The following is a 135,561-nucleotide window of genomic DNA, read 5'->3' as shown; positions in this document are numbered from 1 at the left end:
TCTCTCTCTCTCTCTCTCTCTCTCTCCCTCTCTCGGTGTCTGTATGTCTTACTGCTTGATAATGGAGACACATTCAGTTATGTGCTGTTCTGGTTTATTCATGTGGCTCGTCAATCCTTCTCTCTCTTATTCTGTCTTTCTCCATCAGTCTCGTTTTCCTTGTTCTATTCCTTCAGGCTTACACCAGACTCATAATCACATTGTCCCCCCCCCCCCCCCCCCTCTTTCTTTTTTCATCCCTTCATTCTTCCCGGCAATGGCCAGAGCACTCATCTTAATCCTCATTTTTCTTTTTACCCTCTTGTTCTGTGATATCTCTCTCTGCCCGTCGACTCCGTGCTTGCAGAATCGAACCATTGGAGAGAAGGAACTGTCAGACTGTTTTTTCTAATCTGTCTCTTTTCACATCCATCCACTCCTCCTTTTCTCGTTCTGTCTCTCTTGTGAATAGAAAGCACTACTTGGACGACAGCTCTGAGATTTGAGAGCATTTATCTCAGGAAAAAAAAAATCCTCAACAATAAACAATAGGATCAGGCTGCGGAAAGCAGTGAGACCTTAAAATATACTGGTCTGGAATCAAATGAATTCCTGGTTGCACACATCTTTCCCACAATGCACTAGAAAAATAAATTCTATTTTAGGCTTGGTTTTGCTAAGATGCATATTTAGAAGGTACACCGCCATTTTTCATGTAGAAATGTTTCAAGGTAAGGCATAACATAATTAATATAATATACTTGAATTTTGTTCCAGTAATGCTAACATGCTAGCTCTCTCCAGCCCTTAGGAGCATAATTTTTTTCCAGTATAGCCCTGTTCCTCATAATTTCATACAATATTATACCTCAGGTGCAGCCTGTTGGAATTGAGATGTCCTAATATTTGGATGAATACATTTTTGTGTGTGTGTGTGTGTGTGTGTGTGTGATATTTTTCCTAACAAGCAAGACTGCCATTCATCCTGAATGGATAGATGTAAGTTAGTAGGTTGGTTACAGCACTTTTAAGATCCTTTTACTTCATTTTTGGTGCACATTGTAATATTTCTTTTGAGTCCTAATAGAAGCTTTATATTCTCATCCTGAATAATAGTTGGTTAGTAAGTTAGTTGAACAACTTCTTTATCCTTTTAGGAGTTTAACTGCCAGTTATAAGGATGGATAGATTTTGGCTGGTGAGTAAGTTAGTTGGTTCATAACTATATTTATGTCATCTTTACTGCCCCTTACCCTAGATATATAGTTTCATTTACTACCCCTTGTCCTGGATGGGTAGAAGTTAGTTAGTTAATTATTTAGTTTACATCCTGGATGGATGCATGGATGGAGAATAGATTTGAGTTGGTTGGTTAGTTATCTAGTTGGCAGTTATACCTTTATGTAATTTTACAAGCTCTTGTCCTGGATAAATCGTTAGTTGGCTAGTTAGCCGGACTACTTTTGATACTTTTCTGTCTTTTAGGGAATTTACTACACCTCATCCTGGATGGATATGTTAGGTAGTTAGTTATTAGTTTTAGTTAATTATACTTTTATTTCCTTTGCTGATACTAATCTTGGATGGATGGATAGATTTTGGTTGGTTGGCTGGTTAGTTGGTACTCAACTATCTTCATGTAATTTTGTGAGCTTTACTGCCTCTTGTCCTTGATCAATAGTTAGTTGGCTAGTGAATTGGACTACTTTTAGGATACTTTTGTCATTTAATGAGCTTGACTGCACCTTGGATGTTAGTTTTTTTGATAGTTTTCTACTTTTATGATACTTTTATGTCACTTAGGAGCTTTACCTTAATACACCTTTTTCCTAAATAGATTGGACCACTTTTATCATCCTTTTACATCCATTTATGGTCTTTACTGCTCCTTGTCCTGAATAGATGGTTAGTTATTTGGGCTGCCTTTATTACACATTTATATGCTTTTAGGAGATTTACTGACTCCTTGTGCTGGATGGATGTATATTAGTTAGTTGGCTAGTTTGTTGGTTGGATGACTTTCATGTTACTTTTGTTTATTTAGGATCTTGATTGTCCAAACTCTTCCAGAGTTTGCTAGTCTCGCTACTGTTTGCATTCAGTGTATAAACAATAGCATTGCGAACATTGTGTTCACAGCACCGTGTTCAACAGAAGAAAGTAAGCTAAAAAAGATTTGGAAAGGCATGAGGACATGTTGTCAGAATTGTCATTTGTGGATGACCTATATCCTAGATCGGTTAGTAGTAGAAACTTCAGTTAGTGAGCTTTCTCTCCTCAGTCACTATCTAAGACTTTGGTGTGTTGGTGGAGGAGAAACTGTTATTCCTGGAGAGCGCTTTCATCTGAAATTCTCATTCTTTATTCATTCGTTTACCGCCTCCTCCATCCATCAGGCGTCTGAAGTAGGAAAACACCTCTGGCTACCAGCACAAAACTGCCTTTTTGCCTTTCTCCCTCAGCTGTACACTGTCAATCCGTCCATCCTTTCCTCTCCTGATCTGACTTTCCCATATTGTTCTTTCCATCTGCCTCTGCTTCAACTTTTCAACTCTTCCTCACCTTTTCACTCTGTTCCTGTTCTTACACCTTTTGTCACTTTCTCTGAATTGCAATTTAAAAGCCATTCTCAATTCTCGATGGTGCACCACCATGGTACACACCATCCCCTGCAACCACACTAGGTATTTGAGTGAAAATTGTACGATAAATTAACTTTTACGATGTTAAAATGTATTGCTCGTGTAGGGCGTAATGATGGTGGGAGGGTCTGACATGGCTGAATGAGTCCCTGGTGGATTGCCTCAACCCTGCCTTCCAGTCCAAATGGTTTCCCATGAGGTTGTACTTTTGACTGCCGCCAAACAGCAGTGGCTGGTTGAATGGCATGTGGTCATTGTGTGGTCTGTTTACGCTGCTGGAGCGGTTGTGTCACATTCACAGGCGGCCTGGAGTGGGAATGTGTGTGAAGACACAGTGCTTGGCCAAGTTTAAGGATTCTGCTCGTGTGGTTAAGCCGGTTCTATACACTTTACATAAAGCTATATAGACACCATATAACCACAGGGGGAAAACTGAATCATGCTAACCACCCTTGATGTCTTGGAGGTACACAAAGTGTAGGTCCATACTGAATTTTATAAATCTTTGCTCAATCAGTTGTGTGGTGTGACCAATATTCATAAACATCCAGGATAAATCTTAAAGGCATTAACTTTTTATTTTTATTTTGCATAGGCTACCTCCAGACAAAAAAATTATAAATTGTCACTATAATGGGGTGTCCATACCAAAAGTGAATTTAATTATTTGCATGATTAGATTGCATACAAAGTCAATGCAGAGATGTTATTGCCACAAATGCACAATATACATCTAAATTGCCTCTTCCACACAAGTAGAATTTCAACTCCAGCAGAAAATTCGCATGAGCCTATTGACACGTCCAGTTTGGCATGTATGGATGTATCAGAAAATGAAGGAGATCATTGCGCAATTTGCACGAGTGACACGAAAAACATCCCGTGAGTAATCTATGGTGATAACTCAATGCAAATATTTGCTTCACATTTGGTCTGCACACACCATGAGATATTGACAACAGAACCTAAGTTGAATCTCAAGACTTTGGCCTTTCTAATGATGTGTAGTTTGTCAAGTCAAGTCACCTCTATATATTTATATAGCGCTTTAAACAAAATACATTGCGTCAAAGCAACTGAACAACATTCATTAGGAAAACAGTGTGTCAATAATGCAAAAGGACAGTTAAAGGCAGTTCATCATTGAATTCAGTGATGTCATCTCTGTTCAGTTTAAATAGTGTCTGTGCGTTTATTTGTAATCAAGTCGACGATATTGCTGTAGATTAAGTGACCTCAACTAAGCAAGCCAGAGGCGACAGCTGCAAGGAACCAAAACTCCATCGATGACAGAATGGAGAAAAAAACTTTGGGAGAAACCAGGCTCAGTTGTCCAGATTAAGTGATATCAAGGCAAATTGTTTCAGAGTCATATTTTACTCAAAAATTGTTGAATTTTGTTTTTACTTTTTTATATACACTAATTACTTATAATAAGACCAGTAATGTGTATTAACGGTGAAGAGGAAAATACATGCATTTCAGCTTAATGAAAACAAATCTAGTGCTTTTTTGATTTCATGTTGACTTTAATACAAAGCCATACTGTTTATTTGTGAACTTTAAATCGCAGCAACAGTAATTATACACAGTCACGGTTACAATTATGAATCCCAGTGGAAATTACTTGAAAATAAAATATTTCCTCTGAAACTGTCTAGCATTTTTGCAGCCTGACTTGAAGTTTCCATTCCTTCATATTTCAGAATAGCAGTCAGTCAAAAGCAGTGCCTGAGGTTATTTTTTCCAGTTTGATATTTCCTTACCTGACACTCAGGTATGAGCGTGCGTGAGAGTGTACTGTATATGCAACACACGTGATCAACAGTGCAGCTTGTGAATGTTCGCGAAAGACATCTCAAACTGTCTGAATATCAAATGTGCTTGCTTTATAGTCCTACACTCAAAAGTTTTCTCTACATACAACATTTTGTGTGAATTTCAGTCAGAACTGGAACAGAAGGCCCTCAAGGACCCAGCGGAGAACAGGTCACTGGCATGAAAGGGTGTTTAAGTCACAAAAATGGAGTGGGGAGGGGCCTGAAAGCACTGTAAGTCACTTTGAATAAAAGTGTCTGCTAAATGTATAAATTTAATTTGAATTTATATTTTATTGTCATGATATTCGCCGGCAATATGAATGTGCTAATTTCATGATTAGTTAAAACTTTGCATTGCACTTACTCATCACAAGCTCAAAGTCACTTGGTTACTCCGAAATATGCAGAAATCCCAAACATGGCCACCATGTCATCTTTTCAAGTGTGAGTCTATTGAATTGCCACACTACGGAAACATTATGATATGAATTTTCATTTTACAGCTGCACAGTGGGATAGACCATTCGTGCTTTTGTGTCCTCACAATGAGTGTTAATTGGCTGATGTCGAACGCTCTTGTAATTTTGATTTGCCTCTTTAATGCAAGGCTCCCACCAGATGGAGTTATTTAGCTGGATTGTGATCTGTAATAGCCCATTGCACATACTCGCAAGCTGTTTTTATGTAATCCAGCACTGTTTTAAACAATAAAGGTTAATGCTGGAATCAAACCAAGAAAAAAGTAGGTGACTTGGGGGGGAAAAATGATGAAGGTCGATAAGGTAGGAGAAAAAGCAAGTGCCAAAAAGCAACAGGAATTCTTATATACTCTTTATATATGGTGTATACATCAGAGAAGGGTTAATGTTGTCTGTAACGGGCGGCATTCCCAGATGGAAGACTTTTAGCTGATGAACTTAATTGGCATGACGTGGGCCAGGCACCATGCCAACTGGCCAGACCCCTCTGCAGCTGCGCATAGAGGGAGAACTTTCATCTCATTCATTTCTAAGATCCTTTGCTTGTCCAATTATGCTTTCAAAAACAACACCAACAAACACTACATTACTGTAAAACCTCTTGAAAGGAATAAAGACTTCAGATGAAAGTAAAATGCGGTCATCATTTACTCTCACTCATGTTGTCTCAAACCCGCATGACGATGTGTTCACATGGTTCTCTAAAAAGAAAATGATACATGTAGTCCTGGTTTGCTTAGCATTTAGATTTTCAATTTTTAAAACCAAAGATACAAAACAGTAGGCATTATGATAAGGTCATAACCTGTTTGGGCAGGTTTTATGAGGTGTATTTTGTAAAGAACTTAGCATACATCCAAAACAATGCTGTTTGCTCAATTAAATGTGCTCTGTGCAGTTTAGCTCACAAAGAGCTTATAAAATGTGTAAAGGAATCAAAACAGTGCCAGAAATTCCTCTGTTGCAAACTGAGATCTGCTGTAAGGAGATGGCAGTTTCGATGTCTATACTGAACTGTAATGGGCAACATGACTCATGTTTTTGGTTCGTTTAGATGGCTTTAGTCCATGTTGCGTTCATACTTTGTCTGAACTGCAGTAGCGTTGGTTTAGAAATAAGATGAAACCAGTTTTGTGTTTTGTGCACACCAAAGTTGAGATTGCACACTTAAAATTCAAATAAAAAGATCAAATAAACCACGCTGACTTAGCAATCGCACCAGAGTTTGTTTTAATCAAACTAAACTTTCCAAGTGTGAACATACCCTTACGGTCTTTCTTGGAACACAAAATAAGTTATTTTGCAGAATTTTCTCTAAGTTTTCTCTTTTCCATTTATAAAAACAAATGAAGACTATCTGTCATGCCCTAATATGTCTTAAATTACAAGTTTTCCAAAATAAATACAATAGATTATTCATCTATTTTCTAAATGCATATCTTTTATATGCAAAATTTACTCTGCTTGAAGAGATGGTTCACCTAAAATAGACAATTCTGTCATTTATTACTTATTTTCATGCCTTTCCAAACTAGTAAGATACCCGTTTCAACAGTTCACAACACAAGTTAAGATAATTTTGGTGAATTCCTAGAAATCTGGCCCTCCATTCAGCAACAAAACTACCACGTTCAAGGCCCAGAAAGGTAAAAACATTGTTTAAATATGCATTGTGGTGCTTTCGGAAACACACACTTAAGACTGACATGGAAGAGAAGAAATTGTGGAACTAAGTCATTATTTTAGTTTTTTTGCACACAAAAAGTTTTTTCATAGGTTCATAAAATTTTGGGTGAACAATCCTTTTAAACCCTGCTTTTTTTCGGTCTCCACTTTTCATTGAAACACCCTCATCTCAAAATCCAATCAACAGCCAATGCATAGAACCAAATCCTGCCCTACAATTTTTCCCTTCGATAACCTGTTTCACTCGCATGTATACGTCACAATTTCAAGGAAAAGATCTGCGTCTACTTCCGCTTCATCGTGACTTTAAATGTACCATGTGTAATTTTTTTCGACTGTACTAAAGCAGAAAAATACCATATGTTTGCAGATAGGTAGGAAATGCTATGTTCACATACTTCTTTATCAAAAAAAAAAAAAAAAAAAAACGGTTACAGCCAGTTACTCTACTTTGAAATGTGTGTTCCGTGTTGGAATGTCTGTTTTTGTTTTGATCAGTGTGATTCCGCATGACTACCCAATAGTATTGCAACACACCGGGTTGCCAGTTGGTGAAAAACTCAGTGTACTGCAACATCGACGTCAGTAATTACCCAGTACCCATTATTCTTAAAATATACCCAAATATAGTCTTCTCATACCCACAATATTTATTCTCAACAACAAATAACCCGTCTTTGCTCTGAAAGTTCCTTACGTTTACGTACTTTCAAATATGGCATCTCAATACACAAACATGTTGGTTCTGAACGCATCGTTGACAACAATTTTACTTTACTTCAAAACTGACCATGTTTTAACTAAATCAAGTAGCCTACAAGGAATAACTGTGGCCTCTCTGTCACCATTTGTAGCTGAAACATAAAAATGCAACTTACATGCCGAGTTGTTTTTGTAAAATGAGTAGCCGTACCTTAATTTTGTTATAGTTTATGGACATGACATAAACCTAAAATTCCACCAAATCTTCAGAAATCTAATCAGGTCAATTTCCAAACATATTCATCCACATTTTTAAATGACTTTTATTTTTTTTTATTTTTTTTTTACCCTCCCTGAAATTTCATAGATCTCATTTAATGTTTATAGTCTTTATAAATATATCTGTAAAAATAAAACACATTTTTCACTTTCTTACAATTCCAGGCTGGATCTCAGAGGGGATCATGGGAAGGTAAAACATGCCCTAAATAAAAGTCTGGAGCTGCTTTTTTGCCGCATTGACCCAGTAATGGAAAAAATTAGGGTTATGAATTCTGAGGCCATGAGGGCTAGATACATCTGTTACAGTTTTAGGATGTAACAGTTATGTTCAAATCCTGGAGGAGAGCGAATGTTGGCGCAAAGCGACTGAGACTGTAAGCCTTTTTTAAAACGACCTTTTGTTTTACTACGGCGTGTTATTAGGATACGTCCTGTATGTGCTGTTATTGGAGTCCAAATTCTGAATCTGGATTGTTTGTGGTTGTGTCCATAACCTGTGTGTGTTGCCTTTGTTTGCTGCATGCTGTGTCGGGTCCTCAGACTGAAACATGTGGCTGTAATAAATCGCATAAATCCTCTTCTCTGCCTGTTAATTCACTTCCCTATGAGTTTAAGCCGAGCTGTTTTTTAGGCCATTTAAACCACAACATTCCCTCTGGATTCTCAAAACACCACGGTATCTGGAATTGTTCATTGTTTACTCGCACTGTCTGGCCCTCAGGCGGAGCGCGTACACTTTCTCGCTTCATCTTTCTTTCCTCTCTCGCATTCTGTTGATTATTTCAAAAACCCTGTTTTCCTTCATGAGCTCTTTCCATTCTCACACACACACACTACATCTGGTCACAAGAACCTCCGCATGTGCGTTTTACACTTACATAATGCACCAGAGAAAGCCAAAAAGAAAGCGAGATGAGAAAGTGGAAAGAGATTGAATGTCTCTTGACACCTTCATTCAGCAACAATGTGTGTTTGGTCACGTGAAATTAAAATGGACCCTATTTACTTTATTAATAAATGTTCCTAGTCATACTGGGTTGTGACTGTCATTGTATGTTGATTTTAATACATATTGATATCTGTTTTGATATAATTTGTAGTCTCCAGCATGATAGAATATGCAGATATTGTAGTCTCACAATGTCAAAGTCTCCTACTTAAATCCATCACGCTTTAGGACAGCAAAAGATCAGTCATAATTTATGCCGCCCGTCCTCTACTTCCTGTAACAGCAAGGTTATGCAGCAGCAAGTGGAAGATCAATTTATTCAGCGTATTTTAGTTCTCCTGGGAAGATTACATTTATAATTTGGGAAGTTGTAATTACGATATCAGATGTATTCAAATCACTTCAGTCAGGAACACTATTGTCAAAGATGATTGGCATGTTTTGATTTGGCGGTATTGTTTTTTTCATGGGCATGAACTCCCTGCGCATCCATGCAGCCTAGCATTAACCCCCCTGGGGTAAACAGAACACATCCAACATAAATGTATTGCAGATGTCGTTAATGTCACATAAATTAAACCTTTTAGAAATTAGTCTGATTCAAAGGGGATTCAGAAGGCCGAATCCTGACTGAGCAAGAGGAGGAGCTGGGGATGGAGGAGGGTCAATAGTTTAAAACTCACAATTATGACGACTTATCTTGCATTTCCCATGAAAAAGTCTGAATTGTGAGATAAAACTCACAGTTACATATCTGGTGTTTCATGCTAGGAATAAGTTTCCATAAATTCCTTTTTAAAAATTTCCTGCGAAAATTTGCCAAACGACGGAAAATATGAGTGCACTTTAAAAACGGGTATCAATGCAGATTTAGTAGCACACATATGTGTCTGTGTGGGAACTACAGATCTTTATCCAAAAATGCTGTTTTGCTTTATGTTTCACACTCTTTGTTATATACATATCACTTATGTTTCACCTGTACCTGGTAGAGTGATATGTATAACAAAGAGTGTGAAACCTAAAACAAAGCAGCATGTTTTGGATAAAGATCTTTAGTCCGTGACACGCTTGCAGGCAGATGACTGAGGAAAGTCTGTGTTGTGTTTCATAGTGCGAGACACTACTGCGATTTGAGCTGACACAACAGGTGAAGCCTGAAGTTAATTACTGGAGAGATGGGAGGCCCGGCCACACTGATGCGCTCGCTAGCAGTCAGAGCTTAGTTCAGTTAAAGAATAGACCACATCTATCAGAGCAATCGATACTCACTGACAAAGATAGTCTCTCTTTTCTTTCATTGTGTGCATGTGTGTGCTCGGTGTACACTGGTCTGCACACATCTCGCAGTAAAAATGCTAGTCATTTAATATAAAAATGGCTTTGTGTGTGTATTATTAATATTATATGCTGTCAAATGATTAATCCAAAAATACATATATACATCGTATATGTGTGTGTACTGTGTATATTTTGTATTTATATATGAACAAACACACATGCATGTATATTTAAGAAAATTTTTACTCTTATATATTAAATATATTTATATATAATATAAATTATATGAATATAAATATATACATATATTTCCATATATATGCTGTATGTGTGTGTATTTATATATAGATTTTAAATATACACAGTACACAGACACACATATATTATGTAAACCGAAACTTTTATTTTGAATGCAATTAGTCGTGATTAATCATTTGAAAGCACTATATTATATAGGTTTTTATAATAAACATTACAATTTATTTACAGATAGATATTTTGAACAATGTAGGTAACCAAATGGTTGACGGTACCCATTGACTTTCACATTCCCATCAATTGCTCAGATTATTTTTATTTTCAGATTATTCTGTACTGTGGAAGTCAATAGCTACCGTCAACTGTTTGGACACTCACATTCTTCAAAATATCTGCTTTTGTGTTCAGCGTAAAATATTAATTAATACAGGTTTAAAACAACTTGAGGGTGAGTAAATGATAACTACATCTTTATTTTTGGGTGAACTATCCTATCATATATATATTAATACTGTAATATATATTATTGTATTTAATATTTAATATAAAAATCAAAGTAATGTAAAAAAAAATGTTTTTTGGGGGGGGGGGGGGTGTAGATAAAGTAGCATTAACTCTGAAAATCTAACCTATGTTATGTTCAACAAGGCAGCACATGCACTCCTACATGGGGTATTGGGTATTATAGTAAAGATGAGATGGTAATAACTCCCTTTGTGATCCACAGAAGAAAAAAATCATACAGGTTTGGAACAACATGACAGAACAATGATGATAGAACTTTCAGTTGTTTAATAAACAAGCTGCTCATTCATTTACAAGGTTATCATAGAGCCACTATGACTCACCAAATAAAGAGACTGTTTATTTGTTATTTCGCTTAATTGTTCAAGGCACTCAGCACTAGGTGCTACACGTTGCTCATTTGTCATTAGCAGTCATAGGTGATCGTTTATGCGGCGTGATTGGCAGCTGGAGGCGGGAGCGAGGAATAACTGGAACTTCAATGCCCACAATCCCTAAAGACTGCACCCCGCCCTCCACACATGCTGCAGCCAATCAGCGGCCGCGAACGCCACGATTGGACCGTTGCAGCCTCTGATGTCAAGGGCAAACGTGGGACTTGGACGGTTTGATTGGTTGGAACGGTTTAGTCGCTATAACCAATCGGAGGAGCGCTGGAGAGTGCCCGACAGCCGCCGAGTTTTAAGGTGGTCTGGAGAAAGGTAAGGGTCTGATTTATCTCTTGTAATTTGCTCTTTTGATATTTAAATAACGTGTTGTATATATAAAACACGCATAAATAAGTAGGGTAAATAAAATTAAACGGTCCGGTGATATTTCTGTCCTCATTTAAGTTGATTCCCCGCTTATATTTAGGTAAACATAATTGGCTTTGGAACATTAAACTTTGTTCAGCGGCCTCATCATCTTTTTAAAAGCTTTCAGAAGTTTCTACTAAAACTATAAATAAAATGTGTCTCGTGTACAATGCATAATTGTTTTTATTATGAGAATTATTGACATGGAAGGAACTTTACATCGCATTATTTGCGAACTAATCAATATTGATGCTGATTTGGATCAAATGTGAATGTGAGACTAAAGCTGAACTTGATTAATTGCTGTAAATGTGGGTCATTCTGGTACATTTATGAATTTATACCATGATATGTTTATAGATATGTTTGTTCGATAGATAGATAGATAATGTCAAATTGTCAGAATAACTTAAAAAGTGTAACATAAAGTGTAAACGCAGCTATTGTTATATATGAATATCCAGTTCGTCTTCCCCTGATTTTCCTATTATATTATTTCAGATCTTGTGTTGATCCTGTTGACCTCTTACCTGAAGCACAACCAGTCCAGGACGTATCATCGCGTAGGAAGGTAAGAGGTTGAAAGAAGAGAGTCGTGTGAATAATTACCTGTCTAATCCACACAATTAGATAACGGCGATTAGGGCAATCCCTGACCACAGAGGTGTTGCAGACAGAGGGATGATTAAAAAGGGATGCCTCTGAGATCAAGCTTATATGTCGGAGGAGAACAAGAGAATGATGAAGAGATGGTGGTGATTACTAGGTTATTAAAATTATACAAAAATTTGCTGATGTGTTTTTCGGACACACAAACAAGTGACGTGAACATGCTCCAGATAAATCAAGGTTGTAAGTGTTGCAATCATAACTTAATTTGCCAGTTTATTTCTTGAAGGGCAGATAAATGCTCGTCTGTCAGAGGCGAACGTGCAAATATGGGGTTGGACACACATGGTGCTTTCACGGAATTGCTGGCAAATTGAATCATTCCTCATCTCTCTCCCTCTCTCTCTCTCTTTTTCTACATCCCTTATTTTCTGATTTGCTTCTCCCTTGAGGCAAATTTAATTGCTCAGAGGTTGCTCTTTCAAAGCTCTGGAGACTTATTTGTGATTTCAGTTATGCTTCATTGAAGTATGAACTTTGCCTCCGATATGCCTTCCAGAATTCTTTAGGAAAAGTAAATTGAGACAAATGAGACACAAGTTGACATACAGTAAGTAAAGTAAAGCTTTGTTCGTCTTCAGAACATAATTTAAGATATTTTGGATGAAAACCGGTAGACTTGTGACTGTCTCATAGACTGCCAAGTAAGTTACACTGTCTAAGTCCAGAAAAGTATGAAAAGCATCATCAGAATAGTCCATCTGCCATCAGTGGTTCAACCATAACACAAAGAAGCAACACAAATACAGTACTTTTTGTACGCAAAGAAAACAACAAAAATAACGACTTTATTCAACAAGTTGTCTCCTCTGTGTCTCTCCACATCTCCACATCATAGAGCCATTTTGGAAAACACCTGATGAACGCAAGCAGCTTATTCTCTTCTGTGTCAGCAGCGCCACACGGATACGTTTTCTACCTGTATTTACTCTTTGATTTGAACGAAAACAGCGCATCCTTGTTTAGCTCATATTCTCCAAAATGGCACTAGGGTGATGCAGAGAGACACAGAAGAGACAAATTGTTCAAAGTCATTGTTTTTGTTTTCTTCTTGTACAAAAAGTATTTGTGTAGCTTCATAACGTTTCGGTTGAACCACTGATGGCAGATGGACTATTCTGATGATGTCTTTCATACTTTTCTGGACCTTGACAGTGTGTTTTATTTGGCAGTCTATGATACAGTCACAAGCCTCACGGTTTTCATCCAAAATATTTTAAATTGTGTTTCGAAGATGAACGAAGCTTTTACAGGTTTGGAACGACATGGGGGTAAGAGATTAATGACAAAATTTTCATTTTGCGGTGGATTAACCCTTTCAATAGAAATGATTTTTTAAATATAAAGAATTTTGCTAATAAATATATAATTTATAATATTCTATTTTCTTTGTATGTATAGATATACTGTATATATGTGTGAGCAATATATAGAGAGATTATATATATTTCAAATTTTATATAATTTAAACAAAGTATAATTAGTAATTTATTTTACATAATAACATATAGGTTTATGTGTGTAATATATGTAAATTGTAATATAGCAATACAGTTTACATATGTGATATTTTGTATCATTTTAAACAATAATGTTTTAATTTATAAATACGATTATATTCTCTAAAATAAATTAATGTAGGTATTATGGCTCAGATAAGAAAAGATCTGAGCACAGTGTTGAGATTTGATCTAGAAAAGACACATCAGAGATCACTGTGGCAAGAAGGGTATTTTTATTTCAGTCAAAAAAAAATTTAAGCAAATGTCTCAGTTTTCCCTCTAAAAACATAATGAATTGCTGTTTTTTTTTCCCTATAGGTGTGTATGGTGATATGAATCTATCAGCCTTTCAATGCAACGACAACAAGAAATCATGCATCATTGGTTGTATGCATGTATTGGTGTCTGTTTCTGTCTCTATCTCTCCATCTATCTACCCTCTATCTATCTCGCCCGGTCCACCTTAAGTGCAGCTTGAGCAGGCTGTGTGTTTGTGTTGAAGCCAACAGGCACAATATATTACAGTCTAGGGCTCACTGCTGAAAAGCCTGCTGGATCTTCCAGTGACCTGCTGTTCTTTCCTGCTTTCCTGTGTGTTTTTTTCCTTCCTCTCTAGATTTAGATTAAAAACAAAGCCTGTTCCTCCTTCTCCTTGCCTTTTTAGACCTCGGCAAAGAAGCCCTGCAGTTTTGAGGTACTGTTACAAGGTTGGAAGACTCGAATGGAGATACGTGTTTGTTTTTGTAGCTTGTTGGGGACATTTGCAGAAGGACAAGACCGAGGACAGCTGGACGTGATTCTTCGGAATTCCCTGCTCCTCCTGCTCTCCTGATCTGTCGGACTGAGAGCCGGACAGTAACGGAGTGGGACGTCAGGGAATTCTAGGGGGGAAATCCAGTCCAAGTGTGAGTAAGGGGATCTGTTTTTGGAAGACCCCCTCGTCGGATGCACTGACAGCCTTCTGCGGCTCGGAAAGAACAGAGCCGTGTTCCCGAGCTCGATCCAGGGCTCTGTCCCCTGGTGGAGGGGGTACACAGGAGTACAGAGGGTCAGCGCGTTGGCCGTCAAACCCATAGCCGGCATCCCTCCGGTGACCATGTACCCGCAGGGTAGACACCCGGTAAGTGCTGTGCTCTCTCTCTTTCTCCAACATCCTCGACAAATGGGACAGATGAAGCGATTGGGTGTAAGAGAGACGTCTCTTCAGACTTTCAGTTGCACGTACGCATATTCATCTTCACCCAGCTGTCCTCAAGAGCCAGTTGATAGAAAGTTGTGTGGGAGGAATCAAACACAATGTGTGTCCGTATTAGTTTGTGTAATAAACCTTTGTCATTGGCCCCTCTAATAGATGGCAGTGCGTTTGGGCAAATCTAGAGTGGTTTAGATGTGATATATATATGTGTATAAGTGTGTGTGTGGGTGTGGGTGGGGTTGGATAGGGCTCAACTGTGGGAAGTTTATTTGTTATCTTTGACGCGTCTTTGGTTTATTGATGTTTCTAGAATCTGAAGAATCTACTGTACATCGCAGCCCGTTTTAAGTGTGGCTTGGCGTACAAGCCTAAACTTGTCATATATACGACAACGCAAGGCATCAGATCTGTTCATGAATGAATGAAAGATCTCTTTAGACTGATTTAGTGTGCATGTAGTGCACTTGCCCCATAGACTTCCATTGTAAGGGTGAATTTCACAAAACATGTCAAGAATGAGACGTATTTCATCTTAAAATCTGAAGAAGAAAAAAATTGGGAAATAGATTTGGCATGAAGTACTTTTTAGGACAGTTACCGCATAATTTTTTCTCCTCATGGTTTTCATGTGATTTTTTTTCTTTCTTTATCTTTAGATTAAAACTTTGAATGTTTATTTAACCTTCTCCCTCACCTTTTTAGACCTCAGCAGAGAGACCATGGGATGTATTACATATTTGTCAAATTTGTATTCCTGTAACATTCTGAGCTTCCAAGTCAGAGTGATCGAATTTAATTTATAACGATACAATGAACGAACTCCAAAGGTATAGTGAAATCTGCAGCCAGGTTTTATTTTTCCCCCTTATGGCCTGTGAAACATGACCTGCACTGGTAAAAAGGTGTGAGAAAGGTCTCTGTGAAGCCAAGCATAAACATTGCCTTTTGTCCTCGCACCTTTTCTCGTTCTGTAACTTTTAAAGAAATCTCCATGTTCGTGAGAATACTCAGAAAACACAGATCCACATATGGTTAGAACAGCTTGTTTATTAGCGGATCTCATTAACCCAAGCATCTCGGTTACTTTTTTAATGGGCTTTTTATTCAGAAAAGAAACAGTAGAGAGATGACAGGAAATTACTGGTAGGAAAGAGTGATCGCCAAATGACCTCAAGATGGGATTCGAACTCGGGTCTCCGTGAGCACGGTTGCGTTATTTATCAACACACTAACCACGAGGCTATTGGCGCCAAAAGCATCACTGTCACCTTTGCTCATTCTTAATCTTAAAAATAAAAATCTATGTTTCCACAAAGAACCTTTTAAGAAATGTTTGCTGTAAGGTTCTTTGGGGAACCAAAAATGGTTCTTCTATGGCATCACCACAAAAACCCCAATTTATTTGGAATCCATGAACACTTGCAATCTCATAGCAACTCCCTGGAAACTAGCAAAGTACTGCATTTTCTTCAAGCAATGTAAATCTCAATGTCTCAGCATGCTTCAGGAAATGTTTTACCAATCAGATTGGCCCATCAGTAGTTTAGTTAGACACTTCAACATCATCCAGTGCAAATCAGAGGTAGCCTGTCAGTTTGAAAAGAGTGTGTCGGAGTCTGCGGTACCTGCCTATTGAAAGGGTTAAGGCCAGATTTGCAAGGCAAACTGCATCGGGAGGACTGGTAATTGGTTCCACTGGATTTTTGTGGTTAGTGTTATCTGAAGCTGGGGGATTGGAAGGTGGAATGAGAGAAGGGTTACATCGCTCCGTGCTTCTGAGCCAAAAACAACAACAATAAAAAAAAGCTGGGCAGACAAAGCTCATAATCTGCTGCAGCCACACCTTCAGTTTCCGACAGTTACAGAACACAGACTTCCAAAGGTGGATCAAATGCGCTTAACACATTGTTTTTAAACCTGAAGATGAAGTGCCTCGATGGTAATGCCAGCGTTCAGTTAACGTTTAAGGGTGACAAGTCCACAGATGTCATGTGTGAGGTGTGAGAAATGTGAACTCTCTCTCTGTTGAAGGTCTTTTGGACGGGACAAGTAGTTTGAGAACCTGATACAAATAAGAGGATGTAATACGAGTGTGTGAGCGCACGTAGCACACGAGGCATCGGTGCGCTTGCACCATCGCTGATTGTACCCGTGTTTGCACTGTGTGGATTTATGGGTGTTTTGTAGGCAGGTGCTGGTGTGTGTTGTGCCAGGATGTGAATATTTACATGAATACTGAGCTCAAGGTATAATGGTGAAGATGGCATGTAGAGAAAATCATGGTCAATTGAACTGTATTTACAGGTATGCATTAAAATGTCACTTTTCACAAGTTTTGCTCGTGGTCTTGACAGGCAAGGTTCTTGAATGCTGAAAATTTGTGTTAAATGCTGGGTTTTTTTCATTGCTGCCTGACTTTTATAATGATTACTAGGGACGGTAATTGTGAGGAATGTATTCTGATCCCATATAACCATTACTTTTCCATTAGCCGTTCCTTTAGTAGGCACTTTTGAGGAAAGAAATATTTGGCAGAAGTAAGTTCTTAGTGCATTTACTGCCCTCGGGAGCTTTCAGTGTAATAACTGACAGACATATATTCCATTCCTTATTTATTGAATTCTTGTTGAAATGTGTTTATCCTGACCTTTAATGGCTTTTAGCGACTTGACATGGTGCGACAAAGTAACAGTCCTTAGTATTTCAACGTGATGAAAGCACTTCAGTAACTGAGTCCGAATAAGTAACCGCTTATTCATAAAGTGTTTATTAAATGAAATGGCTCAGAAGATTCACTCATTTGGGAATCGGACTACACTTCTCATAATGTGTATTTCTGATTTACTGAAAAGAACCACTGCATAAGATTAATTGTTTAAGAATCATAGTAAAACAAGGCACTCTTTATGCTAATTTAGTTTCCCTAAAAATAATTGCTAGCACTAGATTTGGAATCATGCTTTTGGGAATTGGACAACACTGGTTGAACTGAATGCTTTTGATACACTAAAAGTAATCATTTTGTAAGACTTATTTGTTCAAGAATCAGACTACATGGGTCACACATTTTGTATTCTAATTCCTGGCTCATGATAGTTATTGTTTGAGAATCTAACAGTACTACAGTAGTTAACAGTGTGTTTGATTCACTAGAAAAATCCATCAGTTGGCAGAAAATGCATGTTTCTTGACATAGCTGAAAGTCATAAAAACCATTGCATTCTGGTACTAAAACTGACACTTACAAATGGGTTATTTTTTCATACAAAGCATGAATTGTACCATATTCATGCATGTTTTTTAGTGTGTTATTGCGTGAATGTGTGTCTGTGAGTGAATGCCAGCTTTCTGTTGCACTGATGTGTTGGCCAAGTCAAAGTCATAGCCAAATATTTAGCCACAAATTTCACATATGCTTTTTTTAATGAGCTGGTAGTTTGAGCTGGAGTGCTCTCCTTTGCTCATTTTTACTCACAGCCATATTATATTAAAAAAATGTTTTATTCTGGCCACATTTGGATGTTAAACTTGGTTGCAGGTTTCATATCTTCACACTGTTTTATTATCACTCTTTCGTGTTGGTCAGAAACACATGAGGATTTTCTTTCTTTCTTCATTTAGGCTCAAACTATTGCTGGTTTACTCTGTAAAGCATAAAAGCTGTTTTCTCTGCCTGCCAATCCACAGTTCATAATCCAGTATTGGACGCCGATTGCTTTTGCTCGGCCCCACAAAGCAAGCTACTCCAGAGCCGCATTGTAAGTAAGTCGCCAAGATAGTCCCAGCAGCCATCCAACGTCTCAGCATTCAGTGGGGTTTAAGATTGGGTAAAAGCCTCAGAAATGATTGGCAAAATTGGAAGGACTTTCTCTCAGATTGTTTAATGAGGATGTGACACCCAGTTCAAGGTGTACCTGCTAAACTCAAGCACCTCAAACCCGTTGTATCTTAGGAGTTTGTGGGGACAAGGTCTTGCAGGACTGGGAAGGAAGGAAAGCTGGGTTTTTATAGAGCGAGATCACACACACTCACACATTCACCCAGATCCCCCCCGAGATCACACTGACACTTCTCTTCCTCCCACTTTCTGGTGATCCTTATCTATTCGTGCGCCTTTTTGCACTAAATATTTCACCAGCGGATGATTATTTCATGGATGTCTCTATCCCAGCCTGTCTGCGAGGATGTGAGCGAAAAACAGCTTCGCAGTCGTCTCGGAAGCTGACGGCGCTCCTCTTTCAACGTGTCTTTCTCTCCTTCTTCAAACCGATTTGAGTCACTGTGTCCAAAATAGCAACTCCAGCAGTGATATACGAGATGATCAGAGTGGGCGATTGGGAGAGATTTCATTTCCCACCATTGTTATGGGATCTGCTCGTCTCGGTCTCCCCCTTTGACCTCCCTCAGAAGATAATCTCCAGTAATTCTAGGCTAGCCTGCTGCAGCTCGTCTAAATTGTGATTGACTAGCCGCTGTCCCACATGGCTCGCTGTCTGCCTCGTCCCCCTCTATCCAGATTAACTGGATCAGTTTTGGATTTCAGGATTCCCCCTCCTTCTGTCTGACACACACTGTTTGTATCTAAACAGACGCTCCTTCCCAGGTTTCCTCCTTGTTAATTTGCATGCGTTAGTTTTGCACGCATGTTTGTTCTTTATGTTGCAGAGCCCTTCGTTCTAATAAAGTCTGAGCAAATATTTTTTTCTAAATTCATCTAAAGCAATAAAAGATTCTTTATTTCTTACTTAAATGCAGTGATAATTACTGTTGCTTATACTTAACATTAACATTAGCTGCGTTTATATTACCCTTCTAATTGTGCATATTGAAATTGCACATTGAAAATACGCTCAATGACAATACATCAATTTCAAAAAACTCCCACATATATATATATATATATATATATTAGTGCTGTCAAAATTAGCGCGTTAACGCATTCGATTAATTTGAAATATTTAACGCGTTAAAAAAAAATAACGCAATTAACGCGGTTGCAGTTTTTTTTATTTCCAGTTGTGGCTTATGTCTGTTCAACGTGCAAAGAAATATGGATAAGACCAAGGAAGGACTTTTAGACGGAAAGTTTCAGTATAAAACTCTGCCGGATTACTCTTCAGTCTGCCACAAGAAACATTACTCATCATTTAGTCTGCCACAAGAAACAGCAACATTAAAATCATGAACTCAAATGTCATTGTTTAAAAAAAAAAAAAAACAATGACTGTAACAGTACGTAAATCAGACCTTTCTGTAACGCTAACGTTAATAAGCTTAAATGAAAATAAATAAATAATTGTGTAGCGGAGTATTTTTTGTACACAGTGCCGCGAACTGTCAATCACTCCTGTACGCGTGCATCACTGTCCTCCTCGCAGCTGCAGCAACTTGCGTTCTCTCTCTTCATCAAGCTTTAAAACAAAAAGGGGACAAAAAGATCATATTGTCTTTGTGCATAGGCTATAGATTAATTAGATAAATGAATATCTAAATTTGTGCCTTGCCGTCTACGGTATTTTTTTAGAACTTAGAAAAAAGATGCTGCAGCCAATGAGCAGCCAGCGGGGGCTGCAGGACGACTCAACCTCCGCAGACAGTTTTTAATGTTTATCAGACAATAAATACGCAAGATTTTGCTTTAGTATAACTCACAACGAGTTTCACACACCTTCTCCAGCCACGTTGAGTTGTTGACACTTAACAGTGGGAAAAGCGACACATGCGCTATTCACTTGTATAACTTAAGGGTGAATGGGTAATGTAGTTTCTGCTCTGGGTGGGATGAATTAGGAAGCTTGCATTGTGAAGGGCGCTCTGAAAAGCGGCAGCGCAGGCAAAAGATTAAAACCTCTATTAAAACAGATGTCCAGATGAGCGTACCGGTACGCTACAAGCACGTTCTGGGCGCACGGAGAGGTGGCTGTACGCTCGAGCTATATTTGGAAGTGGCGGTACTGAGTACCTGTGCGTACTGGCCACTTAAAGCACTGGCAATGACTATACTTTGGAATTTTTTTGCAGTCCACTTAGAATTCAACGTGGAAATCATTTTTGTTTTTTATTGGCATTGATTGTTTTGAAATTCAAATGGTACTTACATGCCTGTGTTTTTATTTCTGTAATAAAAATGGCTTTCAAGCCAACAGTTAATTTGGAGGATATTGATGGTTTATTGCAGGTATGTTGTTTACATGAGAAAATCTGTGTTACAAGTTAAACAAAAATTCCAATAAACAATCATATTTTGAATTTAAATAGTTTCTTTGTCTTGAGTTTACATGAATTATTTACATTTTACATTTACATATCCAAAAAGTTTCAGTCTTTTAATTGCGATTAATCGCGATTAATCGCGATTAATTTTAAAAAATTGTGCGATTAATTAGTTAATTTTTTTTAATCGATTGACAGCACTAATATATATATATATATATATATATATATATATATTAGGGCCGGGACTTTAACTCGTTAATTGAGATTAATTAATTACACAAAAAATAACGCGTTAACTAAGATTAATTAATTACAGAAAAAAAATTCCGCATTTTTAATAACGTATTTTTGCACCGCGGAACGTTTCTCACTGGATGCGTTGCGGCGGACCGATTATACTGAAGCACCAACTAGCGTTCGCATATCTCTGCAGCATATCTAGCCGAGAGTATCACCTCAACGTAAAACATATAGCAGCTAGCGTGGACTTTACACTTTATGTTGAACTATGTATTATTTTGTTGGTGCAACTGGCAGTTTATGTTGAACTCTTTATTGTTTTGGCCAAGGTTATTGAGAGTTGGACTTAGTATGTTATGGCCTCTGAAGCAACAGAGAGATGTTTTCTAATAGTCAGTGTTTCCAATGTTCTGAATGAACTTGACAGTTTTGTGTTTTACTTAAAAAACACTTTACAGAAGGTTCCAGCATCTATAAGCTTCCTGAAATTCTGAAATGTACTATTTCTAAATTGTTTCTAAATATGCTATTGCTACACTTCATGGCAAAAATTGCACTGGTCTGCTAGACTTGGTTGAACAAAAATAAACAATATTTTGTTGCTTAAGCTTATGTATTCAGTCATTATTCAATGGTTTACTATAAATCCATGTGAAAAAAAAACTTCTCATTGTTCTCAGGTCAAATATTTATATGCGATTAAAATGCGATTAATTTCGATTAATTAATTACAAAGCCTCTAATTAATTAGATTATTTTTTTTAATCGAGTCCCGGCCCTAATATATATATATAAAATTACACTCACATTAGATGGTTTTTCAGGAAATTCGAAAAGGAACGTTTCATAAAACTGCAATGGAAACATTGTTTTTCCACATTTACAGGTCATCTGCCACACATAAGTCACATGATCATTCTTTAATGTACTATAACTTTAATCTTCTATAAAAACACTTTGTAGGTGGCCGCTCTCAAGTGTAAGGGCCTTTCTTTGCCATTAATGTTTGGATAACCCCTTATTTACACTGCAAACAGCTATGGCACATTACGTCTCCGTCATGACCACCGAAGCTGATCGCAGCAACTCTAGTTAATGCTTGTGTTTATACCAGCCACTCTGTGGCATGTCCCAGAAGTGGCTCTCTGCACTGCTTCGCCAAAAAAAAACACTACTACGTCTCCTTTGATTAAAAATGATGGCTAGTGCAGTGGCTGCAATTTACGTACACTTACCAGCATCACCATAATGTATTGCATTAATATTATTTTAGTCGCATAACATTGGAAATGGTTTTGCGCAAATCTTTAATGGAAACCAGGATATTGTTCAATACCCATCCTGTACCATTTTTGCTGCAGACACGAAAGGTAGCTCAAATTTTGCAACTTGTTGAAACTTCTAAACTGCAAAGCAACACCCTAGAAACAGTATTCAACACCCTGTTACCAACCCAGAATACACTATCAGCCACATAACAACATCTAAGTCACCGCATAGCAAGTGATACGGAAACCACCTACAACAACCTAGAAACCATGTAGCAAAACCTTGGACACCTAGAGACCTACCTCTCACAGCAACCTAGTAATTGCATAGCATCACCCTGGCAACCTCCCATAACATCCCAGCAATGGCATAGCACATTTTTGGCAACCCCTCACAGCATCTGAGCAACTGCAGAGCAATAGCAGTTTAAACCCTGATAACCACTCAGAGCACCCTATCAACCTTATAACAACATTCTAGCAACTGCATAGCAAGGCCTTGGCAACCGCTCACAACATTTGAGCAACTGCATAGCCATACCCTGGCAACCACATAGCAATGCCCTGGCAGCCATCCACAACAATCTGGCTTCATGGTAGCAGGATTTACACTGATAACTGCACATTTCCTTAGAAAATGTAAAAATAAAGTTTGTGTAAAGTCAATTCAGTGAATTGTTTCTAAACGCATAATTGCCAGAAATGCATTGCTGAAACATTACAAAGAAGTTAGCTAAACAGTTTTTTTCACCAGTATTGTGAATAGTGTTTTTTTGGGCGGGGCTAGAATCGTGTATATGATGCAATAGAGCTACAGAGCATGGCTCCTCCCCTAACACTATAATGACGCTTTTCCACTGCGTGGTACGGTTCAGTACGGTTCACTTTTGAAGGGTTTTCCACTGGGTACTTGGTACTTGATACTTTTTTTTAGAACCACTTCGGTTGAAGTTCTAAGTGAACTGTACCATTACTAAAACATGACGTGTAAACTCTGCTGAACACTGATTGGCCGTAGAGAATCATAACTACCTGCGTCACTGAACTTGTGACACAAACACAACAGAACCGCTAGATTAAAATCAGCACAGCCAGCGAAGGATCGAACACAACTCTTTTGAGTAAGGTGATGTTCAGCCCCTGGAATGCAGATTTTACTGGAGGAACCCCACCGAAAATCTAGTATTTTACCCCTCGGAATGCGATATTTACCAGGGAACCTCCCCTTGAAACACGATTGGGTTAGTTTCGAGTAGAAATTGGGCGGGTTTTGTTGTGAAACCTGGTAACCCTGACTACAGCCTACAGTTTGATAGCTAGCTGTGCCTTCATCACATAAATGCAAAATACCTTATTGTAAGAATTTTCAAAACAGCTTGGTCTCCTTATTGAAATTAAGATGCTAGATTATCCATTCAGGTTTGCGAGTGGGCGTGGTTTCAGCCCCGCCAACGGACACGCCCCCTGCATTTGAGAGCAGAGAATACTACTAAGATTGAGATACCTTCGTTTTTTCCATTCAGATTTGGCTGGGTGGTTAATAACACATTTTTCTATGTTGTGACAAACTCAGAAGAACACGCATTTAATTGAATTGTTCTGTGGCTACACAATATATTTATGAGCTGTTTCCTGGTTGTATATTTTTGTGTTGTTGTGAAATGTACCATGTGAGTTCTGGCCCTGTGTGGTGTGAGCTGCTTTCAGGACAGTTATTGCGCACACACACACACACACACACACACGTTTGAATGAATGAGGGTCAGTAGGGACATGATGATTGCCCCCCTCTATCCACAAACAAACACGGCGGTGTGTGTACTGAACTCATCCAGTCAGCTGTGCGCCTGCAGCTTAATTACTCGAAAGCTCACCGAGTGTCTGACCTCCACCGTTAGCCTAATTGAAATTTAATTGAATTTCGCTTGTCTAGACTAATTAAGCTTCTACTGAAACCGGCAATCTTCAGCTGCTCGCTGGACACCGAGCTTCAGAGAGAAAACTAGAAGCCCGGAGGAGCGAAGGACAAAGGCGGCCATTTTAGGAAGCAGCTGACAGAATGGGAAATGTGTTTAAAAATAGCAAAGGAAAGGACTTGGGTCTTAATGAGGAGGAGAGGTAGATATGAATACAGCTGGATCAGATTAGAGCACACAGGCTCATAGATGACCCCATGTGAAACATGTCTTTTGGGGTAAATATGTGGGTATGGTAAAATGCATCAGCAGAATTGAAAGTTCCATACTCTTGTTTCAATAAAATAATATTTGATTCACTAAAAAGAACCAGTCAGAAGAATCATTCATTCAGAAATCAACCTAAACCATTTAGCAATTTCCAAAATTGTTTGCCAAGTAGGTATACTACTTTTGAATAAAAACAAACTTTGTGACTATTAAAAAACTATGTAGTATGTAGTATGAATGTGTGTAATTTAAGGCATGTTTGCATGTCCTACAGCTGACATGTTGTCATTATCTAGGTTTCCATCCAAATGTGAGGCAAATCTTTTCAAAGTTCTTAAAAATATAAAAAAAACTAAAAACTAATTTTGTATCAGGTGTTTCCATCAGGTTGTTCGAGCGGTGGTATTGGTAGTTAAATTAAAAAGGAAAAAAAAATACGGAAATACTCCATCAGCAGAAACAGCCGAACAGTCACTTGAGTTTAATGTTCGCTAGCTACACCAGAATTTATTCGGCAAATGCATTTCTATTATTCGCGTTAAATCTTTTTCAGCAAACCACCAAAGCGAATGTAAAAACTTCTTTGCGACTGAAAGGATTTTTTTATTTTTTATTTTTTTCAGCATTTAGATCACTCATTTTTTATGCAAAACTTCAAAATGCACATAAAAACGGTGATGGAAACAACAGCTACTGTGACTCACTTAGCCATTTGCAACTCTTCTCTTATAGCCTTATGGGATAGTAAAATGTCCACTGGGTGCACACTTCTGAATCTGGCCAATAATTGACTTAAAACAGCAGTTATTAGTTCAGGTATTCAGTCATTAATAAAGTAGTACTCGATGTACTGGGAATGTATAGAAGTTTTGGACTGACTAAAAATTCATTTTGAATTTCTGGTATAGTCTCCATGAAATATTCATAGCTGCTTTTTTAATTCTCGAGATTGGGAATCGCATTTTTGTCTACCAGGAGTTAGGGTTAAATCTTATAAGAGCGTTTTGCAAAACAAGGGTTACACCGACCCCATAGAATTGCTGCTGTTATCAAATTTTCTCTCCTCCCTCACCAAAAATGCATGTAGTGTTTGTAGTGCAGCCAAGGTCAAAGATAATGCACTGGGAGCACTTTTCAATTTTATTTCAATGAGTCAATTAAGCAGTCCAGTCTTCCATCGCAGACCTGTGGATGTTTAGTGATTAATAAGCCATCTCTCTCCTCAGGTACCTCTGCAGCCGGGACAGTCATTCAAGTTCACGGTGCTGGAGACTCTGGACCGCATTAAAGAGGAGTTCCAGTTCCTCCAGGCTCAGTACCACAGGTCAGATCATATGAGCTGATTTACTCCCAGAATGTGAAACGCATTTGATTATTTATGAATCTCTTCCTGTAGGCTAATAACCGGCTGGATGTGTATTGAATTAATTTCACTGTATTATACAGCACACTATACAGCAGTGAGGCATCAACGTTTTCATGTTATCCATGGAAAACTGAATTCAGAATGAGTGAGAAATAACTAAAAGTGGTGATGCTGCTGGCTTAACCATATATTCAGTGTATCTTTTACAAAAACAAACTATTTTTCCCAACAAATGGCAGTTTTAAAATAATGTTGTTTGCATGTGTAACTTTACAGCTGAGCGAACTGAAACAACAATCAAATGAGCTCTGCTGAACTGTCCTGTAACGCTGTAAATTGCAATGGAGAAGTTTAATTCATTTAAGTGATTTGATTTGTGTTGGTTCCTTTAACTGAATCAATTTGTGCTGATTGCATTAAGTGAATCTGTTTGTTCCGAATCATTTACTTGAATGGTTTGTTCTAAATCATTTTAGCGAATCAATTCATTCTTGTTCATTGAGGTGAATTGGTTTGCACTATTTGCACTAAAGTGAATTTGACCATTTTGATTCATTCAAGTGAATCAGTTTGGATGGATTCCAGTAATTGAATTGGTTTGTTCAGATTCATTTAAATGAATTGATAATTTTTTATTCATTTGAATTATTGTTTTGTTTGAAGTGAACTACATTATTCTGATTCATTTAAGCGAATCAGTTTGTTTTGATTTATTTCATTTCATTGATCGATTCTTATTTATTGAAGTCTATAGGTTTGTTATGATTCATTTAATTTAACTGGTTATTCTGATTCCTTTAAGTGAGTTCAATCATTCTTCTGATACATTTAAGTAAATCAGATTGTTTTGATTTCTTTAAGTGAATTTTTTTTATTCAGATTCTTTACATTTAATTGATTCATTCTCATTCACTGAAGTGCATCAGTTTGTTCTGATTCATTTAAGTGAGTTGGATCATTCTGATTCATGTAAGTAAATCAAGTTGCTTTGATTCAATAAATTCGGTTCGTTCTGATTCATTTAATTTAACTGATTCATTTTTTATTAATTTAAGGGAATCAGACTTTTCAGACTCGGTTTCTGATACAATGACAAGTCATTCGCATCTTTTGTACAATTCATATTTTTCTACTGTTTGTCATTCATATTTTTCTGCCGTGCGTTCGCAGTCTCAAAATCGAGTGTGAGAAGTTGGCCAGCGAGAAGACAGAGATGCAGCGCCACTATATCATGGTGAGCTTTTCAACCCTCATATCGTCAGATCTGCCGTACGCTCCAGTAAATACAGCATAAAAGCCTGTCTGTGTTTAAAAAGAGAGATTGCGTTTCATTTCATGTTGCAGGGTGTTTGGTTAACCTGAGGACACATCAGCGGGTTTACGATAGGGGTTGGGAGGAGATGAAAAAGTGAGAGGGAGAAGGAAGGGCGATATGCGAGAGGAGGATGGAATGATGAGAGAAAAGAGATGGAAAGAGAGAAACAAAGATCACAAGCACAGACATGTAAATAATGAGGGAACAAGGATCCAGTGCTTGCAGTAAGCAGATAACCCACAAGACTATATTAAGCCTGCTAGTCCTGCCATGTACACCAAGACTTGTTTCAACAGCCTTCTCCTTTATTTTTATGCATTTATATATTACCCACATTTCTCTGTCTGTGCTCTTTGACGACTAGACAGGACTGCATGCTCTTCTCGTCTCTCTTTAGTGAATGGTTAATTTGTTGATGGGCATAAAATAGTTTTCAGAGCTCATTTGCGATGGTGTGTTAGCCTCCTGGCTAACAGAAACAACAGAGACAGTGTATTGGACGATATTCAAGTGTTAAAAGCTTTGCTCTGTGCCGTGGTTCAGTGGTTGGCACACACACTCCTGATATTTTGAGCAATGCTGAAGGTCTTGTCATCTCTTCCTCCACTATCTATCCAATAAAGCAAAACACCCGCACGGTTATTTTAAAAACATGTTGAGGTTGTGGCCTTGTATTAATATGTCGAGCCATGATACAGATTCAGAAGAAGCAGAAAATTGTTCTATAAGCTCAATTATCTTCTAAACTATACATGCAACTTTCAACTATATGCTAAACTATGCCACTGATTTGGAAGACAGAGTTCGAATCCGCCTCAATAAATCATAGTCATTAACTATTAAATCCTGATTGTGGATTGAAGTATGTCCTGGTGTGTGTCCTGATGTGCCATCATGATCTAGTCTTTAAAGAGCGCCCATCTTACATGGTCACTCTGTGACCGCTGTGTGTAATCCAGACCCCGAGGCAGCTCAGGATGCAAAGATAGAACGAACGAGGGTCTAATGTGCTGCTTTTGCAGTAACACCCCCGCCCCAACTCATCCGTCTGATACTCTCTGCTCTCCTCCGAACATTACTGTCACAGATTGCCCTTGCGCCAGAGAGAAAGAACATAAGGAGAGATCAGGGGCAGAGACAAATGATGAGAGTGAGTGAGTGAGTGAGAGAGAGCGGTGATTGAAACGCAGCAGTAAAAAAGAAAAAAAGAGGAGGGGAAGATAAAGGCCGATAGTGAAGATGAAGAGCAGAAGAACTGACAGAGTGAGAGAGACGGTATAAAGACGCAGTGGGAGACAGTAAGACGACAAAAGGATGAGGACAGAGAAAGAAAAACACAAGGAGGAGAAGGGGAAAACCAGGAAGGCAGAAAGGATGACACATTTGAAAACGATTACTCCCTAGTAAGCTAAACGTTTGAGTGCTGCCGTGTGAGTGAAAAAAAGAGAGAAAACACTAATGGATTGCTCCTCTTTTAAGAGATTTTGAAACTTGTTGCTGCCCTGTGATGGAAAACGAACTTATATTTCCAACCAAACAAATCAAATTATAAAGCAAACAGCAGAAGTATTGCAATGCATTTATTTAATTTCAGAAATGAAAAGATGTAGTTGACTTTGTTTGTTCAGTAGAACACAAACCAAGTTTTTTTAAGTCAAACCGTTGCAGTCTATCACTCTTATAATGAAAGTGGATGGCAATCACTGCTAAAACACACAATAAAAAAACAAAAACATACACAAACAAAACCAACCTGTGGCTCGTGATGATTCATTGTATTTAAATAGTTTTTTTTACCTCTCATTCACGTAATGTCTGAACTGTTAGAACTCTCCTGTGTGCGTTCTCAGCAACAGGTGCGTGAGGCGTCATCTTCTTGCTTCATGGCGGATCGCAGACTTATAAGTGCATTACCGCCACCTATCTTTCAATGGACCATTGACCCTCGATCTACAACCTGAATTAGGAGTGTCAACAGTCCACTTGAGAGATAGGTGGCAGTAATGCACTTATAAGTCTGCGATCCACCATAAAGCAAGAAGAAGAAGAAGAGCCTCATGCTTGCTTGAGAACCAGGGGGGCAGGGTTTCATATTTTATTGAAGCATCCCTGGGCACCGCCATTGGTTAGCGGACCCCCACCTGCTGTTAGCATTCCATTGACTCCCTTTCATTTTGGCATCACTTTGACAGCGAATAACTTTACATCTGAAGTGTTTAAAGACTCCATTTGTCCATTCATTATTTCTAAAGAAACAGAACATGTATAAAAGGGGTCTTTGGATAAAAATAACTTGGAGTGTGAAGAACAAAAGAAAATCGTTTTGGAAAAATCTTCTTTAAATTACTTGCAGTTTCAATTTGAATTCTCATTTAAAGGTACAGTACACAATTTATAAAAATAATAATAATTTTTAAAAATCATAATTTAAAAACATTTCATTACGTGTTTCACTTAACTTCCAAAAAAATTCCTAAAAGGCCAAAACAATCTTGTCTAGCTACACAAGCTTGATTTCAGTGCCGTGAATTTCTGTTTACAGACCGTCACATAATGTATCCATGATAATATGTTGGTCAAAACAACTCAGAGGAGAATTTATTGCTCAGAATTGCTCTTTTATAGCTCATGAAACTGGTTTACATTTTTTGTTCTCAGTATCTGCTCAGATGTTTCTTGTAACTCTCTCTGTGAGGTAATTGTTGACATGCTGTGAGAGTATAGAGCTATAAAATGAATGCACATTACAAAGCTCAGAAAATTTTGATGAGACCACAAGTTTCACAATATACCTGTATTGATTATAACTATATAAAAAAAATTATAATATCACTATCATGTTAATACTACACATTAAAAATAACATTGTAGATAATCCAGCATTGACACTCCAACACAGTATGCGGCAGTAATGCATTTTTACATTCAGATGCACTGCTTTTTCATTGTTTTACTATGCAAGCAAGCTTTTTGGAAATAAAAAATAAAATAAGTTAAACTTTTAAAACAGTGTAAAAACTGTTTTTGTTTTTTTTTCACTGTCCGGAATCTCACGTTTTTGAATGCAAAAACACATTCTGTAACTAGCTGTTGCCACCCATCCTAAAATGGGGAAAAAATTACTTTGGCCACCACAGTTACCATATAGTGAGAAGCTGGTTTTGTAATTTTTTAATTTTATTTTTTTTTACTCTGAGAATACCAGATATGAAAGCAAATGGGAGATATTACTATTTTATGTGTTGCTATACATTTTGTTTGTATTACAGTTTTGATAGTGTTCCTTTTCAGAAATGTCTTATACTCCTCATACTTATTAACTAATTATTCGGTTTTATTTGGTTTGAAATTCAATTTGATAAAATGGTATTCTGCAATTTGCTTCATCTGTAATTGCACTGATATGAATTGGCAGTCTATGAATCACGGCTCTGGTTTTGTGTGGCTGATAACGCACTCGCAATTTTCTCCCGTCTGTCAGGAAACTTGCCAGGTAACTCGTAATTCAGTCTCGGATTCAAGAACAGCCGCCAACAGCACTGTCACCAACGACATTCATGGCTTTCATATAATGTCCCTTTATTGTCTGGGGAAAAAAGGTAGTATAATGAAATAATTTATGATACTGCTCTTTCTTTGGCTTGTAACTGATTGAAATGATGAAGAAGAGTAATGTCTTAATACACAACTTAACATGATTCTGTCATCATTTACACTCGTATCGTTCCAAACCTGTATGACTGACTTTCTTCCATTGAATACATGGAATGTCTTGGGAGATGCAAGGGTCTGTTGTACTTACCATTGGAAAAAGCATAACGCTAACTTGGATAATATGGGCCTTATCATACAATCTCCTCTGGTCTCCTTCCCGACACGTCCTATTGAAATGTAAATATCACAAGTTTTTTATTTACATGATGCTGCAGTCTTGTGGCATCTCGAGAAGCTCATTGATTTTACCTGTGAGTGACGACACATTGACCATTCCAAGATGGCGGATGTGTCGATGTGTCTGGAACAGGCGGCAAGGAAGTCGGCCGGAAGTTGAAGTCGGCTGCGTGCCGCCATCTTGTAGCATACCTTCCTTTGCATTAGCATTCCCTTTGACTCCCATTCATTTTGGCGTCACTTTGACAGTGAATAACTTTACATCTGAGGCGTGACTCCGTTTGTCCATTATTTATTTCTAAAGCTACACGACAATGTATGAAGGGCTCCATTACCTTCTATGTTACATTATGGCCCCGTATAAACAGTTTTTGTAAAAACAGGCTAACGATTGCGTCATAACCACTCAACTCTCTGTCGCATTACCGTACAGACAGGAGGAGAAGCTCGCAGGCAATTAACTTAAAGTCGGCATGAAATCAAATTTGACAAATCTTCTTTTTATATGTAATATTGTAGTGTTTATTATAAATGATTTATCTGTGCACTTCATTATTTTTTTTTAATTCATGTACCCTTATAATCTTTAATCAAATACATTACCCTACCATCCCCCCTCGAAACGACCTCTCTTCTCTTTCGGTCACTTGCCATGGCGAAAGGGTGCGGCCAGAGCCAATGAGGGTGCGGCTATAGGTGTCTGTCTCGTTTCAGACATGTCGAGATGCTCTTGAGGGTGAACTTGACCGACAACTTCACTCGACTCATCTTGGTTTGCTCGTATAAATATGTGTTGATTCCTGTCTGAAAATTTAGCTCCTCGTTCTCGTCGCCGGGCTCCTTAATTAAAAATCCTTCATGGGAGGGTAACGGTGGAGAGCCCGGGGGACAGAAATCCTCCACAACTGAATGTAAACTAGCATTTTATTTGCAACGCCCAACCTCCAACGATCCAATCAATTCCCCGATGGACGAAACCAAGCCCCGCCCTACATTTTTTTTCTAATTTCAGAAGCCGTTTAACTCGGATGTACGTCACAGCAAGGAAAAAATCACAATCTCAACTTCCGTTTCATGCCGACTTTAATATGGCGTACTGGCGTTACATTTTAAAATACTATACAAAATAATTAATCACAATACTTACTCCTGCTCACTCACGCCAAAGAACTCCCCGCTCAAGCTCGCCGTCTCTGCAAGATTAACGAGGGCAGTTTGCACGCACAGATACTAGTACATGTACATCTGTCAGACAGGTTGCTGACGTCATCAAGCTTAGTTTGAGTCTGCGCGTCAGAAACAGAAGTGCTAAAAAACGCTAAAAATGGGCTTCACTCAATTGAGTTCCAATGGGGTCGCTGTGTCCATTTCTTTTACTGTCTATGGTCTGGAACGGTCATATGTGGCATCTAAATATAACCTGTGTGTACAAGTTGGAGCTCTCAAATAATTCAGTTTATAAGTTGTTATTGTAATTCATGGATGTGGACACATTTTACAAGTTGGAATCTCGTAATTATGTAAATTCCGACATCTGTCAAATTTGACAGCTATCATTACTGCATGCTGAAAGCCTAGCTTTTCACCCTCGCAAACTTTGGTATTTCTTACTGATAATGCAATCCTATTTAGTATTTCCTTTTTTAGAGCTCTTTTGACAGCACAGAGGACGGTTATTTTTATACCAGTCAATTCAAATTGGGCTGTTTGGTGTTAATGGGCTTGTGGCAGATGCAATGATTGAGCCGAAGAGGATAGCCCAATGGAAATTATATCTCATCAGCGTTGCCTGTCTAGTAATACTAGATCAGGATGAGCCAATCAATGTGTCTGAGCTTAGAAGATCACAGCTGTATCCAGTACAGTGGAGTTGACACACACACACACACACACACACACAGAATCTACAGCGGTTTCAGCAAGAGCCGAGTGTCCAGTGACACAGCAGGATATATGTACAAGCGACGGATGGTAAACAGCTGCCGGGTTGAACCAGGGGACACCAAGTGCATTTTGCCCCTTGTTAGACTGGTGAGGACTAACACACACACAGACACACACACACACACCGTGGCTGCAGCAGGAGGAGAGGCTTTGTTGAACCTCCGCCGCATTGAGCCCCGCTACATCCGCCACATGCCGCGCACAATCTGCTCCAGACAACACACACACACGGACACACTCAGGGGATTACACACACACACTCGTGGTGTAGAATGGGAATGCACATTACATTAGAGAGTTTATATAACAATGAGCTGCATTACGAGCCAAAAGCGCGTCACAATCCCACCAATATCCAGATTAACAACACAATAAATAAATAAATGTCACAGTGAAACTCACCCACCTTCAGATATTCTACATTTAGCAGACACTTTTATCCAAAGCGGCTTACAGTGCATTCAGGCTATACATTTTTTTTTTTTTTGCCAGTATTTGTGTTTCCTGGGAATCAAACCCACAACCTCCTAATGCAATGCTCTACCACTGAGCCACAGGAACACCATAGGGATGAACTTAAATATACAAGTGTGCAATGTAAACTACTTCACATACTTTATTTCTTGGCTAATAACTGGAATTAGTTCTTGGCCTGCCTTTTTTTTACTGGCCCACCTCAAAAAAGTGTTTGTTTTCTTTGCCCTTGCCCTATCAATATTTTCAGTGGCCCCACTTTTTTTTCTTCTTAGCAGCATAACTATATTTGTGTCAGAAAATGTATTTGTTAGCTATAAACTATTCATTAAACTCATAAAATTTTTTTATGGAGTTTATTTAATGGAATAAATTTAGAGATTAATTTAAGATTTTTTGCTGTTAATTCAAATTTGTTTTGACCTTATAAATATTTTAAGTGGACCCACCGCAAAAGAAGATACACTAATTTTTAGCATAATTATATTTGTTCCAGGAGCAAATGTGTTTGTTATTCATTAAAAATAGTTTCTTAAATTAAACTTAAATAATTAACTTTTAATTTAAAATGAATCAAATGAAATGTGTTATATTTCCAGCTGTTATCGCAAATTATAAACTTCAGTTTAGTTTATTTTATTTTAATTAAGTTATAACTTTTTGAAAAACATGCTTTTTTAAATACATTTGCTCCTGACGCACTTAAAACTCAGTGCCTTGATTCCGGAGTGTTCTGGGATGTTGCCCGGGTGTTTCTACACAGTTTCTAGGGTGGATACCGAACATCCAGGACACTGTTTCCCCAAACCTGTGTGTTCGGTTTTGTGTAAGGCTGGCTAATAGAAGCATTTCCATTCAGTTGGTACGGATATGTCGGAGGGGGCGATTAACTGGATGACATATCGGCCTATTTTTGTGCGAATTTGAATTTCCGTTCAGCGTTTTTCTCCCTGGATTGATTCTACATCAAACCATGCTGAGAACTAATGTTGGTCTGAAATGATGCAGAGACCTTTTTTGGCCGTTACTGAGGTAATACGAGCGCTGCTGAATAGCCTTCTGGGCCGCCGCAGGGCTTTTTAAAACTGCTGCACTATCAGCATGCAGAACCAGCAAACGTGATTTATATTTGTGTGTGTGTGTGTGTGTGTGTGTGTGTGTGCCAGCAGGCCAGATAGATGGGGAAATAGTTCTGCTGTTATGTCACGCTTTATCTAAAATTCATCACCCACTGGAGCGATCGATACTGGAAATGCGATAAATTTGAATACAGAGCAACATGTGTCTAAAATGCTTCACTTTACAGACTCGCATTTAAACTGCCAGTCAAAAGTTTGGACACGCTTGACTGGATTTATGGTTCTCATGATCTTAAAAAAATCCTTTTGGTCTGAAAGTTTTTCTACGAGGCTTGAATTGAGTTTTGTAGACAAAATTTTGCCTATGCGTGAATTTCTTTACAAAACAAAAAATCTTTTCATTATTGTTATTTAAATGGATTGTGAACTGCCTTTTTTTATTGTTTTGTACTGTTCTCTGAGGTCCCCTTATAATGTTATCAAGATTTTTAATAATAAGGAAGAAATGGGCTTTTTTCTGTCCTGTTTTTAATTTATTTGAAATATAACTTATTTTAATTGAATTTTAACCAATAATAACCAATTGGAATTCCTACTATCTGAGAATGCTGATACTCTTCTGGGGTTTAAGACTAAACCTATTGCTTTATAGACAGAGAAACGTTAAAATTTTGTCTTTGAACTCCCATTTTTGCAGTCACTCTGTATATTTCTATTGTGTCGCTGTTGTTGAAGAGTAATTAGCTAGTGAAGTGGATTTACTAATACTAAAGTTAACAAAATTTATTAAGCGGATGTCATAACAAATGTAAGTAGACCAGGACATTTTTATAGAAATTGTTCATTTATAAATCCACAAGAGCGTACCACCATGCTGTGGAAATCCAATCCGGAACACGGAAGACAATAAACACAGAGTAGAAAATTGGAGGAACTAGATAAGCCCATATGGTGCACAAATGGTGCGGAACGAATCGAGCTAAAGAAGAACCAGTAATATTAATATAGATACTTTGCTTCGCAAACACTAATAAAGAATAAATAGGTATGTGTGTCCAAACATTGAAATATTTTACCAATCGTTAACCTTATATCAACACCTTTGGGTTTCTAGTCGCTGTCATTAGATATGAATAGACTTTAATCCTGAGATTAAACCGCAGTGAAGGTTTGATAGAAGAGGGGAGGTCAGGCACACATCACGGATGGGAAATGGAGTTTACGGAATAATAGAAGAGAGAGAGGAGGATTATAAAGGAAGGTCGGTAACAAGGGAGCTGATCGGGAAAGACAGAGATAAGGGGAGAGAAGAGGAAAAAGGATTTTTGAAAATCGAGCTATACACAGAGCAGTTACCAAGTGTGTGAGCGTTACAGACAGATGGAGAAAGACAGAATAGGCGAGCAGTTGTGTCAGGTTTCATCTTCATCATTGGCATCGTTGCTCATCTGTCTGCCGAAACAGACACGTGCAAACACACGCGGACGCGTTCAGACTCTCTCTGTCTTGCTGTAGTTTCAGCGAGTCGTTAGTGTCTATCAGGCTGCTGAGGTTTTAATTTGATTGATGATGATGATTCACTGCTGTTTAATTTATCACGCTACTGACTGATGCTCTCACGTTTGTGTTCCCACAGTACTATGAGATGTCCTACGGGCTTAACATTGAGATGCACAAACAGGTAAGACAAACCTGTTGGGCGAATTCACTAAACAGTTTTGCATGTGGTATTTTAACACTTGAAATCTTATTTTCTGTTTACACTGCACACTGGATTTTTATAAGCTCGCAGCAATGCCCCAAATTATAAAAACATTTACATTTGTAACACAAAAGTTGTGGTTTAGATCCGATAGATTAATGTACAATTTGATTTGATCTGACTGTTCACATTGGTAGCATATATGGATGCGGTTTGTATCTGGTTTATAAGTGGCTCATTTCATGTCACCTGACTGTTCACCTGTGTGATGCATATGGATTCAGTTTGGATTCGGTTTAAACATGTCTGATTTAATTCAGTCTGACGGTTCACACTTGTAATAGAAATGGATATGGTTTGCTTCCAGTCTAATTTCATATGAGCTGACTGTTCACACGTGTAACACATGTGGATTGGATTTGGGTTCATACAAATCTGACCGTTTGTACTTGTAACATATGGATCCGGTTTATAAATGTCTGATTTCATGGGTCCTGACCATTGGCTTCCTAACATATATGGATGTAGTTTGAATCTAGTTTATATACATTTGATTTCATGCATTTTTTGTTGCTGCATAAATTAAATATTAATTTAAATATGTATTGCATTTATTATAGTGCTGTCAAGCGATTAATCGCGATTAATTGCATCCAAAATAAAACTTTTTGTTTGCATAATATATGTGTGTGTAGTGTACTGTGCATATTTATTATGTATATATAAATACACAAAATATTTTTTTCACAAAAATGTTATGTTTGTATATTAAATATATTTATAATATAAAATATGAACATACATATAGACATGTACATGCATGTAAATGTTTTCTAAATATACACTGTATGTGTATTTATACATACATAATATACTCAAACACAAACATATATTATGCAAACAAAAACTTTTATTTTGCATGCGATTAATCACGATTAATCATTTGACAGCACTTATTTATTATTCTAGAAATATTTTGTATAATACTGACATATTTACAAAATTATATATATATCCCTAGGAATAATTGAATATATCATCCTCCACAACCAAGCACTCCGACTTCTAAAATGAGGAACTAGACCATGCACATTGTGCTCAATTTGATACCTGATTTGCATAATTCCTTTTGAGAATACACATCCACATACAAGTGCAAATAAACAATGCTATCAGTAGGCGCAATTCATTCTCAGTGAATTCCCCCATGTGTGTTGGGCAATGAAATGGTTATAATGGGGTTTTAGGGAGGGTCAGAATACTCCATGATGCTCCATAATCACACACACATATTCAGAAGCACACACACATGCTTTTTGGAGAGCTCTTAAAAGCATGAAGTGGACTTGATTTACATTAAAAAAATTATTATGTTTATATAATAACAATTGTAAAAAATATTGAATATAAAAATTTAGTTTTATATTATATTATATGCGATCCATGAACAAACTCCTGTAAGAACAGGCAGCACTCGTGTGTGTCTGTCTTTCCTTTCCTCTGACTGATTTCCCTCTAAATCAGTCTTTCCCAGCATCAGCGGCGTGTGAAGAAGGGGGTAATCATACACGCTCTCTGTGTGAGCTGGAACACATCAATGGAGAGTGATGGAGGAATACAGAAAGATTAAAAAAACGACACTAGAACATAAAAAGCTTTAAGAATGGCCATAAAGATTGGTTAAGAACCATCACTTAGACAGAGCAAGACTGTTTTATGGACATGTGAAGCAAGGACCCTAGATTTGTGTTTTTATGTGCTGTTTAGTGGCAGCACGTGTGGGTGTGTGTCAGTGGGCGGGGCTTCAGTCCTAACGCTTTCATCTTCAACAAACTGATTTGCCTCCTAACGGGATACACACATCTCTCTGTCTCCGCCCCCCTGTAATCCTGCTCTGATCGTAGTGCTTTTAGGCTTTTCCTGTCTGTCTCTGTAGGTCTCACTCCTGTCCCTGTTCAATTAATGCACTGGATTAAGACAAGCTATGAAGGGTGGCTAGACAGAGATCTAGATGGGCCAGTGTGTGTGTGTGTGTGTGTGTGTGTGTGTGTGTGTGTGTGTGTGTGTGTGTGTGTGTGTGTTAGCCATTGAATTCTGTGCTGTGTTAAATTACCACTCGATTTTCAGCAGATTTGCTCTGATGATGTTTCACCGCATCTGAATACATGCTTGAGATGTGAGATATTAATAATAGCGCTGAATCATTGTCATATGATTATGAATGATATTTTGATCATCTGTAATTATACACTTCTTTTTCATATCTATCTATCTATCTATCTATCTATCTATCTATCTATCTATCTATCTATCTATCTATCTATCTATCTATCTATCTATCTATCATCTGTCTCTCTGTCTATATATATATATGTGTGTGTGTGTGTGTGTGTGTGTGTGTGTGTGTGTGTGTGTGTGTGTGTGTACAGGTGTGGTTTTCAGCAATACTGTGAAAAAACCCTCTAATGGCTCTGGCATTATGATTACATCCAATGCAGTGAGGTGTGTGTGTGTGTGTGAGAGAGAGAGAGAGAGAGAGAGAGAGAGAAAGGTGGCATAGTGGACAAAACAGAAAAAAATAGAACAGAACCATAAAAAAGTGGAGATATAAAGCCACACACACACACACACACACACACGGACGCTTTTAAAGTGATGCCCCCGGATGCAGGTTTGGTCTTATCAGCCTGCCCTCTTTAGATCTAATGGAGCCTGCCTCTCTCGTCTTCTGTCTCTCTCTCTTCAAACATTTAAAGGCAAATATTAAGCAATGATGCTCTAATCACTGATTGTGGTCACAGGCACAGAGGTATTCAATAAAGCCCTCATTTTCTCTTCTCCTCCTCTGTCACACTGCTCTTTCTCTGTCTCTTTCGCCCTCTGTCTCTCTCTATCTGTGCTTGTTCTATCTTAAATTCCCTCCTTCTCTCATTTTGGCTCACTCTAGTGCTCTCTCTCTCTCTCTTTCTCTGGGCAGTGTGCCAGCCTCTCTTCCCCTGGCGCTCCGCCAGTATCCCCCTCTCCTCCCTCCTCTCCTCGCTCTCTCTCTCTCTCTCTCTCTCTTTCTCTCTGATTGATGGCCCTTCCATTCGGAAAGAGGAAGAAAAGAAACAGAACGAGGGAGGAAAGGGGAGCAGTAAAGCCCTGAAAATCAGACTCGCTCACAAAGGAGAGCACGCGCACACATATATGCCCAAAACCCTATACACATGCAAAGGCTCATGGGTAATTAAAATGTGCGGAGGGGGAAGCACTTACAGAGGGGGATGTGGACGCATTCCTGCACATGAGTACACAAACAAATATAAATACACAAACTCGCACACTCTCCAAACAAAAACAAAAGAGCCGTTTATGGGGCATCTGACACCGTCATTTACCCCAAATCTCGTTGATTTTAAAGCACACTCATCAGTTTAATAGAAATATATTTTAATTCAAATATATATCTATTAATATAAAATAACTTCGTTTAACTGTTAACATTTATATAAATTATCCTAATTATTGCTCAATTGTTTATGTAGGTACAGACATCCTTTATTGCCCTTTTTATTTTACTAATATATATATATATATATATATATATGTATATGTATGTGTGTGTGTGTGTGTGTGTGTGTGTGTGTGTGTGTGTGTGTGTGTGTGTGTGTATATATATACACACACACACACACACACACACACACACATATATATATATATATATATTTACATTTACAATTTTATATTTTATATATACATAGACAAAATGTAGGTTTGTATGTTTCTGTTTTTATTTCAATGTTAATATTTAACATTTTTTATATTAAAATTTGAACATCAGTCCAGTTCATTCGTGACCCAATATTATACTAGCCCATTTAATTAGCACAGACGGCCCAGAACTGCAAATGCTGCTGCCTTTCTGACATGCAAACACGTCATGTAAATATAGTGAAAATATGATTCATTCCATTTGAATGGTAGAAAGTTTAATAACTGTTGAACACACGCAAAGCAAGTCTATGCAAATGTGGAGACCCGTTCACACACTCGACGTGAATTCTGGGTAAATATACATGTGCACACATAAACAGCGGGGCATCTGCACCTACTCAGTCCCTTTTGATCGAGTGATAAAGCCATTATGCTAAAAGCTTGGCACCCTGGGACTTCCTCACAAACACGCACACACATCTTGTTTTCCTCTGTTTCTTCATTTCCCTCCTGCACTCTCTCTCTCTCTCTCCTCCTCAAACACACTCCGTTTCATTCCAAACCGGTTACATCACTCGCTCCCTCAACCTCATTATACACAAATGAGCTCTGTTTCACTCGCGCGCGCACTCACACACAATCTGCGGATGTTCAGCATCACTGCTACACTGTATCCCAACAAAGATGCAAACAACCCAACACACTTCCCTTCACTCGTCTGCAGTCTCAGATGGCAGGAGTAACAAGTATTCTGCCAGGTTAAAATCATATTTCTAGCTACCAAATATCATAACCTGATATTCATAAGTTAATATCCTTTACACAGATAGATAGATAGACAGACAGACAGACATTATGAATTGTGTTTAATGTATTGTGTGGTGGTGTGCAGATTAAAATAGCTTGGCTACAAACACAGAGCTCTAAAACACAGGTTTGTGTTGCTCCTTATGTAGGTATTAGAGTGCACTTAGTGGCCTGCTGTGTTTCTGTGCCTCCATCACTGCAAATACTCCTCCATTAGATCGTGTGTGTGTGTGTGTGTTAGAGAGAATCACATAGCCATATCACAGGACAGGAAGAAAAGAATGAAGAAAAAAAAAACTTAAAAGAGGATAATGGCTGGAGTATGAGGGTGGATGGTGACTGGGCACCGCGAGGAACACCATGAAAGGAACGCGTATGTGTGTGTGTGTGTGTGTGTGTGTGTGTGCGAGTGAAAGTAATTAACTGTTCATGTGTTGCAGCGTGTGTGAAACACTTGTCTGCCTGTCTGTTGTTTTTCTTAGTGAGACTATAATTAAACGTGTGTGTGTGTTTGTGTGCTCTCTTGCAAAGAGATTGAGACTATTTAAGCTATTCAGCCCTGAAGAGCTCTCTCTCTCTCTCACACACACACACACACACACACACACACACACACACACAGAGCCTATGGAAATGGCTGAATGAATAGACCTCATCACACTCAAACCAGACACATATTTTCTGAAGAAGACTAAAGTGTCTCTTCCCCACACGGCCTCGGCTCTATGTGGCTGTTAGGGTGTTTCTGGGATCGTCTACAGTGTGTGGTTTCAGGACGTCTCTAGCGTGTTGCTCTGTTTGATAGTAGAGTGTTGCTTTGCGGCTGGGTGTTGCTACATAATGTACACAGTTCTTGGTGGTTGCTAAATGGTTGCTAGTGTGTTCTTGGTTGTTGCTAGGAGATTGTTAGGGCGTTTCTGTTTGGTTGCTCATTGCTACGGTTCCGAGTGGTTGCTAGGACGTCATGATTGGTTTTTAACACATTGCTGGACAGTTCTGTTTGATAGTAGCATGATGCCTTGCAACTGAAAGGGGGTCGCTACAAACACAGTTCTTGATGGTGAATATAGTGTTGTTGGTGAATGCTAGACTTTTAGGAGTTTTTAACAAATTTCTAAGGTGTTCTGTGTGGTAACTAGCGTTAGGAATAGTTTTTTTGTTTATCATTCATGTCCAAAATATTACAATTAACCTGCAACCTCCATCCCAGATGTGCTAATCACCTTCATTTCATTATTATGTGTCACTCCCTTCCTTTGTCTTGTGCATCATTTGTTGTTAAGACATCGTTATCATGAACATGATCTAAGCTGGAGCCGTTTGTGAGCTTGGGAATTGAGAGCCCAGTGCCGTTGTTCAGGTTTATCACTGTCACTGTTTTCTCTCCTAATCAAGCATGTGTACGTGTGTGTTCTCTTGCAGGCGGAGATCGTGAAGCGACTCAGTGCTATCTGTGCTCAAATCATCCCTTTCCTCTCTCAGGAGGTATGCTGCGAGTGATTGACAACTCCTCAAGGTTCTGGGTCTTCTCCCACAGGCGCGCGCACACACTCTCTCGTCCCCCTTCCCGTCAGACTGATTCACCCTCAGTACGCCAGACAGAGTCTGGATTTTAATGACCCTGTCTCACATCTCTGACTAAACAAGGACTGCTGATATTCTGCGTTTTTTTTTTTTTTTTTTAACAAAGCCGCAAACTCCTGCCGCGTTCAGTTACCGAAAGTCGTCTGCGATGACTTGATGAGCTCAGGTTGCAAATTCAGCTCGAGTCCAGCATCGCTGTTAGCTTTATTAGCAGCTCTGCTAGTAGTGTTACAAACAGGCTCCAAACTCACACCGTTGGCTGAACCAGACGTCCAACAATGACTCACTTTACCTTTCAAATGAGTCCAAACATCCGATTCCAGTCATTCACACACAGATTGAAGAGTTCCTGGGGACAGTAAACAAAATAAGAGTGTAGTTCACTGAAAGAAATGAAATACTGTTACCATTTACATTTTTTCCGAACCTGTATGAGAGTCTTCTGTTGAGCACAAAAGATGATATTTTGACCATCAATAGTTTATGGAAGTCCAAAATACTATGGAAGTCAATGGCTGTTGGCTTCAAAATTTCTTATTCAGAATACCTTATTTTGTGTTCAACAAAAGATAGAGTCTCATACAGGTTTGGTACGAGTGGAGAATTCGTATTTTTGGGTGAACTATCCCGTCATCGCTCTGATATTAGAGTTGCTGGGTTCTATCAGTTTGAATGAAGGGTAGAAGGAGAACTTTATTAGAAACAAGCTCTTGAGATTCAGCTGTTGCTTTTCGAGCTGTTGCGTTAGTATGGATGGCTGAGACTAGAATGGCTTGTTTCGTGTCCCAACTAATTCAAAAGCTCCAGTTCCCTTGTCGAGGAGCCACAGAACCATAGTTGTCTTCAAAGCTTTGGAGGCGCAGTCCTCTGGAGTCTGCAGTGGGCTGCATGAACACACACTCTGAATTAATACAACTCACCTGTAGAGATCAAAACGCAAAAGGAGAAAGATTAACATCATTTCTCAAGTAATTGTGCATGCACATTATATATTTAATAGATAGAATGTATATAAGCTCTGTTATTCTGACTAAATAATGTTAAAAACTTTAATTGTAGATTATGTTGGACGGTCTACAGATCATTATTTTCATACAGTTTATTTGTAAATATAACCTTATATAAAATGTATACTGATAGAGCTCCCTTTTATTTGAGGATAACAGTGGTCCGACAAAACGTCTGGAATGGGTCCTCATTTTAAATGAGGAGGATTTATTTGGGCAGATGAGCAATAAAAGATCAGGCAGAACTGCATTGATTAGGAGGTCACCTTTAGCATTAGCTTGAATTTGTATGTGCTGACGGGGAAAAACGGAGTGATATGTCTGTCAATACTGACTGTGTGTGTGTGTGTGTGTGTGTGTGTGTGTGTGTCTCACCATGTATCTTTGTGTGTATCAGCATCAACAGCAGGTTGTTCAGGCGGTGGAACGAGCCAAACAGGTCACCATGGCGGAGCTCAACGCCATCATAGGGGTGAGTGACCTCTGACCTCTCGTACCGGAGCAGACGGATAGAGAGTTAGATAGACAGATGTTGTGTTTATCTCTGTCTGTGTGTCTCTCAGCAGCAGCAGCTCCAGCACCTGTCTCACCACACTCCAGGTATTCCTCTCACTCCTCACCCTTCAGGTCTGTCTCTGGGCGGCACATCAGGGCTGCTGGCCCTCACCGGGGCTCTGGGGGTCTCCGCCCACCTGGCCAACAAGGACGAACGCAACCATCTAGACCCCGAGCACCTGCGCGGTGAGTGTCCATCTGAACTCTCTGCATGCATTTTTAATGTCACAAATGCATGGGGTTATTCAATGGCTTACATAATAGTAGTAACAAATAAATGTAGTATATCTTTAGACTTTATAGGAATAGGTCACCCAAAAACGAAAATTAGCGGACAGTTTACTCACCCTCAGGCAGTGCAAGATGTAGCTGAGTTTGTTTCTTCATCAGATTTAGAGGAATTTGCCACTACCTCACCAGTGGATCATCTGCAGTGAATGGGTGCCGTCAGAATGAGTCCAAAAAGCTGATAACAGTAATCCACTAGGGATTGCAAATATGCAACTTTTCACTTCACAAGAGATTAACTGATGAAGTGGTGTGGTGGGGCATATTGTGAGGTTTTTATCAGATGTTTGCACTCTCATTCTGACGGCACCCATTCACTCCAGAGCATCCATTGGTGAGCAAGTGAACAAATTAGAATTTTGGAGTGAACTTTTCCATTAATAAAGACTTCAACAAAGCACAAAATGCATGCAACTGGTAAATTTTCCTAAGAAAGTTTATTTTGCACTCTTATAAATCCGATTTGTCCAGCGTTAAAAGGTGCATGATAAGATAGCAATGGTGCAAAAGTTGGCCTAAAAAACATAAACGAGAAGCTTAACGAGAACGAGGGTGTGTTGAGTCTGTTCGGTAGATTGGATAGACTTCTGAGAAGCCTTGAAAGTGTGATAGACTGAAGGCCGGAGGGGCGACTTGCTCAGGGAGCTCAACACAATGGATGTATTTTTATTGCACCCTGACTGGGTTTTTCAGCATGACCTTGGCTTGCTGTGCAATTGTTGTTATTATTATCTAGTCTGACGTCAATCCCTAAACCCGTCCTTCTCTTTCTGTTTCTCTCTCTCCTCGGCTCCCAGAGGGTGCACCCAGCAGGGTGAGTATCAAACCTGTGTGTTTGTATGTGTATATGTGTGCCTCCACCCCACCGTCTTTGATAAACGACTTTAAAGAGAAGTATTATGAAATCCGGCCAACCTTTCAGGACTCTCTAAACAGCACTGTTCCTGCCCTCTGCCTTTCGCGCGGAGGAAAAGTGTTCAATCTGTACTTTTGATATAACAAGTCATCATTCTCAGTCATTTGGTGAATCATACAGTAGTTAGACTTAAAGGAACAGTACATGCTAAAAAGAATCTCGCTAACTCATTGACTTACCATTCATGACGTTCAAAACCTTTATGACTTCAGTCAGCTACGAAAGGTCACATATATTCAGTGAGTAACTGCTTAGAAACTATAATATGTTTTTAGGAGGTAAAGAAATATATTGTTTCAAGGAAAAATAAGCAATTGAGTTTTTGATGTACTGTCTGTTTAAAAGTTTTGCCGTTCGTTTAAACAGATATTTATGTAAGTTCTGTTCATTTACTCATCCTCATGTTATTCAAAACCTGTATGATTTTTTAAGGTCGCAGAGGGAAAGATGTTTTTTATGAACAATCACTGAAAAGAAGTCATAAAAAACTAGAATATAGCTTCAGAAGTCTTGTAATGTAGCATTAAAATCATTTAAAAACTAGTGTATTTTGTCCTTTTAATGGAAAATAGGCTTTTTGTGTAGTAAAGATAAAAATTAAAAATAAACTATTTTTAGAATGTTTTCGGACAATTTTTTAAAAAGTAATGAACACACGATAATTGTGAAATATAAACTCAGAATTCTGACTTATTTCTTAAAAATAAACAAAAAGATAACTGCGACTTATGTCACGATTGTGACAGAATTGTGAGATAAAACGTTACAATTAAATTTTTTTATGTATTATTATTTTTTAATTATTTTAAATATTTGTTTATTTGTATTGTTTTATTAAAAAGTTTTAGGTTTTTTAACATGGCATAAGCATGTTTCCATAGGAATAAACTTGCACAGACAAGACAAAAATAATAATAATAATAATAATACAGAATTGTGGGATAAAATAGTTTTATTTTTTAAACTGGCTTCCGTAGAACTGGGCTTGCATAGGAACGATTCCGAGGAGAAAGAGTCATAACAGCCAGGTTCTTGGAGATGATGTGTTGTTGTGGACTGTAGAGGGAGAAAATGAGGGAGTCAAGGAAAGGTCTGAGCAAGGGGGAGTGAAAAGAGAGAGAGATTTTGGAGAAAACAGGTTTGTTTGAGAGAACTGGGCTTCTTTGTGTGCCTTTTTTCTCATCTCAGTCCAGTGCACTTCCTGTTTGGCTCATAAAACTGCACCGTTGCAGAAAACGAAGTGTTTGAAGTCACTGATTTGAGACCGGTTTTTGCTGTACTCCTCATAATGATGAAAGATGAGAAATAGACGGTTGACACTGGACGGTGACCAAATGTTTGGGGGCCAGTTCAGTATTCAGTATTTCTCATTGCTGAAAAAAAGTGCCGGATTCTGCTTTAAAGTTAAAAAATCACTCAAAAATAAAAACCGCCATCATTTACTCACCCTCATGTACAGTGACCTTTCTGAATGACCTAATACCAAATTTACCTTTACAACTCCTTCAGCGCATTTCAAATATTTCGCAGATTTGACATCACGACGTTTGGTTACACTCGAGGAAACGATGACATTTGATGTTATTGACTTCCGACACAAAGCGATCGTATGGCCTCAGAACAATGAACTGTTGGGTGAACTTTGCACAACCTTAGCGTTTTGCTGGCAGTGAGACTGTGTGTGTGTTTACGCTGTGTTTCTTGTCTCTACAGAGTAAATCCGTGTCGTCCACTGACAGTCAGGCAGCGGAGGACCGTCAGGGTCCATCAGGGGTGTATCCCTCACAGGCCAGCAGTGATGCCAAACGGAGACGGTGTGAGGAAAAAGACGTCCTCCCGTCTCACTACGTAGGTTCTGTCACATGACCATGACATCATACTTGTCCAAGTAAAGAGACTGAGACTGTTAAACTGACAGCCCTAATGTTATTTTATTCCAGTCAAATTTAATTTAATTTAATTTAGTCTTAGTCAGCATGCACTTTTATTGACATCTGATTATGATGTTTGCAACATTTGTATTGTTGTCCAAATTCTAGTATAAAACGTGATTTGAATTTTGTACATTTATTCCTTATATATTTTAGAACTATTATAGATTTTATTTTTTTATTGCAGCATTTATTGTGTTTACTGGAAGGAATTGTATCCTAATTTGGTATATTTCCACATTTTCGCTAAATGCAATTAAGATAATTGTATATATTATAAATTATAGTTATATGATATGATTAATTTTAATTTAAAATAATTGTATAATAAATAATATTAGTGTGCCTGTTTTTAAATAAAATGAATATTCACACAATTATTGTGCATATATATAAAATACTTTAATAATACAATTATATTTTAGTAATATAAAAATATATGCATTTATATTATATAAATGTATAATTATATAATTATAAATAAATATAATGTAAATAAAATTGTATATTAAATAATAATAATTATTATTTTAAATATAGTTAATAAATGTATATTAAATGATATCAATATGTATAATTATTACATAATTAAAACAATTATTATTTTATTATATTAAATATTCTATTTTAGTAATATGAAATTAAATAAAATGACATTATATAATTTTTGTACCACTTTAATATAAAATACATATATATATTATATTATATATATCCACATATATTATATTATGTTTTGTTATATTATTTTTACATTTATATGAATATAAAAACGTATGCCTAATGTATATTTCTTTTATTTATTGACTGTTTATTATGGTTCGTAAAGCTCATCGGCGCATCAGGTGTCTGATTTATCAAACACACATGTAGGGAAGAGTCGGATGTGACCGTCCATGCGGGTGTTATTAGGGGGATGATGTCACTATAGGGTGATGGCAATAGGAACATCAGGCCATGATCACATCAAAGCCCAGTTGCCATGGCAACTAAGTACGTTGTCACCCCCTGATTCCCAGAGATGGGTGAAAGAGGAGAGTGAGATGAGTGTGAGCAGTGTGAGAGCGATGGGGGGTGATTGGTGAAATCAGACACAAAGGGGGGGGGAGCAGAAAAAGGACACTGCAATATTGTACATGTGTGCCTGATAAATATCCCATAGGGCTATATATATTTGTGTGTGTGTGTGTGTGTGTGTGTGGTCTAACAGCGTCCTTCTCCTTTCTGTTGTGTTTCAGGACAGTGACGGAGACAAGAGCGAGGACAATCTTGTAGTTGATGTCTCAAATGAGGTCAGTTCACATGGACTGTTAAATTAACATTGGTGAAAGTCTGCATCATTAATAGAAAGTCTCAATCATCATTAATAGAAAACATGAAAACATTATGGTAAACAAGAGTGAATATATACAATAACTGAGTTTAATATATATATATATATATAATGTTTATTGCTATGTGCTATTAAAATTATGGTTCATATCGTCTTATGATGATGATATTTTATAGGGAATTTTTGATTTGATTGATTTGTACATTTTATTTTATTTGTTTCAAATAGTTTTTTTTTTTTTTTTCAAATAGTATTTTTTTTTTCTTTTCTTATTTTTACATTTATTTGGTTTGGTTGTTTGTCAGTGTTTTTTTTTTTTTTGTATTTATTTGTTTTTGTTATATATTGTTTTTTTATTATTCTACTAATGCTGTTTTTGTTTTGGTTGTTTGTCAGTTTACTTGTGTTGTTGTTTTTTGTTATTCTACTAATACTTTTTTTTCTACTAATGTTGTTTTTTTTGTTTTGTTTTGTTATGCTTCAAAACGGACCCAGTTTACTTTCTTAATACATGATCCTGGTCTTATTGTGCCTAATTCATCAGTTCATTCATTCAGCATATTGTTGTAAAAATACATTATCTTCATGCGCATTAATCAAAATGCAATAACCTTCTTCTCCTGTGTATATCAACGCAATCCATAGCTGGAGATCAGGATATAATAAAGACTTTAGGCCGCACAGAAACACCCACAGCACCCTAGCTTTTTGCTGGTCTTTCACTGAATTTAATCTTAATGACATATTTGTATTTAATTGTAGAACAGTACCAACAAATGCATTTCATCCTGAAAAAAAACAAAACTTCCATTCATTATTATTGCTATGATTTCTGTGTAATTATGATCCTTTTCAAGGTAAAACGTTACAGCTCTGTTTCTCAATTACTGGACGAATATTGAACATCACTCATATTTATTAAACTGCATTCATTCAGTAATTGCTGATAATATCGCAGGCGAATCAGGATTGTTTTCTGCTGCAGAGCGTCTGGAGTCAGTGAGCACTGCGCTTATGCTTTTATAATCATTAAGTGACCCTGCTGCATAATTAACACATTTAAAAACATTAAAAAAAAACCATTCCTGCAATATCTTGCAATATCCTGTCATTTTCTACCGAGTAAACGCGGATAGATCAGACGTTGTTCAGTTTAATTCCAGGTTAACAAAGATCACTATTGTCTTGAGCAAACCCCACTAACCCTCTAAAGTTGACACATCCGGATGAAAGCTAAATGTCTTCATGCTCTTGATTCTCCGTAACTCTTTGACTCTGTGTTTTCAGGATCCATCGTCTCCTGTAGGCAGTGGCCCTCTGTCTCCACGTGGGAATGGTTTGGATCGAGCCCCGACCCTGAGGAAAGAGCTCCCAGGATCCCCTAGCCCCCCTCCGGCCTCCCCCCCACACAGCCCACCCCCTGGCAAAAACAAGGACACGGCACAAGTACGACCACTCTTCTCAAACACCTAATGTACCAAATTATGTCTCATTCACTCTCTGCTTCACTACTGTTTGACAACCAGGACGTGTCCAAATACTTTTTTTGTCTTTAATATAAAAGATATGTTGCACTTTTCAGAAACAACATGCAAAATAGAGCCTAGAAGTTGTTGTTCTTTTTTAATTACATATATTGCTTAGCTGTGTGTGTGTGTGTGTGTGTGCGCGCGAGCGCGTGTGTGTATGTGTTTGCATGTGTGTGTTTTGTTGCTAGTGTATAAATATACAAAATGTAAATAATAATAATAAAATGATTTTAAGCTTTATTTGCAGATTTCATCTAATGTAAGGTCTAGTTTGGGACACAGTGTTGGTTAGTAGTTACTGATCAACTTATTTTCTATCAATTAAATTAAGTTTTTAAATATTTTATTATTGTTAAATATTTTGTTTTCCTTTTTTTAAATACTTATTTTTAATATAATGTATTGAATATCGATTAAATAATCAAAAATGTTATATTTGTTTCTAGGATTGAATTTGATTAAATTAAGTTATATGTGCAAGATATTTAGGGATATAATATAAATAAAAAAATAGATTTATGATAAAATTATATAAATTATTATTATTATTATTATAAGTATTTTTTGGTTATTATATGAATGTATAATTTATATACATTTATATAAATTTGTTATAATCTAAATTGTATATAAATGATTTAAAAGTAAATTAAATAACAAATGTTTCGTATTTTTAATAATAATATTTTTAAATTAATTGTATTATTATTTATTATTCTTATTTGTACTATAATAATACATGGATATCAGTTTAACAAATTGTCAACATTCTGAAATTTTATTTAATGGGTTTCATTGAAATTTGAGGTGGGGTAGAGTCTTATTTAAAAATTTGGGATTTTTTTTTGTGGATACTACAAATTTACTGCGGATCTATTTTAGTGTTACTATATATTCAAGGTTATAACATCTGACTTTTGGTTCTGTTGGCAGACAGAAAAATCTCAGTCGCCCTCCTCTAAATCAGGCAATTCCTCTCCCTCTCACCATGACCCCCTCACCCCTGGTCCACCGGGGCCCAGCACTTCCTGTTTACGCCTGGTCAACAAACCTTCCTCCTCGGCAGACCCTCTGGGTAAGACATTATCTGTTTGTGTTTACAGAGAACACGCGCTACAAGTCAATACGAATAATTGTTTAATTGTGTGTCCTGTAGCTCTGCGGAGTCCCTTGTCCATGACGCCTGCTTCTTACCCGGCTCACTTTGGGGTGGTGTCCCACGCTGGGCTTAACGGAGAGCTGGCCAGCCCGGGCGGCTTCGGAGGCTCGCTCACCCTCTCGCCCCAAATCAGTGCTGCAGCCAGTGCCTACACACGCAGCCCTATGGTGACTGTGTTTCTGAATCTCTTACAATTGACAGAAGTTTACGCGAAACCATTTTGATGCTTGAATACTCTCCTCCACAGGTAGCGTACGAATCTCGGTCACATCTTAGGCCCTCAGGGCTGTCCTCCTCTCTGCCCGGCTCCTCTGGTGGCAAGCCGTGAGTTACTCCCCTTTCTTTTACCTCCCTTGGTTTTTGGATGGAGTCACACAGCGATGCCCAGCGTATCGACTGTTAGCGCTTTTGTTTGCCGCGGCTGTAATACAATCCTCCCTCAAGTCCCCTGCTGACAGCTGAGGCGAGAAAAACACTTGAATTCGGGCAAACATCCTTAAGAGGGCAAATTATTGCTGTGCCCACTGACGCATTCACAAACAAGCAAACTTTTCATAATTATGTTGTCAAACTGCTTGAGTACTTAAGGTTCGAATCAGCTCCTATTCTTATTTTAAACAAGTCCTTTTACCATTTAATTTTTGTCCCTCAAGTCCACTTATAATGCTATGGTTTATTCCACCAAAATCAGTCATAATTTAGCTTTCATGATCATTTTCCACCCTCTAACTGACCCTTAGAAAATGTGAATACAATACAGTGAAAGCCAATGGGGTCCAACGTTTACTTTCATTGCAATCTTCAAAATGTCTTGTGTTCAGCAGCTTTCCCTTTTTTGCGTTCACTATCTATCATTTTAACGTCCACCTTATTCACCCCCCCAGTGCTTACTCGTTCCACGTGAGCGCAGACGGTCAAATGCAGCCGGTGCCCTTCCCTCCTGACGCCCTCCTCGGGCCTGGCATCCCACGTCACGCCCGTCAGATCCACACCCTCAGTCACGGAGAGGTGGTGTGTGCGGTCACCATCAGCACCTCCACGCGTCACGTCTACACCGGCGGGAAAGGCTGCGTCAAAGTGTGGGACATCAGCCAACCGGGCAGCAAGAGTCCAATGGCCCAACTGGACTGTTTGGTGAGATCTGCGTCACGTTAAACTCTTCTTGTAGTCGGTACCCGCCATCCTAGTTGGATTAGTTAGTTGGGGTCTGGAAAGAGGCAAATGGCACACTATTTCATGGTTAATACTGTAAGCTGCTCTGACACAATCTGCATTGTAAAAAGCGTTATATAAATAATAGTAACTTGAAAACGTTGATTTGGATTAAATTAGTGTTTTCCCTTTCGTTCAATCAGAATCGAGACAACTACATCAGATCATGTAAGATTCTCCCAGATGGGCGGACTCTGATAGTCGGGGGCGAGGCCAGCACGCTGTCAATCTGGGACTTGGCCACGCCCACTCCGCGCATCAAAGCCGAATTGACGTCCTCGGCTCCGGCCTGCTACGCTCTGGCCATCAGTCCTGACAACAAGGTCTGCTTCTCCTGCTGCAGCGACGGAAACATCGTGGTCTGGGACCTGCACAACCAGACGCTCGTGAGGTATCTACAGACTCCTGCTGGTGAGACAGACCACCTTCATCTTCCTGAAGTCATGTGATGTCCTTGTGTCGCCCTCTACAGGCAGTTCCAAGGTCACACGGATGGAGCCAGTTGTATCGATATTTCCAACGACGGGACCAAACTGTGGACCGGGGGTCTGGACAACACCGTGCGCTGCTGGGACCTGAGAGAGGGTCGACAGCTGCAGCAGCATGACTTCACCTCACAGGTACTGCATATATATATATTTATATATATAAATCTTTTATGGACTAAAGGTACTTGGCATCCATTTTTCTGTCTAGAGGCACATTTTTATGCGTTGGATCTTTTGTTGATGTGTTTTTATGTGCTCGCAGATCTTTTCTCTGGGTTACTGTCCTACGGGCGAGTGGCTTGCAGTGGGGATGGAGAGCAGTAATGTAGAAGTGCTGCACGTCTCCAAACCAGACAAATACCAGTTGCACCTTCACGAAAGCTGCGTTCTCTCGCTCAAGTTTGCCTACTGCGGTACGAGTCACTATGGAGATGTATATGCCACTCGTTGAATTTTCACATGTATTCCTATGGGCCTTCATTATTTATGCCTATTTAACATAAATGCAAAATGCTATAATATTCATTTTCTTTGTGTGTATTCCAGGGAAGTGGTTTGTAAGCACGGGAAAGGACAATCTGCTCAATGCATGGAGGACGCCGTATGGAGCCAGTATTTTCCAGGTTTGTTCCAAACCCATATGACTTTATTTCTTCCTTAGAGATGTCTTTAGATGTCCTAAACCTCCAAATGCTGCTACACTATTAACATTTCAGAATAACAGAGCAGCTGTGCGCTTGACAGGAAATGCGATAAAGATGCGATGGAGAAAGAACAAAGCTTGTTTTAAAATGAGACAGTTGTTGTTTCAGATTCGAAAATCACTGCACGCCTCTATTTGACAGTGAGATTTAGCTGGATCTCATCGGTATTTGCGAAAATGTCTCATTTTGTCTCTCACTCTCTCTCCAGTCAAAGGAGTCCTCATCCGTCCTGAGCTGTGACGTGTCCCCAGACGACAAATATATTGTAACTGGTTCTGGGGATAAGAAAGCCACGGTGTACGAGGTGGTGTATTGAACACAAAGATGGACAGATGGATGGATGAACATACAGCGCCAAGTATGAAACAATCATGGATGGCATGGCGGGCAACCATAGCTCTTCTGTTTGCAGTCCTTTCACAAACCATTTGAGAAATAGAAAGTTTTGTTCAGAATGGCATACTACCATACTATTCATACTATGTATGTTATCGGTATACTGTGCACAGTACTGATTACATGTTATCTGGATTACCTAATCAGATTCCAAAAATGAATTACTCATAATTTGATTAATCTGATTTTCTGAGCATTTTAAAATATAATTTAGAGTTACTTTAAAGATTACTTGATTACACATTAAGCATGCAATGGCAACAAACTGTACAAAATTCTTTTTTTTTAAGTTTCATAAAAAGTAGTCATAATATATTAACTAAAATAAGTAACCTAGATTACACTCCTAAATACAATTTTCATCATAATCTGTAATCAGTAATTTGTCTGCAATTTGTAAGTAATCAACCCAGCACTGCATGCTTCTTTTTAACAAATTTTATCGCAAGTAATACATTTTTTTTTCTTTTAAATTATCACAATACTGAAAAAAAATACTAGTTGCTGTTTCTGTAACTTCATGACTTTAACACTAATGGAAGATTAATTAGCAAGACATTTTTTGTAACATTATTGGACAACAACTTTGGACCAAAAATGTAAATCAACAAAGTGATCAGCTCTCGCCAAATTAAATGTGCAATAATGTAGCGTAGCGTATATATATATATATATATATATATATATATATATATATATATATATATATATATATATATATATATTAACATCCTACTGTTCTTATTTTACATCCTATGCTTTCAGATATTTTTTTTGGTTGCACTTTCTTTTACAGTACGTGTACTAACATGTACTTATACAGTGTATTTATTTAAGAAAGTTCTGGTAATACAATGTAACTAGGTTCAGGGTTAGTACCTAGTTATTACATAGTTATTGAAATTACTATAATAAGTACATAGTATGTACATGAGGAACAGGACTGTAAAGTAAAGTGCTACCTTTTTTTAATAGTATGTAGTACACAGTATATACTGTGTAGTATGCAGTATGATAGTATTCCATTACGAACATAGTGAGTAAGTGGGGAGGTTTTAATTAGAACCGTCTCCAAGCTAAAAAAGGAAGCCCCACAGACAGCAGGTATTTAGGGAGCTTCTACTTACAGAAACACCAAAACCAGACAATCATTTCATTAGTCGCTAACTCTCTCCATAAAGCGAGCACAGCATCTTCCCTCCAAAGAGCAAAGAGTTTGGATGCTCCTGGCTCACGTTGAAGCATCTCCGGATGAACATGATATGGGCGTACAAACAATTCTCCACTCGCCTATCCAACCCAATTAGACATTCATGTGGCAAATCCCAGTCGAATTCTCCAACCTGCATTTAATTTCCTCCTTCCACAAGTCAGTGTCTAATGAGGAGCAAGGGTAAATCATGCAGGATTCGTGCGGCAAATATTCATAACCACGACCGTTCTGTTTTAATTCCTGTGGATTATCATACAGATGTTGTGCTCATTTGTGGTTTAATGCTCATTTTCATGTTATTAATTATCTTTTAGCTTTGCATGGGGAAATCTTTTCATGATCGTTCTACTTCAGTAAGATGAGGCAAATACATAAATAGTCAAAACTGGTATATGGTCTTTCGTCAAATATTGTAAGAATTATGAAAACGTATAAAGTAATGTGATGTTTAACGCAGTACAACTAATTACAAAAATAGGTTCCAAAAAATAAATAATTTAATTAATCAACAGCATGGAATGGAATGCAGTAGTCTTTATGAAGATAAGATTATTTTAATTTGAGGATTGCAAATATTGCAATATCAGTATCTGCAAATAATTGATAAGGGATGTCATGCAATTAAATGCATTTTTTATTAATTGAAATCCCTGAATGTACATTTTCACAAGGTAAATGAGAGAAATGCTTGAGAGGTCCTATCACAGAGCCTTGATGCACACCATAAATAAGAAGAGCTGTGGTTGCCAACCTGACCAAGATTGTTCAAGGAGAGACACTACAGGATTCATCTATCACATTCACCAAACATCCTGCTGGGAACAGATTTTTTTTAGTTTTTTTTTATTACAGTTTTGTTCATTCTTCTTTTGATCTATAAAGCTTTTCTCAGCACTCAGAAAATGGTTGAATTAGTCAAACCATTTTTGTTTGTGAACAGAAGAAATTGTATCAGGTTCTTTCTCTTTTGTATGGCATTAGTAAGCAGTGTCACTATAGTGTTTTGATCAGTCTGTTTATTATGCAGAAAGTGCAGTGTTTATTTTTTCTTTTTCGAATAGTTGAAAATATGGCTGCCTGCAAACAGTGGCATTTGTCCGTTTCAAGACAGACCGGCTCTGCTGCACGAACTGTCTTTGACATTATGCTATCTTAATATCTGTATCTATCTATCCTTATATAACGCATTGTTTGTATACTAAGAACAATGTTCACCGTCACGATTTTGTTAAAGACGCTGTCTCTTGAAAGCCAAGGAACTTTTTCGAAGGCATTGCTGTGATATCCCTGTAGCACTTCCCATGTGATGTAAAAGACATGTGTACATTGACAAATTAAACTTGTGGTCATGTTTTGAAGTTATTGAATTATTTAACCACTTCTCAAGAATATCAAACAATAATTAAAATTTATATAAAATACTATCTCATGCTAATACAAATTGTATTTACCAATGTAGAACGGTTTTCAATTAAAAAAAAAACTGTAATAATTTTATTAAGTGTAAATTGTAATAGTTAAAGTGACATACAGCCAACTCAGAATTCATTCTCAGCATTTAATCCATTCAAAGTGCGCACACACACACACACACACACACACACACACAGCAGTGGGCAGCCATTTATGCTGAACCGCCCAGGGCTTTGATGCCTTGCTCAAGGGCAACTCAGTCGTGGTATTGAAGGTTGAGAGAGCACTGTACATTCACTGTACATCACCAGCCCGAGACTCGAACTCACAACCTTTGGATTACAAGTCAGAATCTCTAACCATTAGGCCACGACTTCCCCTCAGTTACATTTAAGTACACTAAACCATCTCATCAGTGACAAATATAAGATCGGTAACAATTAATAAATTTAATGCATTCACATTCTTGTACACATTTAAATTTCTTATTTTAAAAAATGACATTAAATTTACATACGTTTTTGGGTCTGCATAATACATAATTCTCAAACTTTACTTAATGAATTTAAATTTTATTCAAATTTGTGTATTTATCTACATAATGCAAAGTAAAAAAAAAAAAAAAAAAGTTATTTCTTCCATTTCATCAGAAATTTTAAACTATAAATTAATGCAACTACCCAACAGTATGCATCTTTTGGCTTTTAAAGAGCTTTATTTACAGTTCATACATACCAAGTTTGCGACCAAAGTCAAAATAATTTTCAACATGCTCCAACATACAGTATTCACGTGATAGGATGTTAACTGAGTGTCTTTATAGCCGTTTCCCTGAAGTCAATGACACACTAAAATCCAGAGCCTTGTCCTATATCATAGTCCATCATCTTATACATAATCCATACAATCATAACACAAAGCCAAGATCAGGTCAGCTTTTAAGAAAATCATCGACGAAGAAGTCATAGGTCAGTCTTTAAGTCATTCATACACTGTGGCTCCATAATTGTCCATTTCTGTGAAAATTCCGAAGGCTAAAAAAATAAGATTTCTTTTACTATTATATTCACTACAGAGGTTTCATCTTATTAAAAAAAAAAGACAAAGATAGAAGAAGAAAAGAGGAGGTCTTTGGAGAAATTCCATGTTTTTGAAGCTAGTCTACCAGCTTTCCTCACAGCATTAAAAAAACAACAAGGTCAGTTCTGAAGATCCACCATCCGATCCTGGAGTCGAAAAGTACAGACATACCACTGCCTCAGAGTCCATATTGACGTCCATGCCACACCTTTTGTCTCCCAAGTTCAAGGCAAAATAATGATGAATGTAGTCTCCTCCATCCAATCAGGTTTTCTCATTTTATGAATGACGTTCCAAACACATTCAGTTTAGTAAATGACTTCATACACAGTAGCCTTCTTATCTCCTGAGCCAGTGACAATGAACTGGTCGTCAGGGGAAATGTCACAGCTGAGGACAGACGACGATTCCTTAGACTAGGGACAAAAACAATTTACTAAGTTAATCAGGTGTTAGAAAGCAGTGCTGATCAGTGTCTCATGTATTCTGAAAAATAGGACAAACAGAAAGAGCCTACTAATTTTATTTTATTTTTTTGTCTCATTGTGACAATGTCATAATAAAAGTCTCCATCAAAGTGACAAAAATGGCATTTAAATTATCAGTTAAATTTTGCTAGAACAATAAACGATCTGAAACTGGGGAAGCTATTCCGAGTAGCCTGTATTTTAGAAAACTAATATTTTAAAATAGTTTAAGCTAACTTTTAAAAAGCAGTTAGCTAAGCTACAAGCTAACTTAAATAGATTAAGTAAAAAATAGTAAAATAATCATTCATTAGTTTTTTACCAACCATATGAATGATGTAATTTGCAAAAATTTGTCAGTTTGCTCTAATTTTCAGAAAAAGTAGCTTGTTGCTGGAAAAGCTGCAGCATTTTAAAGCTTACTTAAAGCTGCGGTAGGTAACTTTTGACGCTCTAGCGGTTAATAAACAGAACTGCTTGCGTCTTGCGGAAGAACATTGTAGCCGGAACTACTTCTCTCTGTTTATGTCTATGAAGAATCACAGAGGTACTGGGTTACTCCGCCGCAGTATCCCCGAAGCAATCTAAAATAGTCTGAATATAAACACTTATTATAGGTGCACCCTAGTGATTCAGGACAAGCTAAAAACACGGTTTGGAAAATGGATTCATGGTGTACTCGCTTATTATATACATTTTTCTACATTTTGAACACAAACAAAGTTACGGACCGCAGCTCTGATTGGTTGTTTTTTACCGGGAGCGATGTATTTTCTGCAAATGGCAATAGGACCATTGGGAGGAGCCAGAGGAGCTTGTTTTTTTCACAGATTATCTGTCTCATATTCTACTGTCAGGACATAATGACAGGTTTAATAAATATGTAAAAAAATATATTTTTACAAAAGTTACCTACAGCACCTTTAATGTATTAAGGTTAGTAGTGTCACTACTTTTAGTTAGTTACTCAATACTTTGGTATTTATAGTCAACAGACACTATTATCAAACCATTACCTGGAATATGCTTGATCCATATGGAGTTCGCCATGCATTCAGTAGATTATCTTTGCCTGTGCTAACAAACCATTTACCTGCAATAGTAAAAGTAAGATTTTAGGCACAGCCCTTCAATTAAACAGCCGCGTTTTTCTATAATGCTAACTAAAAACAAGGTATTTTTTAAGCGGAACACAAAAACAAACGTACCGCAGTAGGCAAACTTGAGCGAGAGAACACAGCTTTCGTGAAGGTGCAGCTGGTATTTGTCTGGTTTGGAGACGTGCAGCACTTCTACATTACTGCTCTCCATCCCCACTGCAAGCCACTCGCCCGTAGGACAGTAACCCAGAGAAAAGATCTGCGCACACAAATGAACACAATATGTCATGCTAAAAACAAACAATTCATTCTCATTCTGAACTTCATGATCCTGTCTTCAAGCACTGATGCTATGTCCACATTAATCCATAATTGTTTCAAAGTGTTCTCCATCAACACTAGTGTTTAAGCATTTTCCAAAAGCTGCACATCTATACTGACACGTCTGAAAATGCGTAAATCACTTGACGCTGGTAGGTCAACATGACAATGACAACACTGTGGATATAGTATGTCTGGATTAAACTAATACTACACAATGCACACAGCATTGAACATACTATGTAGTGCAACGTAACATTTATCTTTAGCATGAATGAAAGCGAACAGAAACACAATGCATCAGACACGATCACATGAAAACAGCTTTCAAATGTATGCACTTGAGAATGTCTTCAAAAACCTGTTTCCATCTCAATGTGGAAAAAGATGCATTTTCCAATTTATTCTGATAAATGTGGACGTAGCTGGAGATGCATGAAAACTCTTCAAATTGAGAAATATACAACTACATTTCCTGTGTTTCCTCTGAGCTGCAGTACCTGTGAGGTGAAGTCATGCTGCTGCAGCTGTCGACCCTCTCTCAGGTCCCAGCAGCGCACGGTGTTGTCCAGACCCCCTGTCCACAGTTTGGTCCCGTCGTTGGAAATATCGATACAACTGGCTCCATCCGTGTGACCTTGGAACTGCCTGTAGAGGGCGACACAAGGACATCACATGACTTCAGGAAGATGAAGGTGGTCTCTCTCACCAGCAGGAGTCTGTAGATACCTGACGAGCGTCTGGTTGTGCAGGTCCCAGACCACGATGTTTCCGTCGCTGCAGCAGGAGAAGCAGACCTTGTTGTCGGGACTGATGGCCAGAGCGTAGCAGGCCGGAGCCGAGGACGTCAATTCGGCTTTGATGCGCGGAGTGGGCGTGGCCAAGTCCCAGATTGACAGCGTGCTGGCCTCGCCCCCGACTATCAGAGTCCGCCCATCTGGAAGGAGCTTGCATGACCGGATATAATTGTCTCGATTCTGATTGAACGAAAGAATAGACTTTATTTAGTCCAACTAGGATGGCGGGGTACCAACTACAAGAAGAGTTTAACGTGACGCAGATCTCACCAAACAGTCCAGTTGGGCCATTGGACTCTTGCTGCCCGGTTGGCTGATGTCCCACACTTTGACGCAGCCTTTCCCGCCGGTGTAGACGTGACGCGTGGAGGTGCTGATGGTGACCGCGCACACCACCTCTCCATGACTGAGGGTGTGGATCTGACGGGCGTGACGTGGGATGCCAGGCCCGAGGAGGGCGTCAGGAGGGAAGGGCACCGGCTGCATTTGACCGTCTGCGCTCACGTGGAACGAGTAAGCACTGGGGGGGTGAAAGTCTTATTATTAGGATTTAGTTTAAGACAGATTGGACTATGGAGTCCATCTGACGTCGAGAGGAACTGGCATTGGAAACTTACGGCTTTCCAGAAGCTGCCGACTGCAGACTAGCAGGTAACCCTGGTACCCTCATATGGGGGTGAGGAGACTCGTAGCCCACCTTCAAAAGCAAGAAAGCAGAGATTTAAAGAGACTGAAGCATAAAGGCACAGGGTTAATGTAACCTGTTTTGTCCTTAGTACCACAGGTGAGCGTCCGTATCCAGCGGCGGCTGCAGCAGCGGCGACAGCAGCTGAGCCGTTCATCTGAGGGGAGACGAGGTGGAGACCGGCACCGTATCCTGCGGCTCCAGCCAACTCTCCGTTAACTCCCGGGGGAGGAAGGCCAAATGCACCGGGGGGGTACGCGCCCTGCACCGCCAACGGGTTCCTCAGACCTAACGCTAAGAAATCCAGAAATAGAGGTTTAGAAAAAGTTTACAGGAATTGAACTTAAGAAATAGACAAGAAGAAAAGACAAGCAAGGTTTCTTCTCAATGCTGAAATATATTATAAATAAAGAATTTATTGAGAAAAATGTGAAAGATTTCTTCATTAGTATACATTTATTAAGTTTTAAATATTTATTTTTCATTGTTAAACATTTTAGTAGTATCATGAACATTTCTATTATTTACCACATGACTTTGATTTAGGAGACAAAACATTGTCAAATATTTAAATTTTTCATATTTTGCTTGTTTTAAAAAACAAATAATAAAAGAATGTTGCTAAGTATTACATGCATTTTTTATATAAATACAACAGTTATGCCAAACTGCCTTTTTTTTTTTTTGAGTAATAAGATTATGCCAAACCTTTTTGAGAAATAAATCGATTATTCTAAACTAAAGTATTTTTATTTTTTATTTTTATTTTTTTAGCATTTGACATTTATCCCAAACTACTTGAGGTTATCCAGAATTTAATTTTTCCATTGAGGATTTTTTTTTTCTTCTTTATGATATCAAGACAGTTAGACCATACTTCCATTTGGACTTGTACCCTCAAAAATATTAAAAGTAAAAATTAAAAACGTGCGCATGACAGAAGGTGCGTTCAAATCACTGTATGTATGAACTTCGTTTTTAATTTTAGAATAAATTAAAAGATCCTGACAAAAAAAACAACAACAGTGTCATGTCTTTGACCCCATTTATATGAACCTCAAGAACGCTTTCAACAATTACACAGCCTCCAAGGACACAAGCTCAGCAAGATGATACAATTAAAACAAGACCACCTCTCAGAAACAGGAAGACCACTACTGCCCTCTGCTGGCGGACTAGCCATCAACCTTCAATAAGGGTTTTCAAACCAGGCTGAATGAAACACTCAAGTCATTCGGTCACTACAGACTAGGACTATCAGGATAACAGGATCTTACCAAGAGGGTCAATGCCTGGCTTCCCAGGAACGGGGCGGATCTGCGGAGGAACGCTAGGGCCTGGGGTGGACCCCTCCTGGGACATGGGCGTGCCAGGCTTCATCCCTGGAGTGCTGGACTTCTCTCTCTGGAAGGCATTTACACACATTAATTATTCAAGCAAGGTATATATATATTCAATGAAAAAGAACTGGGAATAACTTGAGCGGGAACTGTAACTCTTTGTGATTCTAGCACAAGCAAGATGAGGGATGTGTGACGCTGCAGAGGAAAGTGCGTCTTTTTGTGCAAATAAAGAAAACAGTGTCGCAGTTAAGGGCAGTGAGAGACTTTAGTTTGGGGGAGGTGAAGGAACTAGTTTGTTAAATGAGAAATGCTTTCGTTTAACATCAAACAGACATGTTTGGGTGTGTTTTTAAGTGTGTACCGGTGGAGGCTCCTTGCTGCGTGAAGGGGAAGCAGCACTGCTGGAGGAAGCCAGCGAGGTCGGACTGGCCTGGGGCAGAGCCTCCTTACGGGAAGGAGGGAGTTTATCTAATCCGTTCTCTCTGGAGGAGTACGACTGCACACTCCTTGGAGAAGAAGGGTCCTGAGGGAACACGGTGCGCATGATGGATTAATCAGGAGAAAACACAGTCAGCCTCGATTTTAAGTTCCTTCTTTAATGTAAACCGACCTCGTCAACGACCAAATTGTCATCGCTCTTCTCCGCGTCGCTGCCCTGAATGAGAAAAAATGCTTCAGAGTTAAGCGACTCTTTATTTATTCCCTACATATGCTTAAATCAGATAAAGATCGTTTGGATGATTCATAAAAGGATGAAGCATATTTAACACTTACGTAGTCGGTCATAAACTCCTTCTCATCTGCTTTTCTCTTTTTTCCGTTGCTGAGGTAGTCTGAAGGCCTGCCTTTGTCTCCGTTAGAAAGTGAACTCTGGAAGAGGAAGATGAGAAAATGAGAGGGGAAAGGGAGAACGGCGGAGAGAGAGAGGCAGAGGATGTGCGTGTAAGTGTGTGTGTGTGTGAGCGGGAAGAAGGGAGATAATGATGTAGGAGACGAGGGATAAATCAAATCAGCTCCATAACTGCTGGACCCACAGGCGATAGAGACGCCTAATGCATGACAGTCTGCACTGAGAGGAGCTCAACTAGAAAGAGACGGAGAGAGAAAACGGACGGATACTACTGATACTCACTGGTCCAGGTTCACGGTCTGTGGGGATCATGGGAAGGGCAGGTAAACGTCCCCGCAGCCAGTCAAAACAAACCAAAAAACAAACAATGTGACTATGGCGGTTAGACAAAACTCACCCCTCCACCAGACAAAACAATTAGCACAGCGCTATTAATAACAAAAGCATATTTCCTTCAGTTCCCACTCTTTCATGTTTCATTGATGATACATGAGCTGACAGATAAAAAAAAAAACAACAACATTTCAGGGTAGAGTTTAAGTCTAATAAAGAAAATGTGATTACCGTATTTTTCGGACTATAAGTCGCACCTGAGTATAAGTCGCATCAGTCCAAAAATACGTCATGATGAGGAAAAAAACACATAAGTCGCACTGGACTATAAGTCGCATTTATTTAGAACCAAGAATCAAGAGAAAACAATACCGTCTACAGCCACGAGAGGGCGCTCTATGTCTTCAGTGTAGACTACAGGAGCACTGAGCAGCATAGAGCGCCCTCTGGCGGCTGGAGGCGGTAATGTTTTCTATTGGTTCATTTCTCTTGGGTCATGTCAAATAAATTTTGATAAGTCGCACCTGACTATAAGTCGCAGGACCAGCCAAACTATGAAAAAAAGTGCGACTTATAGTCCGGAAAATACGGTAGTGCAGTGCAATGCCAGCATCTTTTTAGGAGATCACTTAAGTCTGGTCTATGATATTTTAATCTTTAAGTCTAAATTGTTAAGGTGCGGTCACACTTTATCGCTGTTCAGCACATTTTTGTGGGTGATCTATAGTCATTAATCATATGAAATAATCTTTATGTTAGAGCCAAAAAAAGCTCCCCACACAAACTTCGCACATGTTCAAGTTGGTGGATTAACCAACAGAAAGATAATTTCAAACAAAATTTCACAGGAATGTCACGACACTATAGTGACGAATGTAAACCACGACTATAGACTGAACATTTTTCACTAAATTTTAGAAAACATCATCTGGCTTGTTGAGGCGATTCATAAATCGAGTTTATAAAAAAAACATTATGGGATTAGTAATTAAGATGCAAGATTTATCAAAATAAAACCAAAATCACAATATGGCTCAATGTGATTAGCGAAAAAAGTGGCGCGACTCTAAACAAGATGCTCATTAGTAGTTTTTATGGTTTTATTTTTCATTGAAATATAATACTAATAATATCTCTATTTTTTATTATTTATATTAAAATACTACTATTAATTACTATTATTATTTAGCTAAATTGACAAAAAATAATAAAAATTTTGGCCAAATTGTGCAATTCTACAAATGCAGCAAACCTAGAGTTTTTTTACTATTTATTTATATCACATTTTTAAGTTTTTTTTTTATCAGAAAATGTATTAGTAGCCCTAAAGAGTAATGTACTAAAATTGAAGACTTCACATTTCTAGATTAATGAGTACATACAGGTAAAAAGAGAAGGAGTGAGACGTTATAACTATAATACGTGCATGCATTTACATGTACTTTTGACTGACTGTGAAAACCAGTCTGGTACGGTTTCAAACTAACAGAGCTAGATAATGTATTTGACACTCGGCTTCATCATGCACATACAGACATTAATTTGAAAACATTTGGTCTCTGCTTGCTCTGAAAGATGGATCCGATTACGCATTCATTGTAATCCCACCGATTAAAACATTGCACCATTATAACTGCACTTGATAGTTCTGTGCCTGGTGTTAATAAACCAGTCAAGTGCTCTGTCAGTATGATTTTATTTGTTATACCTCTGTGCTGTTCGGCTGCGGCTGCCGCTGCCACAGCCTCCAAATGGGCTCGCTCATCTTTAGAGGCCAGCTGGGCCCCGAGGGCCCCGGAAAGGGCCAGCAGCCCAGAGCCGCCCCCCAGAGCCAGTCCCGGGTGAGGCAGGCCGGAGGGGTGAGGGGCCATGGCCAGCCCCTGGGCAGCATGCTGGGAAAGGTGCTGGGCCTGCAGCTGTTGCTAGAGGGAAAGAGAGGAAGAGGATGATGGAGGGATGAAGCGTGTGGGGGGGGGGGGGTTCAGATAGAGAGGGAAAAAAAAGATGGAGAGTGTGGGAGATAAAAGAGAGTGACACAGAGGCCGAGATGGAAGTGGAGTGAAGAAACAGATAGCCAGAGGAAATGAAGAGAGCATGAGGAGGAGGAGAGAGAGATGAGAGGAAAGGGATAGAGAGAGAAAAAACACACAACACAGTTAAGACTTGGATCTGCACCAGAGTTACAAAGGGAATGAATCCCAGTGTCCCGGGAGTGAGGGAGTCAGTCACACAGGAGTCGACCGAATGGGTTCGAGGAACAGCGTTGCTGCAGCATTCACTAATAAATCACCCCAAAATAAAACAATTAAAATCATTTGAAGCTGATGACTGCCATGAGATAAATCAAAATGCAACAGACCAAAGTGAATAAAAATACGGCAAATCATATATGAAGAACTGTAAATGCTTCACAGCTAAATGTCAACTGGTGGCCAGACACACACTCAACTAGTCTCCACTCACAGCTCATGCTACTGGGCGCTAAAGACAAAAGATAGTTGTTCCAAACCTGTATGCTGTTATTTTTTATAATTTGCACTGTCCACTTTTCCACACAATGTTTCTTTGTCCAAACACTCCAAAAAAATACCAGCCGTCGTCTGAAGCAATAGGACAGTTTATGTGCGAGAAAGAATATGAAAGTCGCCATTTACCGATGATTTTCCCATGTGTCAAAATTTGCATACGGATACAAACATAATGTTGCATTAGTAGATAAAGACAATTCAATACCGTTTTGGGCCGGGAATAACGCTGATGCAGTTTTCATGAATTTCAAAAACAAGCTTTCGGAAAAAAAAAACGTTTGAAGTCTTTGCAAACAGCGCACAAGTTGAAAGGACCTTTTTTGCCCTTTTGGAGATGCAGGCACTTAAAAGAAGAACAGATCAGGTCACCATGAACTCTGTTTGGTTTTTATTGTTGAATGGAAAGCTGCAGTGTGAAGAATTAGCAAAATAAAAAAATTGCTTTGGTTTGTTAACGTAAAAAAAAATTACAAACTTCTCCCAGTTCTATCAAGATTAGCACAGAAATGTGACTTATGTACACACCTTAAAAGATGTATCCGACTGAGGTGCAGAGAGCTAGTCTAATTATATTGCGCTTCCTTAACATGGATAAGTTGACCAGTTGTTAGGCCAAATTAAAAAAATATTCAAACATATCCATAGCCTAGTTACGAAAGAGTTATTTTGCACACTTTCAAACATAACCAACGCCAAAACACAGAACACGAAATAAATGTTAACTTTTTCAAAATTTGTAATGGAAAGCCAGCTATTGTCTCTTAAAAAGACAGACAAGGTCACAGTGAGCACTGCTTTTTATCGTTGTATGGAAAAGTGCAGTGCAAATAATCAGCGAAAATGTCTCTTTTTGTGCTCAATGGATTTGGTACAACATGCAGGCAACAGATTTGCAACGATATCATCTTTTGCATTACATCTCACATAGTTTGATCATCCTGCCATGTTCTGGATGGCTTATGACTTATGTCTAATTTAATATTTCATACATTTTTTCCCATTCTGTCTAGCCAAACACAGAAATGTGTCTTAACAAAAGTCAACTAGTTTTTATCCAAATAAACATCTGTAGCCTAGTTACAAAAGCGCTTTCAAACATATAACCATACTGAATCCAAAAAAAGAAAATCGCAATGACAACTCAAGAGGAAAGTGTTAAATAAAAAGGATGAAAAGATGGAAGTACACACTGTGGGAGGCAGAGGGGGGAGTCCACGTACCCCTATCGATGCATTCAACTCCCCCATAGTCACCTGTTTGGCGCGCTCCATGGCCTGGACCACCTGCTGCTGGTGCTGTGGACAGAGGTCAGAAAATGGCCGTCAATGATAAACAAACACGCAACAAAACAAGACAGATGGTCACCCCAGAGTGTCTTTGTGTACTGTGCGGTTTGAAGCATGTATGCTCACACACACACACACACACAGGGCTGCATTTTGTATGAATACACACACTTAAAACAGGAGGGGAAGTTGTTTTTTCTTCTGTCAGGAAAAGCTTTGGGCAAACCGTAAGCATTTTTGTGGAAGTGGGTTTACAAGAATAACAATAGGCCTCCCGGAAGCATCCGAATGAGAGACTGTGAGAGAATGTGAGGAAATATGAGAGGATTGCATGTGTGTGAGAAACAGAAAGAGCGAGATTATATATGTGTGTGTGTGTGTGTGTGTGTGTGTGTGTGTGTGTGTGTGTGTGTGTGAGCACAAGTGAGTGAATTCTCAATCACAGACCGTCTGAACGCAGTGTAGCATGTGTGAGTCTCGTGATGTGTAGCTGTGGGACTGAGTGTGTGTTGGTCTCATCTCACCTCCTGTGACAGGAATGGAATGAGCTGGGCACAAATCACGTTCAGCCGCTTGGCGATCTCCGTCTGCAGAGATATGGAGAGTGAGAGGGAAGCAGAAGCAGAACGCAAGCAAAAATAGATTTCATTTAACACAAAATGTACATTTTTGAAATGTTAAATTAACTTTTCACACCATAGTTGGGCAATTTTCGATAAGTATAATAATTATTAGTAGTAACAATAACAACAATTATTAATTAGCAATAAGTAGTGTCATTATTAATATTTTATTGTTTAATAATTTTTTATTACTACTACTACTATTAGTAGGTGTTAGCAGTAGTACTAACAGTACTTACACATTAAAAATAATAATTATTACTAAACTTACTACCACTACAGCTAATAAATTAATATTATAATGTATTACTACATTTAGATTTAGCTTAAATGTATAATAATAATAATAATATTAAACATTTAATAACATGTATAACTATTAGTAATAATACTAAAAATACTAATTATTATTATTATTCCATCAAAGCTAATGTATTACTACTGCTACTAAAATAAATAAATATTAAAACTTAATGACGTCAATAATAAATGAAATAATTTAAATATTAATATGTTTATTCATCAATAGTTGTACTTATACATTAGTTCAGATGTAGAGAGAACTATAATTAAGGCATCAAAACATTGCAATGACTGACAATAAACTTTCCACTCTGTTTAATGACATATCAGTGTGACCAACCAAATTTGTTTTTGTTTGTTAAGGGGCGATTAAATCTGAAGCTGTATATATCTTAAGAACCTACTTCCATTCACAAACACATCTACTGAACTGATGCCACAAACAATGCCACACAGTGCACATTTTGCCTCATAAAGCCAAAGAATGCAAAAGAGATCATGAAAAAAAATGCTAATTAGAGACATGCTAATTTTTTGTGCACAAAGCATCAGTCAGCCCGTCCACATTTCTTGTGCACCAAGCTGAGACAATTACAAGACAGTAATAACCAAAATGCTTCAGCAATAGTAAAAAAAATAAATAAAATACAATCCTGTTCACCCAAACGTATCTATCACACAAGACGTTGCAAGGGTGTGTAACCTGCTACCTCACACAGCTAGTGAATATTTTAGCCCTCCACATCTGGTTCATGCTAATTGTTGCACAGTGAGTAGAGGGGATGCCTGAAATATTCATGCCCAGCATCTGCTGCTCCGGTCCAGCCGAGAGGAGTGACGCCTCCCTCTGTGAGCGGGTCATTGGTCTCGCCCCATCGAGCTGCTGTGTCTTTTGAGGCAGTGCTAGGGGTTGCCATGCTACGGCTATTGCAATCATTTACCAGCGACCAAAACAAAAGCTCCCCCGAGCTCAGGGCAACCCACCCCATGGCTGTTTATTTTGCCAACAGGTATAAACTAACATTATTATATCCATGTTCACTCACCCGTCACAATGTTTTTCTTAAAGGGATAGTTCACTCACAAATTAGTGACTTAAATGTTGTACCAAACCCATCTGACTTCATTTCTTCTGTGAAACACTAAAGATGATAGTTTAAAGACTGTACTGGTCGCTCTTTTCCATGAAATTCAACTGACTAGGGACTGTTACTGAGTTTTTACGATTCAAAAGGACACAAAAGCAGCATAAAAATATGAAAATTATTCATATGACATGTTGACTTTTTTCAAAGACATTAACTTGACATTAACTTGTCTTTCGCACATTCATGAAAGAAAGTCACTAGATTCTCCAGAAGAAACAGTTTTGATATTAACTAAAGCTATTATCAGCTAAATAATTTATGCTGATTTAAATAAAACTGAAATCAAGTGAAATATAAATATAAATATTAGATGAAATGCTTAAAAATAGTAAAACTGAAGTACTAAAAGGTCTAAAATAATATATATATTTCTATATCATCCCACAAAAAAAACTCAACTAAACTAAAAAGTATTACTAATATAAACTAATATATATGCATGTATGTATGTATGTATGTATGCGCGTGTGGGAGTGAGTCTATGGGTATCTCACAATTCGATTTGATTACAATTCAGAGGCCCACAATTCGATTTGATTACGATTAACGATGCATCACAATGTTGTCATACATCCTGTACATCTATTAGGGGTGGGAACCTTCAGGCACTTCATGATTTGATCCAATTCAGGGAGTAATGATCTGATTCCAAATCAATTCTCGATATAGAGTTTTTCTTTTTGTTTATAGTGGGAATCTCTGTATGTCAGTACTGCCATCTTAAAAGTAGGGGTGTGAATCTTCACAATTCAATTATCATTATCAACTTAATATCAATGTGTCACATTACCAGTTTTCAATATTACTGCACATGGCTACATTTTCATATAATTTTTATCAATTTTTTTTTTTGTGCAAAATTAACTTAATTTTACGTTTTATTAATAAACAAGCACAGCAAGCTATTTTTTAAACAATTACTTATTTAAAATAAGTGTTCTTTAAGTGTCCAAAAGTTTACAGATTACGATTATCATTATCAACTCAATATCACTTTGCGTCACCTTCTCAGTTTTCAATATTACTGTACATGGCTACATTTTCATATGAATTTTGTTATAAATGTTTGTTACATTTTCCTATAAATTTGGTTCAAAATTAACTTTTTTTCAACAATTTTTATTTATTTTAAAATAAGTGTTCAAGTGTCCGAATCTTTTCAGACAATAGCTGAGGATTTTTATTTTCCTCAGCATTATGGCCGTTTGAATATTACTGATGACATCATAGACGGTGGCAGGCAATACAGCCATCGGTCACGACACATTACAGAACTACACAATGGTATTTATTGTTTGAATTTTACTGTTAGAATTTCTTTAATATTATATATATATATAGTTTCCTCTCTGCTCAGAGATGTATTTTTTTACTGTGTGAGAACATGGTGTGTAGTGTTTGTTGTCGGACGTAGCAACAGTAACTAAAGTAGGGTGGCTTTTTGTAAAAGGTCAAATACAAAATCTCCCACTTTGCCTAAATTCACCCCATTTAAATATAATTAAATTGATTAAAAAAATAAACAAACAAACAAAAAACACAAAAATACTAAAACCGTTAACATTTAAATCTGAAAATTACTTATTCAAAGTATTAATAATAAAATAAAAGTAGGCCTATGTCAGTGATGCAAAAATAACACTTGTTTGACCATTTTGATACTTCAATGATACTTTTCTGCGTTTTTCACATTCTTTTTGAATGAATTGTAATTGCCTGTAAAAGAGCAACCAACACATTCTTCAAAATCTCTCTTTGTATGTCAATATACGATTGGGTGAATAAACCTGACAATATTTAAATTTTGGGGTTCACTGAATTACTGGATGTAGAAATACCCCCCCCCCAACCCCCAGACTTTCCAGAAGGGAGGAATAGACCCCACCCCCACCTCTTCTATAACCATCCATCACAACCCTCCCCAGGGAAGCACAATGATTTCTTGTTAGGGAACGGCAACTACAAAATGACATCTTCAGAGGAGAGAGTGGGGGAGGCTGGGAAAAGGGGAGGGCAAGGAGGAGGGAGCGAAAGAAGAGAAATCAGGAAAAAAAAAGGCTAGCAGAAAGGCACAGTTAAGGAAATTACAGAGTGATGGGAGATGCAGAAAGACGAGGAGGGGGGAGTTACATTAGAGAAGGGAATTCGTGGAGCATGTCAAAAAAGAAGTGCAATTGAAATGGAGGGAGAGAACAGACGCTCCGAGAGCGCTGACCTAATTTAAACTGACCTGACATCTGCAGGAGAGAGAGAGAGACTGAGCGAGGAAGGTCGGGAAATGCAGATGCAGTAGCAGACACAATTTATGAGGAAGGAGAGCGAGAAAGTCACAGCTAGCTACTTTTAGACAATCGCTCACACTCATTTGTGTGTGTGAGAGGGGGGGATGGGGGTGGGGTGTGCACTGCAGACACGTTATTTGTTGATCTAATTAGTTTGTTTGCAGATTCATTTTAAAACAAGTGCCACGGGCCAGACCTAAGAGGATTTCGACTATAAAACGCCCGCAAAAAAAAGAGCCCTGCATAATTGAATCTGAATTATGAACCCTACAAAAGATAAAAGGAATAATAAAACTCTCCAGCACAAATCACAATGGGTCACCGAACAGGCATTTTTACACCGACACTTCAGCGTCAGCCCACGTTAAAACCATCGAGTGTGTTTGCGTGCACAGCATATGACTAGAGATGGGCCATCAACTAACAACCAATTGATGCGATTTGTTTTTATTATATTTTGTTAGTGAAGATGCTTTAATTAGCTAAAACCATCTTTGAAAGGTTGCATCCTATCCCTCAGAAAACATGCAATTTTCATTATAAAACACTTACGACTAAATTTTTTTTATTTGCCACTGCATGTGAGGAAAAATGTCACATATTTTCAACCTTTCCCTAACAGCATTACATTGTTAAAAGGAGAGTTCATCCAAAAAAAAAAGGAAGCAATGACATCATAAACTCATGTCCCTGTATAAGTTTCTTTTTTCAAGTTGAACACAAAAGACAATATTTTTATAGAAAGTCATTAACCAAACAGCTGCCATGGTCCTCCATAGTATTTTTCCCCAACTAAGGAAAACTAATGGCTACCAGTAACTGTCTGGTCACCAACAAGTAGGGCTGTCGCGATATACCAGCAATGATGATAATCGTTCAAATATCGTTATCGTGCATAGGGTTGTCACAATATACCAGTATTGGCAATATTTAAAACTGAATATTACACATACAATAACATGACACAATAATCCAGCGTCATTGTCATTATGGAGTGTTAGGGTTCTTTCACACTTGTAGATCGATTGCTTTGGTCCGAAACAGGGATTTAAAATGATTACATAATTGCTTTTTTATTCTTGGTGCGGTTCGCTTTCACATGGCAAAGTTTCTAAACAGACCAAAATTGTTAATACAAGTCACGTGCAAGTAAACTGTCCTCTCATTGGTCAAAGTTCCACGGTTTATTTTTCGGAATTCCACTCATAGCCGTCATACATCAGAACCAGCTTTGATGGAACTACAACAGCTTCAAGGGCTTATTAAGGTTTATTTTTTGTTTAGTTTTTTTTTATAGCTGTCATTATATTAATTTATGAATTCATCATTCAGCAGGAGTCCAGGATTTATCGGGAAAACATTGTCAAAACCTACTACAAAGATCAATAAGACAGCATTATAAAATGAAAAGGTGTGTTTTTTGTTGTTGTTTTTTTTTTTAATGGTGGAAACGTGTTCACCCACAGATATAATCTACTGTTCTTCATGGAACTTACGTAATTACCCGTTATACAAGCCTGGTAAAGATTAATTTGACTGATAGAATAATTTATTATTATTATTTACATTTTTTTCAGATTTATATAGATATCACAATCTCTCATTATCGTGAAGTTTTGAGGCCACGATAAAACAATTGATAACAGTTGATTCTTGTTTCAGTATAATTGGTGTAAAACTGCTAAATCAAAAGATATCAGCAGAGGGAACCAGCAAACTTACCTGTTTGTGCATCTCTATGTTGAGGCCGTAGGACATTTCGTAGTACTGAAAAGAGAAAAGGATATCATTAAACTAACAAATACTAGGAGGAGTATTCAAGTTGGCTGTTTTAATGTTAATTAGTGTCATTATTTGTTTGGAAATCGAGTCACTCTGCGTAGTGTCGTCAAAAGTACCGACTTCGGTATCAGTCGGAACTGAAATTTAAAAAGTGTCCATTTCCCGCTAAAATTTGAACGCTGTCGAGCAGATTCTTAAACACCTCTGATTGGCCATTGTGTTCATGTGCTCAACAGATATGACTGTGATTGGCTGCAATGATCATCGCTTCACGTTGAGCGTTCACACAGAAGCACACACCAGCATTTGAAAGCAGGCATCCATCACATCCTTGATGTGCAGATATATTAGAGATCCGCTGATATACATGGATTTATATTAATAACACTCCCGTGTACCTCTGTTTGAGCACAGAAAAAGACCCTTTTTAACAGTCAACAGTATAGCAACCCATGACCGAAGTTATTCTTAAACCAAACAGGTTTCCACTTTCATTGTGACGAATTTGTGTGACCAACCTGAACCTGTTGTGAAATCTTTATGAGGAAACTTTTACCCTCATCTGAAATTCCTGATTGCATGGATTCCTATTTAAATATGTTGCAAAAAAATGTTGGCCAAACAATGGTAAATGTAATCACACTGTTAAAAAGAGCAGACCTTGCACAAATTGCAGAAATTAGCTTAGAGCTCATCCTAAACCCATATGTGGTTATTTTGTAAAAGTGAGTATTTTGTAAAAATGTAGTCCACATGAGGAAAAGAACACAGCTCAACACCAGATTTAATAATAATATTCACCTTTCACCCTGGTAATATTCTCTCACATCAAGTCTGAGAGTAAATACTGATACATTTTGGTTTATTCTTCACAAAATATTGCTTTTTATAAGACTTTTTTGTCTTTTCGTCGTTCAAATGCTTGGTCAAAAAACTCCTACTTGTCTGTTCCTTGTCAATAAATGAACAAAGTTCACTTTTTAGTAAAAAAAACAAAAAAAAACCTTTCAGCTAAATTCTGATATGGAGGATTAAAAAAAAAAAAAAAAAAAAAAAAAAAAAAAAAGTGTAATTTTATTAGATGGAGAGAATCAAGTAAAAAGAAAAGGGTAAAAACAACAGAGACGGAGGGATAGAAAGACCCTGGCAATAAAAGAAGCCGTCCTGACAGCTGCCTGTTGTATTCACCAGCTCTGCCAAGAGCCCACGGTGTTGCTAGGCGACTCCCACACTGAAAAAATTATGAGCCAAGAAGAAAAAAAAAAAAAAAAAAAAAAAAGGGAGAGAAAGAAAACGGACAGAGAAAAGGGGTTAAGCCGTCTGCCAAGAGCAAATGGCATGCCAGGCTCCCATAGCTGCCATGGGCACTGAGACACATGGCAGCAGCTCTGAAAACTCATTCTCCGTCATAGATGAGTCGAGGACTTCTGATTGAGGGCTGAAGAAAGATGTCTGCTGTTTGGATGTGTGTCGCATCTGATGCAAAACTAAGTTGGGGTGTGTGTGCGCGTTTGTCTTACCATGACATAATGTCTCTGTATTTCTGTCTTCTCTGTGGCCAGCTTTTCACACTCCAACTTCAGACTGCAGAAGAAACAGAAAGAGAGATATGTTTTGTTGGATTGGTTGAAAGAGCGAATCTGCTGGACTGTTTTGGTATTCACTCAGATATGCTGTATTGAGTTGTATTTCTTTATTTCTTTTTTGAATCTAAGATAAGTGGATGTGAATGATTCAAGAGACTTTAATAGTTGTAGGAGGCAGTGTATAAACTATACAATTCATGCTGCCTTTTTGGCAAACCGCGAAAATGTGATGTAAGAACAGACATAAATAAATAGAAAAAATACAAAGACCTAGAGACAAACAGATATATATGACAAAGACAAAAACCAGACAATTACAGAGAAATAAAAAGACATCTCAGAAAAGAGATAGGAACACAAACCGAGAGACAAGAAATACAGTAGATGTAAAACAAGATGATGAACGAGACCGAAAAAGACAAATATACAGAGATTTAAAAACTGAATAAAGAAAGACAAAAGATGTGGACACAGACAGACAATATAAACAAGATGTGGACAGACAGATCGAGATATAAATAAATAGATAGATGTAAAGACAGACAGGAACACAGAGACACAAGATAGAGACAGAAATACAAAAGACAAAAAAATAAAACAGACAAGGACATATAGAAAGACAAGATCGATATAAAGACAGACAGATAATGAAGATAGAAAATTAATGAAAGAAAGCCAGAAAGAGACAGATTGACAGATAGATATTCACTAAGATGTATATAGACACAGAGGATTTACAAGACAGAAAGAGAGACAGATAAACAGATGATATAAGAGACATACAGAAAGACTGAAAAGACAGGCAGAAAGACACAGATACATATATAAAGAGACAAATACAAGTTAGAGGTAAAGACAAAATCATAGAAAGACAGCTAGAGGCCCAAACCAACACATACAAGATGTACGAAAAAACAACAACAAAGAGACAAAGACACACAGAAAGACAAACAAAGACAGATGAATAGAAGTAAAACAGACACTCGGAGAAACAAAAAATAGATGCAAAGACTGTGAGACAAACCAACAGCTATATAGATAGATAATGAATAGGACAGAAAATGAAGACAAGAGGACAAGAGGACAAACAGATGGACAGAGATTTATAAGATATGTGGACATAATGTATCAAAATATAGATGGACACGACAGATAGACGAGACACGACAGACATGATAAACAGATAGAGACAGACAAATAGATGCACAAAGACAAATGTATTAGATGTAAAGACAAACAAACACAAAGACAGACAGACAGACAGATACCCCACAGACCAACACTGAATCCACTACAATCAAACAGCACTCTCTCTCTCGTCTCTTGGCTGTATTTCAGCTCTTCACACACACACACTGACTTGTTTGCAGGCGTCAGATTTATGCAAGCGCGCAGGAGGGCCTGGGAAAATTAGAATATGATTAATACCGCAACATTACTGCGCCGCAACAGGTAATAACGGCACATCCGCTCTCCTTCACTGACTGCGCACAACCGTCGATAATTGACTCATTTATCACCGCGAGTGAGGAAGAGTGCAGAGGATGATGGGCTGGGGATGGAGGAGAGGGGGGGGGGGGTGTATGTGCGGGAAGTGAGAAAGGGAGCTGGGGAGGATTAAATTCATTCCCCTGCTAGAATTTATTACACAGGAATTGCCTCACTGCAAAAGTCACCCCCATCGCAGGATTTCCGAGAACTGACAAATCTATCGGTGCGCGTTTCGCTGAGACAGTCTCCGCTTATTTATTTATTTATTTCCCATCTCGCCTGAATGAGTTGGCCTCAATTATGCGATGCGGTGAAGACACCGCTCCCTTGTGCAAAATCGTAGGGGAAGTTGGAGAAAACAGCATGACAGCTCAGAATATTGTCAGGTTCAGTGGATAAAGATGCTAGATCTATTTTCAGGCTTTTATTTACATAGGTTATGAGATATAAATACCATCATTTAAATTCTGCTGCATCTCCTACTTGGAAAAGGGGGACAGGGAGTTCAGCGTTCCTCGATGCTGGCGTGTATTTAGAGAGGTAAATCAAGGCTAATGTGGAATTACACTTCAAAAGGTCAAATCTGTTAAATGCAGGCACGACACCTCGACACGCAATAAACAACAGCAACGGGAAGCTTCTGCAAGTCCAAACAATCACTGAGCTTTAGTTGTTCTACCCCTTAAAACAATTTACCATGCTAAAGGAATAAGCCTAGTTTACCCAAAAAATGACCTTTCTAACATTAATTACTCACACTCATGTCATTCCAAACCCATAAGACCTTTGTTTATGCAGCTACCATGTTCAAGGCCTAGAAATATAGTAAGGATATCATTAAAATAGTCCATCAGTGGTTCAACCTTAATTTTCTAAAGCTACGAGAATACTTTTTATGCACTAAGAAAACAAAAATAATGACTTCATTTCTTTAGGTTGAACCACTGATGTGACATGGATTATTTTAATGGTGTCCTTGTCCTTACTACCTTTCTAGGCCTTGAATGTGGTAGCTGTGTTGATGTCTATGGAGGGTCAGAAAGCTCTCGGATTTTATCAGAAATATCTTAATTTGTTTTCCAAAGATGAACAGGTCTTGCAAGTTTGGAACGACATGAGAGTGAGTAATTAAAGACCATTTTCATTTAACCTTAGTAACCTTGTAGCAACTTGGTATTATTGATCCTAATGTTATAGATGTCAAAATGTTCCCATCTTTAATTATAAGTGCATTTTTTATAACACAAGTCTCGTTTAGCATGCATCATGACGTTTGAACTTTGAATGGTTAAAGGTGTGTAAGGTGACTAACTCAGACTGGCATGTACCTAAAGATTCCCACTCTTAATTACTAAACCTCAAAACCATACAATGAGAAAAGGAGATAGGGAAAAGAGAGAGAGAGAGGTCTCTTTCTTTCCCTGACAGCAGCAAATCTGCATGCTGCCTGCATCACAGCAATCCACCATTGCAAGCAAATCACCATTACTTCAATATGTACACACAGGCTAACTGCACTTTTTAATCATCTCACACACCACAACAGAGTGAATTCATAACGAAGACTCAAAGCGAAGCGCCTGAATGAGAAATTTGAGTGAAAAAGCAAATGTTCAGCCTGACGGTGAGGAGTATCAGTCCAATTAGAGAAAGTGAGGACACTTCCACAGATCTCATCTTCATTTGCCATGCCTGTGCCTCATTAGTAAAAGCCCTTGTGTCTTCTGTATTCTCGTAGTGCTTTTTCATCTCTGCTTAAAACGCACGCACGCATAGTGATTAGTTAGTGAAATAGTCCAGTTCAGAGCTAAATTAAACCCCATTACTGCCAGAGAAAGAATTGATGAAGGTTTTGCCTTTGCGGCAAATTTGCATCTTTGGCACACGCAAACTCATACACTCTTTGAAGCTTGAAATGTGCTCTATGCTAGTGCATTTCATACGTTCAGAAATTACAGATTTATAAAGCAACATAATTACATGTTGCATTCTCAGCATTGCCACAGGGGGCGCCAATGGTCATTTTTCTATAGGTCAACAAATGTCACAGACACGTACTGATTCCTAAATCAGGTAATTTTTTTTGTCTACATTTGTTTACTGAAAGTTTTTCAGAAAGACGTTTCATCAGCTGAACAATCGCTATGTTGTTAAACAAAAGTACAATCCACTAGGGCTGCACGATTAATCTAATGTTATTGTCATGCGTATATTTTTTTTCTGAAAAGACGGTTCTATGATTATTAGTAAAGATCCAGCATGTGCTTTCAGATGGTGCAGCATTTACTACACAGAACAATAGTTCACTGACAAGCTACATAAAATCGTGTTCATAAATCGCAGATGTTTTAATTGCGTGATTAAATAATCAAAGAAATCGTTCTGCGAATAAGAAGGCTGTTTGCGTAACTCGTCAGTGAACTACAGCTCTGTGTAGTAAATGCTGCTCCATCTGAAAGAACGTGAAAATACCACATTTAATAAAGTTTTTACTCCAAACTCACTTAATTACATCGAGTGTTTGAAGTAAATCCTACACAGAATAAGGCACGCAACATATTTCATACTATTCCAAGCAGTGATAAAGGCAATGTTGATTAGTATTGCATTATTATATACTTTACATTATAAAAATTATAGTACTACAAACTCTGATAAACCACATATTGTCATAGTTGTGTGTTTATCAGTCATGTTGAATTAATTAAAGCAGTTAAATCTTCTGTTTATTCAGCAACCACCATAGGCATTTCCTGGGTTCCTTCTGCGAGGCATGTGTGGAGTTTCAGCACAAGAGCGCCCTCTGGCCTTTCGGACAGAGATTTACTGCGGATCACAGAACCGTACTTCACTGAAAGATACGCATTACAATCGCAGCAAATTGTGATTTATTGCCTTTGTGATTTAATTTTGGTTAATCGTGCAGCCCTACAATCTACTGAAGCCACTGTAAGTCTTTTTCACAACCTCATCATCATTCCTGTCAGAAAAGAAATACAGACTAAGGTCCAAGACTGCTTAACTGTTAATCAACTTAAAAACAATGGCATGTAATGGTTAGCATGTTTATAGCTAGTTACCTGAACAATTGCACAATGCATGCACAAGTTTACCTAGCCATACGTTAAGGTGGCAAACCGTAATGACATAAAAGAAGGCCATGCCCACATTATTCCACATGGCAGAAACTAAAACAGCACTGTCGATGCAAATATACAATAAAAATCTCTGATGAAAAACTCTTGTCAGGCACACACCGACATTAAAGCGCAGTTCCGAACCAAACCACCCACCACAAACACATGCACTTAAATACACACGTGCTAGAAGGGGGAATGCCAGGCCACACACATACAGATGTATCCAGCAAAGCAAACCTAAACCACAAACTGCATCATAAAGATGCCTAGAATCCACTAAAAAGTCCACTCTGTCTGGGCACAAAGAAGGTATCATGGGTATCAGCGCAATGCTCTTTGAGTGCGGGTGGCTGTCTGTGGGTTGGCTGTCTTTATGTCTGAGCCATTGCAAACCCAGAGAAACACATTAGCAAGGTAGGTGAGCTGGTGTGTGTGAGCTTGTGTGTTCGGAAAAAGGGCTGGGCAAAGCAAGATATACTGTAATGAGAACCTCCGGTCTAAAGCTCTCCTGTCTGCTGATTAGAGGCCTTCTACACCAAAAAACACCCAAACCTAAACACACAATCAGGAACACGCAGAGACATACGCAAAACATGTGCAGCGCTGCAAGCAACACAGCATGGTAGCACCGTATGGAGCAGCTCTCTTTGTTATGCAGTTCCTGCCCAGTTCACATTTCCTGCCGGACCTTGCGCTGTAACCTGACCTCGGCCTAAGTGTGTTTCTCACATAGACCAGCGCCCACACACAAACACACCTCTCCCAGGCTCATCTTGTCAAATCTCTTTAGCTCTGACTCTTTCCTGCCCTTTAATCCAACACCAATCAGCCTGCAGACACAAATTACGAGGACTAGAATTAAAAACTAAGCCATGCCACATATAGCAAAGAGCTGTCTGTGACTGCCTGGCGTGACCCGTGTGTGCTTTCCACATTCTACCTGGAGCAGGACCAGCTCCATGGAAGGAGAATTCTTATGGGAAATCCCGTAGCTGAACACCATGGGAAGGCCTCTGCTAATCTTGTTGCCTGACCTAAACAAGGTCTGAGATTTCAGACTTCACATTGTAATGCCTCACAAAGTGCCATTCAGGGGCTAATTACAGTGCTTTCAAGAAATTTAAGTCAAACTGTAAAATCACCCATTGACTTGAACTCACAATGTTTGACATTCAAATTACAATGCTGCTTTGTTGTGTTGGAAATAGGGTATTTACAAGATAAGCATACATTAGCAATACTGGCTATAATAATTATAATTGGGAAAACTGGATTTTCTTCAAGCCCATAAATTGATTTAGGGGGCACATCAATTAGAACTTCATGGCAAAAGCTAAGTGGTATTGACCATAATACTTGTCAAGCTTGACTATGCTGTAGTATTCAGACAGTTTGTGCACCAATGATGAAAGATGCAATAAGACTTGCCAGACAAATCCCACTGTTTTAGCCGAATTATGAGGCGTCAGGCTTGCACATCTAATCTACATTTCCCATCACTCTCTGTGGCAGCATGAGAAGGAAACAAAAGCATCAATTGCACACCTAATGCACATCTTCTGCTCTTTGTTTTGTCACTCTAGATGGGAAAAATGAAATATAATGGAAAAGAAGGAAAGTAATAAAGTGCCAAAATCACATTGAAAATTCATATTGATTAACAAGCATAACTTGCAAGAAGTATTTGCATACTGTGCTGACTGGATCATACATTATGAAAAGTGAAAGTGAAAGTGAAGTGACATTCAGCCAAGTATGGTGACCCATACTCAGAATTTGTGCTCTGCATTTAACCCATCCGAAATGCACACACACAGTGCAGTGACCCCACACACACACACACACACACACACACACACGGAGCAGTGGGCAGCCATTTATGCTGCGGCGCCCGGGGAGCAGTTGGGGGTTCAATGCCTTGCTCAAGGGCACCTAAGTCATGGTATTGAAGGTGGAGAGAGAGCTGTTCATGCACTACCCCCACCCACAATTCCTGCCGGCCCGAGACTAGAACTCAGAACCTTTCGATTGGGAGTCCGATGCTCTAACCATTAGGCCACGACTTCCCAATTATTTTACTAAATGCAAATGCAGTTCATTAGGTCTTGAGTAAAGTATTAAACTTAAGTGACCCCTGCTTTAATTTGATAAAAATAAGATCACAAAAGTGCAGGTCTTCGTTCCTCTGCATCAGGCTAAACCTAGATCCATTAGATATCTGAGCAACAGCTAACTGCAAAAAGCAAGAGCAGATGAACAACTCTTAAAAACTGACTGGGAGTCCAGTTGAGGGCGGTATTATCCATTCAGTTAATCTAGAAGGGTGCATGAAGTAACCACTTTGCTGTTGGCTTCTGGGAAAGATTTTGAATAAATTCAACCATAACTATCCAGGCAGATACAAGTGTAAAACCAGCATCCATCAGCAGGGCTGAACTGTGTTTATACAGAGGATTGTTTAGCTTATTTGACTGAACTCCGAAGGTGGGAATAGAAGAGACCCTACAATAGGAATGTGGGGACTGGGAGGATTTGCCAAATCTGGCATGAGGGATCAAAGCTGCAGCCGTGTGAAGGCTTGCCAGTAATAAGGAGGGGTGTAAGATTGTGCAGAAGGGGCATGGAATACCATACCGGAGAGAACGCCAGAACCTACCAGAAATCACTCACGGGTCACGCCAGGTCTGGCCACATTCCTCAGCCTTAGAGTACACATCAAACGCATACCCACAGAATCAAAGCTGCACGTGTATGTTATGAGAATGTGGCGGGCCTTTCCCATTCAGAAGCTGCTGCAAGGGATTTCTGTTGAATACTAACAAAATTCTATGCCCTACTTGTTAGAAATTCCAGCTGGTGTTGAATAGAGGTGTCCAATCCTGCTCCTGGAAGGCCACCTTTTTGCAATAACATCCCTAGAAGTTTCTATTAATCTAGAAGACAAGTACAGGTGCATTTAACAAGTGTTAGAACTAAACTCTGCAAGAGAATGGCCCTCCAGGTGCAGAACTAGACACCCATTGTGTAGAAGGTTGATCAGATAGATGGCTAGCTGTTGGGGGTGAAGTCAGTCATCTTGGTGAGGCTGGTTAGAGCTCACACACACATCTTTGGGAAAGCACAAAACTAGTTACCACAAGAAAGCAACCTGAAAACCCTAACCGCTGACATCTTAACCTTTTTTTATAGCCCAACAATTGCACTGCATCAGGAATTCTACAAAGACACCCTACCATAGGTTGACAATCACAGGATTGGGAATAATGATTCTTGATAATACTGACATTAGACATCTTAGAGTGCATATATGTATTAGAAAGGGGGTTGTACCTGTGATACTGTGTCTGCAGGAACTGGAATTCCTCCTTTATGCGGTCCAGGGTCTCGGAGTAAGTGAGTTTCAGAGGTTGGGTCGACCCCGATGCTGCAGCGGCCGCAGCTGCGGCTGCAGCGGCTGAAGCAGAGGACCCAGGGGGTGGTTGCAAAGGTGCCTATGTGGGGAAAATAAAGGAGAGTTAGCATTTGAATTTTTTTGAATGGATGAAAATTTATGGCAATTGTCGGGCCTAATGCATGGACCTGGATCCGTTAATCATTTCAACACTTAAAATGAAACTTGGCTTAAAACAGAGAATGATGTATTCTTCAAAAATCAGACTCAGTGCGAACATGATTTGAGGAACTCATTGCACAGAGGACTGTGACCATGATAGAGAGTGCTATGCACATGGCAGAAATGAAGGACGCTGATGAAAGACAAGCTCCCCAGAATGAGAGAGAAAGCAATGAAAGAATGAGAGGGGATGGGGGTTGGGGTTGTCCATGACATAGGCTCCATTGTAAAGGGATAAAGCATTACAGACAGATGCGTGTCTATAATCACATTGGTTGTGGGTGTGCTGAGGATGGGGGATTGGGGTGGGGACCATGGTTGCTGCTAGAATTAAGACATTTGTTCAAAATTAAGCCTGGATTAGAAAAGGGTGCAAGAAAGAGGACCCTATCAGGGTGGGACCCCACCAAGCTAACTGAATTGCGCCAGCTCCAGCAATTAGGAGCTTGGCCTCAGGGTAATGCAGACGGACAGGCAGACAAAAGCCTATGTGCTGTACAGTAGAGCCTGTCCATCCGTCTATCCGTCTTCAAGCATTTCTGCTGACGAAGATGCTCGAGCTCATGTCATGACTGCACCATACAGGGGTTCCCGCACTTCTCACGGGAAACTATTCTTCTAATGAGCTAAAAGAGGGGAAAACCGCCAAAAGGGACATGATTGATCAAATGTGAAAGTGCATAAAGCCCCATTACTTCAATTAGCATGGAGCATTTGGTTTTGACGGTAGTCGCATTTACTGCCAAGCACTTTAGCGGCTAACCGTTGGCAAAATGTCATAGGGAATTATGAGCATGTGTGACCTGCATTAACACTGTAAATGCACTGACTTAGCCAAGAGTTACTGAGAAAATGAAAGACAACAGTACATGGACCGTTTAGGCTTAAAACTGGTCTTGGAGGGATGGGGACAGATGTAGCTGCAAATATCAAACGGGGTGGGGAGTGTCTGTGGGTGAAAGGGGTCACACTATGTCGGGGCACCAGGCTTGGAGTACTGGGAGGAAGTTTAAAGGCGGGGGGCGGTTAGACCTAACTACACAGGGAGAATGGAGCCTCTCGGCCTTCGGCTCATAGGAGACACAGCGCATTGTTAGAGACTCTAACGAGCTCCTCTCTCCAGCCCTGCATTTCAATCTGCGGTCCAGATCCCTGGGCACTCACAACTCTGGCAAAGCAGGGAGCACACACACACACACACACACACTACAATTACTCCTCACAGGTTAAAGAAAAGAGTTTGGAGGACAAGAGGAGGAAGGCCATTTGACGAGGGGAGGCGGGAGGAAGGGGGAATGACACTTGGCTATATTCCCTTCATCCTCTTTATCTCCTCTCGCTCTACCCCACCCAGCCTCTCACTCTGATATTCACCTCTTGTTATTGAATTTTGTGTACAGGTGCAAAGAGACTTCCGGAAGAAAGAAAAAAGGAACAACAAAGAGAGCAGGCCTTCACTGAAAGGCTGATACCAAAGAGCGAGTCTCATGGAGCTTCTTGGAGACTCAAATGTTCATTAATTAGACATTCAGGTTTCCGAAACCACAGAGTGTCACCACCTCTGAGAGGCCATTATTGTGGTTCTTTCCATGTGTCTGGTCTCAATATGGCAGCCATTTTCAGTGTTCTTGTAACCTGCTTCTCAGGCTAAATCAGCTTGTAAATCCTCTGTGCAACTTTCCTTGATGGTTTTCGCAATAAATGGTCTAATTGACCTCGACAGTTTCACAACAAGGGTTTAACCTGGCATGGACCTGGCAGGGCATTGCGAGCCACTCTTGTCTTAGTGAGAGTCACAGACTTAGTAATCTGAGTAATGGCAAAACTCTGAAAACCTAAGTTGAATGAACTGATTAAATCTTATATTATGTCATGCACATGGGTCACAAATGAAAAGGCAGCTTGAGGCAGTAATGACAATCATGGCAAAATTCTCTCCTTTTTGGACGAGTGAAGAATCGCAAAGAAGTTCTCACATGACCTCTAGTGAGGGACAGGTCATGATAAAGTTGGAGTCTGCTGGAAATTATAGCTTGTGCTGTCTAGATACTATGAAAAGCCCAGTCTATAGATTATAGGCATGTCCAAGTCCGTTTGTTTACCACACTCACAATGCGTCTTGGAAGGTGTGAGTGTGCATGCAATGTTTTCATTTCCTTCAGTCAAACAAAAATCGGCACACTGCCACTACTGCTCTCAAAAAATTTATTAAAATTGCAACGTTTTGACCCTAAGGTCTTCGGCATGCAAAAGGTTGAAATGTTGTGAGCACCTGCCCAAAATTTTGGGATGTGCGCACATTACACTCTCTTTGTTCATTTTTTCTCCTTTAATTACACGCTTTTTTGCATCAAACCATAATGATCTCCCAAAATCCCATGCCCACTCACTCACTCACTCACTTACAAAGATGCTAAACGAAGAAGCAGCTGCTAAACACTACTGTGCCTATGTCCACTGAGCTGTCCAAGCCACAGCTTCATTCTTTCTGTCAGAGGTCTGGCTGAGGGGCCCTTCAAGATTCCCACATGGCCTGTATCCGAGGATTGCTACACAGCCTGTGAAATGCTGTGGACGGCCATAATGACCAACATCCCAAAACCTGTCAACATGGTGGCCTAACCTTTAATAAAGCCGTTTCTGCTTTCACACACAAATCTCTTGGAAAAAAAAACTGACCACACGCTTGACGTTTTCATTCCCAGAGAATAGCTACGGAGCCCAGATTGGGATTCTCCAAACTCTTCAACTGAGTTCATTGTTTAAATTATAACTTTGCCTTAAAAACAGTAGTATATTCTCTTTAGGTGTCTTTTCATGGGAGCCTCACCAAGTGAAGCCTCTGAGAACCAGCAAGCCTGCTAATTAGATCATGTTTTTCTGTAAAAAATAAAGCTTTCACATAAACATCCACCCTAGGCAACAGGGTGGAGAAGGACTGAGGCTAAAAATAATTGGAATGGACTTTCTGTATCTTTGAACCATTTGAAGAAGAACCTCTTTTTAGGTGCACACACAAATCCAAGAAACCAGGCGATGCTTTTCACAGCAACATTTGAAGTTCCGGCACTGAATATGAAATCTTTCAACTACAGTGTCAACAACCGGCAGGCATTTGCATTTTAAAGAACCTCCCCGGGAATCTGACCTAGGCACGGCCTCGTTTCATTGATTCCGTACTCTACGGTAGCATGAAGCTTTAAGGAATGCCCCAGTAATCCCTTACTTAGATGGGGGAGGGGATGTGGGGTGTAGTACGGTGCCAGGCACCTGTTTCATTAACATCACATCTTTTCTCTACCCTCTCTGCAAGCTCGTTATTCAAATTTCCCTGCTGTCAGGATACATTAGCGGCGCTGCAACGTTGGCTTGTCAGCTGTGGTAATTGCTCTAGGTGCTTCCTTTATGAGGTAACCCGCAGCCTGTTTGTTCTCTCGGTTTCAAGGAATTCCATGCTTTCTCCCAATGACTTTTGCAAACTGAGGGTGACTTGGATGATGGTGCCAAAGCATGTGCAACGGCCGGAATGGGCCATACCCTGATTTCACTTGGATTTCTCTGGATACAGAAGGCTGGAGGAAATGGATACAGTGTCAGGGAGGAATACCGAGAAATACCTTGCATAGCAAGGATAGTGGTGCTCCTCTGCTGGAGAAGTCTTTGCTAGAGCAGATCCCTCCAGAAGCCAGAATTAGAACCAATCAGCAGGTGTCAGCAGGCAATTTGTAGGAACTGACAACTGTTTCAACGTGCCGATTAAGATTTTCCACTTGTATGACAATGCAAAATGAGTATTATATAGCCTCATATATAAACAATCCAATTTTCTCTCTTTTATCCGAATACAAAAACTTTGTTTAACCCCATAAAATATAGATATGACTCTCTCTATTAGCCTACAGTTAAACGGTGTACAACAACCACTTACTCTCCCATTCAGTGTTAAAAGCACTTTGAAAGCAAACAAACGGATGGACTGACTAATTAGCATGAAAATGATTGTCTTGGTTAAGAGGGGAAATGAAGAGAGATTTTTGACTGATGCCATGCCTACATCAAACAAAAAGTTTTGTATTAAATTGCTTGTTTTAATCAAGATGATAATTTTCGGATGAATTAACCTTGTTCACACAATGAGGAATGAGTGGGTTAGTACTGTCTGTGTTTCAACCTCTTTATTTAACGCATATGGTCTTATTCCAATTTCATCAAGATATACTCACTTATAATTGACTAAATTAAATATCTGTGCCCTAGTTAATCAATCTCTCTTCAGATGTTTTATATGGATACTTACAGGTTATATCTAAAACTGTAAAGCTATGATTTGGACTGAAGAAGATCTCTTATTAAGATGATGAAACATAGCTGTATCACATCCCAACCACCTCTTCATGTTTCGGACTGTTCAAGGTGAGTGGAAAGAGGTCGTATTCAGAACTAACTGGGTGCCCTGGAAAAACAGGTTGGACCAATCGATCATTCTAAAGAGAAATAAAAAAAAAAACGAGCAACCTGGTCACTGCAGAGCAACAACTAAAAGGGGTGGAAAACCAAAACACTTCACCTATGTACCGCACATCTCTTTCAGATCACGAAATTGCACACCCCAGTGGAATCTAATTTCCATCCCTTAGGAAATGAATGTCAAAGCATTCTTAGGGAAGGTTGGGGTACTGGGGGAGGGGTGTATAGCGACTGTAGGGAAACCTCAGGAAGGATTTTAACACATAGCTTGATTCAATCAGTCCAGTGTTTTCAATGGTAACTGACACTTATTAAATAGCAGTTGACCAATATAGGTTTTTCAACAGCAAATACGATAACCAAAGAGCAAGGTGACCAGAATCCTGCCCGATATATCTGTGATATAAAGGTTACATTTTAATTACAGCAACTGAGATGTACACTAAACCAAATATTGTGTCCCCGATATTTGCTACATAACACATTGCGCTCTATACAGGACTTTTCTATCCTATACCTACTCTATTCTATATCTATTCTAGCACAGCTAACGTACATATTAATCGACCAAGCAATGCAATTATTGACCGATTAACTTCAAAATGTACAAACATTGGCGGATTTATTGACCTAGCTGATATAGCACTAATACTAAAATTCCCACCTAGCTTTCTTTAAGATATGTTGCATGACTTATGCTAAAAACAACAAACAAAAACAGTATATAAAAGAATCTGTTTTTACTTCTAGCATAAAGAAAAAAATACAAGTCTTATAGAGCTGCATCAAAGATGGTCACACTGGAGGTTAATGCAGTACTGAAATCCAAAAAGTAATAAAACCTAAATGTATGAAAGGTGAAAAGAGTGGCACTCTTGTAACTCATAGTCCAGCAGCCGAAATACAGAGATCTGCCTACAACATGAAATGGGCTACACTAACAGTACCATAAAAGGGGAAATAGCATCCTTTAAGCACATTATTTAAACTGATTGCATTGGTCACCACCTTTTTAAAAGCACATTTTAGGGTGGCTTGATTTGATCTAATCATGCCCTGATGAGTAGCACTACTCGGCCAACAACAGTTTCACAATCCATGTCAACATTCAACCTAAATAATGAGACAAAGGGTACAAACAGACTTTGTTTTAGCCTATATATGAAACGTACAGAAGCGCATTGCGCATCAAGCAGACGGTCATTTTACGTAGTGAGGTGACTTACCTGGGGTCGATTCTGGGGAAACATGGTGAACAACGGGTTTGTTGCGGTTCGAGGGTCTTCTGTCTCGGTGTAGCCTCAAATGTTGTTTCAGAAGAGTTTGCGCCGTTCTGTGGGACTCAGAAGAACATTTGGCCCTGTTTCAGCGGCGCCAGGCTCGGCTCGCGCATTCCTCGCTCAAGACTCCCTTTGTTCTGCTTTATCGCGCGATATAAGATGCGCTCAGTCCGGTGTCGAGTCCCTCGCTACGACGCACCTCCAAATATCGAATGCACGCGTTCGGCCTTCAGAGCTCCCCCGCCCTTGAGGTGCTTTACTGATGAAAATAATAAAGAAACCAAGTGGATGGCCAGCTCTCGTGCTCCCAAGACGCGACGCTCAACGCAGCAGCAGCAGCAGCAGCTTCTTTTGTTTGCTTCTCTCTCTCTCTCTCCTCATCCGCTCCTTGCTTTCGGATCCTCAGCTGATTTTCAATGGGACATGCGAGTTGTTTTCTTCAAGAAAAACGCATGCCGCCCATGTGCAAAAAAGATAAGGGGTTTGGCTTGTGGTAACCAGAAGCAAAGAGTTAAATTCTCAAGTTACACTCATTTCAACCCATAAGACACATGGACTGATCTGCTGTGCTGTATTTGTTTATGTATGTGGGTCAGTGACAAATAAGGATGCCTTTGGGATAATTAAAAGGAGGAAACATGGAAATACAGTGTGTTTGATGGTTTCAAGTCGTGTGACTATCAAGAAAAGGCACTACAATACATGGAGTGTATAGGGCTACACAACCTAAACAATATTAAAATGAAGATATTTTGTGGGTACCCTTTTAAAATGAATAAACTGTTCATATTAAAGTCTGTAATATGTGATGTTTTATTTTTTTTTTACACAGTCATGCTATAGGATTTGTTGTCACATGAGAACAAAATGGCTACCTGAATCTTGGTTAGGCTACTCCACACGCTAACAAAAGTTTTTCAAATATTAATAGAATTAGAGGAACTGCTTGTTTCGATGCCCCTTGTGAAGAAATAAAAAGGTTACAAACTGCTTATGCCAACAGTTAAACGTTACACTGAGGAAATTATACAATTTGACTTTAAGCCATTTCAAATTTGAAAGTAAAATGTTTACTGTTTTTAATGTATTTTAAGTAGAACAATTGTGACACTGGAACACAAAAGCAGTCTTAAGACGCTGGGGTATATTTGTAGCAATAGCCAAAAATACATGGTATGGGTCAAAATTATTGATTTTTCTTATGCCAAAAATCATTAGGATACAAAGTAAAGATCATATTCCATAAAATGTTTTGTAAATTCTCTACTCTAAATATATCAAAACTAAATTTTTGATTACTAATGTACATAGCTAAGAACTTTGTTTGGACAACTTTGAAGGCGATTTTTCTCAGTATTGTGATTTATTATTATAATTTTTTTTTTTGTACCATTCCCAACAATGAAAAGCTTATTTGTTTATTATAAATTATATAAATTATACATTTATTATGTATAAATCTCAGTTTCAGAAAGTTGGTCCAGGATCACAATTTAAAAAAATTAAAAAATCAAGCATCGAGGACGTTATGTGCAAAAGTCCAAGAAAATAAATAATGTTTTAGCTATAATGATCCAAATGAATAAGTCTAATACAATCTACTCTGCACAAAATGTTAAAAAATTTATATTTTGTGATGCAGTTTAAATATAGCACCTCGTCTCTCTATGCTATTCACACGTTCCCATCACATTGTCTTATTTTATGCAAAGGATTTCGATTGAAAAATAAGGGTGCAGCTAACTGTAAAATGATTGAATGAAATCTCCACGTGGGGTTTGACCCAGCCACAGTCAACACTGGCTGCTTTAGCCAATCAGCGTCGAGAGCACCCCACGTGGGGTGCGCTGACCGCTCGCTGATTGGCGCGCGTCACAATTATAGAACCCCAAACGTCAGTCAAGCTCTCAGAGCGACGGAGAAACCATTTAACCCTTTCAGTGCACGCGGTGGAGACGAATTCAAATTCCTATTGTGATGTAAAGTAGCTTCTCTCTCTCTCTCTCTCTCTTCTCTTTTTTTATTACTTTAAATCGCTTTGCATTGTTTCAGGGCACCCACAATCAAATCCCATGGCTAGTGGTTTAAAACGGGGGCCTGTTTCCTATGTAAATCACTTTTTGTTTAGGCCACCAGTCTCTCCATCTGTTTATGAAATATCTTGATTTTGAAGATTCCTGAGACTGTCAGCCCAGCATTCATTTTTTTTTAATCTTTGATCTTGAAGGCACATGAAAAACAGCTTTGCTATAAAGATAACATGCTCTGGGGGGCAATAAGAACCAATGTGTGACCTAAATCAAATATCTTGTGTGTGTGTGTTGCTCTGGGTCAGGGAATACAGCTTAATAAGCTTACAAAGGCATTATCGCTGAGGAATATCTTGGATGAATTGTTCAAATTTGCTTTTTTTGACAAAACAATATGAACGACAGGGATTTTCCACCATAAATAATATAATACGAAAATTTTCTTTCGGTGTGCAAAAACCACAGGAGACATTTATTAGTATTCCAGTGGCGTGACCCCTTTAGTTGGGCTCATAATTAGAGAGGCAGATATTGAAAAAGCAATTTTCCCACTGTAGAAATCACTACATGGCAGCAGTGCGGCTAAAAAAACAGAAAGGAAGGATGCGGAGGAGGAGAGAAAATAGAGGGAAGGAGGAGTGTAGAGGGATCTGCTTAAAAGAAAGATACAGATTTCGAGGATGTATGGGGACTGGAAGGGGGAGGGTCATTATTGCCATTTTTCCCATGAATTTTAATACACAGAGCAGGTCTCCTGGCCTCTGCAGTCCATATGTATTGGAAACCATATTAGAGTCATGCTGCAGGATGTCTGATGTATGATGTTTGGTGTGTGTGTGTGTGTGTGGGGGGAGACAGAAAGTTTTACAAGCAATGGTCAATATCTCCATTTTTCAGATCAGACGAGAGGAGCTTTCCAGTGGAGCCAAGAAAACTGAACCATTTTTATCCCCTACAATGTTTGACATTATTTATTCCACAGCCGTCCCTCGCAAGTAACAAACTTGATCAATGATCTTCCCCTGTAATTCACTTTCACATGCAGCCCACACAATATTGCACCAACACCGATATGAGCTTTCTGAAAGCTGAACAGAGGAGACCAACATGTTACTTGCTTTGTGTGCTTTTAGCTTTCAGAGCTGGCAGTAGGGTGAGTATTTAAAGAGATAGTTCATCACAAATCCATCATCAGTGATAAATAAGGGGAAAAAATAATAATCATTTGTGCTTTTGAAAATTCTATTAAAAAATTTTACTGAATGACTCTAAAAATGTAATGTGGTGTAACTATCAAGTTAAAAGTTTTGTCTTTTATATATATTTATGTGTGTGTGTGTGTGAATATCTCACTCATTATTTTAAATAAATATCTTATTCATTTTTTATGTATTTTGTAATGATAACAAATGAATATTGAGTTTCTGAGGAGTTGCACCACCTGACATTTTACAACCTGAATTAACCTGGTCAAAAAAAGTGAATTATCTGATATTTTAAGACACAACTTGAGAGTCACAAGTGTCTTCAAGGGTCCTCTTTATGACAATATGTCCTGTTTTATAATTTATTGTATTTTAAAAGGCCTTTTCATTATGAATGGACAATTCAATCACCATTATTTTTTTTTTACTTTTAATTTAGATTTTTTTTATAATGTATATATATATATATATATATATATATATATATATATAAAGAGTTCAGATGTCAAAGCCTATAAGTACGTCTGACGTTTTTCTTAAAAATTAGCATTTATTTCTGACTACTAGTATATAGTTTCTATGTGAGTACTGGTCCTTCTGAATGGGTTGAGGCTGGGATTTAGTGCATTTGAACATTTGAAGTGAAAGTACTTGATGAACATATACTATGTGTGGAGAGTTTTCACTCAGTATCGTTATCTCAGGATGGCTTTTTGAACCTTTGCATTGGAACTCTTCATATATATATGAAAATCCGCACCGCTGTAGCTTTCAAACCTCATTAGCATTTCCGCACATTGAAATACCGCACAAATTTTTCTTTTATGCAAACATACCTGCACACAGATATCAAGCTGACAGCGGTGTCTTCACATTCTCCAATTACAGGTCTATATTTAGAGCAGAAATGGTCACTTATTCAGTGGCGAAGAGATCATTTGTTTGCATTTGTGTGGGTACTCCGCTCTTGGTGTGACACTTGTAGAAGTCTACTTGACTACCTGCTTAAGCAATTGTCGCAATACATGCACTTAAAAAAATGTGACCTTGCTAAGAAAACACTTAATATCAATGATGCAAACTCCACTTTGGGAAAAACTCGACATCTGAAAGACTAAAGACAGAAAAGGAGACGTAAGTATTCAGCCTGCCAGAACTGAGCAGAGAAAAACTAATGGATGAATGGTAATGAGGGTCTGCGGGAGGCGTGTGAGCATGTTCCCTGGCCAGTATAGAGGTGACTGACAGCCAGACAAGACTATGCTGTTGTTGTGATCTCCTCTACACACACACATACACACAAACACCCCCCTCACAGACAAGCCCCATGTCAGCAAGGAGACAGCAGGCTGATTTATTGGATTCTCCTCCCCTGGGAACCCCCCTCCCATCCTCCAGCTCTCCCCCCATCCATCCATCCATCCATCCATCCCTCCTCCTCTTTCCTGCTTTCCCCAGGGGGCAGAGAAGGGTTAATGACCCACATCAGCATCCACACACACACACACATACTGTCATTCAAGCACATTTGCACCCTTCACAGAATATCGAACTTCAAAACACAGGAACCAGAAACTCCACCTCACTAATTATTCAAAGTATAATTTAAAAGATTAATAACGACAAAAACGATGCTTCAACTTGGAACCAACACAATGTATTTGCATATACAGAGGTATGTCACCATAATCATAGATGTGTATCAATTATGCTCTTGGCTGCCTGTCAGTTCATATCTATTGTCATATTAAAAATAGAAAAACATTTTTTTTTATTGTTATTGTATTTCTGACATTTTAATGAAGCTAACTGTGATGACATTTTCCTAAAACTGTCTTAATTACATTGGTCTAGACTCTATTGTAAGTAAAATGCTATGCTTAAATATTAAGCTTTTCGTTTGTTTATTTGTTCTAATACTGATTTTTAAAAAAGCCTAATTTGTCTCATCATTGTCGCAATCATCGCAAATATCCTCATTTTCTTTAATAATGACTTCAATCACTGTAAATAATGATAATACATACCAAATGTGTTTCGAGCTCAGACTGCCCCCTTCAGTTCAACAGCAGTATTGCAGAATTGATGGCGTGCGTCAGATTACTAATAATAAATTCATGGAGGAGGCGTTATAGTGTGATGAACATGTTGACAGTGGACGTAATTGCTATCCTTACATTTTGCTTTGTGTTTTACACAGATTTTCACGGTTGGTGTGTCTTCATCTTGAGCACTTGATACGATATATGAGCTGTGAAGTTTGATAACATTTGCTTTGCCTCGCGGATTTCACGGGCTTTTGTTGATGTCGTTGTTTTAGCGCGATATAATCATTTTAACGTAGTTTATTACTTTTAATAGTAAGCGCTATAATCATTTTAACGTAGTTTATTCATTTTAATAGTAAGGCAGATTGATAGATTTTGTACTTGTTGAATGAAATATCAACATGCATTGTTATTCGAAGTTGAGAAGACACGATAAAACGTTTTCTCAATAACATATAAGATTTAGGGTGTACGTAAGTTATCTGTTGCGTAGCTATATTTTATATGTTATAAGATTTTATAGGTTCAAGCCATTCTGTATATTTTGAAATATTAAAGCGTCACACGAGCTTTAATGCACGTGGTTCTATGGTGTAATGGTTAGCACTCTGGACTTTGAATCCAGCGATCCGAGTTCAAATCTCGGTAGAACCTGAGTTTTTGTTTTATTTTTTCTCACTTAAAAAAAAATAACGAGTAATGATATTCAGAAAATTAAATATCAACTCAACGAAATACGCAAACGGCAAAGACAGTAGAGCACGTGCTCCACTACTAACTGGCCTATATATTGTCCTATATTTACTGTGAAGTATATTTTTAAATAGTATTTTTTAACCAAATGTTTTGATTTTTAAAATCGTAACTTTCACACTATGCATCGTATTATTCCACATTATTCCATCATAAATATTTGAAAATATATGAACATATTTCAACGACTGTCCCTATATATTCCCAGGAATAAATGCTGTTGAATTTTTAATTGTATTTAAAATTGTAAAAAATATATGTTTTGATAGTCTGGCCGCAGAACTTTTGAGAAATAACTCCTTAAAAATAAAACAATATAAAACTTCCGTCAAAGTAGTTTTCAGGATCGAGTCAAAGGACATTTGAGGTGTTATACTTTGAATGTCCAGGAGGAGTCAGTATATCACACATTACGTACATGTGGGGAAAATACTTTTTTTTTACTACTACTGTATTATGGAGATCATATATGATATAATTTATTTGTATTATTATTTTTTTATGTAAAATAATAATAATCATTATTATTATTATTATGAAAACATATATTTACAGTTTCTTTATTTATAAATCATTTAACCTTTCACGACATACCCAGATGGACCCAAAGAGATGTTGTCAGATTTAATGTCTGGTATAGCTAAGAAACCCCTATGGTTCTTGTCTTTCATATTCACTCCAACATTAACTTTTTGGATCTTTAAATACTCAATATGTCTCCTCTCTCAAGCCTAACCTTGGCAGGTTAACAGACACTGTATTTTTCAGGCCTGAGCCACTGCAGCTCAGTCCAGATGTCTCTTGTGGATCTTCTGACCTCAACAGGAGCCAAACGTCTCCTTAGACTTAGCTGCAATTTGAAGGTAGAAAGTTGCAAATGTATTAACAGTTACATTAACATTTATTGACTAGCCTTACATCTTGAGATAGTGTCTGAATTAATAGTCAGCGTGTTGTTCATGAAGTGTACAACCGTCCAATGTGTGTTACCTGTTATAATTCCTCACAGAGCCGCAGAGAACAGCAGCAACAGTGAGCGAGGATAAATATATAAACCCGTCCAGCCGGTGGTTGGGATGGCCGGGAGCCAGACTTCACTGACCCCTGAGCTGAAAGAAGTGTAGCATTGTCTCTCTGGGCCTCCAGCTCTGTGCATTTTAAAAATGAACAGCCGATCCCTTCTGGATTATTTACTTTTGCCAGGCTATATGCCACATATGACTCAGTATTACTACACCTTCCATTTTTCCTAAAGCAAGGAGGCCTTTTTTTTTTGGCCAATAATGAACTCTACAGAAAATAATTTTAATAATTTTAGTATGTTTTTGTAGCTGTTTGGATGTATTTATAAAGGAGAAAATGAGAAAACCTGACATTTTGAAGATGAAAATGGCGTGATAAGTTATAAGATATATGCTAGTACCAAAGGATACTGACATTTCAGAAGCATATTGTAAACAATATAAAAAAATAATAATAAACGCACTCGCCAAAAAAAAATCATTTAACGTGAAAACCAGCCATATTTATGTTTAATAAATTCAGCGCTCTATCAGATCACTACTAATGTTTACATAGCAGTGCTGTATATCAGTCCGCTGATTGGCGCCGGTCTCGTATCAACATGAAATAGGAGGAGCTAATAATAACGGCCTCGCGGCTCGCGCTGTGTTTCCCGCAAACGTGACTGGCGCCGTTATTTTCTCAGTTAGCTACGTGTATCAACAACATCGATAACAACATTGAAAACAACATCGATAACATACAGGTAAGGTTTAAAAATAATTCCAAAAGGCATTTTGAGCATAAACATAAATGGGAGTAAAATCACACCTGCCATTTTGAGGGAAATCGTTTCCCAAGGGCTCTGAACAAAATGACATTAGCGAACACAAACGTCGTTAAAAAAAACATAAAAGTAGCAAACGTAATAGCCACCTTTTTCCAGCGATTAAAAATTATGTAAAGCACTTCTGGTTTGTGGAAGTTTCACGTTCCTTACGTTTGGTAAACTTTGATGTGATGTACAACAATATAGCTATTCATGATGATATGTTGAAAGTAATTTGTTAATGCTTAATTTTCTTTTAATGATCGACTGTTGAAGGGTGAGTATAATAATGTCTCCTCATCGTATCCAGTTTTTGAAAATGCTTATTGTTGCGGTCAGGGGTGCTTCACAAGACCCCGGGCCCTATGCATAGGCAGTCCTAATGCCCCCCCTTGAAAATATATATTCCAGACTTTTCAAGGGCCCTGTCTTCCTTTGGGGCCCTGGTAATCAGTACTGGTTTTAACCCCAGTCCGGTGCCCCTGATTACGGTCATAGAGCGAACCTTTTGCTGACCGTTTACAGTGTAAAAGGAAGTTACTCCCATAAATCGCGCAATGCATAATGGAGCATAGGAAAAATGTGTATAGGCTATAACATGAAATGCAGTTCACCCAAGCTAAAAGATTCATTAGGGCTTTTCACACTGTGCTTAGACCCTGGTTATCCACACCGCTTTTAACCCCTGGTAAAGAAGCGTTTCACACCTTTAACTTAAAAGCAGTGCACCGCCTTTTTACCGGGGTTATGAACGGGCGTTGCACAAGATTCTGGGTACTATGCATAGGCAGTCCTGATGGGCCCCCATGCCCCCCCCCCCCATGAAAATATCCAGGTAAAATAAAATATACAGACTTTTCAAGGGCCCTCTCTTCCTTTGGGGCCCTGGTAATCAGTACTGGTTTTACACCCAGTCCAACGCCCCTGGTTATGAAACCAGCTTAGTTTGTTCAGTGTTAAAACAGAGCGGTGTTTCCTTGTTGCTGCTGGATGCTTGGCGACAGACAGCCAATCAGAAATTGAGCAGCAAGGCATGATGACCACGTCGGTAACAGGAAACATGCGTCGTGTGAAGAGAAAAATAAGAAATGTCAAAAGACGGTTAACCCAGTTAACAGTTAAGCCCAGTATGAGAAGTGTGAAATTTGATCACAGAAAACCCAGGAGGGGTTTAGGATGACCCAGGGTTAACCATTTCAAGCCCTATACTGGTAAATCCAACTTTGCTGCTTTGAACAACACTATTGTGTATTTTAAGGTTGTGGTAAGTCTAAATGGCTATCATTGAAAGTGCAAAACAACTAACAGAGTAATTTAGCTGAATGTGACCAGCTAACTGAGCCATCTTCACACAAAATGACACATTCATTAATTACTGGAGGAGGTATCAACAGCTAAATGTGACAACGGACCTAAAATCTTCCCCAAAGGAATAAAGGTGCTAAATCTGTTAGAGCAACTTAGGCTTTCTTTGACATCTTCTAAAGCCCGCTCTTACATAAGCTGAGAGGAATCAGGCCAGATGGAAACCCACAAAATAACAACTTACATTTGAGGTAAAAGGAGCACAACGTGATATGGAGTAACAAGAAGTTTATTTTGTCACACCATTGCCATTTGGGAACACAAAGGTAGGTTGGAAGCCTTGTTAGCATCCTGACCAGTGGTTTCAGTGCCTGCTAGCCTATGATATAACACAAACAAAGAACAGAGCATGTGCAACCAACTACAGATCTGCCCACACTGAGTGCACATACTATTACAGGTGCTTCTTAATAAATTTGAATGACGAGGAAGAGTTCATTTATTGCATTAACATTCAAATTGTGAAACTCACGTATTAAATTCAGTGCACACAAACTGAATTTAGTAGATTAAAAAGTAGATTAAGTCTTTGTTTTTTGTTTTTTAATTGTGATGATATTGGCTCATATTTAACAAAAATCCACCAGTTCACTATCTCAAAAAATTTGAATATGACGAAATGCCAATCAGCTTATCAACTCAAAACACCTGCAAAGGTTTCCTGAGCCTTCAGAATGGTCTCTGAGTATCATTGACACCCTTCACAAGGAGTGTAAGTCACAAAAATGCATTGGCTATAAGCTGGCTATTCACAGAGTGCTGTATCCAAGCATGTTAACAGAGAGTTGAGTGGAAGGAAAAAGTGTGAAAGAAAAATGGACTGAGGCTGGGGTCAAGGCATCAAGAGCCACCACACACAGATGTGTCAAGGAATTTGGCTACTGTTGTCATATTCCTCTTGTTAAGCCACTTCTGAACCGAAGACAACATCAGAGGTATCTTATCTGGGCTAAGGAGAAGAAGAAATAGACTGTTGCATTTGGTCCAAAGTCATCTTTTCAGATGATAGAAAGTTTTGTATTTCATTTGGAAACCAAGGTCCTAGAGTCTGGAGGAAGGCTGGAGAAGCTCATAGCCCAAGTTGCTTGAAGTCCAGTGTTAAGTTTCCACAGTCTGTGATGATTTGGGGTGCAATCTTATCTGCTGGTGTTGGTCCATGTTTTTTGAAAACCAAAGTCACTGCACAAGTTTAACAAGAAATCTTGGAGTACATCATGCTTTTTTCTTCTGACTAGCTTTCTGAAGACTCTGATTTAATCTTTCAGCAGGATTTGGCACCTGCCCACACTGCTAAAAGCAGGAAAAGTTGGTTTAATGACCATGGTGTTTGTGTGCTTGACTGGACCGTAAACTCACCAGACCTGAAGCACAGAGAGGATCTATGATGTATTGTCAAGAGGAAGATGAGAAACAAGAGATTATAAAAAAATGCAGATGAGCTGAAGGCCACCGTCAAAGAAACCTGGGCTTCCATACATTCTCTCAGCAGTGCCACAAACTGATCACCTCCATGCCACGCTGAATTGAGGCAGTAGTTAAAGCAAAAGGAGCCCCTACCAAGTATTGAGTACATGTACAGTAAATGAACATACTTTCCAGAAGGCCAACTATTCACCAAAAATGTTTTTTTAAATATTGGTTTTATGAAGTATTCTAATTTGTTGAGATCGTGAATTGGTGGGTTTTTGTTAAATGTGAGCTAAAATCATCACAATTAAAAGAACCAAAGACTTAAACTACTTCAGTCCGTGTGCATTGGATTTATTTAATACACGAGTTTCACAATTTGAGTTGAATTACTGAAATAAATTAACTTTTCCTAGACATTATAATTTATTGAGAAGCACCTGCATATCATTTGAATTTATTATATAATAATTGAATATTAGAGTATTCAACAATGCATTTTCTTTTCAATTGCTTCACCTTGACATTGGATTGTAATTGGAGGACTAATTAAGCTCTTGAGACTTCATTTTGAAAGAAAGCTGACTAATTTTGACCATCTCTCATTTGTAGTCATGGCTGTGAGTGAAAAAATGGGAAACATTAAAAACCTGGCTGCCGCAGTGCTGGACAGACGGACAGGAAAGTGCCCTTAAGCGAAAATAAACAACACTTGCAAACCAAATAAGATCAAACGTGTTTGGTAACCACTTCTGGCTGATATGTCCTTTACGGTATATAAAACTAAAGTTTACATGTGGATTGAATTCATGTTAATTCATGCGCAACATAAACACATAGTATTGACATTAGACTTCTGAATTAAAATATGCTAACTGGATATGCAAACATTAAATGTACCATGCAAATGTATTTTTATTTATTTTCTTAGTAGAATGCAGATGTAATCAAAACAGATTCCATTTCATAATTTTGAGGCTAGTGAGTTTTCATGTAAAAAAAAAAAGAGAAACATCTGAAAATCTGAAACATAAAAAAAATTAAATAATAATAATAATAATAAAAAACAACAACAACAACAACAACACAATGCAGCACTGAACCAACAAGCAGAATAATATGACAGATATTTAATAAGAATTTGGACAAACGCAAAAACAACAATTCAAAAGTTCAATAAAGCCAGCTTTTTAAAATGCATAAACTGAAAATATAAAGATGCACAACAGGCTTGCAGATGCTGTAGTGGTATCTCACGTTTACATTTTTTCAGGTTTAAACACAGGGGAACAATAAGATAACCTAGCAATTTAGTTTTTACATTATTCACTATTTGCAGTCCAGATTACTAAGGCACATAATATTAGCAAAAGTGATTTCTGACATTTTAAACGACAGAATGCAGTATTCTGTTGGGTCCATCGATTTACATAAGCAAAGCAAGCCATTATTTACACAACCGTTAGATTAATAATTCAGATTATACATGCCGTACTTGACTTTGTCCAAAACCTGGTCCAGTATATATACACCACATCAATCCGACCCCTCAACATCCTCAGCAAATAATTCTGATTAAAATAATCTGATTAAATATGTATAAAAAGTTCTCTGCCATTCAAAAGAAATGAAGACGCACTCAAAGGAGGACCATTGTGAGCATTGCAGTCTTGCTCCGCCCCCTCCTGTCAGTCCAGTGGTTTGTGGGAGATGTAGTGTTCGGCCTCATTTCTCTCACACAGGTCTAGATTAGCAAACATGGTTATTGTGCGCCACCTCGCTTAAAGGTAAACGTAAGCTTGTTTTCCTTTCCTCACTGTCCGCTGTCTCTGGACTGGAGCACTGAGGATAAGGACGGACCTTGAAGAAATTTGATACATATCGTACCTGCAAGAGACAATGACTGTTAGCAGTTTTGCAGTAATAAAATCACAATATTATGTTTTATTTATATATTTTTAATGATTTTTCCAGATATTTTGGGGGTAAATTGTCCCTTTAAAGGGAAAATTGGTTAACTCACGGTGAGAATTGCAATGAGCGCCCCCTGGAAGAGCCCGACCAGCACGTCGCTCCAGTGGTGCTTATAATCAGACACACGAGTGTAGCCTACATACACCGCGAAGGCCACCAGGAAGAACTGGATAGTGGGCCTCAGGAGACGAGCCCATTTTGCATTCAACCTGGCCTGAACATAGAACTGGTGAGAGAAAAGAAGAAGAGGTGACTTTCATTAGACTTTTTTTTTAGCCTTTGGAAAATAACAAATGTTAGCATTATCTCAGAGGGCTCTCTAAATAGCCTTTAAGATTTGCAGTACGTTTGTTTGCGTTGTAATTCATCAGGAAATCATTTTGTACTAGGACGAATGATGCAGAACCTGTCTTGGCTGATTTCAGAGATTAGTTTTTATTTTGTGTTATGTTCTCTGATAGTTTCATTAAATTAGTTCCAGTTCGTTTGCAAACTCTGCAGCAACATAATGAATAATGATAACTGCAAAAATTTGAACGCGTACACATTATATTCCTCACTGTTTCCCATTTCTGTGTTTCAAAAACAATTGCACCCAACTAAGCCTTAATGTGCAGTCATATTAGTGAAATCAGGGCCTGAATTTCATTTTTTAAACTGGGGGGGAATTCCCCCCTTACATGTGTCACATGGGGGGGATCTAAAGATTATGGGGGGGAGAATAACTTTTGATGCATCTGTCTAATTTAATCATGTTCATTTATTAATATCTACAGATTTGTATGCATTAATTGTGCATTTCCAGTTCTCAAATCAGTTAACAAAAAAAAAAAAAAAAAAAAAAAAAGTTATACAAAATACATCATGCTCTTCAAATTGACATTAAGACCTCTGTTTAAACTAGGCCTATGCTATATATTCATGTCTATTTCAGTTCATGTGTTTCAGTTCAGTTCAATTCTTTGCTTTTTTTTTAACTTTTGATATTGATATCGTAAATTGATATTAAGAACTCAGTTTAAACTATAAGTATTTATGTCTTTCATACATTTCAGTTCTATTTCAGTCATTTTTTTCCATTTCTTTTTTTCATGTGACTTATTCTAAGTTTCTCATCTGTCTCCTCATCTTCATTTATTTCCATTTGATGATGGCTCTGTTGAAGTCAAACTGCTCAAGGGAAGGTCCAAGCTCTGAAATGATCATTAGATTTGTGAGACTTGTATTATTCAGTGAATTTCTGAATTTAGTTTTGATCCTGTTTTGTGTGCTGAATCCACGTTCACACGACACACTCGCTACTGGTATGACCATGGCTGTCTGAATGAGTTTCTCCATTTCAGTGAAAACTTTTTTCTTTGGATCGTGATCTGCATCATCCGAACTTGTCTTTCGCTTCAGCCAACGGTCCATATTTAAACTACTACGCTAACCAAACAATTCATTGTCTGTGGCCGTGTTTGTGCGCGCGGGAAATATGCTGCGCATAATGAATAGAAAACAAGGGGAAACGCGCAGTCACATGCTCAAACAAGTGGAAAGCTCGGGCGCGCGCGCCGCAGTCTCATTTCCACAAGCGCTTGCACTCTCGTGGCGTCTGTCGTTGCCATGCAACCAACTGCGCTCTCCATGATGACAAGAAGGATCAGCAAAATATGAATTGATTTCTAGCCCTTGCGTTAACTTTATTACTAGATATATTTATAGATATATTTATGGAGATGAAAAATATTAAAGGCGCCCTGCACAGCTATGATCAGCTGTTCGGCCGAGCATTCAATGTTGTGACGCTGTAAGCTGATCAGTTGCTTCGTTGCTGCCTCGCTCTATCACTCGCACACCATAAAGAGCAAAATGTTTTTTAATGTTTCAGTTTCGTTATTACAACGACAATTTGGAAGCGGATAATTTCTTCACAAACAGCTCATTTTGACTCAAAATGTTAGAATGCTGCACCTACACTTGATAGTGTGAATAAGATCAGCGCAACGCAGACCGCTGCATTGACAGCGTGAAACATGATCTGTCTACAGCAGCCAGGGCTCCGCCGTTTACTGTCTATGAGCTCAGCGCTGAGACAGAAAATGCCGGTCCAGCGCTGATTGAGGAATTAAATTCGAAAATAAAAAGACAATTGGACTAGGCAATTTGACATTTTTTCTCGCATCTGTGAATTTATTTTTTTAATCATTTGCTCTGAGATGAAGCAAATATATTTGTGCGGGAATTTCTCGCACTATAAAAGCTAACATTGCGGGAATGGTTTAAATTATGCGCAATCCCCGCATTCCCGCACCGAAATTCAAGCCCTGTGAAATATTAGCAAAAATTTTCACAGGCAAAAAAGATAATTGTCAAATGTAGCTATGAATGAACACAGTCATTTTCAAACCAAGCAGCCTTCTGTCAGACAATGCGGTGAGTTTGCCTGACCAATTTGGACAATGCAAAATGTTTGTGGAAATTCCCAATGGCATGGATTCCTATCGAATAACTAGATTTTGCCTTGAAAATGTATTGAGCACCAGTAAATGTCATTACATTCATTGACAAATTGAAATAGAACTGTAGAATTAATAACTATTTTCAAACAGGTTTCCCCATCTGCCATTGGTCACAAAAACACATAATCCCACCCCCAAACCTGTGTTAAAGGTTTAAAGGGATCATGAACTGGCTTCTTTTTTTTGTTTTGTTTATATTGTTCTCTAAGGTCCACTTATAATGTTATCAATATTTTTACATCAAAAACCCCTCATCATGTAGAAGTAATAGGCTATTTTCTGTCCTGTTTTGACCCCCCTCATCTGAACGCTCTGTTTTGACGGATTGTAGACTCGTCGTGAACGCCCGCTGCTTTGATTGGCTAACAGTTGTGTAAGTTTGACAGCCTACATACTTCTTAGATGGATGTTTGCCTCTCTTACGACTTGCTGCTCCTGTTATTTACACTAGATGTGTGAATTGGTGGGCGGGGCTAAACAGTTCTCAATCTTCTGCAGACGTGGTGTTTATCCAGACTATTGTGTCAAAGTGGCACGTCATTTTTGCAGATTGGCTTCAATAGAAGCTGTTTTAGACTAACAAGATAGTTTTAAGTTCTGAAACTTGCACAATGTTTTTATAGTACAAAGACATCAAGGTCAATTTGATGACCCCTTTAATGTTTACCATATTAGCTTGTGGCTGCTGTAGCACTCACCGCTAGAAACAGCATGCAATACATCCCAAAGGAGGAGTGACCCGAGTAGAAGGACAACCTACGACACACAAATCACATACGGTTTCAATAGAAATAAACTGAAATCAAGCCGTTAGTACATATACAGTAAGAAACATACCGGGCTTCAGTTACATCACTTTTGGGGCCAGTGCAGTTGATCGTGGCCATGTATCCGTTGCAGATTTTGGGAGCACAAATGGTTAAGAAATATGGCCGTGGTCGCCCAATGGTGTACTTGGCCATGTCTGTCAGTGATTGGCTGACGGCTCCCCCAAACAAGAAGGGACCCAGCACCTTATATATGGCTGACAAATATCGATTAAAGGTAGAGTTGGAGTGAATTTTTTTGCTGTACACCAGATATGCTTCACCCGAAGATATCTAGAAGAACAGAAGAGGTAACAGTTTAGAAATGAATATTGCGAGCACATAACTCTGTGTTGTTGTGCATAATTAAATGGATAATAAACGGACACTGTGTTGAGAATCAGCGCGTGACTCATGGGATGATGACGGAGATCAGTGAATGAGGGACTCACGATGATGATGGTGCAGGTGATGGTGACTACAGCCATTGTCACGTTGGTGATTGTGTCGTCTTTTACAGGGTAACTAATGCTCTCGTCTGGACAGTAGATGCCTCGCTTGTATGGCTGGGACACAATATTCAATATCACAAAGGGCAGAGAAGCTACAGGAAAGAGGAAATGAGACAAAGAATAAATACATGAATAAATAAAGCGATCTAAAGCGATAATGCTTCATAAATTAGTTATTTTCTAATGTGGAGAATATAAAGGGTGAATATCCTGAAACCCGACAAGAACCATATTTAAAAATAAAATAAAGAGTCATATATAAAATAAAATATTTTCAACCATTTCTAATTACATTAATTTCAAAACAACAATTTTATATTTATTTTATAATTGAATGCATATATTTTTATAATATATTTAAAAATCATGGTATGTTTGTTTAACTAACCAATTTGGTAATTTTATAATTGGATATAATTCAGTCAAACATATTTCTTTTGATTTTTTTTTGCTTTGTTTTTTTGTTAGTTACAAAAGATAATTACACACACACACACAAAAATACACACATCTTGTAATTTTTTTCTCATCATGACAAACATTTTAAATCCATTAAATCATGAATTTATACATGCTTCACACACACACACACACACACACAAAATACAATATATACACAAATAAAACTGCAGCAGTTATTTTTGCATCACAGATGATTTCATGAAATGCAGCATAATCTTTTTTTAAACAACTGTTAGACTACCATCTGAACTCTGTTATGGAAGCAGTGACTATTTATAGTAAACCTCTTTTTTTCCTAAGAGTCACACGGAAATTAATCCCACAGCTATGAGGAAGTCACCTGACCACACCATCTTAACCCAAAACACGTTGTGCTCCATACCATAAACACGACTGTACACACCCACAGCCCAGACATCCTTTCCACAACGCCTTAGTCAGTCAACTGATGTGGCTAGAGATGCATATGTCTGAACGCAGTCACAGCGTGATCCTTTAATGAGTGGAAAATGTCCTTGGGACATCCATAAAATGTTACAAAATCACCCAGTAACCATGTGATCCTAAACCACAGCGACTCGAGAAAACAGTAAGGACAATCATACTTCCTGTAAATCCATTTTCTATTGATCAATGGATGTGTAAAAGTGTTGTAGTAAGTTTGCATATCTTCATCACAAGAAAATGTAAATATTATTCTGCTTGAATGGTATCTATAGCATATGTGTAGATATTTTAGGTATGCTATGAACACGACATACCTATAGAGATATCAGAAAGATGCTACATCAGTAGAAAACATGCAGTTAAAAATGTTCAAGGATTCTGGACCTTCTAGTTGATTCATGTCTAAATATGTATTTCCAGCACACAAACCAGAAATGCCTTTTATACCACTGTGGTATTAAAATGTACAAGAGGATCTGTGAGTCAGACCCCAGTCAGGTCTGTCTCAAATATAACTCTGGGCTCAATGTGAAGGAGCTGCTTTCAGCCAGGCAGTTTTCATATTAGAAAATAAATCTGTATAATATTATTCTACAAGGGCCATTAAAAAATACAAACAAGAAGTTCATAATCTGTACATAAGGGACTCGTTAATAATCATACAATATACTACTAAAAACATTTCTATAAAGCACCATTCACACAAGACTGCAGCTCAAACTTGCTACACCTTTCTTTTTCTTCAAACCAAAATTCTTAAGTCTTTACAAAGATGCCTTCTTTTGTTTTGCACCTTACAAAACAAACATACTTTTCCAGACAAATGTTTAAAAATGATTGTTTTGTTTTGCTCTGCACCTTACCAAACAAAATGTTGTCTTTTTTGTGTTAAAGCAACAATTTGAAGGTTTTTTGTTTTGTTTTTTTAGAAAAATTACTATAGTTGTCTTCAGACTCATCTTTTGTTGATAGTTTATAGGGAGAGAGAAAAATATATATATATTTTTTTACCAATCTCTTCAAATTTGATGCAATTTAAAAGTTTGGCACTAGAAATTTAGAAACTTTGAAAATCTTTGAAAAATAAGTTGAAATGCAATGGTGCAACATAACTTATCCAGAACAAGTCATTTTGAGTTCCAGTGTATACTTGAGACAAGTAGCTTCATTTTCTCATGACAACAGACAGAGTAATAAAATCATAGAGGCACTTAGGAACAAATAAAACTGTCTTTGTATTCCCAAAAACAAAGAACTATGGTGTTTGAAATGACACTGTATTTCCATACACTGTGGTCTGAACAGTGACAATAAACACACAAAACATAATGCACTGACAAACCTGAAAGCTGAGATCCTCAGCGGTGCACTATTAAAACAATACCACTCATGTAGCTTTGCCCCAAAAACAATAATTATTATTAAGTTCCATGTAACTGAAAATATAATTTTTAATGTTTAGAGTAATGATTAACAATTTGGTCAAAAATCCAGGTCAAAGGATTCTGCCGATAAGATTAAATCAATTTTTAAACGTATTGAACCATACTTTTTAAATGAATAACATGTGAATAATGAATAACACTAATTATTTCATAGTACCTAACTAATGTTAACTGAAGACACTTTAAAATTAAAAGATGTATTATTAAATAACAGACGCAACTTGTAAAACTATAGTTCCACCATTCAACTATCGGTGCCGATTAATCTGCCAAAACGATCAATCGGTCGACCTCTACTAACTAACTACTGAATTAGACTCTCATCTCAATCAGGCCCCGTTTACACCAGTGCATTTAAGTTTTAAAGCGCATAATTTTTGCTATGGTTACACTACTCCGGCGTTTTCGACAATCGAAAATGGAGACTTTTGAAAACGCTCCAGACCACGTTTTTGTTTAAAAACTCGGAGGTTGCATTTCAGTGTAAACGGACCAAGACTGAGTCTTTTGAAAACGATGGCATAGTTGGACACATTTGATCTGTGTATACATGACGACCGTGTAAACAATAACATGATATGTATAGGTAGATTGTCCATTCAACCACTTTAAGCCATGCAGATGTGTCTGAAATCTGAATTATAGGAAATTGACCTTATACATAGATCTGAGATCGTTTATGAAATGCAGTGTAGACGAGGATTGTTTTCATTTCAAATCGAAAACGCAGTAGTGGAAACAGGACCTCAAACTGATGCAGCTTTTTTTACTAGTTTATTCATCATTGTAATTCTGCAAGGTCCATTTTAAAGATACACAAACAACAAGCTCATAACATGAATGTAAAAAATAAAGTGCTCACTGAGTTTAAGAAAATAGTCCAGCTTTTTATAGAGCAACGTTCATACAATACTGTAGCTCAGTTTACTTGCACCTTACCAAAAAAAAAAAAAGTTTGAAAAACTCTAAACTAATTTTTTTGAGCTGTTTTCCTCCAAAATATTTACAAATATATTTTGTTTTCTTTTGTTATGCACTTTGCAAAATACGTTTTTTGAAAAACAGTTACAGATGTTTTCTTTTATCACCTTATAAAAAAGTAAAAAAAAAAATCATTTTGCTTAGTTGTTTTTTTTTCTTTTGTTTTTCACCTAAAAAAGTTATTTAAAAAAAACATATGCGCTATAGTTTGTTATATTAAAAGAAAACAAAAACTGTTACATTACCTTAAACTGTTTACTAGCAAACTAGTTTACTCAAAATGATGTGATCCACTTGCTAAAAAATTGCTTACTGAATGGAAACTTGTATTTTTGTTTCCATTAAGGAAATGTATTCTTTACGAACAATGTAAGAAAACTAAACTTTCCCTCAGTTCTCATGGACCATCCTGTTTAAAGAGACCCCAAAACAATGGCTCCAGTTTTATCACTCCATTGAGATTCAGACACTTTGAGGATCTGGAGCTGAGCTTGGCCTTGTCTGTGTGTTTGCCAGTTGAATACACTCCAAACAAATGAAAATAAAAGCCCAATAAAACAGTCCAATTTTTCCCTTTTTCTCTCCAAACTTTTCAACTGTTGAGACACATTATTAGGAAACAAAAATACAAGTAAAATTGCAAGATGGAAAACTAAAAGATCTCCCCCAGAGAAGTCCTTTTTTTAATTTCAAACGGTCATTGAGTAATGACAAACACAATCAAAACATCGAGAAGCATTGAGAACCGAGTCTAAAATCTGTCAGCTTTACCTTTAAAAAGGCTGAGCTGTGTATTCTGGTTCTCATCAGTGAAATTCATCAATATTACTCACAAAATATTTTCCAGACTGTGTACCCACGGAATCAAGTCAGTGTAAGGTACATTAAACATGGTCAATGTGGAAGAGCTTCAAACGGTTCGAGTTCAAAGCCTCAGTTGGCAGGTGCGAGCTCAGCACTCATTTAATTACACAATGAAACAGGACTGCAGGGAGAGATGTGGCACGCAGAAGTGAGGGGGCGAGATGTGCTTGAAGAAAGTTGTGCTTGACACCCAACATATTGCAGTATTGGGGCAGTGCTTAAGGAAAAACTAACCTGGTCTCAACTGCCACCAGCCCTCACCCTTCAACCATTCCCCGAAACAAATTAGTTCCATTTACCATTTCAAGGTACAGGAAGTGAAATTTCCTGTAAAACATTAAAGGACCTCATTTTGGAATGAGGTCTTTTTATGAGTGTTTTTATGCTTTTTTCTTCTTCATGCTATGCGAATAAATGCAATGCATTCTAGCTCTTAACTAAACATTTCACTAAAAATAAAACTTCTGTCATCATTTGCTTACAATCAGGTAGTTTTTCCTTGATAAACGTAGTTTAAGAATGTTCACACTTCTCTCTTTTACTTGCAATAAAAGTGGATGGGGTCCAAATTAAAGTAGTCCATACAACTTGCTCTCTATATTCCAAGTCTGGCTAATTCATATGATTAGCACTGTCATGTTTCCTCAATTAAATTTAAGTACTTGATAAAAAAAAAAAAAAACTTACCCGTGACGATTAACAATTACTAATTCATTAGTGCCTTCAGGCATTTGATATAACAGTGTACATAGCCTATATTTATATTGTTTTACTAAATTATCTATTTTTACTGTTTTATTTAATTGACTTGCTTTTGATATTTTATTTGAGGCAATATTAATTTCGTCATTCCTATTATATAATGTCTTTTAAGTCATTTCAAAGTCTATTGTATGCTTAGGTCAATTTAAATTGCCACGAGAAATTATCAGATTACCCAATTAATCGTCATGATACTCATCCAATTACTCGATTCCCAAAATAATTTTTGTGACAGTCCTACATGAGATGGGTTTGGGACAACATGAGGGTGACCAAATGATATCAGACTTGATCCATGAGCTCCTAATATGGGGGAAAAAATTATAAGGTCAATGCAGCATTTCAAGAAACTGTAACAAAGCAACATGGTGACTTAACCGAGAGGGTGAGGTCATCCTTTTGCCTGTCCCACAGACAAAAATGAAGTCCTATAGTCTCCACCTCATTCATGTTTCTCTCTTTGTTTAGAGCATCCGCCCACTCCTTCAAGAACACTATAAATACGAAGGGCAGAACAGTGTGTTACTTTATTTGGTTCAAACCGATGTGTAGTTACGGTATGTGGGATAATTGGTGGCAATCTGAGGCTGAAACGGTTACACTTTCCCTCACACCACTGGAGGAACGCCAGGGCTATTACTGGACGAAACTAGCAGTTTCATTCAGTAAACAAAAGGAAATGTTCTCAGCAAAATAAAATTCTGTTATTGTTTACTCACCCTCATGTTATTTTTACACTGAACGTACGTAGATGTTCATCAGAATGTCTGGATACAATGAAAGTGAATGGGAACCAGAGACAGTGCCTTCATTTTTTCATGTTTTGTTTTGTTCATTTCATAGAAAGCAAAGTCATACAGTGAGAGTTAATAAAATAGGACCTTTCGCACCACTTTAGTTCCAAAACTAAATGTACAGTACTAAAGTACTGGGAGGATTGTGCGCAAACTATTACCCAAGTACTATTTAAAGGATTGCATTCGCATCAACAGTGTGTACTAGGACGTGACGTAAGATGGTCGACATATGTCATTTGTGCACGATGTTCAACAACGTCATCAAAAAAGAACAACATTAACAACAGGAGGATGGAAGATGCGGTGATCAGAGCTGTTTTTGCTGTTTCTCACGAGTTTCACAATAATGGAGATGAAATGTTGACATATGCGTACTGTTAATGTTTGAAAGAACTGAAAAAAAGATTAAGAATCTCCAATGACAACTGGCAGTGCTACAAGTGCCTGCATTTCAGTGTCCGTCCATCTATTGCTGTTCATCACACTTACAAAATAAGTTGACACAATGTATATTGTATGTTTAAACGCCATTTTAAATCATGGCGGGTGAGGGCGTTTTCGAAACGCCAATCATTGTATACTTACCAGCACATTTGGTACTACCCAGGATGTAAGAACCTGCTCCAGAGTAGGAGCTAATTTGTTTCTCGAAAAAGACAGTCTGGTACTAAGATTGCATCCAGTTCCTGTGGTGCGAAAACGCCCAAAAGTGGGTAGTTCCACAATTAGTTCTGGTACTATGAAAATGTTAATTTGGTGCGAAAGGCCCTAGTGGCACTTATTTAGTTTCAAGTAAACTTTTCCTTTAACTTTAGCATTCAGTGGCTTAAACCACTTTACAACAAGCTACTTGTCAAAATGATTTTTTTTATTGTTGTACTTTTGTTTTCTTTGAGCACAAAGTATTCTCGTAGCTTCATAGCATTACAGTTGAATCACTGATGTCACATGGACTATTTTAAGGATGTCCATATCTTTTTGGGCCTTGTGTGGTATTCGCGTTGCTATCTATGCAGGGCCAGAAAGCTCTCTGATTTCATTAAAATATCTAAAATTCTGTTTCAAAGATGAACGAAGATCTCTCAGGTTTAAAATGGCATGAGTAATTAATGACAGAATTTTAATTTTTTTGGGTGAACTATCCCTTTAAGAACATAGCTTTACTTTAACATACTATTGGGCCGTTGAATCCTTGAATCTGATTGGCTGAAACTTCTAGAATATGCAATTATTATCGGGCAAACACACAGCGAACATAGTTCTAGTCAGGTCTTGACCGCATTACAGTTCCAGATCACTTCAAATGATTTCAGTTATATTAATTAAAGGTCTTACAACAGCAATAGATCATTTCCATGTTTTGCCACAAAATAACTATTTATAATGTACGTAAACATACAGCATAGAGCCTACTCTATTTCTCCCGCTTTCTCCCTACAGACGCACACACGGAAACATAACATGCTCTATAACGTTGTTAGCGCTACTCTGACGATTTTATCAGTAAATTAGTTTACATGACAAGCTACATGACATTTCTCACAAGAGTGGTAGCAACGGCACTGAATGTGAAGAAAGTGAACTAAAAGTTTCACTTTTAGTAGGGACGCTGCTGCCGAACAATTCTGAGATACACATAGCCTACTCAAAAAGAGGGATGCTAATTCACAGACTCTCTCTCTCTCCCTTTCTCATAGCTTAGTTATTAACTGTATTAACTGCATTTGTCTGCTATCAATGGCTCAATTCTCCGTTACTAGGTCTAAAATGACGTTTTGTAATTAGCAATGGAAGCGTTGGATGAGATGCGGAAGAAATTAATCCTACTCACAATAGCGTTTTATTACAAAAACCGAACGAATACTTTTAAATATATAATCTGATCTGTGTCTGGTGGTGTTAACCGTAGTATACACACAACAATTGACTCTGTTGAATTATCAAAAATATGCTTTGCATCACCACCTTGGGTGTGCATTATTTTTCCCATCGTCAATTCTTCCTTAACTACTTGGAAGGTTTCGAAGCACACTAAAAAAATTTTGGTGTACGATTTACTTTGAAACTATTTTCAGTCAGAAATTGACTACATAGATTACTACAAAGAAAAATAGGCTTCGAAAACTAATATTTACAGTGTAGCTTTCCCAAGAAACTGAAATTATGAGAGCATTTAGTTCATACACCTACAGTAAATCTGAATTGTGCTGCTTGCAGTTTCAAGGACGCATGAGTTGGTGTATTTCCAATGAAAAAAAATAAAAATGGGAAAACCCACTCAAAAAAAAACAAAAAAATCTTGTCTTTGGTTTTGGCTACAGGGAGTAGCCCATTTTCTTAGGGTCGGCTTCGACCTTCACCCTAACATTGGTTCACCACCTTTCACTATCAAACACACCCTCTGTTTTTACTGACTTATCTTGAATCCTAACTCGTTTCAAGGTGCATTAACAAAAACACTCAGCTTTCAACACCAGCCTTGATCCATTCTGGCTCCATTTCAACATTCAAAGCCCAGTTCTTCCGAGCCGAACCCACAACGATCACGTTCTGTTCCTACTCTGAAGATGAAAATGAGATGTTCTGGACTTTCTTTGTGTGTTTTTTGGAGTGCCATCATAAGGGTTACGAAAATACAATCCTGTCGCCCCTTAAGTGAGAGTTTTGAAGGCGGTCTGTCTGCCGGCAGCAGTCCCTGAGCTGTAGTTTGGCAAGGCCGCCTGACTCATTTGGAAGCTATGTGCTGAGCATACAGCCTCGCAGGAGAGTCTGGAATCCTACTTCAACAAGAAACCCTCCCTCCTCCTCTTCTCTTTCGCCATACAGCAGAGTCCGTCCGTCCCAGCCCTCTACTTCCCCACGCTTATGCTCGTGTTTGATTTATGCTCTTGAAAGCTACGGAAATATATAACGTTGCATGGGAAATAGGCTAAATTGTACGCTTGTAGTGTTTAGCAAAATAGTTTTTGCTTTAAAGAAGGTTTCTGTGATTAATGGAACAGCGTTATTATGTTAATAGTCTCATGATGTGAGCAATTTCTGAACAATTTTGTCGATGTTGCAATTGCCATCTCACGCAGTCCTTTCTGAACAAGTTTAACCAAGACCTGAAAAATAATGCATGACAGCTCCAACAGCCTAAACTTTTCCTTGTCGTTTTCCCATATTATTTCGCCAGTAGTTCTTGGGAATTAGTCTGGCAATAGGTCTATGAGGCTAATTTTTCCAATTCTACCTGAAGAGCAGTCACTTAAATTTTTTTTTCTAAAATGTTTCTAAAAATGTTTCATGCTTGCTTATTTTTTTAAATTCTAATGTGTTTCCAAAAACAATGCATATACAATGCATTTAAGAAATTTATATTTTTATTTAGCAAGGATGCATTAAATTGATCAAAAGTGGAGCAGCACAGCTCAAATTCAACATTGATAATAAATGCTTCTTGAACACAAAATCAGCACATTAGAATAAAAGATCATGTGACACTCGAGACTGGAGTAATGAAGCTGAAAATTCAGCTTTACATCACTAGAATAAATTACATTCTAAAAACAGAAAATGTAATAATATGTCATAATATTACAGTTTTTAACTGAGCACACATACATACACACACACACATACATAGCATTTAACCCATGAAAATAAATAAATTCTTCTTGTTCGTGTAAACTACATGCGTGTTCTAGCTTGTACTTTGCTGAAGAAGTGATTTATTCTGGCATTCATGTTTCATAACTTGTTTGTACGAATCACTGTTTGTAACATTCCTCATCTGTAAGTCACTTTGGATAAAAGTATTTGCATGCAGGCCCTGTAAGCAATATAGCAATTATACTTTATTACAAAATACCAATACAATTCAATCTATAAAGGGGGTCTGTTGAAACAAGAAATGTTCCTTCACTGTACATTACAATTTTAGTTATTAAATAAAGTGCTTTATTGAAAATATTCAGCTACTGGTAAAAAAAAGAAAAGAAAAAGAAAAGGCCTGGAAAGTCCTACAGTACTGGGCCAAAAGCTTGGCTTTATATTAAACCGATAACTCCCATCGATTTAATTTTCACTGAAGTAAAACATTGATCTTGAAGCTTCGACTCAAATAGATGCTGAATATGATCTACCAAGTATTGTTTCTGTAAATACTGAATGATTGATAATGTAAAAAAAACAAAACAAAGCATACTAGCATAGAGGGAACAGTAAAAGAGACGCCTGTGAGCTCAAGCAAAAGCCAGACGGTGTTTGTGTGGAGGGAAAGTTTACTTAGACAGAAGGAAAAGAGAAGCAGAGGGTGGTGGGCTGGATTGAATGTCAAATTCAGGGCTGGGAAAGGATATTACCGCCCAGAAACACTTACAGAAAGACTCCAGTAGCTGAACTCTGGGGACTTTCTGTTGTTTCTAAAGCAATCTGAGAGGCTGATATTTATTTGAAAATGACTGAATAATTCCACCTGTGCTTGCTTTCGTTAGCTCAATGCCAAGCGTCTCAAATTTACAGGACTTTGAGCTCTTTTTTATCTCCTTGTAGATCAATCAGAAACCAAAGTATGCATACACACTCATATATAGTTATGGGAGACACTGATTGAGAAGTTATTGACCTTTCTCAGATGTGCCTTTATTTCCAATAAATTTATCTTTATCAGAAAACAGACAATATAGAAACATTAACTGCAACAAATGGGGAATTCTTGAATGCGGTTTGTATTATTGACAGAATTGTCATTTTCTGTCAATTATTCTGTTAAGTTGGAAAAATATTGATGGTCTTTGTGTGTAAACTTTCCAAAAGCATCTGAGAACCAACAATGTCATGTGGTGCAACCCTCATCACTGTAGGTGAAGGTCAACAAGTCTCTTAAAATATCTGATTATTTGACCTTTTCATGACAGGGCAAGATTAGTTCAGGTGATAACACGTCATGTTATAATGTTAAGATGATATGAGTTCAATCACGTTATTTGTATTGCTGTCAAATGATTAAATCACAATTAATTGCATCCGAAATAAAAGATTTTCTTTACATAATATATAAGTGAGTACTGTTTGTGTGTGTGTGTGTGTGTGTGTATGTGTATATATATATATATATATATATATATATATATATATATATATATATATATATATATATATATATATATATATATATATATACACACACACACAAACACATTCAAGTATATATTTAAGAAAATTTGTTTGTATATTAAATATATTTATATATAATATAAAATATTAAAATATAATTGTATATACACATGTAAATATTTCCAATATATACTGTATGCACACATACATATACTACATAAACAAATTTTCTTGGATGCGATTAATCGTTTGCCTGCACTAGTTATTTGTAAAAAGAAAAATGCAAAATGACCTCGAAACGTTTCAAATGTTTTCGGAAATGTGTTTATTTACTTGATGGTTACAACACATTCATGTTATTTTAGTATTGTTTATACTCTATGATTATATCAATTCAAGTAGCATTTATTTATTGTTGCATTTATTTTATTTATATTTTCAGTTTTCATTTCAATAGTTTTTTATCTTGTTTATTTATTACAAATATTTCTATTTGGCTTTAATTTATACTTGATTCAGTTTTAGTTTTAGTCATTTTATTACTTAAACTTCCTTTATTAAGTCCCGAACTAAATATTAAACATTTTATTGTGTATTTTAAGATTGAGGTTTCCATATAACATGCGTTTATTTTTTAATTCAGCTTAATTTCGATTGACTTTTTTTTTTTTAAATAGATTTAATCTTCGTTAACTATAACAACTGTGCACCAGATGACACTACATTAAAACGTTTGTTTAACCTTTTGTCATTGTAAGTGGTTTGACTAAGACACTATTGTCAATCCCTGTCCACAACATGGACAGACAACCTCATATCAGTCCCTTCATCTAGACAGAGACATGTGCACCACGGTAAAGGTGTAGTCTGAGACTAAAGGTGAAGGATCTTGCCTAGGGCAAGTTCTAGCCCTCATGAAACCCAATGCTGGAGGTCGGAGAACACAGACACAATAAAGAACTTCAAAGGGCAGGTGCAGAAACTTCATCTCCCAGCGTCAAAGCAGGGTTACCTCATGCTGTTAAGAAAAACACTGTGTTCCAGAGGAAGTGATGGTCAAGCTGGTTCACACTCACTTCAGCACTGAGGCAAGTCGAATTTTCCGTAATGGGTAATACTATGTGACTATGTTAGGATGTTTATGGTCAGTGGGTTTGTCTCATGGTCGGTCTGCAAGCAAAGCACCGAATAAAGCCAAAAATGCAAGAAAAGGCACATTTCTGTGGCACTACAGCCTGCCAAACACTGTGGGAAATACTGACAGGCTTGGATCGCATTTCCATAAACAAATACTCAGCTTCCTGAAGTTGCAAAATCCAGGAAAAGAAGCCAGGATGAATGCAACTCCATTTGTAAACACACACAGAACACGCCTCCGAATACACATTTAAACATGAAAAAGCGCCTTATCGTGACACTTTTTTTGAACATGGCCTAAAGCATTTGCTTTTTAAGTAAGATAACGTATATTAAATATTGACAAAAGTCAAAAGCTAAACCAGACTGGTCTTGAGATTATACATGGCGACAGCATGTCAAAATTGTTTATTGCAACTTGGTACAAAGCCAGTTTTGCAAGGTTGTGTGCTTATGCAAGGTTAGGGGAAAAATAAACTGATTAAAAAAGTATCAAAAGACAATTAAAGCTTGATTTAAATGTAACTGACTAATCTAGTCGTCTCTTTTATATTTACAATTGCCAGTTTACCTTAAAATACAAATATAATTATTATTTTTTGGGATCGTTCTGTTATCGGTCAACAACCCAGTAACATAATAAGTCTATATTGTTAAGAAAAAAATGTTAGAAATGAATAAAACAACATTCAACAAACACTTTTAAGTTGCGATATGAACTGGTCAACTCGCTTACCTACGACAACACACAGCACGTCCACCAGGACGAAGAGTTTATTTTTCCTCAAGTCCGTCATCATTTCTTTAGTTCGGTTGCACTTTAAAACTAGCCCTTTAAATGTCACTTCATTTATGAGATGATATCAGAGATAATCCGCTTGGAAGAAGCTAAACAAAGCGAGCGCGACCAGTAGAGCGAGTTGTTCCGGCTCCGCTCTTGTACCTGCGCTCTTCGTGCTTCACTTCGGCTCTGAGGTGACGCTGAGAGACTTCACAGATCAGGCACTTCACAGGCCGACGCCAGGGCCGCGTTGGCGCACATACTGCTTTTCTAAAAACGGACTGCACGGCGTTCACCCCTTCCGGCTGGCTTTATTTGAAGAAGCATCCACTCCTTGTCCAAAAGCACGCCACTGTGTTGCCGCTCGCGCCGTGTCCACACCTTGACAGCGAGGTACGCGCATGCGCGAGCGCGCTGCCTGGACAAATCACTGCAGCTCTTGCACACACGAAATATGACGCACACAAACTCCTATGGCATATCATTACACAAATATGAACTTGGACAGTTCAATCGTTACATTTGTTTGATTTTCAAGTATGCAATATGTGTGTGAATACCAAGGTATTTAGACCATAGATAGATAGATAGATAGATAGAGACAACCCATATATGTGACAATGGACCACAAACCAGTCATAAGGGTCAGTTTTTTTATTTATTTATTGAGACAACTATATGAACATCTGGAATCTGAGGGTGCAAAAAGAAAAAAAAAAGAAAGGAAAATTGTCTTAAAAGTTGTCCTTTCTTATTAGCAATGCATATTACTAATAATATAAAAAAACATGTGTTTTGATATAGCTATTTACAGTAGGTAATTCACAAAATTTCTTAATGGAACATGATCTTCAATATCCTAATTATTTTTGCCATTAACGAAAGATCAGCTGGATATTTATTTTATGTCAGCTGAAATTTGTATTCAGTTAAGACAGCTCGAGCATGCATTTTAGTCTGGGACTAGGCTTAAACCTTGCCTGTGAAACTGGGCCTTAATAAGAAGAAACATTGGCCTGCTTACAGTAAGTGCATGCTTATACATTTTAAACAATCAGATCATATTCATTCATATTGATTTATAATATAAACAAACCTAGATTACAGTCAAGAATGTCAAGATTGTCAAGAATGGCATAATGTTTGATGTGTCATATTTAACCATTACCTCGTTTTTCGTTTTATAATAATAATAATAATAATAATAACAGCACTTAGTCACTTTGGTACTTCAAAAATTAGCATGCAAATGCTTTTTTCTAATGCTAATAAAGGGCCTATAGTGAGACCCCTGTAGCTGACAAATGGTTGGAAAAAATAATAGGCCTTGTAGTCTACGTTTACTCAACTAACAGAGCGTTACGTGGAAACCTTACTGTAAAGGCTGTGGAAAATACTAAAAATACGTTTTGGTTCCTGTAGGTCTTTTCATTTCCAAATGCTTCATAGATGATGCTTTCATATGCTAGCATAAAAAGTAATGCTGATGATTAACAGGCTACTGATTGTTTAATTCTACTGAGATTCACTGGATTGAACGACTTTTCATTAGAAATACAATTTCTTTAGGTCTGGTCTAATATAGGCCACGGATTATACAGAAGTGTGTCCCTCTTTCTTCGCTGTCTTAAGATGTTCACCTGCCCTCTGGTGGACACAATACAATAATACAGGAGTTCAAACTGATGTTGACAATACTAAATAAATTAATTAATCCACCAGGGGGCTGTTTCTTAAAACAAGTTTACCAAATAAGCCAGGTTTATTTCAGTTAGTCTGACTTATTGTCAGTTGATCTGGTTCAAAATAAGTCAGACTAACTGAAATAAGCCTGGTTTATTTGGTAAACTTGTTTTATGAAACAAATATGGAGATGTGATGTCATTGTTTATTATGAGTTCATTGAAAAGAGTCAACATGAGATAAAATCATATTAAATTATAATTCAATTATATTCAAGTTATTAAATTAAATGTAATATATAATTAAATTATATATCATACAACTGTTCAAAAGTTTGGGGTTGGTAAGATTTTTTCATGTTTTTGAAAGAAGTCTCTTATGCTCAACAAGGATGCAGTTAAAAACAGTAATATTGTGAAATATTAAATTAATTTAAAAGAACTTTTTTCTAATTGAATTATCTTCATTCCTGTGACAAAGCGGAATCATTTTCAGGAGCCATTACTTCAGTTTTCAGTGACACACAATCCTTTAAAAATCATTTGGTGCTCAAGAGAGATTTCTTATTATCAATAACACTTATGTGGCTTATTTATTCATATTTGGGTATTTTTTCTCCCAGGATTCTTTGATGCATAGAAAGTTTAAAATAACAGCATTCATCTTTTGTAACATTATAAATGCCCTTATTGTCACCTTTGATCATTTTAATCCATCCTTGTTGAATAAAAATACTAATTTGATTACTTTCGTACAAAAAAAAGATCTTTTTAAAGATAGATTAAATTAATTAATTATGAAGAATATTGATAGGTCAGTATGGGCTAATTGTCATATGTAGCATTTCAACTATAGGACAGAATTTGTTTTTCTAATTCTTTTTTATTATTATTTACAAAATATAATAACAGGGACAATAAATCAATATAACAGGAGCAGTAATACATAAATTGCTTAAAAAAAAAAAGAGCCAAGGCAGTGTTTGTCTCCCTTTCGTGTCTTCTGAACCTAAACTATGAACAAAACTTAAAGCCGACTAAACCATTAGAAAACACACTGAAGCATACCGGGATATGGATGATGATACACATTGCTTTCAATTCATAACTAACAGAAGTCCAGTCACAAATGAGGTACTACACTAGATTTGACATTGCCGGTTTCTCTGGGTAGCGAAGGATTGTGGGTAGTAAGGTGGGCTGACAGGTTTGGCTTCACGCAAATACAACAGATGCACAAACTGGCTGCAAAACCTGAGAAACTTAATGCAGTGAATCCGCTACTTACATCAGGATTACATTTGTTGGCGAAGCATATGTGGAGCGTATATTCATAAACCATTCAAAACCCCTCTTCAACACTTAGTACTGAAGTACTGACGGACCAGACCGAGAGGGAAACGATCGGAGCCCCTGAGGAACGTGTGTTTTCATTTATTTATTGCACAAAAAGGACCTACGACGTGAAGCTAGAATATCGCAACTGCATTAGTAGTTCACTTGAGGATATTGTCTTTGTTAAGTAGAGCAATTTATGCTTTAAAGAAATAGTTCACCCAAAAATGAAAATTAGCTCAAAGTATACACAGCCTCACGTTCAGTTTGTTCCTTCATTTGAACGGATTTGGAGAGATGTAGCATTACGTCACTCGCTCGCCCGCCGATGGATGCTCTGCAGTGAATGGGTGCCGTCAGAATGAGAGTCCAAACAGCTGTTAAAACATCACAGTAATCCACAAGTCCATCAATTAACGTCTTCAGAGGTGAAAAGTTTTGTGTTTTATAAGAAACAAATCCATCATTAACATGTTTTTAACTTCAAACCGCGGCTAAAATATGATTCCTTCATCCATATTTTGCTTTCTTTAGTTTAGTGTAAGTCATCTTATATGAATCAGGAGTGAAATATGCATTATTTACAACTGAAAACAGCCCCCCCAAAAAATGTTAATATGTCAGAAGACATTAACTGATGTACTGAAGTGAAGTTTATATCAGCTGTTCGGACTCTCATTCTGACGGCACCCATTCACTGCAGAGCATCCATCGTTGAGCAAGTGATGTAATGCGGGTGAACTATTCTTTAAACAAAAAGAAATAAGTGATTTCAAAACTGTTTTGAACGTTTATAAGAACTACATGCACTGAAAGGAGCGATTCACTGTACAAGTGAAAATGAGCCTTAGTGAGACCAAGGAGATGTACACCCTCTCAAATTTCCAAAGAAGCTTAAAATCAGGACGTTAAAAACACTTTCATTGCCTGTAGTAGTCTGACAGAGTCACCCAGCTTCCTAAAACACCCAATTACTAGTTGAATAGTTTAAAAGACAGCACAGATTAAATATTATGAACACATTCTCGATTAAAAGGACTGTTTGCCAAAAATGTTTATTCTCTCATCATTTACTCACGCTCATGCTGTTCCAAACCTCTATGCACTACTTTCTTCAGGATACTGGGGGACAGTTCTTCAGGACACTGGGGGACAGTTTCAAGAGCTACATTTTCAAAAAGCTTCATGCATTTTTTGGAGGAAGTTAAAATATCTTCTCTTGTGTCAAGAAATGTAAACATGTTTGAAAAAACATAAAGGTGAGTAAATGATGACAAACTGATTCAGACTCTTCTTATGTAGCCTGAAAAGCAACAGGTGAATGCGAGTCGTCACGTTTGCTTAGATCTGGAATGTTTTCTTTCGCTGTAAGGGCGAGTCGCTGTGTTGGATGGGTGCGGAGCTGATGGACGAAGGTGTGCACAAGAGGCTACCGATTATCCCAAAATCTGAGACAGGTGAGGAAGGTGAAGACAAGTCAATCTGAAGCCTTCTTAAGGCAACATTCTCCAAGCAAGCAAGTGCAGGATCTTCAGGAAAAGACTCCAGTTGTAGCTGGTAAAAACCTGCTCCAAGGAGCGCGGAGTCTGGCTGAGAAGAAGGGACGGAGTGGCTACAAGGGAGAGAGGAGAAGTAAAGCTGGGTGGACGTCTGGAGTGCTGGTGGGAGAAGAGAAATGTGTCTGAACGACTGATGCTCCTGTGGGCTAGAGCAAGATCCTGCACGTAGCTCCATCTCTCCATCGATTCGCTCAGAACCTGGAAGAATGAACAGGCATTAAGAAAATGTGATTGAGTATTTGAGGGAAAGCAGAAAAACGAGCAGTTTCTGTCGTATTTTGGCAAGAACTTTTGAAAGGAGCTCCACTCTGTTTATTATTGTAGTATTGGGTCATAACTGTTATGCAGTATTAGATTGAACAAATATGCTTTGGTCAAATTCAGACACTTCAATTTGATGATTTTCACAATGGTAAGAAAATCTAAACTGTATTCATAAATATCTTTTAGAATTTTTGATACCATACTATTGATATTTATAACTACAACTAAATTTCCGTTAATTGACATAAAGTGAGGGTACGTTATAAATAGTATAGATGGAAAAACCTGAAATTTCAAAAATTACATTAATTTTAAGTTGAAGTACTAAAATTAAGTATAAAAAATAAAATGATAAAAGCACAACACCATTACTAGAAAAAAACTACTGAATATATATAATAATAATATATATATAATACAATCCTATATTGTTAAATAATACTAAAATAACACTATTTTAAACAAATAGTAAAAGTTTTTCTTTAAAACCATAATGTGAAATTCTGATATACGCATTTCTGCAACATAGATTCTCCCCAAAAATGTGTGTAGATCATTATGGCTACATTAAACGACTATTTCTTGAAATCTTTTCAGGAAAACTTAATAAACTGCAATAAAGAATAAAAAAAAAAAAAAGTTTTAAACGTCATTACATCACTGAAAAACAGCAAAAATGGCAACATTAACCCAAGCCAAAGTTAGTTAATATTATTGGATTAATATTATTGGTTTATATGGAGACACAAATGATGATGGGAATGAAAATGTACTGCATAACAGCCATGATCCATTTCCTGGCACATCTATATCTCTGTTTGTACCTGTTTGTCTGTCAGTTTTAGGCTGTCAGTGAGCAGGAAGCTTAGGGCTTTAATAGGAAGCGCGGCGTGCGTTTCCGTTGTGGACGACCATGAAACTGAGCTGCGTAATTCAGGCTGTCCTCTGGATCGTACGAACAAATGAAAGGTGACAAAACATAATAGAACACAAACACAATGGGAAAAATGTGGCAGATGGAAAACAACAATGAAACAAATCATAACACATTGACCATCCATCCCAAAATCAAGAAACAAAACGCATTTATGTTGGAGATAAACAAATAAACGTAAATGAAGAAGCTGGTACCAATGGATGGTTTTAATGGGCTCATATGCATGTGGAAGGGTGAGTATACTATCGAAGAACTAGTAAAGTGCACCTTGTTTATCCAGCTCCATGACTGCAGGTGGCGATGGAGGTCGCAGTTGAATGGAAGACATACTTGGCAAACCTTGGGTAGAAACTTCCACATCACCAGTATCTCCATCTGGCTCAGCATCCTCTCTAAGAGACATGTTTAAGTATCATCAGATCATTATTTTCTTCAGTGTGAACAAATTTGTCCTGGTTTATTTAGTTTGTCATGCGTAGAAATAAAAGCCTCCTTTGTAAAATGTTAAAATTTCAACCAAAAATGGTTAAAAAATTTTGCTTAAGATTTTCTCACCCTCAGAGCATTGAAGATGAACAGATTTGGGCAAATTTAGCAATACATCACTTGCTCACCAGTGGGTCCTCTACAGTGAATGGGTGCCGTCAGAATGAGATTCCAAACAGCTGATATGAAAATACATGAAAATAATCTGCAAGTGATCCACACCACTCCAGTCCATCAATTATTGTCTTGTGATGTAAAAAGCTGCATATTTGTAAGAAATCATTAAGACATCTTGTCTGAATCAGGAGAGAAATATGCACAAGTCAAGCACCGTTTACAATCAATAACAGTCCAAAACTGTTCTAAATATATGTTGGTGGATTCTGATGTGAGAGGACAAATTTGAACTCTCAATACGATGGCACCCATTCACTGCAGAGGATTCACTGGTGAGCAAGTGATGCAATGATACATTCCTCCAGGTGAAGCAGCAAACCCTACATCTACATTTTGGATGGCCTTAGGCTGAGTACATTTTAAGCAAATTTTCAGTTTTAGGCGAACTATTCCTATAATTTACAGTTGAAACAGAACCCAAATTATTTAAATGCAACCTTTTCATTTAAATTGTTCTGCACCACTTCATTATTACTTGTTTAAAGGGGTCATATGACGTTGCTAAAAAATAACATTATTTGGTGTATTTGGTGTAATGAAATGTGTTTATAGGGTTTAAGGTAAAAAAAAAAAAAAACACATTATTTTCCACATACTGTCCATTATTGTTTCTCCTCTATGCCCCGCCTTCTGAAACACACACAGCTATCCAGTGTGTTGTGACTGGCCAAATACCTTACGCACCTTACCATATGATGCTGTGTCCTGGCGTGATGAGACAAAAACAATAAAACACACTATAAACGAGGCATTTGCTGCATCCAGTGGGGACATAATTACTGATTATAGATAATGACTTATACTGTGTTTTTACACGTTGCATCACATCGCGCCGCGTAAACATAAAATCATGTCTGCATTTGTGATCAGAAAAACAACAAACAACTCTACTCTGCTCAAAAGGCTTTGAGTCAGCATTATTTGTCAAAACAGCGATATTGTAGGCTACTCTCTCAGGAAACAGTCCTCATCCTCCGTAAAAAGCCCTGCACTCATTTGAATATTTGCGTTGAACGGTTCTGGAATAGTGTTTTCAATAAAACTTAACCACTGATTTGCGTCCTCTTTTGGAAGGCCAAACAAAGTAGTTTCAATTTCATAACAAAACACACAGCGTCTTCACGACATGGCGACAGCAGCAACAATACTACAGTGAAAATAAAAGTTAAGCCTTCTTTCCTTGTGCGAACTTTTGGGTGGCATTATGCAAATCTTCCCACAGTGTCGAAGACGATTCTGAGATTTCCCAGATGCATCGCGATTCTTTCTGGAATCGATTCTGACAACAAATGTCACTGCATGCTTTAGAAACAGCCATACTCTGCTTGTTTCTAAATCCTTTCACACAATTTAACCTAAAATAATAATTCATAAAATTAGAAAAGGTTGAAGCGAATTACAAGGGTGTTCGGAGTGGGCTGTGTTTACATTAATCTGGCATCATAAAAGCATTCTAAACTGAGGTGAAATTACAGACTCACAACGCTCTTCAGCTCTTTTTCATGAGCACTTGAGTGTGCGGATAAAATCTAGATTAGAGCGCCATCTGCTGTTAAAATCTAAGCTCAGAATCGATTCCAGAGGAATTGCAATGAAAATTCGAAACAAATCGATTCTGCATTGATTTATCGTCCCAGCCCTAGTGGAGGCGTGTTTTTAGGAGGCCATGGATGAGTCTAAACTTTTATAAAGAATATCTCTTTGAGTTTCCGACTTTAGTCTTTGCAACTTTATGGATCTTATCTATTCACGAACAGCTTGTAACACTCCAAAGAGAAAGGAAAACTTTAAATTGCATCAAATGACCCCTTTGATCTTTATTAAGTCTTTACTCAAAAAGACTCACGTGTTGCCAGATGGCAGATTGCACTTTTTCCGACCCAGCTTGGTGGCTTGCTGTGTGAAATACTCATGCCGCTCTGATTTCTTCCACATGTAGTAGTACTCTATACACTCACCTACTGAGCGTGTGCGGACCTGGGTGAGGGCAAATTAGAGAGACCGACACATTAAAGTACTCTTATTTCTACAAAAAAAGGTTGAAACATTATCAGCAATCTATAATGGGAAACAATGTATGATATATGAGGAAACGTAAAAAAGATATGGGGGTTTACCTTGTTGGCCTGTATGAGGTTGAAGTTCTTCCCATGGGCACGGTAACCATACTCAAAGTTACGACACTCCTCCTCACTCCAGCCACAAAGCTCTTCTGGAACATTTTTACATTGAAATTAACCTGCTATACATCCTAGGAGATGGATGCATGGATTTCATTTTTTGACTGCATGCTAAATAAGGTTTGAGAAAGAAAACAGAAAGAAAGACAAAGCAGAAAAATTACAGGGGCCTTACCATTGAAAACCTTAATATTAAAGCGATGTCTTCTTAGTGCCTCGTCTGCATTGAAGTTGCATTTCACTAGTTCATATAGAGCCTACAAAAGAGACAGAATGAAAGACCACTGAAAGTAAGTTCAACCACTGAAAGATCAAACATTAACCACTAAAGACAAAAAGTTACATTGAGATTGAAAAGAATGAGATCAATAGTCAAAACGCATCTACGTATGTAATTTCAGAATGTCTTAATATTTGTCATGTTGCTCTTTTGCTTTAATGACAGCAGCATCTAAGCTGCATGAACTTAACAAGTTTGTGCAAAACCAAATGATTTTGTCTTCCAGCATAAAATGGAGTAAAATCTTTCAAAAAATAAAAATAATATTACGGTAAATAAAAACCTTCATTACTGACCTGAAGATTGTGCAGAATGTTAAACATTTAAATATCTTTTAAAAGAAAACCTGACATTTTGATCTCTTGCTCGCAGCAAACTAACAGTGATTAAGAAAAATCTGCCCAAGCCGTCAAACTGACATCTTTAGAGAAGGAATGCCATTCCAGAGCAAAGCAAATTTTCTGATTTTGATTAAAGATTACAAGACCATTTTTCTGTTGATTAACTTAAACAGATAAATTGTTCACCTCAAGGCTAGGAATGTGTGCTAACAAAGTATAGTGTAAATTTTTATGTGTAAGAGTAAAGGAGTCCCACTGGGCTCTATTCTTGGACCGTTATATTTTCATTAAAAGTTAACAATCTGACATTTTGCTTTGGCAAATAACTAAAATAAATAAAGGCAATAAAATTACCAAAACTGAAATATAAATGAATTAAAACTATATAGAAATATATAAAAAAAAAACATTAAAATTCACAAAATTTAAATGAAAACAAAAACTGAAAATATAATATTTAATAAAAATATAATATCAATATATAAATAAATACTGTAATAGTAAACAAATAAAACCAACATACATTGCTAGGAATGTTAGGGGGGTAACAGTGTTACCCTCCAATTCAGCCACTTCCAGACTGTATGAAAAGACAAGTGCTGCATCTGTGTGATTCAACCTAACCTGCTCATTGTCTTTGACTATATCTCCTGTAGTCAAAGTGTTTGTAGGTCCATCGTCACTTTCTTTTTTCTGGACTTCAAGCAAAAACTTTTCTACAGCCAGACTGGACAACACATCTGGGGTCCACAATAACTGGTCCTCATTTTCATTGGCTGGGGACAACAGTAACAAAACAGTTGTGGATCCCAGGGGACTCTACAGGTTGGTTATGCAAAACAGACCACTGAAACCTCATCCCTGGAGCCAGTGTAAAGGACACCAGACACTCACCTCTTTCATAAAAATTGTGTGTACAGAGAGAAGGAATTATGGCCTGATACTGGGGGCCCACCATGATGTCCTGATAACCAAAACATGGCACAAAAGCATTACTATAATGATTTTTAACATTAAGCTGACATTTCATTTTTTTTTTTTTACAAAATATCATAAATTATATTTTATAAACACAACCATGATAACATTTGGGGTCAACTAATTTGTTTTGATGTTTTGGAAATAAGTATCTTATGCTCACTTATGCTATGTTTCTTTGACTGAAAAAAAAAACAATATTGTGAAATATCTCAAATAATGGATTTATAAAAGATTTACAGTGATGACAAAGCAGCCATTACTCCAGTCTTAAGTGTTGCACGATCCTTCATTGTCATATGTTCATTGTCTGGTGATTTATAGAATTACTACACTTTGACCAAGTTGACACGTCCTTGCTGAATGTAAATATGAATAAAAACAATGAAGATCATGTTTTCCAGCATGAAATTTTTAATAAAGTATTGGTTAAGTAAACCTGACATTGCAATAATTTTTTTAACTACGTTGTCCCACAGGGCTCTATCCTTGGAACATTATAATTTCCAAAATAAATAACTCTAAATATAAACCCACATAAATTTAATTATTAAAAGATGTAACTTCAAAACACATCATACACAATTATTTGTAATAGAAATGCACTAAAATGTAATAAATCAGCGATCAATAATGTAAATAAATAAATAAATAAACTATAAAATTTAACCTTTTTTTTTTTTTTTTACCTTACAGCCATCACTGGAGGGGATAGAGGTGCTTTCTGAGTCATCTTCGGACCAGTTGACTGATGTGTCTTTGTCATCGCCTGGTAAAGTGAAGAAGTGAGAGTGAGCACAAACATTTTTGAAAACAGAAAATAGATTTTTCTTAGAAAATTAACACACACTAAATGTCTTATTACGTTGACAGCAAGATATGTAACAGACAAATATGGTTAAGTTCCAAACTTGTGTTTAGTGTGAAATATAAAGTAACAAACAGCAAAGAAAAAAAAGGGCAACTAGCATTGTTAAGGACTGACATTACTTACAAGAATATTCGCTTAGGAGTTGCCAGTACAGTACAAAAAGTGGCACTGTAATTTGATTTCATACCTCTTAGGTGACATTGTAAGAGGTCAGATGAATGGGATGTGACAGAGAGTGTGAGGTCATCAGCAGAGGAATGGCTGTCCACATCCTCCGCTCCTGAGAGTAGAGCTTTACCTATCCGAACCTATAAAAAAAGATTGATTTAAGTTCAAGCTATAAGACAGAATTTTCACTTTCTAAGCTTCCTAAAGAAGTTACAAGGACCATTTTAAGGGTCTACTGAGGAGGACAAGCAAAAAGCATAGATAAGTTGCAGTCACATTAATGGTTCTGTGAATTTTTGTGTTATTAAGTCATTTTAAATATGAATCAATGCTATTGGGAATTTCACTTGAGGGCAAAAGATTTCACAATGGGTTCAATTTGGTCACACAAATTTGCCAATGATCAACAGAAAGCTACTTTGTTTAAAAGTGACTTATGTGTGAGCTGAACTTAATACATTTCTGTAATTTTAAATAAAAAAAATTGCCTTTTTTCATGGTCTTCTTTTTTTTAAAGGTTACCACACCCTTAGAGTGAAATCACAATTTAAGATATTAGATTTATGAGAGATTTACGAGATTTAAAATAAGAAAATACATTCTAATTTGTGAATAATAATAATAAAACCACAGTTTGAGCTAAAAAGTCATGGTTATGATAAACTAAGTTGTTTTTTGCTTTAAAAATTGTAAAATGTAAAAAAAAATCCACCGTATTTTGCAACACAGAAGCTTTTTTTATTAGTAATTTCTGATTAATTAACCGTTATAGGTAAATGACCAGAAGAAGAAAGTTCAGTAAATGGCAAACCTTTTTGTGCTACAAACCTGTGTTTTTATGATCATGATAATATAATAAAACAAAATGAAAAAACAAATCCCAGCTTGCAGTATTAAGCAGCACAACGGACAGTTTTTATAGGAAGCGTATGACACTAGAAGCCTCGCACACTGAAGTTACAAACAATTGCACCCACTCTTAAGTTATAAATAAGACGGATAAGCGCAGATAGTTACTTTTGACAAATAGTTTGATTATTTCAGTGATAGTGACCTTGTCCAGTGTCATTTCAGGCAGACTGGCTGCCAGCTCGTTTGGCTCCCGTTGTTGTTGCAGGACAGGATCAGGCATGTTGTACCCATAAAGTGCCAGCAGTTGCTCAAGGGGCATCTCACCACCCTGCGGAAAGGTGATCGAAATGATCCTTTTTTACCCTCACATTCATCAGTATTAACACAAAATTACTCCAATCCATCAATGCACAGAAAAAACATTGTTCCACTCACTGCATGGGACTTGGTTGCCATCTTTATCGCCTGCCTCCGCAGGGCCACCAGGCTCCCGTCCTGCTCCTCTAGGAACGTGGTTGCCCGGGGAAGGGCCTCCAGTGGCCCCGCATAGCCCTGGTGGAAAATGTCTACACGACTGAGCCGTTGGTCCTTGGAGCCCATTTGCACAGCTAAAGCACAGTGAGAACAGATCATTTGAATTCAATCATAACAAAGGAAATAAATTCAAATTTTAGAACAATAATCGTTTAAAATGCACCAAGATCAAAAGGTTGACTGGCTTCATACATCCATTAAATTACATTGGTAGATGTCAGATAATTTTAAATTAATTGGAGAAAGGGCTAAAATAAACTTTTGAGAAAAGCTTTAGGATATATTTTTTGCCAGACTGATTCAACTCCAAACAGATGTGTTTAAAAGTGACTTGTGTGTCCAAAGACCTTTTGAAGCCCCTGTATTTATGGAGGTAAAAGCATCTCAAATCCACCTGGTAAATATAAATTGTGACATCCAAATAAACCAGTATGACTGTCAATAACATTTCTTCATTCTTAACTTTTAAAATGAAGTGCTTACAAAGTAAAAGTAAACTTATGACAGGTCTCGAAACAATATCCTTGCAAAATTTCACAACAGCTACCATCATTTCCACCAGAATACCATAGTCAAATTATTCCTAATGACACTCCACATACTTTTAGACCAATTCAAGCCATATTCCACATGATGAACATGAATTAAGTTCAAAACAATGTTGTGAAGCAACTTGTCCATGAGAACAACTCATTAGAACATTTCTCGAAAGAACATAAGCCCTTACAAAAATGCACAATGGTAAACATTTCACACCAAGCTTAAACCAAAATAGTTATTGGTAGCTTTTAAATGTGATAGTAACCTTTCAGAAACGGAACAAAATAGCCATATGACCACAATGAGGCGTGTTCTAGATAACATCAATACCGTTTCCCCTCATATTTCAAGTCTTCTTTAGAAAAAAATGGCTTTATATCACTAAACTGAATAGAATTCTGTATGTTTACCTCATAAAACACGTCTAGACATAGTCTAAAGCTCAAAGGAAAGCACCACAAACATATCTAAAGTGTCTTTTCTTAAGTCTTTCTTCTTCATAGGCACTAAACGCATTTGTATGTGAACACACCGAGCTTTAGTGAAGTTAGTCACTCAGGCGCTTTCCTGTAAGGCAGTGCTGAACATTTGCACCGTGACTCTGAACCGGTGCGAGAAGGAAACACTTTCAGGGAAGTCGAGGAGTCAAGTGACAGTATCTGAAGTTTTGGAACTTTAGACCTGCCATCCGCGCGCACCTGGGACACGCTTCAGCACCAGCGCTCGCGCCGCTCTCCCGTGGTTTCGAACGGCGCTCGAGCTGGCGAATTAAACGCTCGCGAACGCAACACAACATAGAGAGAGATAGAGCGGCGGAACGCTGAGGAGTGCTCCCATTTTAACTTCCTCCTCTTTAATGACCGGCTATCTTTGCCGCTTTCTGAGTCGCTCGATCAGACGGGCCGTGTCTTTAACTCTCCGTTAATGCGCGGCTGGTTGTTAAAGTGTAGCGGAGCGGCCGAATCATTTAATCGCTGTGTTGTTCTTCCACCGAGCCCCGCAGCTCACTTACCTCCGCCATTCCGATTCTGCGCAAGCGGTGGAATGCCCGGATGTTGTGTAGAACTCCTATTGAACTTAGATTCAGACGAGCTGAGTCTCATGATAGCCATCAAACCATCTCAAATTAATAACACAGCATCACATCTGCACTGTATATGTCTGTGTTGAATGGAAATCGATCCCACCACTGATTTTTGTGAGCAAAGTATAGTAGCGTGTGAAGGGGTCTAAAATAGGCTAGATGACGTATTTTCAAAGTTATAAACTATGAATGAAATTGCAGATGTTTTAACTTCACGTGAATATGGCTAGTGTAAAGACATATATATATATATATATATATATATATATATATATATATATATATATATATATATATATATATATATATATATATATATATATATATATATATATATATATATATATAAAAGAGATGTTTAATTCCAGAAGATGATGTCAGTGTCAAAAATCCATAAATTTTTTTATAGATTCAACTGTCCTAAGTCATAGCTATAGCCTTTTTAAAGTGTTTATTATGAGATGATTTTTAGGACAGCTCTTCCTCATTTGATTATCATCATCATATGAAGGCTAATTATACAACACCATACCGTTCAAAAGTTTAGGGTATAAGGCTTATTATGTTTTAAAGACGTTTTTGAACAATTTATTAGATCAAAAATACAATATAACAGTAAGAAAATACTCTTAAATATTATTAAAATTTAAAGTTACTATTTCATTATGTATTATTAATAAATATGTTCATGTGGTTACTTTTGAGTCTTATTGAACATCTTAGCATTTCTATCACTATTGTAATGAAATTACAATAGTGACCTTGATAATAATAATCAATTCTTTCACTAACTTTTTGGATTGATTGATTGATTCATTAATTCATGTATGCAATCATTCTTTCTTTCAATAAATATTATTATTTAGATTATTTAAATAAGCAATGCAGTTTGTTTTAAAGAGAAAAGTACACATTCTCTTTAAGGATTTAGGAAGAAAATGGGATTAAATTAGTGGCTGTACATGTTTTTTATGCTATTATTAATTACCTTTCTTGATACTTATTAATAATATTAATTAAATATGCTTTCAACTTAAATGTACTATAATGCACAAGGGTGTAAATCAATATTCAAGATTAGATTGGACAAAATGTCGACTTTAAGATATGAGAATTGAAAATCCCACCCCGTCTATGGTCACAGCTTTGGTAAAGAGTCCATATGATATTTCAGTTACTTGTTTAAAATCGTAATACAGTTTAGCATAGCATGAATTCATTATATCCAAAGTCTTGGTAAACAAAACCAAGACCCCCTTTAGACAAGCTCTTCAAATATGTCTTTTTCTAAAGATCTTGATTTTTATATAAGGCCTGAATTACAAAAAAGAGGAACTTGCACGTGCTCACAGCCTCACACATGGAGAATCATTGGAGAGAATGAAGGGGGAGTGACGAGTGTGTTGCTTGCAGATAAACTCATAATGTGTATCAGTGTGTGTCTATCAGTACAGGTCGTCTTTTTGCCCTGATATTCTATAAGCTATGCTTCCTTGCCCAAAGCCCAATCCTAGTGACTAACATAAACCATACTACTGGTTTCAGATCAGAAATGAACATAAAGTGTGAAAACACCTGCATCAGTTTCTCAGAGGATGTGGTCTGACTGAGAATAGCTGATAGTAATCTGCTGTGGAACAAATCAACATGTAGAAAAAAACGTAAAAACAACAACAACAACAACATTTTAACATCTGATTCACAGTGTAATATATCTCTTTATTATAAATTATATATCAAATACAATTTTATTTCGAAAAGAGATTATGAGATCTGACAAAATTATATAAATACTTTTCTCTGCTGTATTTGACTGTTTAAAATTATGACCGTCAAACTTCAATCTTGAAATGAAGATTGATGGAGGATCATTTTAATGGAGATCAGATTCCAGCCGATTGTCATATATTTCAGTTCTCTTGACTCTTGCATGTCATTTGATCCAGAAAGCTTGTATTAAGAATTATATAAAGAAATCAGTAATTAATCACATTTTTTGCCTTTAAAATGAGAAAAACATTTACACTGCAACCTTGCATCAAACAATGGTGTGCATCGGGGGCGGAGTTATATGTTTTCTCAACCAGTAGCGGGGTTAGGGAAGTGTCCTAAACTGTTTAAAAACAGTTTGTGTGCTCAAACGGCTAATTAATCTAGAAGAAACATAGCAATCAAGTGTTGATATTCTCACAATTCAAATTATTTTTCAGAATTGCAAGATATAAAGTCATAATTCTCAGATATAAAGTCAGAATTCTGAGGTATTAAGTCAGAATTCTGAGATATAATGTCAGAATTCTGAAGTATAAAGTCAGATTTCTGAGATATAAGTTAGTTTTCTAAGATATAAAGTCAGAATTTTAAGATATAAAGTCAGAATTGTGAGATATAAAGTTAGAATTGTGAGATATAAAGTCAGAATTGTGAGATATAAAGTCAGAATTCTGAGGTATAAAGTTAGATTTCTGAGATATTAAGTTAGATTTCTGAGATATAAAGTCAGAATTGTGAGATATAAAGTCAGAATTGTGAGATATAAAGTTAGATTTCTGAGATATAAAGTCAGAATTGTGAGATATAAAGTCAGAATTGTGAGATATAAAGTTAGAATTCTGAGGTATAAAGTCAAAATTCTGAGGTATAAAGTCAGAATTTGTGAGATATAAAGTAAGAATTGGGAGATATAAAGTTAGAATTCTGAGATATAAAGTCAGAATTCTGAGGTATAAAGTTAGATTTCTGAGATATAAAGTCAGAATTCTGAGGTATAAAGTTAGAATTCTGAGATATAAGTCAGATTTCTGAGATATAAAGTCAGAATTGTGAGATATAAAGTCAGAATTGTACGATATAAAGTTAAAATTCTGAGGTATAAAGTCAGAATTCTGAGGTATAA

General features: G+C 37.7%; 4 protein-coding genes and 1 non-coding gene across 11 annotated transcripts; 2 read left to right on the top strand and 3 right to left on the bottom strand.

The window, feature by feature from the left end:
• The first annotated feature begins 14,057 nt into the window (after positions 1-14,057).
• On the top strand, positions 14,058-54,726 carry tle2b (TLE family member 2, transcriptional corepressor b). Of its 2 annotated transcripts, none has more exons than XM_052589271.1 (20): positions 14,058-14,691; positions 25,903-26,000; positions 27,213-27,276; positions 36,382-36,426; positions 42,376-42,438; positions 43,942-44,016; positions 44,108-44,285; positions 45,185-45,201; positions 47,017-47,151; positions 48,473-48,526; positions 49,855-50,013; positions 51,030-51,171; positions 51,253-51,422; positions 51,503-51,579; positions 52,140-52,389; positions 52,611-52,858; positions 52,940-53,087; positions 53,218-53,368; positions 53,502-53,578; positions 53,868-54,726. In XM_052589271.1, exons 1-20 carry the CDS (start codon positions 14,668-14,670, stop codon positions 53,973-53,975), a joined length of 2,283 nt encoding a protein of 760 aa, XP_052445231.1. In that variant the 5' UTR covers positions 14,058-14,667; the 3' UTR covers positions 53,976-54,726. The 2 variants fall into 2 exon arrangements, with proteins under 2 accessions (XP_052445231.1, XP_052445232.1); XM_052589272.1 differs by having other exon boundaries at positions 14,063-14,691; positions 44,111-44,285.
• A 2,650-nt stretch (positions 54,727-57,376) lies between these two features.
• On the bottom strand, positions 57,377-89,752 carry tle2a (TLE family member 2, transcriptional corepressor a). Of its 4 annotated transcripts, none has more exons than XM_052589269.1 (20): positions 89,133-89,752; positions 83,157-83,317; positions 75,130-75,193; positions 73,550-73,594; positions 67,996-68,058; positions 67,376-67,480; positions 65,366-65,579; positions 63,607-63,623; positions 63,249-63,344; positions 63,085-63,129; positions 62,836-62,997; positions 62,409-62,535; positions 61,226-61,425; positions 61,064-61,143; positions 60,717-60,966; positions 60,379-60,626; positions 60,150-60,297; positions 59,437-59,587; positions 59,245-59,321; positions 57,377-58,177 (listed from the first exon to the last, which is right to left on the bottom strand). In XM_052589269.1, exons 1-20 carry the CDS (start codon positions 89,154-89,156, stop codon positions 58,070-58,072), a joined length of 2,385 nt encoding a protein of 794 aa, XP_052445229.1. In that variant the 5' UTR covers positions 89,157-89,752; the 3' UTR covers positions 57,377-58,069. The 4 variants fall into 4 exon arrangements, with proteins under 4 accessions (XP_052445229.1, XP_052445227.1, XP_052445228.1 ...); XM_052589267.1 differs by having other exon boundaries at positions 63,607-63,669; positions 65,367-65,579; XM_052589268.1 differs by having other exon boundaries at positions 63,607-63,669; positions 65,367-65,579; positions 67,406-67,480.
• Positions 89,753-95,051: 5,299 nt separating this feature from the next.
• On the top strand, positions 95,052-95,123 carry trnaq-uug (transfer RNA glutamine (anticodon UUG)). Its single transcript has one exon. It is a non-coding gene; the product is annotated as a tRNA-Gln (tRNA).
• A 5,817-nt stretch (positions 95,124-100,940) lies between these two features.
• plpp2b (phospholipid phosphatase 2b) lies at positions 100,941-118,822 on the bottom strand. Its single transcript, XM_052591207.1, has 6 exons — positions 118,353-118,822; positions 105,562-105,713; positions 105,141-105,403; positions 105,002-105,059; positions 101,849-102,025; positions 100,941-101,712 (listed from the first exon to the last, which is right to left on the bottom strand). The coding sequence occupies exons 1-6, from the start codon at positions 118,414-118,416 to the stop codon at positions 101,575-101,577; spliced, it is 852 nt and encodes a 283-aa protein (XP_052447167.1). The 5' UTR covers positions 118,417-118,822; the 3' UTR covers positions 100,941-101,574.
• Positions 118,823-120,942: 2,120 nt separating this feature from the next.
• On the bottom strand, positions 120,943-132,709 carry mier2 (mesoderm induction early response 1, family member 2). Of its 3 annotated transcripts, none has more exons than XM_052590969.1 (13): positions 132,594-132,709; positions 130,943-131,115; positions 130,710-130,835; positions 129,675-129,795; positions 129,306-129,385; positions 128,533-128,602; positions 128,263-128,414; positions 127,193-127,274; positions 126,955-127,046; positions 126,684-126,814; positions 124,442-124,566; positions 124,062-124,182; positions 120,943-123,171 (listed from the first exon to the last, which is right to left on the bottom strand). In XM_052590969.1, the coding sequence occupies exons 1-12, from the start codon at positions 132,691-132,693 to the stop codon at positions 124,103-124,105; spliced, it is 1,332 nt and encodes a 443-aa protein (XP_052446929.1). In that variant the 5' UTR covers positions 132,694-132,709; the 3' UTR covers positions 120,943-123,171; positions 124,062-124,102. The 3 variants fall into 3 exon arrangements, with proteins under 3 accessions (XP_052446929.1, XP_052446928.1, XP_052446930.1); XM_052590968.1 differs by having other exon boundaries at positions 126,955-127,049; positions 132,594-132,708; XM_052590970.1 differs by lacking the exon at positions 132,594-132,709 and adding an exon at positions 132,114-132,587 and having other exon boundaries at positions 126,955-127,049.
• Between the last annotated feature and the right edge of the window lie 2,852 nt (positions 132,710-135,561).

This window comes from Carassius gibelio, chromosome B22 (assembly GCF_023724105.1).
Source record: "Carassius gibelio isolate Cgi1373 ecotype wild population from Czech Republic chromosome B22, carGib1.2-hapl.c, whole genome shotgun sequence".
NCBI classification, from domain to species: Eukaryota; Metazoa; Chordata; class Actinopteri; order Cypriniformes; family Cyprinidae; genus Carassius; species Carassius gibelio.
Note: the sequence above shows the minus strand (reverse complement) of the source record. Positions and strands in the feature narration are given on the sequence as shown.

What these genes read in the sequence shown, in the direction of transcription:
- tle2a (XM_052589267.1), bottom strand. Translation starts at nt 89,156, where the DNA reads ATGTTTCCCCAGAATCGACCCCAG. An exon ending in ACATAGAGATGCACAAACAG is followed by an intron (nt 68,059 to 73,549) that starts GTAAGTTTGCTG and finishes ATATCTCTGCAG; the next exon opens with ACGGAGATCGCCAAGCGGCT. An exon ending in ATGGATCAAGCATATTCCAG is followed by an intron (nt 58,178 to 59,244) that starts GTAATGGTTTGA and finishes TTTTGTCCCTAG; the next exon opens with TCTAAGGAATCGTCGTCTGT.
- mier2 (XM_052590968.1), bottom strand. Translation starts at nt 132,693, where the DNA reads ATGGCTATCATGAGACTCAGCTCGTCTGAATCTAAGTTCAATAGGAGT. An exon ending in TAATATTAAGGTTTTCAATG is followed by an intron (nt 127,050 to 127,192) that starts GTAAGGCCCCTG and finishes AAAATGTTCCAG; the next exon opens with AAGAGCTTTGTGGCTGGAGT. An exon ending in ACCTCATACAGGCCAACAAG is followed by an intron (nt 126,815 to 126,954) that starts GTAAACCCCCAT and finishes GCCCTCACCCAG; the next exon opens with GTCCGCACACGCTCAGTAGG.
- plpp2b (XM_052591207.1), bottom strand. Translation starts at nt 118,416, where the DNA reads ATGATGACGGACTTGAGGAAAAATAAACTCTTCGTCCTGGTGGACGTG. An exon ending in AGTGATGTAACTGAAGCCCG is followed by an intron (nt 105,060 to 105,140) that starts GTATGTTTCTTA and finishes TGTGTGTCGTAG; the next exon opens with GTTGTCCTTCTACTCGGGTC. An exon ending in ATTGCATGCTGTTTCTAGCG is followed by an intron (nt 102,026 to 105,001) that starts GTGAGTGCTACA and finishes TTCTCTCACCAG; the next exon opens with TTCTATGTTCAGGCCAGGTT.
- tle2b (XM_052589271.1), top strand. Translation starts at nt 14,668, where the DNA reads ATGTACCCGCAGGGTAGACACCCG. An exon ending in AGCTCAACGCCATCATAGGG is followed by an intron (nt 44,017 to 44,107) that starts GTGAGTGACCTC and finishes TGTGTCTCTCAG; the next exon opens with CAGCAGCAGCTCCAGCACCT. An exon ending in CCTACACACGCAGCCCTATG is followed by an intron (nt 51,423 to 51,502) that starts GTGACTGTGTTT and finishes TCTCCTCCACAG; the next exon opens with GTAGCGTACGAATCTCGGTC.